Source organism: Schistocerca nitens, chromosome 5 (genome assembly GCF_023898315.1).
Source record: "Schistocerca nitens isolate TAMUIC-IGC-003100 chromosome 5, iqSchNite1.1, whole genome shotgun sequence".
NCBI classification, from domain to species: domain Eukaryota; kingdom Metazoa; phylum Arthropoda; class Insecta; order Orthoptera; family Acrididae; genus Schistocerca; species Schistocerca nitens.
The window spans coordinates 449,832,877-449,977,055 of NC_064618.1; the positions used below are offsets into that span (position 1 = coordinate 449,832,877).

At 41.7% G+C, this 144,179-nt stretch overlaps 1 protein-coding gene across 4 annotated transcripts; it reads right to left on the reverse strand.

Annotated features, from left to right (window-relative positions):
* Window positions 1-31,527: 31,527 nt before the first annotated feature.
* LOC126259350 (leucine-rich repeat-containing protein 59-like) lies at window positions 31,528-117,380 on the reverse strand. 4 transcript variants are annotated; one of them, XM_049956071.1, is made up of 7 exons: window positions 117,230-117,380; window positions 98,077-98,254; window positions 91,393-91,452; window positions 61,689-61,811; window positions 59,944-60,166; window positions 51,781-52,017; window positions 31,528-31,983 (listed from the first exon to the last, which is right to left on the reverse strand). In XM_049956071.1, the coding sequence occupies exons 2-7, from the start codon at window positions 98,170-98,172 to the stop codon at window positions 31,610-31,612; spliced, it is 1,113 nt and encodes a 370-aa protein (XP_049812028.1). In that variant the 5' UTR covers window positions 98,173-98,254; window positions 117,230-117,380; the 3' UTR covers window positions 31,528-31,609. The 4 variants fall into 4 exon arrangements, with proteins under 4 accessions (XP_049812028.1, XP_049812029.1, XP_049812025.1 ...); XM_049956072.1 differs by having other exon boundaries at window positions 98,077-98,221; window positions 117,230-117,372; XM_049956068.1 differs by lacking the exon at window positions 117,230-117,380 and adding an exon at window positions 116,856-117,100.
* Window positions 117,381-144,179: the final 26,799 nt, after the last annotated feature.

Below are 144,179 nucleotides of genomic sequence, written 5' to 3' on the forward strand. Positions count from 1 at the left end.
TTCCTCAGCCTCTGTTTCCTTAAATTCTGTTTCCAAAAAATGTTTGATAATCGTTCCACAAAGTCTACTAAATACATTAGTTACAGTTATTTCTCTGTAGTTGTCCACTCTTCTTTTCTTGTGGATCGTTAATATAAATCTTACTTTCCAGTCTTCTGTTATGGCCTTGCCATTTAAGCATTTTTCAAAAAGGCTTCTCAAAAGTTCATGTAACTTATCTGTACCATATTTCACCAGTTGAATTGGTACTCCCCCAATTCCAGTAGCACTTCCTTTTTTTTAAAGTTTTAATTAATTTTTTACTACTTCTATGTCCAGTGAAATGCTTCCATTATTTTCTGTTTCTTCTATATCATTATTAATTGTATCCAGAAATTCTCCTCTGTTTGCAATCAATAATTCTTTGAACTATTTTTCCCAAGTATGGGTACTAATGCAGTGTTTTCAATATCTTCCATGCCTCCGAGTTTCTTTTATCTTCAATTAGATTGTCCACTTTATTACAGGTATTTTCCTGATTCTTATGTTTTGCTTCCATCACCATTTTCCAAATTTCGGCTTGTTGTGCTTTTAAGTCTATCTTGTCCTGGATACTGTGTGTATTTACCCATTTCAAATATTTTTCTTTCTTTATTTGTACCTCTTCCATTGTTTCTGTATCAAAATAGTATAAAGATTTTTTTTCTTGTAGTTCATTTCTTTATCCAGGGCTCCTTTGGCTGCCTCATATAGATAATTAATCATATATTTATATTGTATATCTGTATTGTCAAATTCTGTTTCAGTTAACTTTTCACTAAACCTTTTTTTGAATAGATACACCGTACTTTCATTTTGTAGGCTATGTAATTATACTTTGGGATTTTATCTCAGTTTTAAAATCTTCCTCCTCTTAAACAATTTCCTCTTTACTATTTATATCTACATATGGAAACACAATTTTAAATTTAACCAGATGATGGTCTAATGTCTTGTGTATTTAAAACTGTTTTTTTGCTGAATTTTTATGTAATCAATTATTGATTTTAATTAGTGTGTTTCTTGATGCCATGTAAATTTATTGATTTCTTTATGTGGACAGAAAACATCCAAAATCTTAGCCCATTATCATTTACTATATTTTCTCCACATGGTCTTGCCATTTTATTTCTTACTTGTCGCCCTTTTCTACTATTGAAATCCCCAGCATTTATTGTTTCTCTTGTATTTCCTATCCCTTCTACCAAGTCATTTAATTTATTGAAGAATGTTTCTTTGGTATGATCTGGTTCATCCTCACTTACTGCATACACTCCTATTATAGTAGTTTTGTGTCTACATAAAGTTATGTTTACTTTAATCAGATTTTTATCAATAGGTTCCGAACTTGTAATATGTTTCTGTAATTTTTTCTTTATCAATATTGACACTCTTTGCTTTGCACTTTGATGTTTTTGTCCATTGTATCAGTGTACATAGGATCCCTTATTTTCTTCACCATTTCTCTTCTTTTTTGTTCCTGATGACACAATAATGTCCTGTTTTCTCACTCTCTTATTATTTCCCCTTCTTTATTCCTTAATCCCCTAATGTTCCATGTTCCAATTTTCATAGTTCATTTCCATAGCTTTATCTGTTTGCCATTTAATCCATCCAGCTGTATCACCTTGGGTCTTTTAACATTGTATTTTTTTCCCCAATGAATGAGGAGTTGGCCTATTGCATCAACCTCCAACCTGGTGGACCAGGTAATTTTTTTTTCCAAAGTTGTCTTCTTTTGGTCTCTGACAGCCAGTTTCTAACTATGAGGCAGCTACTTTTGTTCCACCCTGGGGTATTTTATTTGGTTCCCACTATATCTAGTGACCATTCCCCATTCACCACCTGGAGACGCGAGATGGAAGACTAGCAACTCCACACAGGAGAAATACACATCCCAGGATATAACTACTGTGGACCTGGAACAAAGCTTGAGAAAATGGTTCAAATGGTGCAAATGGCTCTGAGGACTATGGGACTTAACTACTGTGGTCATCAGTCCCCTAGAACTACTTAAACCTAACTAAACTAAGGACATCACACACATCCATGCCACGAAGCAGGATTCGAACCTGTGACCGTAGTGGTCGCGCGGTTCCAGACTGTAGTGTCTAGAACTGCTCGGCCACTCCAGCCGGCAAAGCTTGAGAAACACTTGGCATGAGGTGATAAGGATATTACTCTGCTTGATGAAGTGTGTATGGAACACAACACTGCATATGCTGCAAATAAAGATCTCCCAAGTGATCACTTCGCAGACAGGCTTTTTGCTGATGAGGCTAAGGTGATATGCACAAGAAAGCATACTCATATTGGTCAATGCATTCCAGCATGTTAACCATGCACAGAAATATTAATTTCGGCTTAGGAGCGACAACTTTCAAATGAATTATGAATGCTGCACATTGTACACTAAAGAAGAAGAAGAAGAAGAAGAAGAAGAAGAAGAAGAAGAAGAAGAAGAGTGGAAACCAAAGTTGTTTGAAAAAACTGTATCCTCACAGCTAAAAATGCTCTGAAGGAGAATGAGTTGGGAAGAAGAAGATGATCAGTTAAAGCACCTTGAGTTCTACCCGTACCCAAGATGTCTGGTGTATTCTTCCATTCCTCATCCCAGCCCTCTCTGCTCTCTCAGTGGTGGGGTCCCTTGCTAGTGGCGCTGCAACAATTCCTTGAACTGTGAAGAATGTGCAAAACTCCCAAGTGCAGTTAGAAGAAGACATAACCACATGATGTAAGCCGCAGCCATCGGGAAAGAACTGTACTTGTAACCATGCAAGAAAGGGCTTGGTCCGTTCATAAATTTAAAAAAAGCCCATTAGCAGTCCTACCAGACTGAGCACTCACAGACACTGATCTACGTAAGTTTGTTGGAAAAAAATTCAACATACCAAGATTCTGTGGTTTGTTTATGTGAGGTACATTACCAAAGACAATGTGGAAATTTAGATGTTGCTTAAGGCTCTAGCATCCACTGGGTGTCATACGTTATGAAACATGCGAATACCATCTGCTGTTTCAACTCATTTGGTGACCTGCAACAACTAGAAGAATTACAATGATACTTCACTCGAAGAAGACATCTGTTCTACAATTTTTGGCTCTATCAGGACTTTAATACATATCTCTCAGGACATCTATGCATCATGTTTCTCTTGACATTTACAAAGAAGAAGAAGAAGAAGAAGAAGAATATATAAGGGAGAGCTATAAACATTTCTTCATCAGTTGAGGTTCAGAAGCAGTGTCACACACTGTGACTTTAAAAGAATATTCATCTGTATTACATGCAAATTATTTCCCGCCAATTGATTTGAGCATTGATGAATGGAGTAGTGTGTTTATTGGACTGGAGACATACAACAGCATCCCAAATATCATCGAAGCTAACAATCTGCATTGGATATTAATGGTGAAAAAGACATTGTGGAAATTGAACCTGGTACATATGATATCGATGATTTAAACAAAGTCCTAAAACAGCCTGGAAAAAGTATTGAGCCATGTAAAACCATCAATACACTTAAATCTGAGATAAGGACTGTGAGTGCAATGGTTGACTTTAACTAGAAAGGTTCAATAGGGCGCGTACTGGGTTTTACAAAAAGACAGGTTTTGAAGCAGGATCCCAGTAAATTTTACGAGTCAGACTGCTGTCATACTGCCTGCCAGCATAATCTGAGTCGAGTGTAATATTGCAACAAACTCCTATTTCAGTGACACTCTGATTCATACTATATATGGATTATCCTCCTCAGTTGCAACAGGATCTAAGACTGTTGAGACTCCCACCAATGCAACATCCCATCCAGTGACAGTTCAGATACAAGACTATTTGAAGTTGTGTGCTGTTGACCAGAATAATCAACTTGTTGACTTTCATGGAGCGGAAATCATTGTACAATTATATCTAATGCAGGATGAGCTCATGGTATAAAACCAGTGCATGCAACCCACAGCACGTCACTTCAGTGCCGAACTGCAAAGTGATAAAACATGTGAACTATGAGTTTCTTACATCAGTTGGCTTGAAACTTCACAATGGCATCCTCACTCAATATAACCAGTCCAGTAGAGTATGATGAGCAAATTATACATCAGGAATACTTCTTGCATAAACCTTATGCTTCAGTCACATTTAACAAGAATGATGAAATTAGGATGGTCATCCAGCACCAAGACACTTCCATGCAAGAGTTTCAATGTATTTGGAGTGATCATTCAAGAAAACCGATGGCAGAGCTACAATGGGATCCAAGCTTACACATAAAGCCTTGGCATTCCTGCCTCAAGGATACCCTATGAACTCAATGTATCTGAGATTGACTGTACAAACAGTGTCGGCATAACGTCAACCCTTAAAACATACATCTCTGCATCATCAATGGACTTAAGTGGTTTAGAAAATGCAGGATGATTCATAGATGACCCAGTGGATAGAACAGTTGCAGAGTACAAATGATGTACTCCAAGCATACCTGTAAAAATACATCTGTACTACTTTCAGGACATGAAGAAGATTATTATGAAAGCTAAATAGGAACTCATTCTGGTACAGAGTGTGAGGGGTAATAACTCTTACATTGAAGGAGCTCAATATGAGAATATGATCACAATCAACAAGAGGAGTGTTTAAAGCTTTTAAAAGTTCTGAATTCTGGTACATATCTATCACTAACATTCTGCTCTTGGTGGTTTTTGAGTATACAGTGCTACCGACTGCAAGCAGACAAACATGTGCTATCAAAACCTCTTCACATCTAGAGCTGCCTAGATTCATCGTACTTGCATTTCAGACTGACAGAAGAGGAAATGTAGCACATAATTCCACTGTATTCGACAACTGCAAGTTAACTAATGCCAGAGTCTTACCCATATAACAATTTACACCTGCAGTGGGATGAAAATGTTTACAATCTAGCATATGACATGTATGCGAGGTTCTGTGCTTCTTACTATGAAAGTGCTGAAGAAGGAGGAGGAGGGTGGGTACTCAGTCCATGGAAATTCAAGGAGCTATCACCAATCATCATAATAGACTGCTCAAAACAGAATGAGATAATTAAATCTGGACATATAGATGTACTAATTGAATCTGAATTCTCAGCCCAGAGCACACTGCAGTGTATGCTCCAGTTCTACATGATAATGTGATTAACTACTGCCTGCTCACTGGTGTTTTGCAATGAGCTGTATAAATGAACAGGTGCTGTGCCATACCCAGAACATTCCAAAATAGTATCTCAAAGTGTGAGTATTATTGCAGAGGCTCAGGGTTTCTATGGTGAAGAGCATAGACAGTTCATATTTAAAGATGTTGCATTTGTAGCGTACACAGAAGACGCCAGAATAATACAGATATTCTCAGCACAAATTGCGTCACCAAAGTCTTTCAAGGATGTGAAGTGTGCTAGAACATGGAAGAGTGTAGAGTGGTTAACACATTTCTACTATGGAATTCACTGTGATGATCCTGGCATACCCTTTAAAGATACGGTTACATAGCTTCGATTATTTGACCACACAGCTACCATCATCTTCATGAAGGGAAAGGAGATGACCTCAGGGATGCATCGAATCTTCAAGTATGCTGTGATTCAAGACTTGGAATTATACAACATTTCAACGCAGATACCCTTCTAAGTTACACGCTACAACAGTACCACTAGTTGAGAATATTTTTTTTCAATTTATTTTTTTGCTGTAACACCGCATGATAATGTTTACAATTTTTCCAGGTATATAAGTCTACGGTAAAAACCTTTCTTGTTTATGCTTTTGTTTACATTTTTTAACACTTTTACATTTTTTTCACATACGCATGGTGTGAATATACGAAGGTTGAACTTAAATAGTGGCAACTATTTATTCGTAACTGATACAAAAGAGTTACATGTTTGCACCTGGTATTGTCCTTAAAAGTAGTCACCAGCATTATGTAGAACCCATTGCCAGCGTAATATACAGTTAGCAGAGCCTGTTCTGTTGATGGTGCGAATGGAGCAGTCTACTGCCTGTCGAATCTCTGGAACAGTTCTGAAGCGAATGCCACGAAGTGGTTCCTTGAGCTTTGAAATCAAATCAAAGGCAGAAGGACTTAAGTCTGGGTTGTATGGTGGATGGTACAGTACTTGCCAGTCCCATCTACCAAATAGAGCAGTCACAGCTTGCGCTGTATGAGCCCGCACATTGTCGGCAAAATGACAGATGGGTTGCACAGAAAGTATCGCCACTTCTTTCGCAAAGCTGGTCGCAGGCGTTGCTCCAAAAATGAATGGTAAATCTGTGCACTGACAGTCTGCTGTGGAGGAACATAATGTGTTAGGATAACACCATCACAGTCATACATGAATATCACCATAACTTTCACCATACTGGGGCTCTGATGCACTTTCAACTTTCGTGGCGACCCATAATGATGCCATTCGTTGGATTGGCATTTCACTTTTGGCTTGTATGATGCGGCCCATGTCTCATTCAGTGTTATGATGTGGCATAAGAAAGCCTCTCCTTCATGCTTATAGTGCTCCAAGTGCATCTGAGCAGTGTCATAACGCATCCATTTCTGCATTTCCATCAAGTCTTGCGGAACTCATTGTGATGCAATTTTTTGCATGCCCAGGCATACCTTCAGGTTGCAAAGCACTGTCATATGCACTAATCTGGTTTCATGAGCGAGCTCACGAATCATATGGTGTTGATTACTGTCCACTAATGCAGCAACAGCACACACTACTACTTCAGAGATGCTAGGATGACCTGCCTGGTGCATGTCTGCCACACTTTGCTCTTATCCCATCTGGTTCCAATCAAAATTTCATGCCATTCCATCAAATTCTACATTATTTTGCCAAAAACTGAATTATTCATTATTTTATAAAAACCTTTCTCAAAGTCATACATCATGGAAGTTCTCTGACTCATATTCAAATCAATATACTGCTTGAAGGAGATAGCTCAGATGATTATAATCAGCTCCATCCCCAAGCTGAGACACTACTGGTGATTACAATAATGAATAATGTATCTCCGCTTACTCCCTAGCATTGTCTTCAGTTTTGCTGTGGAGCCTTCTCATGGAACTAGTTGCTCTGGACACAGTGGCAAATCGGTGTGCACATCATGCAAACTAATAGGGTACATGAATTCTGCCTCTGCCACATACCCTACAGTAGAATCAGCTGCCATACTCCTCTTGATTTTTCTAACTAGTCACTTTACATTCATCTTCTGGCACCCATCAATACACACCAATAGGCAGTGATCATTGCATGGCATGCCCATATAAGTTATTTACATCTAAGTACATTATGTAACATGAATCAAAGGGTCCATTGAATCTGTCACCCATCCGTGGGTTATTTGCCTTGATATGCCTATGGACTCTTTGACAAAGTCCCCCAGGATCCCTTGCTCAAAGGAAAGAAGCATGTCAGCATTGGTCAATAATTCAATGGTGCACTTCATTTTCTTGAGAACTGCTCAAGACAACCCAGGTGCCACGTAATAAAAGGCGGAGTCCAGAGAATACATAGTCATGCACAAACTCTGGAATTTCTCAATAACATCTGCACACAAGTGCATGCGTGTGTCCATGTCAAATATTGAGCCATCCGTAAGTGTGAAAGTGTTGCTGGTGCAGCATTTTGTGCATGAACTGACTTCTCAAGTACGTCCCATAAATGTTCAATGGGATTCATGTTGGACAGTCTGGGTATCCACATAATTCAATCACACTGTCCAGAATGTTCTTCAAATGAATTGTGAACAGCTGTGGCCAGTGAGATGGCACATCATTGTTTGGGAACATGAAGTCTATTAATGGCTGCAACTTGTCTCCAACTAGCCGAACATAACTATTTCCTGTCACTGATTGGTACAATTGGACCAGAAGACCCAGGCCAATCCATGTAAACACAGTCCACACCATTACTGAGCCAACTCCAGCTTTCACAATCCTTTGTTGACAAATTGGGTCATGGCTTCTGGGGTCTGTGCCACATTCAGACGCTACCATCACCTCTTAACAATGGAAATTGGGACTCATCTGACCAGGCCAATCATCTGGGGTTATACTGGTATGATCATTAGTTCAGGAGAGGCATTGCAGGTGATGTGCTGCTGTTAGCAAAGGCACTCATGTCAGTCATCTGCTGTCATAGCCCATTAATGCCAAATTTCGCCACACTGTCCTAATGGATACATTTGTCATAAGTTCCACATTGATTTATATGGTTATTTCACACAGTATTGCTTGTCTGTTAGCACTGACAACTCTACGCAAACTCCGGTGATCTCAGACTTTAAGTGAAGGTTGCCAGCTACTGCGTTGTGAGTCGTGAGAGGTAAAGCCTGACATTTGGTATTCTCGGCACATTTTGACACAGTGGATCTCGGAATCTTCATGGCATATTTCCAACATGGAATGCCCCATGCGTCTAGCTCCAACTACCATTCCGCATTCAGAGTCTGTTGATTCCCCTTATGTGGCCATAATCACATTGGAAACCTTTTCATATGGATCATCTGGGCACAAATGACAGCTCCACCAACACACTGCCATTTTATACCTTGTGTATATGATGCTACTGCCATCAGTAAATGTGCATGTCGCTATCCCATGGGCTGTGTCAGTGTAGAGTAAAGCTCCAGTGCACACCAATCAGACACTGACCTGCTTTCTCATTTTCCTGTAGGCCAGGATCTGGAGTGCGACAATGACCCAGAAGTCTGTTTTCATACTGACTATGATGCTTTACATGCCATTGCCAGTTTGCCATTGGGTGCACAGCTTATCAACCAGCACTCTACTGAACCCCAGTGTTCTGGAGGCTGTCTGTCTCATCCAGCATAGGTGGCCACCAGATCTGACACATCTCACAGGCCCCTGGTATCACTGCCATGAGCTGTCAACCCTTTGGGATACCCTGCTTTTACAAAGAGAAAATGGACAAGCCCGTATGGTGATACCAGTGGCGCCGACTGCTGAGGACACAGCACCATTACCATCACCACCAGCATCAGTCACATCATCGTCAGCGGCACCATCGTCAGCGGCGCCATCAGCTGCGGCGCCATCAGCTGCGGCGCCATCAGCTGCGGCGCCATCAGCTGCAGCCACACCATCACCTGGAGCACCGCCCAACAATGCCAGCCACAACACAAGCTACATGGTATACACCCATATCAGCAGGTAAACATTCCCTTCCCTCATTCATCCCACAAATTTCCTTCCACAGCTAACGAAAAACTATCAATAAAACTACGATAAGGCTGAGTACCAGTAACCATCAGAGCGAAACTACAGGGACCCAGCTAACTCTCCAAGATACTGAACACATGCAGGTTGAAATCATCCCAGAATGACAACACCTAATACATTAATTTGCTTTTTGCTCAGCAGATATGATGCCAAATTTCCCATCCAAAGACACTCCTAACTCACATTCAGTGCTACATACCAACAACGCAAGTCCAGCACTCATCCCTACCATCATCATCATCAAAACTAATGATCCTCATTCCTGTTAATCCCTCCTCTGAATTCTCCCCTCTTTTGGAGGAAATGCTGCAACACACCATCTCAGATGCCATTTTCCATCACATCCCACACTGTAAACTCTACTACAATCATCGTACTCTTCCTTGACATGCTCTTGCCCTGCTCCAAGAAGCCTGTTGTGCATACAGAGAATTCCTTTGTACTCACGACTGGGACATGCTCACACATCACCAACAGCTCCAATGACATGGTCACAGTTTCTTACAAGCCAAATGTTGTCAAGATTGGTGCATGACATGCACTAAACCAAACGAAACACCTATAAACTTTACAAAGTATTGGAAAGCATTCCAGAGACTCTCCAGAAACAACTCTACTCCCACCTATCCCATCCTACACAACAACAGATTACTTCCAGACAACCTCACCAAAGCCAACCACTTTGTATCCTACATGACGACCCATTCACCACCCCCATGATCCCAACTTTGATTACACAATGTACCGTCATGTGTATGAACATAACAACACAACTGTCTCATCACTCACTCCAGATTTCCAGTACTTCCACAGCACTTCATGAACAGTACGAAATACGACAATAACAGCTGATGACAGCACACAAACAGTTGTTAAAAAACAAAACACTCCACCTGGTCATGATACAATTACCTACTGTCACCTCAAGGAATGTCCCAGAGTCTACTACAAAACCCCTGTCATCCTTTGCAATGCCGTCCTGTACACAGGTATTATCCAGAGCAGTGGAAAACATAAAAAGTCCTCTTCTTCCTGAAACCTGATAAAATGACCCTTGCAAACATCATCATATTGACTTATCAGCCTCGTGTCAGTTTTCAGTAAAATCTTTGAAACCATTCTTACCCAATGGATCCATTATTACCTTGCAATCCACCTACCCATTCCCAGTGTCCAATGTGGCTTTCAACCCAACTATTCCATCGACAACTGACTTCCTTACCTGACCCACCTAATCTCTCATCAACTGAATAAACGGAAGTCGGCCATATTTGCCTCCCCTGATACCCAGAAAACTTTTGACAGTGTATGGCATTCTGGACTGTTCTTCAAGCTGCAACCAAGTGGACTCCCACTTAACTATGTCCACTTTGCAGCATCCTTCCTTCAATAACATTCTACATATGTCACAATCTACCATACCTGCTCTCACATCTTTCACCCCGCTGCAGGTGTGTCTCAAGGCTCTGTTCTCTCACCCTTCCTTTATATCCTGTATACTGCAGAAATTCCCAAACTGCCACCCCCATGGACCACCTGCATTATGCTGAGGACACTGCCTATGTAACCACTCATCTCTCCCATGCTTCCCTCCAATGTCACCTGAATCTCCTTGTGTGGCGTAATAAATGGAAACTTCAAGTAAATCCACAGAAAAGCCAAGCCACCATCTTTGGTCGCACCACTTGGTGTTTCCGTCATCCAGATTTCCTTCTCTCCATCTACCACCATCCCATTTCTCTAACTAACACAGTAAAGTATTTACATCTAACTCTTGACAGAAAACTAACATGGAATGCACATCTGTCTGACATCCAACTTGAAGCCCGAAACCAACTAAAACCACTAATGGGACACACCTGTTTTCTATATCCTTCTGCCTATAAATCTCTCATCTGCCTCATTCTAAACTATGCCAACGTGGCCTGGATCTCTTCCTCACCTAAATTGAAATCCTGGTAGGACATGCACTCTGCCTCACCTTCCACAGCCGCCTGCCTTCCCTAACGTGCATCCTGTACCAGCTGCTCCACTTCCCACACCTTCTCTTCATAGAGCACCTTCAGATCTGATACGTTAACTCAAAAATACAGTCTCAGCACCTAATTTCCCATCCACTAATAACCAATCCAGGTGGCCACTGTACCACTACATCCATACTCCGCCCTCCCACACCTTCATGCCTCATCCATCCTCTCCTCCTGGAATTTTAAGCAACTCCCACTCCGCAATGATGAAATCTGTCCTGAAATGTGTTCCTTTTTCCAGCCCTAATCACAACACTCCACCTCACATCCTCCCATTTTTTCTTTCACCTTCATCCACCTGCCGATTTCTAGTCACTACCTGCTGTTCTATAAAGCCCTGTAGTCTTATCGTCACACCTTCATCGTGACAATTTTTTTGTATGTCACCTAGCATCACCATTACACCATGGCATCATTCACATTCATCAGTGCTGTATTTTAACTAATATAAAATCATCAAATGTTTAGTAACAACCATCAATATTTCCCATCTATGTATTGTATGAATTTGGAGAGCGCTCTCCAACTTCCATGTACTTATTTTTATTTGTCTGACAAACCCTATTCTCAGGGCTATATTTTATTTGGACTAATGGAGCTATGCAGATGTTTGTAAAAACGACAATGACATATCACTCCATGTTAATGTAATACTGCCGCCTTCTGAAGAAGATATATTTAAATCTATCGAAACCTAGGTAAAGATTACTTTATCCTTTGCAACTGGTCGGCTGTGTTTTTTAATTGTATTACGTGGAACCGTTGCTGTTGCGCAGCTATGTTTAAAATAATGAAATGTAGTCTAATTAAGTTGGGTGATGCTGAGGGAATTAGATTAGGAAATGAGACACTTAAAGTAGTAAAGGAGTTTTGCTATTTGGGGAGTAAAATAGCTGATGATGGTCGAAGTAGAGAGGATATAAAATGTAGACTGGCAACGGCAAGGAAAGTGTTTCTGAAGAAGAAAAATTTGTTAACATCGAGTATAGATTTAAGTGTCAGGAAGTCGTTTCTGAAAGTATTTGTATGGAGTGTAGCCATGTATGGAAGTGAAACATGGACGATAAATAGTTTGGACAGGAAGAGAATAGAAGCTTTCGAAATGTGGTGCTACAGAAGAATGCTGAAGATTAGATGGGTAGATCACATAACTAATGAGGAGGTATTGAATAGAATTGGGGAGAAGAGGAGCTTGTGGCACAACTTGACTAGAAGGTAGGACATGTTTTGAGACATCGAGGGATCACCAATTTAGTATTGGAGGGCAGCGTGGAGGGTAAAAATCGTAGAGGGAGACCAAGAGACGAATACACTAAGCAGATTCAGAAGGATGTAGGCTGCAGTAGGTACTGGGAGATGAAGAAGCTTGCACAGGATAGAGTAGCATGGAGAGCTGCATCAAACCAGTCTCAGGACTGAAGACAACAACAACAACAACAACAGCAGCAGCAACAACCACCATTGGAGGCAAGAATTTTGAGGCGTGCTTCACTCTGCTACTGATGGTAATTCCAAAATTCTGTGAAGTCCAAAACATGCCAGTTGTGCTCAGAAGTAAGCTTTGACAAGAACTGCAGTAGTAACAATGAAGGAATTCTGATACTGGTGACACAGCCAATGGCCCACACCTATAGTGATTGTGAAAAAACGATCAGGGGCTCTGCACAGCTGTGGTAATTTTAAAGATTTAATTAGATGAGACATTCTCAAGTCTCAAATCTCGGCTTCAGTACAAATTTTCATTTTCATTCATCACTTCAGTCTGCATGTTTACATCACAGATTTTAAAGCTACTGTTAACAGTCTATCAGTGGTGGATGCTAATCCAATACCAAAGACAGAAGATATTGTGATGTGCCTGGTGGAGGGCAACGTGTTTGCCAACTTAGATCTGCATGACATGTACTTACTACTTCTAGTGGATGCAGACTCAGATCATTCATGTGATCAATCCCCCACTTGGATTATTCCGATATAACTTCCTTCTGTCTGGCATGGAAAGCGCTCGAGCGATTTTTCAAAGATACCTTGAGCACCTCATCCATGACATCCCAGGGGCAGCAAACTATTTGGATGATATCATGGGAGGCAAAGACATTCAGACCTAGGAAGGAATTAAGATACATTATTCACCACCTTCACCAAGGACAACCTCTGATGTAACTCAGGAAAATGTGCATTTTTTTTCATGGCAAGTAGGGTACTTGGCACACACTTCGGCACATCTGAGGTCGGACCCAACCAGCACTAGATCGCAGCCGTGCAAAACTTGCCATGGTCAACACTTCCCATTGCTGAAACATGGGCCACCATCCTCACCATAGGCCTACAGTGCTGGACTGCCATGAGCTGTCAACCCTTCGGGATGTTCTGCTTCTACAAGGAGACCAAAGCCTGCATGGTGATATCCAGCTCCATCCACTACTCCATCCTGGATTCCTCCCTGAGGGCCGTTGGTGTGTCATTCTCACAAAATATTAGGCAAGACAACATGTTTACTGGCATATGGTGGGTGCCGCCATCTTGAAGATGGTCACCTCCTGCTCCACATGTCAATGCAAACAGGTGTTCCAAGCCTGACTTCACCTCAATTTTGCTGACCCCTTTCCTGGTTCTTCCTAGCTGACTACATTTGATGCTGGCAGCAGTTTTCTTTTCATCTTTCATTTGCCATGTATGACGTCTTAACAGACCATCCAAGTCTTAGCTGACTGCCCTCGAGGGCCTTCTAGACACAACAGTGACAGAAAACAGGCACAAATTTAGTTGTTCAGAATGTACTTCCTTTTGCACTTCCAAAAGCATGCACTATTCCACAAGGATCCCATTCATCTGCTCTTCAATGGCCTTGCCGAGTCCTTCATTTGTTCTTTGAAACCCAAATGATCAGGCTGAGACAATACCACTCAGTGGATGATGCCCTCACTTTATTACTGTCATCCTAGCAGGCTTCTCCTGAAAGTGGTTTGACTCCAGCTGAAAGACTGCTCAGCTGTCCCCATCTGTCTCTTATCCATCCATCAGTGGCCTGCTCCATCTCCAGAGCTCCCGACTACACACCTCTTCTCCCCATGGGATCCGGTCAGAGCCCTCACATTAGCCAGAGGTCATCCACGGTGGAGCATGCCACTGTCCTAACCCTGACTGGCCGTGCAATGCTAGAAGTGCAGTTGCTGAGTGGTGGTAGTTGCTATAAATACATCGACCAGCTCTGACCACACCAGGGACTCACAACACCACAGGAGCCACTAACACCATTCTCTGTTCCAGACTCATAATGATCTGTGGTTCCTCCAGCAGCCCCTGATTCATTCCAGGGTCATCCTCCCTGGATTTCCAATGCCCCCCCCCCCCATCCCCCACCCACCCAAATCCTGATGGATGTCGATGACTTCCAATCCCCCCATAAGATTTCCGAGGAAACAGACTTCTTTTTTCGTGGGGGAAGGACTACTGTGTTGCTAAGGAACACTAGCACCATCAGCTACCAGCACAATCACCGCACAACACGGGCTACGGCTCATCTTCTGCCAGAAGAACTTACACAGCAAAGTCCCATGGAAGATTACTTCCTGTGCCAAGCTTCCAGGTGGCAGTTGCTTCACCAGTGGCAGGTCAGTAGGTGGCGCTAGCAATGGCTAGAGAGGTTGCTAGCCACACAGTACTACTTCCTTCCACCAGATCACATGCTGAAAATATTTCACCGTGTCCTGTCACCCTGAGACTGTTTAGGTTAACACACTAGCCACGGTGAGTCAGTTCTGTTGAAGCAAGTGGACTGAGCCAGGTGCTGAGTACATGAGCACTTCTTCAATCATGGGCTTGCTCTTGACATGCCATCAGCTGTAGGATAGGATCATCACGTCACTCTCTCCAGGACTTTGACTTTGTTAGGTGATATTATGTTACTGACTGTTTTCTCAATAGACTGATTGGTGATTGTGATTCAATGACTTCAGTCATATGCACCTTGGCAGTGTTTTAATTTTTGATTTTTCCCCCCTTAACAAGTGTGGTTCTCCAGGCATGAGACCTAACAAGTAAAGACTTATAATAGTGTTTCTGTTATTAAGGTTGGGAGTTCTATTTAGTTGGTATTTCATATAAAAGCACAAGAAGCTTGAACTTTTGTCAACAAAGTTATTTGATCCAGAACTTTGTGAACTGCAAATAAATTTTCAAGTTTTGTTGAACGCTACCTGGGCTTCTTTTTTTTTGGGAGTATCCTGAGTCAACGGATACTTCAGAAACTACTTACAAAAACATGGTATGTCAGTTGAACTTCCTGGCAGTAAGCTGTTCATGTTCTGAAAATTTGTTTGGATTAGATGTAACCGCAGCTTTCAAAGTTATGATTTCACATTCAGTAGACCTGGTATCAGAACAAGAGCCATTCCAGAAACTAGCAGAATGATGCAAACAATTTTCACCAGATGTAGGCAAAGCTAAAGAATTCACTGCTCACATTACCTTCAAACTGACAGCACAGCCATGTTTCTTTTGGACACGACATGTGCCATTACCACTATGTGAACAAATCAAGCAGGAACTAGACAGATTAGACAGATTAATATAACCGGGAGTGGTAGAACAATTATATCTCGCCAATGGGCAATACAAATTGTGATGATAAAATATAAACTGTCCAGCAAAATACACCTCTGAGCAATTTCAAAGTAACAGTAAATGATCGAGCAGTAATTGGCACATACCTTATTCCTCATCTGGAAGAATTAGTACCGAAATTGGTAGAGGTCAGTATTCTTCTAAATTAGACCTTTCAGACACATATTTGCAACTTCCAATTGATGAAATATCTCAACAGCTGCTTATGGTCAGTGTGCCCTATGAACTGTACACATACAAAGAATTAGTTTTCAGCTCGTCAAGTATCCGTGCTCTTTTCCAGTTCTCTTATAAGCAGTTCACACAAAACATTCCATGTTGCATCAACTACCTCGATGATATTGTTATCATGTGGTCAACCACAAACAATCACCTCCAAAATCTCAGAAATCTTTCAGACCTTCCAGGAAGCAGGTCTAAAGTGCAATGTAGAAAAAACAAATTTTTTTAACGCACTACTGAGCAGCTAGTGCATCATTTCAAAGCGAGGAACTAGAAAATGCACAATCACATTGCAACTATCAATGCTGTATGATGGCCCATTAATATAAAGGAACTCAAGTCACTTATGGGCAAAACTACTTGCTTTAAAGATTCATTCCATCCGCATCTAAAATTGCGTAGCCATTAAATCAGTTACATAAAGAAGGTGGGCCATTTATTTAGTCAGCTGAGTGTGAACACGCATTCCAAACATGTAACAACAGTCTTTGCCCAGTGCCATACCTGGCCACCTTTCAGCTGGGAAAACAGTGGGCAGCAGCTGCCGATGCAGCACAATATGAATAATTCAGAACAGTACACGCCCACCAAAATTCAGACGGTTTGGAGCAGCTGATAGTAGTTGTCCCTAAATTATTGCACATAGCACAGAAAAATTATTCACAAATAGAAAGAGGCCCAAATGCAATAACAAATTTCATGGCTTGTTATATGGTGTGAAATTTCACCCCATCACTGACCACAAATTGCTACTCTCATTATTTAGCCCTTCTGCACACTTACCAGACAAAATGACCACAGGTTACAACAGTGGACCCAGTGCTGTTCTTCAAAAGTGAATTTTGTAGCCACTACAACTACAAAATTCACTTTTTAAGAACAGCACAATAGCCAACAAAAACATCCTGTCATGTCTTCAAATGGGCCCAGATCCAAGCTTTGACCAATCAGAAATTCTCTGTATTTATCTCGATGATGGGGCTCAACTGGAAGTAGGTCCCTTCCCAATTACAGGTTCATATATCATCAAGACCATCAGTGCAGACCATAATGAGATTTTCACTCTGCAGCGGAGTGTGCGCTGATATGAAACTTCCTGGCAGATTAAAACTGTGTGCCCGACCGAGACTCGAACTCGGGACCCTTGCCTTTCGCGGGCAAGTGCTCTACCAACTGCGCTACCCAAGCACGACTCATGCCCCGTTCTCACAGCTTTACTTCTGTCAGTACCTCGTCTCCTGCCTTCCAAACTTTACAGAAGATCTCCTGCGAACCTTGCAGTATTAGCACTCCTGAAAGAAAGGAAATTGCGGGGACATGGCTTAGCCACAGCCTGGGGGATGTTTCCAGAATGAGATTTTCACTCTGCAGTGGAGTGTGCGCTGATATGAAACTTCTCAGCTCTCCTGCGAGCTTCTGTAAAGTTTGGAAGGTAGGAGACGAGGTACTGGCAGAAGTAAAGCTGTGAGGACGGGGCATGTGTCGTGCTTGGGTAGCTCAGTTGGTAGAGCACTTGCTCGCGAAAGGCGAAGGTCCCGAGTTCGAGTCTCGGTCCGGCACACAGTTTTAATCTGCCAGGAAGTTTCAGTGCAGACCATGTTTTACAATAAATTTGACATCATATCTTGTGGAGGTGGGCCAAACAACCACCAAGAGAGAACTTAGACCCTACAAATCACTACTTTATTGTAGTACATGGTGTAGTACAGTCAACATAATATACCTCCCCCCTCCACTCTCCCCAAAGTAGTAATCCCAGCATCTCTAGGAAATGACATACTTCATCTACTGTGGGATGTCAAGAACTAAAATGCTTGCCCATTGCCATGTTCACTGACAGGGCATAGACAGGCAAATCAAGCAATTAAGTCAAGCATGTACCAAATGTGTGGGATAAAAAGTCACTCTGTGGCAATGTATTTCATTATGGCCAATGCTGATGCAGCCATGGGAAACTGTCCACCCAAATTTTGCAGGGGCCCTTTTTCAATACAAATTGGTTGGTTGTTACTGATGTATATTCACAATATTCATACGTAGTCAACGGCTGTTCCATGATTCCACAGAACACTATGAAGATCTTAGTAACAGATAATGGGTCCTATCTTAAACTATTAAGGACCTTTTGTTATGAATAGGGTTCACCAAACAAGAGAACTAACGATTTACCCTCAGTGCCAAGTAGAGAAGCAGAACACCTAGTATGAACATTCAAAACTCGAATGAAAATACATAAGAGGACACTCCAGTGGAGAATATACTAACACACTTTCTTAGAAGTTACAGAACCATGCCCAGAAGAGAAGAGCCCAGCAGAATTGTTACACGGCCACCAGCTACATCTTCTGATGCCAATCCCACATGCACTCAAGCAGTGCCACAGCCAAGATTCAAATCAGGGACCCATGTCTGGGCCTGCAGCTTCAGCCAAAAAGTTTTGGATCCCTGCAGTCATCCACATACAGCAGGGATGACATATCTTCATGTTACTGGTGGGTGACAGGCAGGTACCCCCCCCCCCCCCCCTTACACCAAAATTGCCTGTGATTATGTGGGGAATCAACTACCACCACCTCCATATGCACCTGCACTCCTCACCAGCAGTCAGATCCAAACATTCCAACTTCTCCAATAATTGCCCAATAAACCCCCTCTGCCCTGAGCCTTTGTACTGATCCAGACTTACCCACCCATACAGAGAAATCATTAGCTGAGTTTTAGAGCCCTTTATAGGGTCTATCTCAGCCAAAGCCAAGAGAGGGGCTACCGCAGGAAGCGCAAACAGTGTCCACAGGAGCCATATCAGGACATTCACAACCCCTCCCCCATTTTCTGGAGCTGGAGCAACCAAAGCCATCACCACCAAGCCACAGCCCTTCCAGCCTTACTCCCTGGTTCCCTACAGGAGCTCGTGGCAACACTAGTCTCACCAGAGCCTGACCCTCCAGACATCATCTTTCTGTGGAAAACTTTGCAGCGCGCAGCATGAGGACCTTGCAGACACTGTCTAATCACTACCTCTCAAAGGGAGAAGAAATGTGGTAATATGCCCATATTATTGCTTTTGCTCACCGGCATCATCTCCAACCACCATTAAATCAGTTGGTCTTTCCTCCCCTATGGAGCGAGGGCCAACCAAGTCATCATCAATGGTCTGGGAGCTGGCAGACCAGCACTGGACACCACCTCCACCTCTGCAGCACACTCATGTAGACCACTGCTACCAGCTCACCCTCACCTTCACTGGGGCTTGGTATGGGGCTAGAACCATAGACCCAGGGCTCACAAAGGCCAGCACGCACTCGTTCCTACCAGCATTGCCATGGATCACAAAGACACCAACCACTGAAATGTAACCCAGAGCAGAGACCATAATCTTGGGCCCTGTTTTCAGCTGTGCAATTGTACCTCTGCTGTATTCTGAGGATTTGTGTCACCCTTAAACTGCTTGGCTGTTGCACATACTCTTCTTGTGCACTTGGCTACCACGGCTGTCATGTTATGTAAATCAACTTTCATTTTGTGTATTTTTTTCTGATGAAGTGAGGTGAAAATGGATCTACACAACATAAAAATGAAACTATGTTGTGTGTCAGTGAAGTACAGTGTACCAAAGTTGAATATCTATGTGTAAAAGAGCATTAGGAATAAAGTAAGAGGCAAGAAAATGTGAGTAATAATGATAATTTAAACAAGAAGAACAGTTTACAATCCCACCGGACAGATTTGTAAGAAAAACCACATTATGACCAATGAAGACGTGCAGTCCTAAAGCATCACCAGCACAATGCCACAAAATGGCATTAAGATGGCACTGACCTGCGTGCCAATGGAAAGAGCAAGCAGGGTCATACCTCCATGAAGTGACAGCTCAGCATCCACTGTCACCACTCACTTAACCAGCTGCCCATTGTTGGTCAGTGCAGTTTGGTCACAGACTACGAGAGCATCAGTACCAAGTAATATCTAAGACGACACTTGGCCTGTGTTCTGTGAGCAGTAATAGTGCGTAAAGTAATTGCATGTAGGGGCCACCAGAAGCACATCAAGCCATGTCATAACAAGAAGTTAACTCATGTTTCTTTTCTTTTTAGAAATAGAGTGTTCTATTAATTTGAAATGTTTTGTACAGATCATTCTGTATTCCTGCCACCAGCCATCACAACTTCTCTCCTTTCTTGTTTGTGTCAGTGCTGACTGCCGCACTAACCAACACAACAGAAGATGCTTTAAAATAGAACAAAACATGAGGTCTAAAAACGAGATTTTCATTACAGGCAATAAAGACAGTATATATCCTGCATTACCTATCAGAGCACACTGTTTATCCAGAAAACTGCAAGGTCCTCTTTCTCAGTCAAAAAGCACTTCTCAGATGTGAAGAGTTCCCTGGAGACATAAGTAATCACTCTCTCAGTGCTTTCCTGGGTTTTCATGCCCCCATATGATAGCCATTAGCTGCATAGTTCCATTTTGATTTTCTTGTTGAAAATGGCCAGGACTAGTTAAAATGTCAGCACTTCTATAACAATACAGAAAGGTCTCTCTTGATCCTCACTCCAAAAGAATTTGGCATCTAACTGCAACAGTTCTTGTAAGGGGCCATGAGTCAAAACAAATATTTTGTAAGCATCTATAATAGGAAATAGGAACACATTACAAATGTACCAAGAGCAGGAAAATCTGTTATACGTTGTAGCTCCTACTTTTCCTGTATCACAACAGACACAGTATCTGTTAACAGCGTGCCTCAAGATTATCATTTCTTGGGCAATGAAGAGGTACTTTTCAGGATTCCATTTGAAGACGGTGGGCTGAATTTACTTCAGTACATTTACTCACGGTTTCGAAATTCTGCACCAATGTCTTAAAGAAAACAATTGTTGCAAGTAGATAACTTACATCACCCATTTAAGTTGTTGAAACAGGTTATCATATATTCAAAGGTTGCTGAAGCTTTACACACATCAAATGGCATATGGGTAACTTTGAATTCACAAAAGCCATAAGGTGTTGTGAAAGCATACTTTTAATGGTGTTCTCCAGTGAAACAAAAGAGGGGCTGTGGGTCATGGGTTAATGCTCTACTTATTTCTAGTCTGGTGAGCTTCCTTAACCTCTGTGTTTTAGAGGCCACAACCATACCCAAACCTTGGACTTGACTGGCTGCAGCTTCTTGTTCTTTATTTTTGCCACCCTTATTCCCACTGACTTTTTTTCTTTCTGTTCCTGTCAGGAGGATACAGAGTGTGTATAGGGATAGGGCAATATTGGTTCCTGTATCCAATACACTATTTCCACTACTTTCTCACATATTATTGGACTAAACCTTGAGTTACTCCTTTTCTTTTGCTCTGAATTTTCAGGTGAGTAGCTTGAATGTACTGAATCACTCTTCTGAAAATATAATGTAACTGGACAGATAAAAGGTCTACTCACGAAGCAAAAGCAGGAGAATACACATATAACGGTATTTAAATGTGCAAGCTTTCAGAGACAGTGGCTCCTACCGGCAGAAGAGTTGAAGAGGAGGGAAGAGGGATGGAGGAAAAGGACTGGTGACGTTTAAGACATGGCGAGAGTTTGGAAAAGTCACTCAGAACTCCAGGCCCGTGGAGACTTATCAAATGGCATGAGAAAGAAAGCCTGATGGTTGGGGACTGCACTGGATGAGATTTAAAGTCCTGAGAGCTTAAAAGTGGAAGATAGGGTGATATGCAAGACAGAGATTACTGCCAAAACATTGTGCATGAGTTAATAAGAGCAGAAAGCTAAGTACATTGCATGTGATAGAGGTGGGAAGCGAGCAGGGAAATATAGACAGGTCAGAAAATGAAATACATAGAAAACTAAAAGGAAGTGAAGAAAGGAATAGTTACTGTGAAGAAGTGCTGATACTAAAGAAATTAATGTAAATGTACGCCAGGTGAGTGGCAAGAACCATGGTTATGTTGTAACACAAGTTCTAATCTGTAGAGTTCTGAGAAACTGATGTCTGAGGGAATAATCCAGATGGTATATGTGGTGAAACAGATACCGGGGTCACGACTTATGTTGTAGAGCATGCTCTGCAACAGGATATTGTGGGTTGTCAGAATAACTGATAACTTGGTGATAGTCATGCCAATGTAAAAGGTCAAAGTTTACATAACAGCTGGTACACAACATGTGTGGTTTCATATGTGGCTCTCCCTTTGAGAGCATGTTTTGTGAGTTATAAGGCTGGTATAGGTAGTGGTAAGAGGCTGCATAGGGCAAGTCTGACAGTGGAGATGGTCACAGAGGTAGGAGCCATAGGGTATGGAAATTGGTGCAGAAGGAGCCTAGCATCTGGCAAGGATATTACAGATATTGGGAGGGTGACAAAAAGCTATTCTAGGTGCAGTGGGCAAAATGACAGACAGAATGGCCTGGGAAATCTGCTTTTGAACTATTCTCGTGGTGTAATTACGTTAATGAAGGGCGGGGCGGGGCGGGGCGGGGCGGGGCGGGGCGGGGCGGGGCGGGGCGGGGCGGGATGAGGATGGTGGTGCATTGCTGCTTCTGAACAAATATGCTTGCTCCAAATGCCAAGGCTGTATGGGAGGGAACATTTGACATGGAAAGGACGGCAGCTGTCACAATTAAGTACCACTGTTTGCTATTACGTTTAATGTGAACAGGAGCGCATAGCTGACGTTCAGTGATGACGAGGTCAGTGTCAAGGAAAGTGGCATGGGATTCAGAATTGGACCACATGAAGTTTAACTGGGAGAACGTATTTAGAGATTCCAAAAATTTCAACAGATTAACCTCACCATGAGCCCATATGACAAAGATGTCCTTAATCCATCTAAGCCAAACCGTGGGCTGAAGTCTTATATGGATCCTAGGAAACCCCACCCAAGCAAACCGTGAAAAGGTTGGCACAGAAAGGAGCCGTACTGGTTCTCATGGCTGTGCCCCTGATCTCTCTGTGTGACCAGCCCTCAAAGGAAAAGTAGTTGCTGGTAAGTATCAAGATGATTTATGTCAGCAGGAAGGATATCATAGGTTTGGAATCAGGTGGCTGTTGATTGAGGAAATTTACAGCAGTAGACAATGTACATGGATGATGTTTGCATAAAGGGAGATGGCACCAGTGGTTATAAGCAACGTGTGTGGTGGGATTGAGATGGACACAGATTTCAGATGATCTACAATTACTCTTTTTGGTATATCTCGGTACTGACTTTGAGACAATAAATTTCCTACTATGGTGACTCTTCATCCACTCAAGTGCCTTTTCAACAACACTGTGATCTACACCATATACATCGTACATGTTAAGCACTGAACTTGAAGATCTAGTGAACAAGAATGGCAGAGCAGCCACACAGGATTAATGTACTTGAACCCTTTAGTACACAAAACAGTAAAACCATCATTTTCCCTTCCAAATACACTTAAATACTTCATGAAAAATACAGTTTCTTGTGTTTTGTCATTTCTAAATTGTGACTGAGCCTTTTAATAAGGCAGGGCAGTGTCTGCTCCAATTCTGATCATAAGCTTAAACGTCCCACAATGATCAAATCTCGGTACACAGTGTTACATGCCAACCTCTTTTACCTGGCCTTCAAAAAATGTATTATTGATTGTTGCATATCAACAATTGTGGCAGTTATAGAACCTTTACAGAACGCCTGAACTTGAGAAGACACCATCTTACTGAGTCATCGTCCAATAACCTCTGTGCACACTGGTCACTAGTACAATACCCTCTGAACGTCTGCTTGCTGATCCAAATATATATATCATACTCAAGTAATCCAGTTTGCAAATTGATTGTCAGCTAAGAGAGAGATATGGCATCAAAACTTGACATAAAAGTTGTAAAAATTTAAAAGAGTAATGTTCATGTAGAATTCAGGTAAGTTAAAAAGATGACATGAACAACTAAAATCTATGCAAATGGTTTTTCACTAACAAAAAGTTATAAATGCTCTTTCATAACTATTGTTCCAATCTCTCAAATGTCAGCTGGAGCTAGTGTGCTTCAAGCCAAGATTAGAGGAGGAACTGAAAATTGAGAAATTGTTCGTGAATAAGAAGCACATGGCAAGAATGGACTTACTGGGTCAATTTCCTTGCAATATACCATTGTCTTGAAGGAAGAGATTGGATAGTTGCCTCTGACTCTATAAAGAAAACAGGATTTGCACAGAAAAACAGCATAAGAAGAGGAATGTGTTCAGTAGCTCCCCATTCATGAAGTTGTTCAACAATATATGCAAGCAAGTGCCAGTGTAGGCTTTCTCGATATTGAAGACGACTAGCACAAGGTGGTGTTTGTGGACAAAAGCTTCTTGTGCTGCCACCTCCAGCAGGTTCAGATTATTCAGAGTGGGGCGGTATTTTCTAAATCCATATTGGGGCAGTTAAGCAACTTTCTGACTTCAGAAGCCTGACAAGACTATGTTAAAACATCTTTCACATAAAATGTGATAATGAAACAATTGCTCTGAAGGAGCTCCTCATTGTTCCCTTTTGGCCAACTATGCAGTCACAAAGCTTTTGACAATGTTAACTGGAATACTCTCTTTCAAATTCTGAAGGTGGCAGGGGTAAAATACAGGGAGTGAAAGGCTATTTACAATTTGTACAGGAACCAGATGGCAGTTAAAAGAGTCGAGGGGCATGAAAGGGAAGCAGTGGTTGGGAAAGGAGTGAGACAGGGTTGTAGCCTCTCCCCGATGTTATTCAGTCTGTATATTGAGCAAGCAGTAAAGGAAACAAAAGAAAAATTCGGAGTAGGTATTAAAATTCATGGAGAAGACGTAAAAACTTTGAGGTTCGCCGATGACATTGTAATTCTGTCAGAGACAGCAAAGACCTTGGAAGAGCTGTTGAACGGAATGGACAGTGTCTTGAAAGGAGGATATAAGATGAACATCAACAAAAGCAAAACGAGGATAATGGAATGTAGTCGAATTAAGTCGGGTGATGCTGAGGGAATTAGATTAGAAAATGAGACACTTAAAGTAGTAAATGAGTTTTGCTATTTGGGGAGTAAAATAACTGACAATGGTCGAAGTAGAGAGGATATAAAATGTAGACTGGCAATGGCAAGGAAATCGTTTCTGAAGAAGAAAAATTTGTTAACATCGAGTATAGATTTAAGTGTCAGGAAGTCGTTTCTGAAAGTATTTGTATGGAGTGTAGCCATGTATGGAAGTGAAACATGGACGATAAATAGTTCGGACAGGAGAAGAATAGAGGCTTTCGAAATGTGGTGCTACAGAAGAATGCTGAAGATTAGATGGGTAGATCACATAACTAATGAGGAGGTATTGAATAGAATTGAGGAGAAGAGGAGTTTGTGGCACAACTTTACGAGAAGAAGGGACCGGTTGGTAGGACATGTTCTGAGGCATCAAGGGATCACAAATTTAGCATTGGAGGGCAGCGTGGAGGGTAAAAATCGTAGAGGGAGACCAAGAGATGAATACACTAAGCAGATTCAGAAGGATGTAGGTTGCAGTAGGTACTGGGAGATGAACAAGCTTGCACAGGATAGAGTAGCATGGAGAGCTGCATCAAACCAGTCTCAGAACTGAAGACCACAACAACAACAACAACAAAAACAACAACATGCTGTCACACTGTGCTTCTGAATACTTGCAGAAAGCAAATGTAGGAACACAACATAGAATGACATGCATAAACACCTTAAAAACTAATAATCATGAACAAAATTTCCCAGCAGCTGAAGGGGGTGCTTAAATCCTCTCCTGCTTATAAAAGCTTACAATTTTGGAAACATGCATGTTCTGTGGAATGTGATCCTCTTCCCAACAGCGCCCACAGACTGCACACACGCTGAAATAGTGCAGGTTTTACAATGTTTATAATTTTAGCAGATATTCATGTTCTACTGGAGTCTTGCTACTAGCTAGGGAGTCTGTGCCTTTACTGTTTGTAGCCAGAAGAAACTGGGTCTAGATCTTTCAGAGCTGGCATGGCATCAAGGGTATTCGTGGTCACCTCATTATGAACAGCATGCAGTACTACATGAAAAAGTACTTGACCCAACAGTTTATTAGCTTATTTTGGTATGCAATAACCTTGCATTGCAAATGCAGTAAATGAAGCAGGCAAAAAGGAATACAAACGTCTCAAAAATGAGATCGACAGGAAGTGCAAAATGGCTAAGCAGGGTAGGCTAGAGGACAAATGTAAGGATGTAGAAGCATGTGTCACTAGGGGTAAGATAGATACTGCCTACAGGAAAATTAAAGGGACCTTTGGAGAAAAGAGAACCACTTGCATGAATATCAAGAGCTCAGATGGAAACCCAGTTCTAAGCAAAGAAGGGAAAGCAGAAAGATGGAAGGAGTATATGGAGGGTCTATACAAGGGCGATGTTCTTAAGGACATTATTATGGAAATGGAAGAGGTAGAAGAAGATGAAATGGGAGATATGATAGTGCGTGAAGAGTTTGACAGAGCACTGAAAGACCTAAGTTGAAACAAGACCTCAGGAGTAGACAACATTCCATTAGAACTACTGATAGCTTTGGGAGAGCCAGGCCTAACAAAACTCTACCATCTGGTAAGCAAGATGTATGAGACAGGCGAAATACCATCAGACTTTAAGAAGAATATAATAATTCCAATACCAAATAAAGCAGGTGTTGACAGACGTGAAAATTACCGAACTATCAGTTTAATAAGCCCCGGCTGCAAAATACTAACACAAATTCTTTACAGACGAATGGAAAAATTGGTAGAAACCGACCTCGGGGAAGATCAGTTTGGATTCCGTAGAAATGTTGGAACATGTGAGGCAATACTGACCCTACGACTTATCTTAGAGAATAGATTAAGGAAAGGCGAACCTACATTTCTAGCATTTGTAGACTTAGAGAAAGCTTTTGACAATGTTGATTGGAATACTCTCTTTCAAATTCTGAAGGTAGCAGGGGTAAAGTACAAGGAGCGAATGGCTATTTACAATTTGTACAGAAACCAGGTGGCACTTATAAGAGTCGGGGGGCATGAAAGGGAAGCAGTGGTTGGGAAAGGAGTGAGACAGGGTTGTAGCCTCTCCCCGATGTTATTCAATCTGTATATTGAGCAAGCAGTAAAGGAAACAAAAGAAAAATGCAGAGTAGGAATTAAAATACATGGAGAAGAAATAAAAACTTTGAGGTTCGCCGATGACATTGTAATTCTGTCAGAGACAGCAAAGGACTTGGAAGAGCAGTTGAACGGAATGGACAGTGTCTTGAAAGGGGGATGTAAGATGAACATCAACAAAAGCAAAACGAGGATAATGGAATGTAGTCGAATTAAATCGGGTGATGTTGCGGGAATTAGATTAGGAAATGAGATGCTTATAGTAGTAAAGGAGTTTTTCTATTTGGGAAGCAAAACAGTTGATGATGGTCTAAGTAGAGAGGACATAAAATGTAGACTGGCAATGGCAAGGAAATTGTTTCTGAAGAAGATAAATTTGTTAACATAAGTATAGATTTAAGTGTCAGGAAGTTGTTTCTGAAAGTATTTGTATGGAGTGTAGCCACGTATGGAAGTGAAACATGGATGATAAATAGTTTAGACAAGAAGAGAATAGAAGTGTTCGAAATGTGGTGCTACAGAAGAATGCTGAAGATTAGATGGGTAGATCACATAACTAATGAAGAGGAAATTAATAGAATTGGGGAGAAGAGAAATTTGTGGCACAACTTGACTAGAAGAAGGGTTTGGTTGGTAGGACATGTTCTGAGGCATCAAGGGATCACCAATTTAGTATTGGAGGGCAGTGTGGAGGGTAAAAATCGTAGAGGGAGACCAAGAGATGAATACACTAAACAGATTCAGAAGGATGTAGGTTGCAGTAGGTACTGGGAGATGAAGAAGCTTGCACAGGATAGAGTAGCATGGAGAGCTGCATCAAACCAGTCTCTGGACTGAAGACTACAACATAACCTTGCATGTGGGAGAGCACAATGGGTAGATTTAGAGGTTCTGTGAAGGGATGATGCCTACATGGAATGACCCCTACACCTGTATGCGCAAGCAATATTTTAATGCACACGCAGAAGTTCTCCCAACCTCACTGTAGATATTACTTTCTTGTTAACATATTGCTTTCTCCTTTATCTGTTAGAAAACATCTATGTTCCTTGTCACAGGGTAATTTTGCTTTTGTACCTACAGCAATTTCTGCCTTCTTCTACATCCAATAATAATTCCTAGAACCATTCATAATTCTAAAATAAATAAATAAATAAAAAATGAGTTGTAGAAGAAGTAAGACTTACTAGCTGAGAATAAAACTGAAAACTTTTTGATGGTAGCAGAAATATTTACGGCTGACCAATGGAACACTGAACCAGGAAACAGAACTGATTTTGGCAGGAAAGGGGACCGGCATCAAACAGATACTGTCTAAGCCAGGATTGATAAATCATCAGAAGACCTGACTTTGCATAGAATCTGATAAGACAGCCAACAACATGCTGTGCTGTTGTAAAAAGATCACAGGGACAAATTATAATCAGAGACACAATGTGATGGTGCAAATGATACACTGGAACTTGTGGCAGAAATATCATCAGCCAGTGACAAAGAACTGGCAGATTTATAAAGCAGAAAATTTGGTAAACAATGAACTGGCCAAACTACCGTTGGAATTTCAACTTCATTTGGACTTTATGCATGAACTCAATGTGCTGGATATAACATTTGTAGAAAAAAAGTAAGGGTTGTTGACTATCTTCCAGGTGACAGAAGGTCAAAACTGTTGGAAAGGTTTACAAGGAACAAAGACATGGAAACTGACATTCACTGGTTCTGCCATCAATAAATTATCTATCTGCCAACTACAAGAATTCTCTTTGTTGGGATCAGTGTGCTTTTCTGCCAATATATGATGCAATCTTCCAGATAAAGCACATTATTTTCTGCAGTAGAAAACTACTGATTGGCACTGACCAACCAAAGGAAGATGATGCTTTGGTAGCATATTGTCAACGTATGATCTCATGGTATGTATTTCTCCATCCTCAGCATACATATAAGCAATTGGAGACGAGCTGATACTTCTGTGAGCCCTGCTCTGATGACAGTTCACCACTGGCTTATCTCTTTTCGGGGCTGGCAGGCTTGTACCCCACAGACAGGATTGTTGGTGGCCTTATTGCTAAGTGGAGTTCCTGGTATGTCGGTCTCTTAGTTCAGCTTAAAGTGTATTGGAAGTAGTGAATTCAGTTAACTTGGACAGTGATTTCATAACACAAGGCATTACTTGTAACCTTTGCACTATTCATATAACCTCATAGTTTAGTTAAAACAAAATATACTGATTCAAAGACTTGGCTGCTTCTATTACTTTACATGTAGGGACCAAAACTGCATGTAACTTATAAGACAGGTAATGAAATAATGTGGAACTATATAATATTAAATGGGACAGCACTGGGGTGTGAGAGATGTGAAGAAAGGAAGGTTGTCAGATAGAGCTGCAGTCAAGGAATGTCTTTTACTACTGATGTAGATACCTAGGCTCGTTTTTGGACATAGGTTTAATAAAATAAATAAAAAAAATTCCAAACTAAACTGATGATGTTGAAGAAATTTCAAACAGAACTGTAATAATATTTATAATAAATACAATACGCTCAGCAAAAAAGTGCAAATTTGTGCCCCAACAATGTCATGCCCTGGTGAAGTTGAAGATCTTCAGGATTTACAACTACTACTTTTAGTAAGTGTCATGGATTTGAGCTCTGTTACTTTCAAGTCTTAACCATTAACACTTTAGATGACCTGAAGCGGTGTGAAGTTGGGTTGCAAAATTCACACCTCTCCGCCATCAGTTGACTTACATGGCAAGCACAGCCAATCTTCTTCTCTGGATTGCCGGCTCCGTCGATCTCCAAAACCTCCTTCTCTGAAGAATAATGCTGGTTACGGGAATTTGTAACACTCTCTCTAGTTTTGAAATAATTTAATACTCTAAGAATACTTTTAACTCAGTCATAGTAAATTTCAGCTTTCACAGAGAACAAATTCAATATCTCCCACATATAAATATTCAAACTCATACAAGTCAACTGACTCATCTCACGTCAGATCCGATTAAGTACATTAGCAATAGTGTAGTTTTTACAGCCACATAATTTATGAACATGTCTTGCTTCTAGCAAGTCCAACGCATAAAGTATCATTAATAATTTTTCAACTGTTCTTTTTTCTCATTACAATAATCAATGACATAAAACACCATAAGATACATAAACACTCCTTGTTCTTCCAATACAACTTCTGTGGTGCGAGCGGCAAATACTTGTCGATACCGTTCGGCCATCGCATCTGCCTTGTGCTCGTGACTCCTTTCCCGCCTGCACACACAAACCTGTGTCGCGCAGTAAGTACGTTCTCTCACACTTATTTTTAAAATATCGTGTGTTCGAGATGGTAGAAGGACGAGTGGCTCTAGAATTTATGCGGAAACTCTTGAAGCACTACAACCACTGAGCAACTTCATTTGGCTATAGGAATGAAGCACAATTTAATGTTTATTCTAAAGTCCTGAATTATGTATTAAATCCTAAAATATATTATTATTATTATTATTATTATTATTATTATTATTATTATTATTATGCAGGTAATAGCTGGCATTAATAAACATGAAAAACTTCTTAGTAAAAATCAGTGCATTTATTCTTTGGTACGAAGAACAGTGTTATTCCTCAAAACATCTATAAATTCATTACAGATTATCAAATTGCAGTATGTGCACTGTCCACTCACTTTGTGCATGGAAGCCAATTTCTGAACTGTAATTAAAGTGTCTCCTAAAATATTTCCTGCAAATATCACACTTTATTTTACAGCTATAATTCCCACAGACCAAGTCATAGAAATTCAATTCACAGGACAGTGAAGTAACATGCAGTTTCTCTTAAAAAAACGTTACGAAATGGGTCTACATGAAAATCTCAATGTTGCTGCCCTGGGGACAAACAGCACAAAAAATGTTTTAAACTTTACCCATCATTTCATATGAATGTATGCAAAACACAAATGCATGCCTGTTTTTATGCTTATATGTATCCATAACAGCGCAGAACAGGAGAGAGGTTGTGCAAAACGTGTGTCAAAGTTACTCAAAACCCCATTTAACTCAAATATGTTGTAACATACAGGTAGAATGGAATGTATCAAAATTTCCACTATACAGTGTTCTTTTTACAAAGTTCTAATATCAGTATTTTGTTTGAATAGATGAACTAGAATATGTATGAACTATGTAAATGCATTGCACAGTTACCAAAGAGAAAATGTACTTGAGATGTGTGTTGTGTTCTATAAATTACAAATGAGTGAACACAATAAAAATTAAAGGAAATAGATTCACACTGTATTCTCACAATGAATAAAGGTATCAAAAATTTTTGATGTACAATTTTTCAGAGGAAAACTATGATATTTTTTTCTTGACCATATCTATGTATAAAGGCAACTGATCACTGAGCGTCCTGTATACTACTTCCACCTTAAGACACAACAAACGCCAGACACTGATTAAGTATGCAGCCGCCTCCTGGATCTTTTCTTCCTCCTTCAGCCATACCCAAAATTCCATGACATAAGTACTGCACTGCAAAATTCCATGACTGATGTAGTCAGTTAACTGCCAAAGCAACTCTGCTGCTGGTGGATGTAAGATGTTCTTTACAGACTGTTGAAACAACAAATATCGTTCAGGGCTCAGCAGAGAAACCAGACTGAGTCCTAACAAGCAGCTCACAACCAACATGATAGGGGTCCAAATGAGACGAACATACCCATTACCTGAAACAGTTTAAAAACACACAAGAAATAAATAAAATATTTTAGCTTCCTGTTATCTGAAGATCTAGTCTCAGTAGAATACACATTAGTACATTACAGCTGAAGCAGGGGTAGTTTCTATGCTGGGTACAAAAATAATAGCTGTGAAAAATTTAATAAGAAACACTGCACATTTGAACAAGTGTACTTTCTGAAATTGAATGCTAGTGGCTTTATGCAGAATCATGTTTCCATGACAGACCAAATTTGAATCAAAACACTGCAAAAGAAACATCAAGCGATGTACGATTACAAGCCAATATGTGGAATAAGTGTACAAAAATAAGCAAATTTGCAAACAATTCTTTGTGTAACAATAATAGCATAAGTCCAATAAGATCTCCAGCAGCTCCTTAAGGCCTTAGGTCCAACCCGAAACCTGAAACTTGAACCCGTGTCCCTCCTCCAAGCTGACGATCCCCCACCCTTCTACCTTGTATATACTCCCCAAGCTCTACACAACCACCCCTCTTCCACAGGTCTCCCTACTGGTTGTCCTGTTGTGACTGATTACAATGCTTCTACAGAACAACTGCCCCTTTTGAACACCACCTCCAAACTACTGTCTGCAGCCTCCCATCCTACGTCCAAGGTACAGCTCACTTCCTTTCCAAAGTTCCTGTCCTGTTACCAACAGACTTCTTGTCAATCACTGTGTATGCAAAATTCTCATACACCAACATTCCAGCGTTGTCCTGATACCAAACCCACCACCTCTTTCCCAGTTCCCCTGGCCAACTATATCTTGACCCACAAATATTCCACTTTTGAAAGCCAAATCTATAAACAAATCATTGGTATTGACACGGGAACTAACATGACACCATCACACGGTAACTTATTTATGGGCCATCTGAAGAAATTTTTTTTATCCGGTCAGCATTTAAAACCCCTTGCCTGATTCAGAGTCACTGATAACATTTCATGGTCAGAATGCTTGGCAAGTATAACTTTTGATCTTTCCTCGTAAATCCACTTCACCTGGTCTTTCCTCAACTCACTGAGCCACCTTCAAAGGATTCGATATCCACCTCTCAGATGGCTCCATTGTACCTCCACTTTCACAACTGTCACCTATTATGTGTCAAACCTATTCTGTGTCAAGAACTCTTCCTTACAGCCTTGCCACCTGTGGATTCCATACAGGCAGTGAAAAGCAGTTGGCGAAACATGCAAGTAACCTTACCAGAGCATTTACTGACAGACAATATCCAACTCATCCATCCTCTGACACCAGTAAATAAGTTAACCAGCCACCCACCAGTAGCCTTCAAAAAGCTCAACCACATCCTTCACCAGGGCTTTGCCTACCTCTCTTCACATCTTGAATGAGGGATATCCTACCCAAAATACTACCCAAATCACCCAACGTTGTATTCTGGCACCGACCTAACCTACACAGTATACCTGTCCATCCGTATTTCAATCCTGCAATCCATGGATCATCCCCTTGTGGACAACCCAGAAGCAAGACATACATCCACCCTCTGTCTCCTACCACAGTCGAGTCACAGGCATTTTCTACCCACTGAAAGACAGAGCTATGCGTGAAAGCATTCTAGGTGGGCATGATAAGTAAACAACTACCTACTTGAATGAATGGTCATCACCACACTATGGCAAGCCACAAACTTCACCATCCAAATGCTGAACATGCTGTGCACCACAACACAAATGACCAACAGCTGCTTCACTACGCAAGCCATTTCGATACTCCCTTCCGTCACAAGTCTACCTGAACTACAAAGGTGGGAATTCCCTTCCAGCATATCTTGCATTCTTGCGATCCCCCTGGCCTAAGCTACTAAATCCTGTTTCCCACTGCCTCACCTTACCATTTCTGTTTCCTCTTCTATCACTGTACACACTCCTTCCCATTTGGATGTTTAATGCCTTTTCCCACCACTCACCCACCCCATGTGGTTCTCTCTCTCTCTCTCTCTCTCTCTCTCTCTCTCTCTCTCTCTCTCCCCTCCTCAACCATTTTCTATCCCTCTCCCCTTCCCCCTTCTCCTTTCTCTCCCCCGTCTCTGACCACCTTCCTCTCTTTCTCCCCTCCCTCTTTCTACATCCAAACACTCTGTCCCCTCAGAACTCCTTTCGTCTTGTCGTGCAGCTACTGAGTCCACCTGTCTTACCTCACCCTATCCCCCTATCCTCTCCTTCCCTTGCACATCTTTCCCTGCCCCCCCCCCCCCCCTGCATCCCCGCAGCCATCATCCCAAGCAACAGCTCTCTAATAATCAGTGTCATCACAGACATGATAGTGTGCATGAACATGTGAAATCTGTACCAGAAGAAGAGCGAGGGTTCAAAAGCTAATTAATACAGTCTTCTATTATGTGTGCGTATGGCCCCACATCAGTCTGCTAAACACAATGCTATGTGATGTCAAAAATTCATGTTATACACCTATTATAAGGCCTTTTCTGTAGCATTCACATTTAATACTTGCCCTACATCTACTAAGCTAATTTTAAGTCCCCCACTGCAGTTTCTGCCTATGTATTTGAACTAATCTTAGGAACTACTATATGGATTTTGAAACGGTTTCCATTAATATATTTGTGATGACAGGAGATAGATGTGGCACCAGGCCGGTATGAGAGGTATTATTGTCAGGAGGCTAGCACGAGCTAACGGTGATTTCCTAAACAATCATATATTATGCTGGCAGAACCTGCACTGCAGTCAAGCTGACTAGATGGCGTGGTAGCTCGAAGCTCCCATCACTGCCATGAGAAGTCACTCCAAATGCTAATTAAATATGGAACAGATAACATTCGTGCCTGCTGAGAACTTTCCTGGTGTGCATTGCTTAAATCATTCACATTATATGAAAGTGATGACATTTGGTTACCTAATGTGTCCTCTGAATTTTAATCATAATTCTACACAGTGCCCTAAACAAAATTACTGCTACACCACAGTATTTGTCTGGCCACAGATACTTAATGCTATCCACGAGAAGCCAAAGCAGATCACATGTATACTACAAATAAAAGCCACTGCAGAAATTACACTACCTGCATTATGAAAAATACTTCAAATAGTTTGTCATACATCGGCACAGCAGCTAAACTAATTCTAACAGAAGGAAAATCAGAGTGAAAGTACCTAGAGGAGATGATAACATTATATGACACAGCCTGAGTACCAAGAAGCCTTTGTGATAGTTCCTCATAAAGCATACCAGCAACAACTAGCAAACCATAAACAAGTAGCAACTGCTAATCTCAACTCCAGGCTGGGGCAAATAAACACACTGTTGTAAAAGTATCAATGAGTATCAGTCAGAAAGCTATTTAAACACATCAATGGCAGCATTGTCATTCAGGAAATGTGATCAGAAAATTGTCAAATCTACTATTGGCCACAACTTTAAGCACAATACTCTTGGCACAGAAATATCAAGAATGTAGCTTTACCTAAATCGCACAAAACAGTACCATAGGACAAAGGGGAAAATACAACTCAGTTCGAAGAAGTTTCAAGTAATGTCCACTAACTCCTATTTTTAGGACACTTGGGTTGACAACTTAAGATTATCACTGCCACAGGCTGCACCAAGCACTGCAAGATGGTGAAAGAAGACTATCACATGGATGGTACCTCTGACGTTACACAGCTAATTTAACTCACCATCCCAACCACTCACCCATCGAAATGTCGTGCTACTGAAGAATGCTGAAGATTAGATGGGTAGATCACAGGTATTGAATAGAATTGGGGAGAACAGGAGTTTGTGGCACAACTTGATGAGAAGAAGGGACCGGTTGGTAGGACATGTTTTGAGGCATCAAGGGATCACAAATTTAGCATTGGAGGGCAGCGTGGAGGGTAAAAATCATAGAGGGAGACCAAGAGATGAATACACTAAGCAGATTCAGAAGGATGTAGGTTGCAGTAGGCACTGGGAGATGAAGAAGCTTGCACAGGATAGGGTAGCATGGAGAGCTGCATCAAACCAGTCTCAGGACTGAAGACCACAACCACAACAACAACAACAACAACAACCACCCAACAGAAACATGCACTTTGAATAATGCTATGCTATGCTGACAACTATCATTAACATTATAGTCCATTCTACTGGGCCATGACTCTGTGTTGTTATTCTGTACTGTTCCAGTTGGCGACTCTTTGGACTCTGGCAAAACTATGGGGATTGCTGGTAAACTTTAGGCCTGGCTATCAAAATGGTTCAAATGGCTCTGAGCACTATGGGACTTGACATCTGAGGTGATCAGCCCCCTAGAACTTAGAACTACTTAAACCTAACAAACCTAAGGACATCACACACATCCATGCCTGAGGCAGGACTCAAACTTGCGACCGTAGCAGTCGCACGGTTACAGACTGAAGCGCCTAGAACTGCTCGGCCACACCTTAGGCTGGCTATCAATCACATTTACAATGTCAATGCACGTATAGATTACACTAATATCAGATGTCACACTGGTGATGAGGTCTTGAGTTTAGTGCATGTGTTAGCACAGCAGAGGACGTTTCATTTGATAAGGATCCAAAATTCATAAAAATGTCACTCTAACAGCTGCATCTACAAACACAACAACAGGCACAACAAGCACATTAGCTGCGACAGTAAGCACAAAAAGAAGCAAAAGAAGTGCAACAGCAGGCTGAGCAGTACACTTCACAATAAGCTCAAGAGGCCATCCTTGGACAAGGCAACCAAGCTGCACAACAGCAGCTCATATTGCAGTTACTGAAAATGCCAGTACAGTACATGCCACCACAGTTCACATCACTTTATCCAGAACATGAAGACTGCAACTATGACTACAAATGTCCAAGATTCACTTCCAGGCTAGTAGTGACACACACGTTTCTGTGTCATAATTTTTTGTTATCTAATAACTCACTGTTAATGTGACTTCTAACGGGATTGTGCTCTTACAGTAGCTGTGAGTATATAGAATTATCGGAAATCCGTAAAATGCTCTCTTAGCATTATAAGTTGTAAACTTATGTCTTAGCATCCAGGCTCACATTCCTTCATTGTTGTAAGAAATTAAATCATAGGCAGCTGAGCTCAAGGTTTCATTCACACGTATCAATTCACGTGTAAAAATGGAACTTGTAAACAATCATATGGTAAACTGTTAGTATGAAACATGATAATTATAAATGCACACAAAAAAGTTTGTGCAGAGACAATCTAGCAAATCCTACAATTGAGGAAGTGTTACAAACTGCAAAAACTTTCAAAATGTCAGCTGCACTACAGAAATATTTTGACGAACCTGACTGTAAAACAGCCTTTAAATTCAAGCAACACCAAGCATGATTGGAACATGTCAAGTACATCACCATCACTGGATTTGAGGTTCAAACTCTGCTGTCAAAATAATTTTAAAAATCCGCAGCACCCGTACATTGTTGCCAAGCATCGAAGTCCTCATGAAACCCTCTCCTGGTCATCCTCACTGTAACAGAAAGGATCAGTATCTTGGTTGTCCAGACTACTTTTAAAAGAACCCTCATGCTGAGTATCCATCTTAGGAAACACTCTGTCCATGGTGTTATATATAGGGACATCTGGCAGTAATCTCCTGCAGGTGCACTGAGTCAGCCCTGCAAGCTAAGTCATGACAACACCAAAGCAGCATGAATGCACTTCAAAGACAACTGAATCCTTTAATGGTATGACCGCAACAGCTTTATCTCCCATTAATTTTCTTGTCAATACCGAAGCACCAACCTCTACTACAAATGAGGCGGCCTATGACCAGATTGGTTCACAGCAGTTTCAACTCACACATGAAAGATTAAAATTATGTAGCAAACACCTGCATCTCATTGTGCAGTAAGTGTAACAGCATCGTACAAAAAAGGCAGACATTCACTTACATTTTTTGCTGTACCCTTACGAAACGCACAAAACATTTCTGGGGTGGACATTTCCACAGGTTTTGGGTTTAAAATAAAAGACAGTGTTAAAGGGGTATCTGAAGTGGCACCATTTGATAATCTTGAATCACTATGCACTGAATTTTCTAACTGCCTTTCTCTGGGATTACTGTGTGCCAACATTTGTGTAGCTCATATTTGATTAAGATCTTCAGCTACACCTTCTTACTTCTGAGCCTGACTCATCCTAACTGCAATTAGAGAGGATATCAACAGTGCGTTAAACTGCTTAGTGAGAAAAGATACCTTGTGGTAATTTCAAAGCAATCATAAATGTACAATTGGAAATTTATGTCTGTCCATCAATGGTCACAAGAAATAACATAAAAACTATCTGGTGGCCAAGATGGACATAGTCAGAACATATCTGCACTTCTCACTAGATGAACAGCCATGTCAATTCATGGCAATTAACTTGAGAATGTCTATGCCTTGCCCCTACTTCTTATGGGTTCGGACTCGATATTTCTCTTTCACAAAACAGTGTGCTTCAACACTGACAATTTCTTGCAAAATTGCTTGGAAGATTTTCCACTCACAACAGACAAAATTGTGTATGCTACGAATGAGGATCCACCCCATGCCAATTAAGTAGCCATTTCCTGCACAGATGGTCATAACACTTCAGAGAAGTATCTATGGAGAGGCCACACTAACATATTGTTTCTGTTGAGGGGCAGCAACCTTTTCAATAGCTACATTGCCGACTGTTTCATGGGGATTAGAGAACTGAGGTGGCAAGAAGAACTGGATTTCTGACCAAGTGTGTAGAGACCCATGTAGATTCCATGCCCGCGATCAGGATCTGCAGTTGTGTGATGTGCCACAGAAGTTGGAAAACGCTCTAGCATTGGCAGAAGCCACCACACTTGGATGTGCACACAGCCTCTTTCCGGTGCACTCCATTCACTGGCCGATGGCTTACAGAGTTGGGCCTGGCCAGCCTCGTTCTCAGTCACATGTTGATATTCAGCCTCTGTTTATTGGACTAGTAGTGCAGGCGCTCCATGACAAGTATCTTCTGTCTTCTTGTACAAGCATTATAGATGTAATAAAGCATTGTGTCTGTTTTATCTGTGTGTTCTTGTGATCAGAATACATTGGCAACAAGTAGGGTAAGTTTTTCATGTGTTTTGTTGTGCAGCTGCTTTTTGCACTTTGTTGTAACATGGAGTATCTGTTTCAAATGTTGGTGCAACAACAGACAGAACTTCTTATGGTCATGCAACAGGCTGTGTCAATATTGTTCTCTCAAAAATTTGTCTCTGGCGAAGATTCCTCCTCCATTCCCACCGTTTGATGAGACGGCAGAAGATTGGAAAACATAAGAACACCACCGACGGCAACATTTCCACGCATTCCATGTTACGGATGCAGAAGTACATTGTGCACTGTTTTTGTCATGGATTTCTCCCACCTTGTTATCAGGCATTGCAACAATTGATGGTGTTGCAGGAACCCTCCTCACTGTCATCTGACAATTTATGCTGCTTGTTGTCTTCCTATTATCACTGCCACATGCACATCACGGCCGCTAGGTTGAATTCTACTAATGTAAGAAGCAGCCCCATCAGTCTTATCGTGCATGGACTGCAACCCTCCACAGCCTTAGTTGCAAGCGCCATTTTGTCACGGCCAGGTCAAAAGAATTGTATGTGGACATCATGGTTCGCAATGTTATAATCCACTCTGCCCCGGATAAGGAAGTCCGGCAATGGGCCCTGCAATTATAACACCCCTCCCTCACAGATGTTTTGTCCACTGACCTGTTTTATGAGGTGTCTCAAGCTGCTGGCCAGCAGCTGGAAGCGTGGTGTAATGTCACAGCATTGTCTAGCTGCTTCCACTGCATGTGAATAGAATGAAATCGTGGCGGTTTAAACCAGTTGATGTGGCTGCTTCCACACAGAACTTAAAGAGCATACCAGCTGCCGCTCCCTGTTGCCATCAAGTGCGGCTTGCTACTCCCAACCAGACAGATCAGAGTGTCCCCAGCATTCACTATCTTGTGTGGCAGTTTCCTGGCTTCATGCCCAAACATATTCAGAGCTCGGCTCTCCAGAACTTTCAACGGTAAACAGGCACATATGGTGATATGGTAAACAGTAAATCCCCTTGTTTGGCCAATTCAAATCTGATGTTACCTATAGATCAGTGATTCAGCCTATGATCTTTATCATTGTCCATAACGTTGGTTCAGAAACCCTTTGGGTTTGATGCCTTCTGCCAAGGTTCTCTATCAATCATTGGAACCTCTGTACTCAGAATTTTACGATATATTTGCAGATGGCCTAAGGCAGGGGCGGGCAAACGTTGCACGCGGCTCATGAGCACACAGTGCTGCATGTGTGCTGCTCGCGTGCAATCGTCGAACGGAGCAGTGGCGACAGCCGGCAGGTTGCCGCAGTGAAGTTCCAGGCTAAGCTGCGGACGTTGAAGCGAAGCGATCACTACGTAGTGAATTTCAATAACCGGAAAATGCAGAGTGAATCAAGGAAACGGAGAATTGGAGATTTGCTATCTTTTAAAAAGGAATGGGAGAATCATTTTTTCTCTGTGCAAAAACGTGAAAATTGGAAATGTATAATATGTGACAGTATTCTCGCTGGTCAGCGGAAGTTTAATATTGAACGCCATTATAATAAATTTCAGTATGTTGCCGTTCTTAGTGCAATAAAAGAGGAATTTCTCAAGCGATTTGGGGATATATCTTACTTATCCCAAGGTTTTGAATAGTTCTCGAGACAATCTGCTGTTTCTGTAGATGATATTCATCCCAGTTTGAAAATGGAATTAATAGGTCTACAGCATAATTCTCGTCTGAGAGACAGGTTCCTTTTGGCAAGACGTGTGATAGATTTTTATCACGACTTTCCACAGCAAGTTTCCTCGTCTCCATCGTGAAGCCGCGAAGATAATGTCAATGTTTGGCTCGACATACGTTTGTGAGAGATTTTTTTTCTGTTATGAAAATGAATAAGTCTCAGTTAAGAGCAAACATCAGTAATGAAAATTTGTGTAACTGTTTGCATTTGTCTGTATGTAGAAATGTTGTTCCAGACATTAAACGTATTGTAAACTCCACCTGTGATAATTAAATAAAACGTATTGTAGGTAATAGGTACTCTTTCAAACGATGATTACTTTCAAGCACTCCTACTAACCTTATTCCTTCATTCAATAAAGCAGGCCAGGAAACAAAACACATTACAGAGGAAGAAGCGGAGAGAGGGTATGGTGGGGAGGGGAGAGAAGCGGGTGGCCAGCTTGCCCCTGTGTGCACGCAGAACACCTGTTAACTGCACACGTGCATGTGCACCGCACACGTGCAGAATTCCTGCCCGCCCCTGGCCTAAGGTGTGCCAGAGACTTCCAAGCTCACATAAACTTGAAGCAGTTGGCTCTACCCAGATTTTTCCGCGCTAGGCAGATTCCTACACCCCTAGGAATCAAGCAGGAACTGGACCAGCTTGCACCTCTCGGGGTTGTGGTTTCCATTTCCTCCAATGAATGGGTCACACCCTTTGTCACTGTGAAGAAACCCTATGGTAAATTGCAATTCTGCAGCAGTTTTAAGTCCATGGCTAACAAATATACAAGGTGCCACCTCCAGACCAGCTGTTCACGTGCTTAGAAGGGGGCTAATTTTTCTCCAAACTTGATCTTTCCAAAGCATATCACCAGTTACCCTAATGTGAGGAGTCCAAGCATATCATGGTTCTTAATTCACCTTTTGGCCTGTATCAATGCTGATGTTGATGTTTGGGTTGGCAAGTGCCCCCACAAATTTTTCAGTGCTATCTGGAACAGGTCATGTCCACTATTTCACTCTGTTTCAACTACCTGGATGACGTCATTACTGGATGTGCTACGAGCAACCACCTGCACAATCTCTGGGTCCTTTTTGGAAATCTCGGGGCTGTGGGTCTGTGTCACAATCTACAGAAGTACAAATTTTTCCAACTATCTCTTGAGTATCTGGGCCACACTATATTGTTTCAGGGCATCCAACACCTGGCAAGTCTTGCCAGAGCCATTACAGATCTGCCTGCATCCCTCATCACTGCAAGAGCTGCAGACTTTACTGGGCAAAATTTCCTATTACCACTGGTTCATCCCCAGGGGTTCCAACATTGTACGCCCTCTCTGCCTCCTCCTTCACAAGGGTGCTTCCTGTATCTGGTCTCCAGCGTGTGACCAGGCCTTAACCTTGCTGAATGACCAACTCAGGTCAACACAGTGACTAACTACTTTTGATTCCAATGAACCACTGGTTTAGGCTATTGCCACCTTGCAGTACAGTGTGTGGGCAGTCCTCGCCCTTAGGAATGCAGACGACTCTGAGCAGCCACTGGCATTTGCATCCAAAACTCTCACTCCAGCACAGGTCCACAACACTCAGATCGAGGAGGCAGCTTTGGCCACTGTGTATGCAGTCACCAAATTTCATGTTTTCTTGCATGGCAGCAAATTCCAACCCATTATGGATCAGAGGCCAATAGTTTTGTTACTCAGTTTGTCCACCCAGGTCCCAGATAAGATGGCCCACCGATTGCAGTACTGAGCCTTGTTCCTTTTCAAATACCACTATGACAGCTATTTTCCTCAAGTTTGAAAGAGAGGAGCTTGTGTGTTTTCATTTGGATATCATATCCCACCAAGTGGCAGGCAGGTTTCCCGATCAATAGTACCTGGGTCACCAAGGCTACAGTGTCTGACCCTGTCCTCATGCAAGTCACCTGCCTCATCCAGCATTGTCTAGTCCTCTGGCCCACACTTCCGATCTGCTTTGTCACTACTTTGTCTGGTACCATCACCTCTCAGTCTTAGATGAGGTCATCCTACTGGCCCAGCATTGATTGGGAGCTGCAGCATTTAGCTGCTGCATGTCCCAAATGTGCTTGTCAACATGCTGCTCCCAACACTTCATTCTCCCCATAGCCTCCAGCAACCCAGCTTTGGGGACGCATCCAAGTGGAATCTGCAGGTCCATTTCTGATTGTGTTTTGGCTGATTGTCATTGACACACAATTGCCTTTTCCATATATGTTCTGTTGCTCTTTGGCCACTACCAAAGCCATTATGCAGGCTCACTCAATTTTTTTTCTGTGGAAAATCTCAAAGTTACTCTCGTGTTTGACAACGGACATCAGTTCTTGGCTCAGGCATTTCATGATTTCTGTAAGTGGTCAGGCATTTGCCATGTTTGCTCCTCTTCCTTTCACTCCCAATGTAATGTGGAGGCCAACTGCATGATTTTCACCCTTAATATAACCAGATGAAAAAATATCTGCAGGACTTTCCCACCAAGGAGATGTTACAGGTTTTTCTGACAAGACTACTGAATGACTCGTATTGGTTCCCGTAGCCCTGTCAAGATTCTCCTGAGACGCGGCAAGGTAGGAGTAGGCAAAATGCAACAGGGAATAACAATATTAATGTGCTAATAGTAAACTGCAGGAGCATCTATAGAAAGGTCCCAGAACTGCTCTCATTAATAAATGGTCACAATGCCCATATAATACTAGGGACAGAAAGTTGGCTGAAACCAGACGTAAACAGTAATGAAATCCTAAACTCAGATTGGAATGTATACCGCAGAGACAGGCTGGACAGTGAAGGGAGAGGCGTGTTTATAGCGATAAGAAGTGCAATAGTATCGAAGAGATCCGAAATGTGAAATAATTTGGGTGAAGGTCACGGTTAAAGCAGGCTCAAACATGGTAATTGGATGTCTCTATAGGCCCCCTGGCTCAGCAGCTGTTGTGGCTGAGCACCTGAAGGATAATTTGGAAAATATTTCGAGTAGATTTCCCCACCATGTTATAGTTCTGGGTGGAGATTTTAATTTGCCAAATATAGACTGGGAGACTCAAACGTTCATAACGGGTGGCAGGGACAAAGAATCCAGTGAAATTTTTTTAAGTGCTTTATCTGAAAACTACCTTGAGCAGTTAAACAGAGAACCGACTCGTGGTGATAACATATTAGACCTTCTGGTGACAAACAGATCCGAACTATTTGAAACAGTTAACGCAGAACAGAAAATCAGCGATCATAAAGCGGTTACTGCATCAATGATTTCAGCCGTAAATAGAAATATTAAAAAAGGTAGTAAGATTTTTCTGTTTAGCAAAAGTGACAAAAAGCGGATTACAGAGTACCTGACGGCCCAACACAAAAGTTTTGTCTCAAGTACAGATAGTGTTGAGGATCAATGGACAAAGTTCAAAACCATCGTACAATATGCGTTAGATGAGTATGTGCCAAGCAAGATCGTAAGAGATGGAAAAGAGCCACGGTGGTACAACAACCGAGTTAGAAAACTGCTGCAGAAGCAAAGGGAACTTCACAGCAAACATAAACGTAGCCAAAGCCTTGCAGACAAACAAAAATTATGCTAAGCGAAATGTAATGTGAGGAGGGCTATGCGAGAGGCGTTCAATGAATTCGAAGGTAAAGTTCTATGTACTGACTTGGCAGAAAATCCTAAGAAATTTTGGTCTTATGTCAAAGCGGTAGGTGGATCAAAACAAAATGTCCAGACACTCTGACCAAAATGGTACTGAAACAGAGGATGACAGATTAAAGACCGAAATACTAAATGTCTTTTTCCAAAGCTGTTTCACAGAGGAAGACTGCACTGTAGTTCCTTCTCTAGATTGTCACACAGATGACAAAATGGTAGATATCGAAATAGACCAAAGAGGGATAGAGAAACAATTAAAATCACTCAAAAGAGGAAAGGCCGCTGGACCTGATGGGATATCAGTTCGATTTTCCACAGAGTATTCGAAAGAACTTGGCCCCCCTTCTTGCAGCGGTGTACCGTAGGTCTCTGGAAGAGCGTGGTGTTCCAAAGGATTGGAAAAGGGCACAGGTCATCCCCGTTTTCAAGAAGGGACGTCAAACAGATGTGCAGAACTATAGACCTATATCTCTGGCGTCAATCAGTTGTAGAATTTTGGAACACGTATTATATTCGAGTATAATAACTTTTCTGGAGACTAGAAATCTACTCTGTAGGAATCAGCATGGGTTTCGAAAAAGACGGTCATGTGAAACCCAGCTCGCACTATTCGTCCACGAGACTCAGACAGCCATAGACACGGGTTCACAGGTAGATGCCGTGTTTCTTGACTTCCGCAAGGCGTTTGATTCAGTTCCCCACAGTCGTTTAATGAACAAAGTAGGAGCATATGGACTATCAGACCAATTGTGTGATTGGATTGAAGAGTTCCTAGATAACAGAACGCAGCATGTCATTCTCAATGGAGAAAAGTCTTCCGAAGTAAGAGTGATTTCAGGTGTGCCGCAGGGGAGTGTCATAGGACCGTTGCTATTCACAATATACATAAATGACCTTGTGGATGACATCGGAAGTTCACTGAGGCTTTTTGCAAATGATGCTGCGGTGTATCGCGAGGTTGTAACAATGGAAAATTGTACTGAAATGCAGGAGGATCTGCAGCTAATTGACGCATGGTGCAGGGAATGGCAATTTAATCTCAATGTAGACAAGTGTAATGTGCTGCGAATACATAAAAAGATAGATCCCTTATCATTTAGCTACAAAATAGCAGGTCAGCAACTGGAAGCAGTTAATTCCATAAATTATCTGGGAGTACGCATTAGGAGTGATTTAAAATGGAATGATCACATAAAGTTGATCGTCGGTAAAGCAGATGCCAGACAGAGATTCATTGGAAGAATCTTAAGGAGATGCAATCCGAAAACAAAGGAAGTAGGTTACAGTACGCTTGTTCGACCACGGCTTGAGTACTGCTCAGCAGTGTGGGATCCGTACCAGATAGGGTTGATAGAAGAGATAGAGAAGATCCAACGGAGAGCAGCGCGCTTCGTTACAGGATCATTTAGTAATCGTGAAAGCGTTACGGAGATGATAGATAAACTCCAGTGGAAGACACTGCAGGAAAGACGCTCAGTAGCTCGGTACGGGCTTTTGTTAAAGTTTCGAGAACATACCTTCACCAAAGAGTCAAGCAGTATATTGCTCCCTCCTACATATATCTCGCGAAGAGACCATGAGGATAAAATCAGAGAGATTAGAGCCCACACAGAAGCATACCGACAATCCTTCTTTCCACGAACAATATGAGACTGGAATAGAAGGGAGAACCAATAGAGGTACTCAAGGTACCCTCCGCCACACACTGTCAGGTGGCCTGCGGTGTATGGATGTAGATGTAGAAGTAGATGTAGATGTAGAGTGCCAGCCGTGGACGCTGCTCCACCTACTCCATCTGGGATCTCACCTGCTGTCGTGTTCCGCTGTACTGTTTCCCACCAGGGATGGCAGTTTGGACAAGTGGTTTTGGTCAGTGGCCCCACCAGAGCAGCTACCATGTCTACACCCTCTGGACTGGAGACCAGGATGTCTGGCACCATCAAAATCAGCTCCAAGTCCAGGTGAGCACCCACTCCCCCATCCCAGCCAACCCCCATCTTTGCTGGTGCCCCCATCACTAGATGCCACCTATCCGCTGGTGTTCCAGCCTCCTCTTCTGCTTGCGTCAGTGCCTCCGTCTGATAAGTTTGAAACTTCACAGCCTCTGGCAGCAGCTCTGGTGAACCTCCAGTCAGTGGACATGCACCTAGCCGGTTCGATGACTCCTGCACAGCCTGTCTGCAGCAGAGTTGCCTCCACTTTCAACTGTCAGTGGTCACTGCCAAGGCTCCCTGCTTGGATTGCCCATTGCCCGTCTTATCAGCTCTTGCTCCACCAATGGGGCTTTGTGGTGCTTCACATGCCAGCCACTAATGCCCTATTCCCATGCCCAAGGATTCAGCGACACTCCGTCCCCAAGGGGGGAAGGTGTGGAGTGACCTGCATAGTTTCCATGGCCACAATCCAGGCACACAGTTGTACAGTGTGCCACAGAAGCCAGAAGATGCTAACATCAGCAGAGACCACCACACTTGGATGCACATGCAGCCTCTCCACAGTGCACTCTCCTGGCCAGCCGAAAGATTATAGAGGCAGGCCCAGGCAGCCTCATTCTCAATCATATGTTGACATTCGACCTACATTTATGGGACTGGAAGTGCAGCCATTCCATGGCAAGTGTCTTCTTGTATAAGCATTTTAGTCATAATAAAGTGTTGTGTCTTATTATCTGCGTGTTCTTGTAGTCAGACAAAATGGGTACAGGATTATGAGCACAAATTTGAACAGAAGTAAAACAGGATTAGGTCTAACAACAAATAGGAAAACAGGAATGAGAATAAGCTATTATGAACAGCATAACCATCAATTATCATAACCAAGAAAGATACAAAGCCAACACCAACCATAATAGTAAAAGTACACGTATTGTGTCTCCTAAGAGTAGTCAGGCACATTTTCTCTGGAGTTTCAGAAGATAATTGCAATTTTGGCTTTTCAGTGTGTAAAGGGTGCCACATGAAAGACATACCAATCTTAAAAATAGACATCAATTATCATGTGAAAGCCCACTTACAAAGTTTCAAGAACCAGTATTAAGTGACGAATCTAGAAATATTCTTCAGCCTCCCATGCCACTCCTGTACAGTCCGTGACAAGATTATACACTAATTACAGCATGCACAGAGGCATTTAACAAGTCCTTCTTCCCATGCTCCATAAACGACTGGAATCGGAAGAAAGCCTAAGATACGGTACTACGCTAAGCATCGTGTGCTATGCATTTCCCAGCGGTCTGCATTTGTGCATGTGGACGTCAAAGGCATATAAGTAACTTTGACTGATTAAATTTTGAAGGAAGTACAGGACCAAGCAGACAAAAACACAATGTCTAGTAGAAATCCTTGGTAACACCCTAAAAATTGAATTTAATCAAAAAAAAAAAAAAAAAGAAAATATAAAAATTGAGGAAACTAAGCAGGAAAATGGGAGTACAAATATCCAAAAAATGAAAGTGACAGAAAGTGCAATGCAGGACAGGCTAAAGGAGAAATGCAGAGTTGTTGAAGCATGTAAAAGTATGGGAAAGGCAGGTATCATGTACACATGAATTAAATAAATCTTAGGAGAAAAGAGAAGCAGGTGTATGTACACAAGAGCTCGGAAAGCAAGCAAGTGCTTTGCACAGAATGAAAGGTGGAATAAATACACTATCGGATCAAATGTATGTGGACACTTATGTAATGCTGAACTGACCACTAGATGTTAGAAAAAAATGACATTCCACTAGCAGAGAAGGTGATCGACTTAATGTTAAGATGATATTTTTTTTTAATTTTTGACTCAGTCACTTTTCTTTTCTTTTTTTTTTTTTTTTTTTTTTTTTTTTTTTTTTTTTTTTTTTTTGATGCAATCATAACTGGTTTCAGCCTTCAAAAGCCATCTTCAGATGCTATGGGCGACATCTGATGAACAAGTGTTCACGCACTGTCGACGTACAAACATTTATTCATCAAATGCCACACATAGCATCTGATGATGGCTTTTGAAGGCCAAAAGCAGTTATGATTGTATAAAAAAAAAGTGACCAAGTCAAAAATAAAAAATAACACCTTACCACTATATGTTACAAGAGTCAGACCTGCCAGTATAATATGAAGTGGGGAGTACTGTGTTGTCTGTACAGAAGCAGTAACAGCAGAATGCATCAATCAGGAGAGCTCAGGGACTTTGAATGTGGACTAGTCATTGGATATTACCTGAATAACAAATCCATTAAGGCCATCAACCCTTCTAAAGGTACCCAAGTCTCAACTGTTGGTGACAGGATTGTGAAGTAGAAATACGAAGGAAAAACCACAGCTAAACCAAGACCAGGCAGACATCGTGTACCGAAGGACAGGGAAAGTCAAGCATTGTGGAGTGAGGGAGGGGGTGAGGGGATGGGGTGGGGGAAAGAATTACATGAAATCGCAGAATAAGAAATCAGTCACGACTCCCAAACTGCTACCTGCAGTCTAGCTAGCACAACAACGGAGCCTATGGAGTTAAAAAGAGGCTGCTTTTTATGGTTAGCGTGTCATTTCCTACTGTGCTTAAAAAATGCTATATTCAGAAGTATATTAACTTCTTTTACAGCACTGTGTTCTGCATGCAGTAGAGACACAGTTCAGTGATGATGGCAGTTTGTATCGTCATGACAATGGACCCTGTCATAAAGCAGCATCTGTGTAGTAATGGTTTTAGGACAATAATATTCCTGAAATGGGCTGGCCTGCCCAGAGTCCTGACTTGAACCCGATGGAACATCTTTGGGGTGAGTTAGAAAGTCTACCTCGCTCCAGAGCCCAGTCTTCTCTGGTTTTGCTCTTGAGAAAGAATGTGCTACTATTCCTGCACACACATTCAGAAACATCACTCAAAGTGTACCCAGCCGAGTTCAAGTTGTCATAGAGGCGAAGTGCAGATACACCCCATATTAACGTCCCCTAACAGCTGTGAGAATATTTTTGATCAGATAGTGTATATAGAAGGGCTATAAAAAGGAAGTAAACTTTCAGACAATATTATGAAAAGAGAACAGGAAGCAGATGAATAGAAGATGGGATGACGATGATGATGAATGATTGTGGGGCACTCAACTGCGTGGTTATCAGTGCCCATACAAATTTCCAAATTTTCTCATCCCCATCTCGCCACATTCATGAATGATGGATGATGAAATGGTGAGGACAACACAAACACCCAGTCATCTCGAGGCAGGTGAAAATCCCTGACCCCGCCAGGAATCGAACCCGGGACCCCGTGCTCGGGAAGGGAGAATGTGACTGCGAGACCACGAGCTGCAGACCCAAGATGGGAGTCATGACACTGCATGGAGAATTAGAGTAGTGGAAGAAAAACAGTGGCAAAACTCAGAGGCAAAACTGTTTCATCAGATATGCAAGACGTTTGAAAGAAGTTAAATACCCTCAGCCTTCAAGGAATCTGTAATAATTCCAATTCCAAAGAAGCCATGAGCTGACATGTGAATATTAGCAGAACATAAATTTAACGAGTCAAGGTTACAACAGTGACACAAATTATTTACAGAATAATGTAAGAACTGGTAGAAGCTGATCTTGCAGAAGATAAACCTGTGTGTACAGCATTTGTAGATTTAGAGAAAGCTTTGGGCAATGTTGTCTGAATTACACTCTTTGAAAGGATGATGGTAGGAGGGAAAAATACAGTATCAATGTTATCCACAAATTGTACAGAGACCAGCCTGCAGCCAAAAATTAAAGGAGATGAAAAGAATGCAGGAATTGAGAAGGGACAGAGAGAGAAATGTAGCCCATTCCCAATGGGCAATCTGTACAATCTGCAAGCAGTAAAGGGAATTTAACAGAAATCTGGAAATGTAATTAAAGTTAAGGTTGAAAAAATTAAAACTCTGGGATTGCTTGTTATGTTTTAATTCTGTCGGAGACAGCACAGGACTTAGGTTAGCTGAACAGAACAGATAAGTGTCAAAAAATGAGATGAGTAGATTAACATCAACAAAAGCAAAACAAAGATAATGTAGTGTAATCAAATTAAATTAGGCGATGTGGAACCCATCTCATTTTTTACATAGAGAAATGAGACACTAAAGATAGTACAGGAGTTCTGCTGTTTGGGCAACAAAACAACTTATGATGGGTAAAATACAGACAACATTACACACAGACAGTAACAAGAAAGGCAACTGTGAAAATGAGAAATTTGTTAACACTGAATATAAATTTAGTGTTAGGTGGTCTTTTCTGAAAATATTTTTCAACATCAGGCTGTTCCATCTTGTGTACTAGCCAGCAGCAGCTGGGTGGCTGGTGGCAAATGTGGCCAAGGATGACCGAACAGCCGATGTGTGGGTAATCAGGCAGCCAGTTTGTAGTCTATGTGACCTTACTGCACGGGCCAGGCACACGTGGAAAGGGGTGACCAAGTGCTTCTCGGATGTGCAGAATGCATGCAATTGAGTTGCCTGATGGTTAGCCTATTCTGGCTGCATCTCTCTGAGGGTACACAGAGAAGCACCCAAGAATGTCTTGTCTCCCATGCAGCAGTGCTGGAACAGCCTCATCCCGAGTGTAGTACTGTACGGATGTGAAATGTGGACAGTAAACAGTTCAGAAGCTTTTGAAATATAATGCTACAGAAGAATGCTGAAGATTAAATGGCTAGATTGAATAGCTAATGAAAAGGTACTGAATCGAACTGAGAAAAAAATAAATTTGTGGCACAATTTGACTAATAGACTTTTCTATTAGTCAAATTGGCTGATATAAAACATCTAAAAATAGTCAATGTGGTAATGGAGGAAAGTGTGTGGAGTAAATATTGCAGAGTGAAACAAAGGCTTGTCAACAGTAAACAGGTTTAAATGGATCTAGCTGCAGTAGTTGTGCAGAAATAAAGATGTTTGCAGATGACAGACTAGTATGAAGAACAGCATCAAATCTTCAGATTGAAAATGGCAACTACAAAAAGAAGTAACTGCTAACAATGCGATAAACTTCCAGTGCAGTAATCATAGTAAGAGCATGTTTTAGCAATTACATAAGACAAGCAAACAAAGATCGTAACTTTGTAACTTGAGAAAATGTCCACTACATTACAAAGACTTAATAAGTAGAAATGTTGTGTATAACACAATGTTATGCACAACTTATTAATGTAAATTTCACAAATGATTAGGTAACTTTATAAATGCACAATTATTAGACGTCAGTTACAGAGTTAACAATGCTACTGTAATGCAGCTGTAACAGTTTTATGCATTAATTGATTCAAAACAAACACACACACACACACACACACACACACACACACACACACACACACACACGAGAGAGAGAGAGAGAGAGAGAGAGAGAGAGAGAGAGAGAGCTTACCAGCTTTTTTTGTGCTGGAATGTTTGCTTTGTATTTTACCCCTTGGCACAGTGGAGGGATCCTGTGATATTTCTTCATCTACAATGGATTGGCTAGGACGTGAGTTATGTTTTACTCCATTTTCTGTTTTTGCCTGTATTTTTTCAGCTGATTTAGAAGCTTTCTTTTTCTTCTTCTGTTGTTGCTGCTGCTGTTGAAGCTCTTTCTTTTTCTCCTGTGCAGCTAGTTCATCTAATTCTGCAAATTAGACAATTGTTATATGCACAGGATATGGACGTGCAAAATCATATAATGTTAAAAATATTTTTTGTATATAACTGATATTCACTTACAGGGTATGGATGTAATTACAGCCCTGCTTTATATTTTCTCATTTTGAATAGAAAATGTTTTGAAACTACTTTAGGAATTGCACTTTCGTCAGTACAACAGAAATTCGTGTTAAATGCATATGAACTAGAAAGATTGTCACTTGCGATTTTTTTTTAATAAAAGAAAAAAAAATCTGTATCTAGTAACATCACTAGTCTGCAATTTATAATGTATTTTCCAAACCTTAGTTCCGTAATTTAATTCAGTTTGTGATTAAAAAAAAAAAAAAAAACTCTAGAGATATTTGTGTTACAAATTTTCTAATACATTTTTCTGTTATTTGTAAATATCTCCTTTGACTTTTTACTGTTTATTAAATTCAAGACAGTAAATAAAACTTATTCTGATATCATATTTTCCAATCTGGTTTTACATGTGAGACTCTGAATTAAATAACAGAAAGAAGTGAACTGTTTTGGGAATTCATTACTTTAGCAATAGGAATTTTCTTGTGCAATAGTAAGTCCCTGGCTTTGTTTAGGTTGCATCTGATATTAAATTACATTCAGATTTTTTAACAATGTTATTACTTTTACTTTTTGCAAGAGGAATCAATAACAAGTACCAATGTTTAGAATATTAGCTTTAAAAGATATTTTAGTAACAAGAGAGGCCACTATGACTAGATTTGCAGTTGCAAATTGTCCACATCATTTGCAAGTAAACCCCCCCCCCCCACACACACACACACACAATTGTGAAAGGTAAGACACAGTGAAATAGATATATTGATAACTGGTGTATCATGCATGTTTAAGTGGAGTAAGACATCAAATGGTCCGACTGAGCAGGAGAGGCACCACTGGACATTTTAATTACCACTGTCTATATACTTTCACAAATAAATTCGTAAAAATTTATCAGCATGACCAGGAAGGATTCAGGATTCACACTCATAGCAGTGGAAGTTCAAAAACATAACAAAATAAATTTTTTTACATGTGAAATGGCATCATTTATTCACTTACTATTGGCTGCATTTGTTGCTATAGGTACACTTTTCTTCATTGTTGTTGTCGTGGTCTTCAGTCCTGAGACTGGTTTGATGCAGCTCTCCACGCTACTCTATCCTGTGCAAGCTGCTTCATCTCACAGTACTTACTGCAGCCTACATCCTTCTGAATCTGCTTAGTGTATTCATCTCTTGGTCTCCCTCTACGATTTTTACCCTCCACGCTGCCCTCCAATACGAAATTGGTGATCCCTTGATGCCTCAAAACATGTCCTAGCAACCGATCCCTCCTTCTAGTCAAGTTGTGCCACAAACTCTTCTTCTCCCCAATCCTATTCAGTACCTCCTCATTAGTTATGTGATCTACCCATCTAATCTTCAGCATTCTTCTGTAGCACCACATTTCGAAAGCTTCTATTCTCTTCTTGTCCAAACTAGTTATCATCCATGTTTCACTTCCATTTTCTTCCAAGTCCTTTGCTGTCTCTGACAGAATTACAATGTCATCAGCAAACCTTAAAGTTTTTATTTCTTCTCCATGGATTTTAATACCTACTCCGAATTTTTCTTTTGTTTCCTTTACTGCTTGTTCAATATACAGATTGAACAACATCGAGGAGAGGCTACAACCCTGTCTCACTCCCTTCCCAACCACTGCTTCCCTTTCATGTCCCTCGACTCTTATAACTGCCATCTGGTTTCTTCATAAGTAAGAGAAATTCTTCAATGAATTTTACAAGTATACAAACCATACTTACAGGTGTATGACACTCTACAATTTATTTAATTTATGAAAAAATGAATGACCTGTCACATCTTAAACTTCATGTTTGGAAAAAACTCAAATGTTATAGTTATTTATCTCAAGTTTTATTAGAGTTTTTAAAAGATTTGGAAAATTCTAGAGTTGCATACACCTGTAAGTATGGTTTGTATGCTGTGCAAAATTCATCGAAGAATCTCTCTTACTTATGAAGAAAAGTATACCTATAGCAATAAATGCAGCCAACAGTAAGTGAAAAATGATGAAATTTCGTATGTAAAAAAAATTATTTTGTTATGTTTTTGAACTTCCACTGCTATTAGTGTGAATCCTGAAACCTTCCTGGTCATGGTGACGAAGTTTTATGAATTTATTTGTGAAAGTAAAATGTCCTGTGGTGCCTCTCCTGTCCGGATCGGCCCGTTTGACGTCCTACCCCTCTTAAGGTCTCATACCTCAACAAAACCAAAACAACTTGTTGGTTTTATCACTTCAGTCTCAGAATATCGATAAGAAAAAATCCTGTTGTATTCAAACAATAAACTCTTCAATTCTATTTGGAATTTTCGGTGGAAACAAAGAAAAGGAAAGAAAAACAAATTATAGTAAGTACAGTACCATCTGCAGTTAATTTTTTTTCCTTTAATATTCAGTTCTGAAAAAGCAATGGTATTGCACCAAACAACTTGTGTTTTGTCATACTTGGTCTGTAATCTCAACAAGACTGGGAGAGGAAAGCTGGTGGAGTTAATTAGTGAGAGTATATCAGGTGGGTGTGGGACCACAGATGGTCAAATACCTGCTACCATGGATAGGAGGACTGTCCATTTTTCACCTCTGTTGTATCTACCAGTTTAGAGGTTTCTTCATCATGTACCCAGAAGATAGAGCATTCCACATTGGAGTGCACAAACACAAAAGAAATTTTCTTGGAATGATCTAGTTTTCATCAAAATGTACAGTCCATTAAAAATAACAAACACCAAATTGAAGTTGAATTACAGTCTTTGAACAATGTGGTAGTATGCATTACAGACCACTGATGCAGAGATAATTAATTGCAACATACAGTGTTATCATCACATGAATGTGCTACTTGCTACTGTAGCACTACATTAACAGGAGGTGGATCACTTATTGAATCACAGGTGGCATATATTTTAAATTTAGATAGGATCTGAGCGCAATTAGAGCAGATTGCCGCTTTGAATCGCAGCTGTTAAACTAATGAAGCTAGACACCTATAAGAAGTTAATTATTATTTGTGTTTTCTGCTCATCTTGTCGTTATGTGGCCATTTTCTATAACAAATTAAACGAAGTCCTGGGAAGAGTCTCAGCTCCCAAAACTATCATCATAATATTTAGAGATGTGAATATTGACAAAGATGTCAAGGAAGCACTTTCAGCGTGGCACAAATGATAAACATTGCTACTAGGATATCAACAAGTTCAGCATCAGTCTTAGAAAATGTACTTAAAGATTCTGAGGGGGAACATTTTAAATTTTTTTATAGGAGACATTGGCCTTTCTGATCAATACTGTTAGATAATCATGCTTAACATGGGCTTGGTAAAGCTTACATAACTGCAGACCTACAAAAGGATTTTCTCAGAACATACATAGAATACATACTTTTTCTAGGACATTGGAATGATGTGCATATGGAAAACAATGTAGAAGCTAAATTCTCTAGAGTCTCCACATTGCTTAAACTAATTTTTGAGGAGACATTTTCAAAAGTAGCCACTTATACAGCAGCAGCTAAAGAAAATAAATGGATAATTGCAGGTATCAGAAAGTCTGAGACTTAGCAAGCTGGGCATCTGTACTCATCTACTATGTTTTCTTCCTCCCAAAAATAACAATTTTTTTCCAAATTTCTGATATATATCCGATAAGAATGGGCATAATACATGGTAAGGACATGAAAACTGCATATCTGTAACTAAGACCAATTCAACTCACATCAATTATTCAGTGCATTCTTCTGGTTATTCTGAATCCACTGGTATAATAAATTTGCCTGAAGACCATGTTAATTGCCAAATACCAGTAATTTTAAGTTTTGTTATCATTTTTCATGCGCAAACATATACACAATTATTGACTTCCTAATAAAGCAGAAGAAAAATCTGCAGAAATAAAGTATTCAAGCAACCAATGACAAAAATATGTTCGCAACATCTACACTCATTTAATTTTGAAGTAATTAACATCTTTGGGCAAAACATTGTTACTGAAATAGAATCACAAGTTTACACAAGATAACCATGTAATTCTATCGAGATTATTACTGTATTTGAAAGTCCATCTTAAAATACTGCAACCAATATCACCAACTGTGACAACAGAGTGAGGTCATGAAAAGTACTGTTTTCGAAACTGATATTTACTGTGCATATTTTATTCATTCTGATATGATTATCTGCTTGGAAGGATAGTGTAATGAGTGATTAATACAGTGACTGTATTAATGATTTACTTGCCACACATCAACAGTTGTCATTTATTACATTAGGGTTAAATTACTTAGTGCATTACAACAATACTGTAGGACATCAACCAAGTGTGTATGTGGTTACTCATTTATCTGTGCATAACTGAAGTGGAAGGAACCTGAACTGGCCATAAACAGCAGTTTATGCACCACCTAACTGCAACAAATGTTTGTGAACTGCAGTTTTAGTGTAGACTACATTATTGGCAGTAGATTATTCCCACCACAAACTTTTCAATCATTTTTAACAAAAGGCTAACTGAGCAGAAGAAACAGTTAAGCTACATGTCCTCCATGCACTTAAATTCCTCAGTTTTTTGAAAAAGCACTGCACTACTCCACAGCTCCCAGATTATCATCATAGCAAGGGCACCAATACCAGGGGCAACAGGGGACTGGCCACCCACTAGCTCTCAGGGAAAGGTAAAAATATAGTGTGGACAAATGTTTTATTTCCAGATAGACAAGAAAATAGAAAAGGCAAGCACAAGTTGTTAAAATACAAATCAAAGATGGAGGTAGAATAACAGAACATCCTCAGGAACAGGCAAATTTTGCGGATGATGTATTGCAGAGGAGTTGCAGTTAAGTCTTACTGAAGCGCTTGTAGCACCCACAACATCCCACACAACAAGATAAGTTATTATGTTTTCCATAACAGAGCTTAAAGTCAAAAAAACTCTATCAGTACAGAGACAGCATTGATGCCCAATTAACAAATTATAAATGAGTCCTTCAGTTCAGATATTTTTCCACAGTTTGTAAAGCATCCATGAGTTGCGCCCTTACTAATGAATGGTAATGCAGAAAGTATTGAAAACTACTAGCCAGTTTCATTACTGCCATATTTCTCAAATGCATTATGAGCGATAGACTAATGAGTTACATGAATAAATATAACCTCTTTAAGAGGGGAAACACAGTTTTGCTTCAAAATAGCAAAAAGTTTAATATTGGCCATTACCGAGTTCACAAAAGTGTACTTCAAGCTCTCAACAGGGATGAGTGTATTTCAGGCACATTCTTAGACTTGTCCAAGGCTTTTGACACTGTTGACCATAAAATACTGCCAAACAAGCTATAAGCACGAGGTGCAAGAGGAACAGCGAACAAGTGGTTCCAGTCTTCTCTGGAAAACAGGGTACAAAATCTGCTGATAAGTTTTTAAGTGGAACAACTGTCAGACAAGAAATATATAAACATATGTGTTCTTCAGCGTAGTGTATTGGGTCCATTTATGTTCTTTATATCATTTGCAGATAGTATAAGACATGGAGAAAAAGTTCTCTACGCTGATGATAGCAACAACATAGTCACTGATAAAACACCAGAGCTCCTATTAGAGAAAGCAAATGAAACCCTCAGGAATGTTTTCAGTTGGGCAGTAGATAATAAATTTACACTGAAGTAATAAAAATGAACAGTATGCACTTTGGCACAAAGAGACAAAACAACTTTTCACATTAGGTGTAGATGATAAATCTATAGATTGTGTAACAAGCACAAAGTTTTTATGGCTTAATATTGATTATCAGTTAATGTGGATTGAGCACACAGAGATACCTGTAAAAAGAACACCGTCAGTGTGTTATGCTCTTTGGGTTTTTTGTTACAATTTGTAACAGCAAATGTCTTTGTGGTGACATACTATTCCTACATACATCCCGTTCTTAGATACGCGATTCTTTTTTGTCAACTGAAGGCACGAAACATGGACACAGTTTTTCCAAGTGTAGAAAAGGCCATAAGAATAATAACTATAAGTCATAGTTGGGCTCACTGTAAAGGGCTACTCAAAAGTGGGGTATCCTTACTGCAGCAAGTGAGTACGTCTACCAATCTGTAGTGCATATCAGGGATAACATTGTTAATTATTCCACTAATAGCGTGAAGGTCATGTGGAGTCAGCAGGTTGGAATAAGAAATTGTAAGGACAGCTGAGTAGCAGAAATCACTGTCTGAAACAAGGGGGTGTTCTTGTATTAATAGGAACTGTAAACTGTTACAGAAAGATTAGTACAAGTTAAGGGGTGACACTGCAGCTAAACGATCAGAGAACTGAGTAGTTGGTCAGTAGCAGTGGACAGTCAATGGTCAGGTGGGAGTGTGTAGCCACAAAGAACCCAGGTGCAGATGAAACTACTGTCCTGTAATAATATATATGTGCATTGCTATAGATGTATTCCAGGCTGAATAATCTAGATCAGTTTTTGTGAGTGCACTGAATCACTATAACGGCTCATCGGTGACATGAAATGGCACTTGTCACTATATGTTATTGCAAAATACAGAGATGTGCATTTTAAATGCTGTTGCAAGCGATTTAGCATTTTGCTTTTTACTGGTTTATACTATGGAATGATAGTGAGGACCTATCACTGAATTTTAATATTTTATTGATTAGAGTTATTACTGGCTGGAGAACAAGTGGTGTACTTTCATAAATAACATTTTGTTTATCAGAGTCACAGGAAGCAGTTATTTTACACCAAATTTGGTACATTCAAGTTCGCCCTCAGCATCTCTGTGTAATCACATACAGTAAAGTAGGGATGGAATACTATCATGAGATAGTGGATAAATATGGGGGTAGTTACACAAGCTGCGGATTCATGTGGAGTATCCATAGGTCAATGACATAACCTAGGTGCGCACAGGTTCCTTACACGCCGATTGGTTGGTAAAACAACATATCTCGAGTAAAGTTAGTGCACAGAGAAGAAGGGACAGCATCACAATATTTCTATACATATTCATGGAACAAGTGCCAGTATGGTCCTACACTTACCAAGGGAAAAAAAGCACAGATCTCAAGGCAGTATTTTCTATCACGAATAAAATTTTATAATAAACTGACCAATGAAATGAAAGACATCTGTTCAGAAAGACAGCTAAAACATTCATTATAACTAATGCATACCACACAATTGAGATTACTTCGAGGATTTCAATTCATGATCACAGTTCACTGTTTTTGCAAAAAAGTAATGCATCAGGATCTAAAGTGCAAGACAGTAATGTCTTGCTGACACAGTTTTTTTTCAGGTGGACAGAGAGGAGGACAGGAAGGAAACATGGATCATACCTGAACACTGGTGGTCAAAGAATTGGTTGTCCAAACAGGCTGTAGTTACTGCAAGGAGCATAGCAGCATCGTCATGGTCCAGAAGTCATCAGCAGGTGTTCCTAGTGTGTGCAGTGATGAACAGCACAACCGCGTGTTTATATTATTAGTTATCAGAAGATATTGGCGAGTAAATCAAACAATGTAGTGTAATAAGGAACAACTGAATGAGGAGGTGCAGCTGTTAAGGCGCTGGCCTCATGTTTTGGAGGGTGGCGTTCACTCTGTCCAGCCATCCTGATTTGGGTTTTCTGTGGTTTTCCTCGGTAACTTCAGGCAAATACTGGGACAGTTCCTTCATCAAGGCTATCCTATCCTTACGGAGCATACTTCAGTATTCTGTGTATATACTTTGAGCAATTGATTTTTATTGTATTACCATGACAACTTCTATATCACTGTGAGATGATCCTTTGATTAAATAAATATATTTATAAATAAATAAAACTTACCACGCTGTCTCCTTCTCTGCTGTTGCCTACGCTCACGTTCTTCAGCAATCTGCACCTGCATATTCTGTAAAAAGGGCACCACTGTGCGAGCAGCTTTCTGGCACTGAGCTGCATCCAAGCATGGACCAACCACTTCAGCAAGAGCTGGCACAAGTGGGTTGTTTTTCAGATCAAGCCAACGCAGGTTCCTCAACTGTCCAATGCTTAATGGGAGGTGTTGCAGCTATGTTGAAAGAAAGAACTTTTATAACCAAACAATACCTGAAAGAGTGTTATGTTCTTTACAGAGCTTAGATATATTTACTTTTATAATTACCATAGAGTAAAATTTTTAACATTATTATAGCCAACATCACAACTTTCATTTTGCACATATCAAATATAGGTACACTAACAGGTAACATGGAACAGTAATGTGTCACACATTATAAACCACCACCACAACAAATATGCACATGGCCATTCATGTAGTGGAATAAAAACACATTTCCAGGCATAAAAATAATAGCATATAAAATATATTTCACTGGTTCTATTTCACTGATGAACCCCAGACAGGCCCATATGATGAAGTGGACATAAGCTGTTAAAAACCATACATCCAAATACGAGTTTCATGGCAATCAGAGATATAATGTCAGATTGTTCGCTGCTTTACGAGGCAGCAAACTGCTCTTGTGTTTATTGTAACACAATAATCAAATCTAGCTCTCACTCTGAATAGAAACCATGTAAAGTAGTAATATAGAGGTAATGAATGATTCTTCCTCTCCTGAGGCAACCTACTCATCTCAGAGTAGCACATGCAACCTACATCCTCAATTATTTGGTGGATGTATTCCAATCTTTTATTATTTATAGTTTTGACTCTCTACAGCTCTCTCTAGTAATATGGAAGTTATTTTGTGATGTCTTAACAGATATCCTTCCATCCTGTTCATTCTTCCAGTCAGAGTTTTCCTTATAAGCTTTTCCATGCCAATTCTGCAAAGAACCTCCTCATTTCTTACCTTACCAGTCCATCTAATTTTCAACATTCTTCAGTAGCACCACATCTCAAATGCTTCAAGTCTCTTCTTCTCCAATTTTCCCACAATCCGTGTTTCACTGCTATACAATGCTGTGCTCCAAATGCACATTCTCAGCAATTTCTTCCTCAAATTAAAATCTGTTTGACAGCAGTAGACTTCTTGTGGTCAGGAATGCCCTTTTTGCCAGTGCTAGTCTGATTTTTATGTCCTCCTTGTTCTGTGCGTCACAATTTATTTTTCTACCTATGTAGCAGAATTCCTTAACTTCATCTACTTCATTATCACAAATCCATGTTTCTCGTTATTCTCATTTCTACTACGTCTCATTACTTCCATCTTTCTTTGGTTTACTCTCAATCCATATTCTGTACTCATTAGACTGACCATTCCATTCAACAGATCCTGTTATTCTTCTTCACTTTCGCCGCAGACAGCAATATCATCAAAAATCTCTCTTGGTTATCAAACCTGATCAAAGTTGTGCTTTTTTTTTTTTTTTTTTTTTTTTTTTAAGAGTACTTTTGTAGCATATTAGTCATACTGCGCATCACAGTCAACATCTAACATACACATCATAAATGAAAATGCACAGAACAATGACCTCAATATTAATTAGTATTTCAAGACTTGTAATAGAAGTAAAAATCAAAATGTTTATCCATCCGCAAAGTACTTTATACGCCAAATATTTTTTAGGAAAAATCATATACTTACTTTATTATTATAAAGATCCAGATGCTTTAATTGTACCAGTTCACCAAAGTTTTCAGGTAGCTCTGTCAGAAAGTTGTTGCTCAAATCAATTTTAACAAGATGAACCAATGAAGCAAAATTCTTCTGCAAATAAAAATATTTTCTATTAACAACTATTACAATACAATTAGTAAGCAAACAGTGAAATGAAAAGTCACTCAAGAACAGGGCAAGATAAACCACTGATAAACAAAGGGATGGGCTTACAGAGAGAAATCAGTTATTAATCAAGCTAACAATTACCACAAGAAGCACCATAGGGAAACACATTTAAGAGTATTTTTTTTTATAGGAAATTAACTAAAACATCAAAGAATGCCCTGAAATATCAAAAGAAAATGAAAAATTGCAGAATTATGAGAGATAAATTATTGCACAACAGTATGGTCTGAAGTCTCCTTTAGTTACAGTTTTTCCATGGGATAACAGCAGTGAACTTCTTTTAACTTGGTTCTTGTTTTTGAATCTTCCTTGATATTTTTTCAGCTCAGGTTTATCAGCTTCAGAGCTTTTCAAATTTATTTTGATAGGGAGTAATTGGCCACTCTCTGAATACAGTGGGAAGATACAATGACTACTGTCAACAGTTTCCCTGAGTCTCTGCACCAGGAAACATCTGGAATGAGCACTCTAATACTAAGTAACCCTGATGTCCCTGGGATTTTTGATACTACTACACCATTAATGTAGCTCACAAAACCAGCTCATCACCTCCTGAGGGTGATTTGACAACTGTTCCCAGATCAAGTTATTCTAGGGAAAAGCTCTTGTGTGATAGAGGGACAGCAGTCACATCATGATATAACTACAGAAGAGATGCTGTCTCTTGTGGGGCATATGTTTCAGCCATCATAAGACATCTCATTTCTTGAGGCTAAGTTCAATGTTCTTGGAATGCCTAAATCGGCACAGGGATCAAGGATTTACACTATTGGGAGCTCTGGCATAAATAAGATAATAAGAGCTCCCTGGGGAAATAGTAGTTTGATTGGAAGAAAAAACTGACATCCACTGGGTCCACACTGAATAGGTTACAGCCATCAGTAACCAGCGAGTAAGTTGTACTTGTCAGGTAACTGGTTTTTCAGAGTGAAGCTTTTGCACCATTTCATGGAGTGCCTCAACTTCATCTGGTTGGATTTGTTTCTGTCAGAAGATTTTGATACACTACAATATAAAAATCTTCAGGAATTATTGTGTTTATGTTTGCACTTCACAGGTATTAGAAATTCAGAAATGAGAAGAAGAAAACTGTCTGAAATCTACTACCTCTTGAATGCATCTGAATGTTCAAACTCAAAATAGTAAATTGGGTGTAAAATTGGCATAGTGTTTAGTAGCATAAAAGCAGATTTTATTTTCTATGAGTTTGAAACAGTTTGAAGGAGTGGAAAACTTTGACTATAACAATTAAATTTTACAGTACAGAGATATATATTAGAAGAAAATATTTTACCGATATGAAATTTTCAGTGACTCATGAAGTATCAACACTTTTTGATTCTTCTTTTTAAAACAACTGCAAAATAAATGACCTTTCTTTTGACATTTAAAAATGTAGTTGTCCCTCTCCTGAAAGTCTGGACACCACAATTCTTTACTACTAGGTATGGTCCTCTAAATGGACTGAGGAGGAGATGGAGGAGGAGATGGAGGAGGAGATTAGTGTTTAACGTCCCGTCGACAACAAGGTCATTAGAGACGGAGCGCAAGCTCAGGTGAGGGAAGGATGGGGAAGGAAATCGGCCGTGCCCTTTCAAAGGAACCATCCCGGCATTTGCCTGAAGCAATTTAGGGAAATCACGGAAAACCTAAATCAGGATGGCCGGAGACGGGATTGAACCGTCGTCCTCCCGAATGCGAGTCCAGTGTGCCTAAATGGACTGACTCAGCCACTTATAGGAGGATCTACAGTTTACCATAATTTCCATATTGCAGTTTAACCCTTTCAGATCCAAATTGTTTTCTGGAAAAAGGAAAATTTTTCTTTACGTGGTAATGCACTTATGTGATTTTTTAATGATTTTGGATGCAAGATTTATACAAAAATATGTATCTGTTTTTAAAATTACTTTGTACACGTGGCTTCATTTGATTGACTAAAATAACTTATTACAAAATATTCACTATTGTAATAAATATATTCAATTATACAGTGGAATACCGCAAACCAACCACACCTGTGTATTCTGGTGGTCACAAGCTTCTGTGAATTGCTATATTGACTTGCTGATATTTTCATAGTGATACCAAACGTTCAGAGGTACATCCATATGATGAAAATGTTGAATATTCACAAATGTGTACCTCAGGCCTCCATCGGGAAAAATACTTCTGTTGCAGCTAAGACAAAGTAAATTTAATGTACACAACGTTAGCCACAGGAAATGAAAGGGTTAACTTGGCAGTTTGTTCATTGAAAAGTATTTACCGTTAATTAAAGGAGTGAAAAGTGACATCTCAGATCTTTACATTTGTAGTCGCTCACTTTTCTAGCCTCATGATCTCAACCCATCTCTACTGATATCAAATTTGAATGTGACTGTGAAGCTATCTGAACATGTGTAACAGGTCTATGTGAAATCAAGCTAATCACTGGCCACCTGATTCCACAGTGACTGTTTTAGAATCATTCAAAGAAAGTCCACGCTCAGTCGCACAGAAATACCTAGATCGTGCAATATTAGCTGGAGTCAACTTTAACCTACTGAGCATTAGACTGGGGTGTCTATGAATTCATTGCAGGGGGTTCTGACAGGCAGTCTTGTGAAGTAGTTTGGGACATATTTTCGAAAAACTGTCTTGAACAGATAGGCAACTCACAGACAATGGGAACATTTTAGATAACTTGTAGCTACAAAAATGCCAGACCTTATCGACTTTGTCAGTATAGAGACTGGGATTAGTGACCACAATGTCATTCAAGTGACTTCGGCTACTGAAGTTAATAAATTAATCAAGGAGGCTAAGTGAGTATTTCTGCTAGAAAGAGCAGATAAGCAGTTGTTTGGGTCCCATTTACACAATGAATGAACATAATTTAGTTCTGGTATGATGGACATAAAGGAATTATGAGCAAAGTTTAAACAGCCTGTAAATCGCGTTCTAGAGTAATCATGTATGTGCCGAGTAAGTGGATTAAGGACAAAAAAGACCCTTCGTGGTTTAGTAACAAAATTCAGAAAATGCTGAGGAAGCAAACACTGTTGCACTCTCAGAATGTGCAAATAATGACAGGCAAAAGTTGTTAGAGATCTGTGCATCTTTAAACAGAGTGATGCACAAAGCATACAGCAACTACCACCATCATACCTTAACAAAAAAAACCTTGCTGAGATCCTGAGGAAATTCTGGTCTTACATAAAATCACTAAGTGGGTCACAGGCTTCTATCCAGTTGCTCACTGACCAGTCTTGTGTGACAACAGACAACAGAAAAATGAAAGTTGAAGTTACAAATTTCAATTTTAAGAAATCATTCACTTAGGAGGATTGCACAAACATACAAGGGGTGTTTGAAAAGACCGTGCAAAGTCCGAGAGATGGCACCACTGGTGCATATCGAGGTCATGTTTAGTTAGTAGCATCTTCGGAATGAACGCATACCAAGTTTCAGCCATATTGGTCTATTTCTTTGTGTTTGGCATTCGTATCAATCAAGGAAGTCGAGTGATTGTCAAAAATGGATGAAAAAGAATTTCGTGTTGTGATTAAACATTACTTTATGAAAGGCAAAACGCCTCAGGAGACTAAAGAGAAGCTTGATAAACATTACAGTGACTCTGCTCCTTCAATTAGAACAGTTTATAAGTGGTTTCAAAATTTTTGGAGTGGCCATATGGGCACTAGTGATGCTGAACGTTCTGGACGCCCTGTGGAGGTTACGACTCCAGAAATCATTGATAAAATCCATGATATGGTGATGGATGACAGAAGAGTTAAGGTGCGTGCGATTGCTAATGCTGTGGGCATCTCGAATGAATGGGTACATAATATTTTGCATAAACATTTGGACATGAGAAAGCTATCCACAAGATGGGTTCTGTGTTTGCTCACGCTCGATCAAAAACGGAATCGTGTGAAGTGTTGCAAGGATGGTTTGCAGCTCTTCAGGAAGAATCCGCAGGACTTTAAGCGTCGTTTCCTTACTGTGGATGAAACATGGATACATTACTATACTCCTGAGACCAAACAACAATCTAAACAATGGGTTACCGAGGCAGAATCTGCACCAAAAAAGGCGAAGACCATTCCTTTGGCTGGAAAGGTTATGGCGACTGTCTTTTGGGATTCATGAGGGATAATCCTCATCGACTATCTGGAAAAGGGTAAAACTATTACAGGTGCATATTATTCATCGTTATTGGACCATCTGAAAATCGAGCTGCAAGAAAAATGCCGGCAATTGGACCGCAAAAAAGTCCTTTTCCACTACGAAAATGCACCAGCACACACCTCAGCAGATGTGGTCGCAAAATTATTGGAAATAGGATTCCAACTTGTTCCACATCCCCCCTATTCTCCAGACTTGGCTCCCTCAGACTACTATTTGTTCCCCAATTTGAAGAAATGGTTGGTGGGACAAATATTTTATTCAAACGAGGAGGTGACTGCAGCAACTAATAGCTATTTTGCAGAAATGGACGATTCGTATTATTCGGAAGGGATCAACAAATTAAAAGAGCACTGGACGAAGTATATAAGTCCAAAAGGAGACTATGTCGAAAAATAAAAATCGTTTACCCCAAACACATGAGGAGTTTTTATTTTTGCACGGACTTTTCACACGGCCCTCGTACTGTTGTTTGGACAATTACACAGACTCCTGTATGAAGGGCACAGTAATAAGCTTGGCATACACAAACAACAGAAAGAGCTGAAAGCAAATAAGTCACCAGGTCCTGATGGAATCCCAATTCTGTTATACAAACAGTGCTCTATGGCATCAGTCCCTTACTTAGCTTGCACGTATCATGAATCTCTCACCCAGCAGAAACTCGCAAGTGACTGGGAAAAAGGGCAGGTGACTCCTGTATATATGAAGGCTAAGAGAACAGATCCACAAAATTACAGACCAATATCCTTAATGTCAGTTTGCTGCAGAATTCTTGAGCATATTCTCAATTCTAATAAAACAAATTTCTTTGGACAGAAGAGCTTCTTTCCACAAATTAACCCAGATTTAGAAAGCATCACTCTTATGAAACTCAGCTTGCTCTTTTCTTACATGACATCCAGTTAACCATGGATGAAGGACAACAAGAAAACTCCATATTTCTAGATTTCCAAAAAGCATCTGACACAGTGCCCCACTGCAGACTGTTAACAAAAGTATGAGCATGCAGAGTAGGTTCCCAGATATGCAAGTGCCTTGAAGACTTCTTGAGTAATAGAACATAGTATGTTGGCATTGATGGCGAGTGTTCATCAGCGACAAGGGTATCATCAGGAATGCCCCCAGGAAAGTGTCGTAGGACTGCTATCGTTCTGTGTATACATAACTGACCTGATAGACAGTGTGGGTAGCCATTTGCAGTGAGTGGTTGTATGAGGATACAAGAAAACTTAGACAAAATTTCTAGTTGGTTTTATGAATGGCAGTTAGCTCTAAATGCAGAAAAAAGTAATTTAGGACAAATTAGTGGGAAAAACAATCCCATAATATTTTAATATAATATTAGTACTGTGCAGCTCGATACAGTCACATTGATTAAAGATCTAGGCATAATGCTGCAAAGTGATATGAAATGGAACAAACGTGTAAGAACTGCAGTAGTTGTTGTTGTTGTCTTCAGTCCTGAGACTGGTTTGATGCAGCTCTACATGCTACTCTATCCTGTGCAATCTTCATCATCTCCCAGTACTTACTGCAGCCTACATCCTTCTGAATCTGCTTAGTGTATTCATCTCTTGGTCTCCCTCTACGATTTTTACCCTCCACGCTGCCCTCCAATGCTAAATTGGTGATCCCTTGATGCCTCAAAACATGTCCTACCAACTGATCCCTTCTTCTAGTCAAGTTGTGCCACAAACTTCTCTTCTCCCCAATCCTATTCAATACTTCCTCATTAGTTACGTGATCTACCCACCTTATCTTCAGTATTCTTCTGCAGCACCACATTTCGAAAGCTTCTATTCTCTTCTTGTCCAAACCAGTTATTGTCCATGTTTCATTTCCATACATGGCTACACTCCATACAAACACTTTCAGAAACGACTTCCTGACACTTAAATCTATACTCGATGTTAACAAATTTCTCTTCTTCAGAAACGATTTCCTTGCCATTGCCAGTCTACATTTTATATCCTCTCTACTTCGACCATCATCAGTTATTTTACTCCCTAAATAGCAAAACTCCTTTCCTAATCTAATTCCCTCAGCATCACCCGATTTAATTTGACTACATTCCATTATCCTCGTTTTGCTTTTGTTGATGTTCATCTTATATTCTCCTTTCAAGACACTGTCCATTCCGTTCAACTGCTCTTCCACGTCCTTTGCTGTCTCTGACAGAATTACAATGTCATCGGCAAACCTCAAAGTTTTTACTTCTTCTCCATGAATTTTAATACCTACTCCGAATTTTTCTTTTGTTTCCTTTACTGCTTGCTCAATATACAGATTGAATAACATCGGAGAGACGCTACAACCCTGTCTCACTCCATTCCCAACCACTTCCCTTTCATGCCCCTCAACTCTTATAATTGGCATCTGGTTTCTGTACAAAATGTAAATAGCCTTTCGATTCCTGTATTTTACCCCTGCCACCTTCAGAATTTGAAAGAGAGTATTCCAGTTAACATTGTCAAAAGCTTTCTCTAAGTCTACAAATGCTAGAAACGTAGGTTTGTCTTTTCTTAATCTTTCTTCTAAGATAAGTCGTAAGGTTAGTATTGCCTCACGTGTTCCAACATTTCTACGGAATCCAAACTGATCTTCCCCGAGGTCCGCTTCTACCAGTTTTTCCATTCGTCTGTAAAGAATTCGCGTTAGTATTTTGCATCTGTGACTTATTAAACTGATAGTTCGGTAATTTTCACATCTGTCAACACCTGCTTTCTTTGGGATTGGAATTATTATATTCTTCTTGAAGTCTGAGGGTATTTCGCCTGTCTCATGCATCTTGCTCACCAGATGGTAGAGTTTTGTCATGACTGGCTCTCCCAAGGTCATCAGTAGTTCTAATGGAATGTTGTCCACTCCCGGGGCCTTGTTTCGACTCAGGTCTTTCAGTGCTCTGTCAAACTCTTCACGCAGTATCCCCCCATGACTACCATTTCGTCTTCATCTACATCCCCTTCCATTTCAATAATATTGTCCTCAAGTACATCGCCCTTGTATAAACAATCTATATACTCCTTCCACCTTTCTGCCTTCCCTTCTTTGCTTAGAACTGGGTTGCCATCTGAGCTCTTAATATTCATACAAGTGGTTCTCTTCTCTCCAAAGGTCTCTTTAATTTTCCTGTAGACAGTATCTATCTTACCCCTAGTGAGAGAAGCCTCTATATCCTTACATTTGTACTCTAGCCATCCCTGCTTAGCCATTTTGCACTTCCTGTCGATCTCATTTTTGAGATGTTTGTATTCCTTTTTGCCTGCTTCATTCACTGTATATTTATATTTTCTCCTTTCATCAATTAAATTCAATATTTCTTCTGTTACCCAAGGATTTCTACTAGCCCTCATCTTTTTACCTACTTGATCGTCTGCTGCCTTCACTACTTCATCCCTCAGAGCTACCCATTCTTCTGCTACTGTATTTCTTTCCCCCATTCCTGTCAATTGTTCCCTTATGCTCTCCCTGAAACTCTCTGCAACCTCCGGTTCTTTCAGTTTATCCAGGTCCCATCTCCTTAAATTCCCACCTTTTTGCAGTTTCTTCAGTTTCAATCTGCAGTTCATAACCAATAGATTGTGGTCAGAATCCACATCTGCCCCTGGAAATGTCTTACAATTTAAAACCTGGTTCCTAAATCTCTGTCTTACCATTATATAAACTATCTGATACCTTTTAGTATCTCCAGCATTCTTCCAGGTATACAACCTTCTTTTATGATTCTTGAACCAAGTGTTAGCTATGATTAAGTTATGCTCTGTGCAAAATTCTACAAGGCGGCTTCCTCTTTCATTTCTTCCCCCCAATTCATATTCACCTACTATGTTTCCTTCTCTCCCTTTTCCTACTGACGAATTCCAGTCACCCATGACTATTAAATTTTCGTCTCCCTTCACTACCTGAATAATTTCTTTTATCTCGTCATACATTTCTTCATCATCTGCAGAGCTAGTTTGCATATAAACTTGTACTACTATAGTAGGCATGGGCTTTGTGTCTATCTTGGCCACAATAATGCGTTCACTATGCTGTTTGTAGTAGCTAACCCGCACTCCTATTTTTTTATTCATTATTAAACCTACTCCTGCATTACCCCTATTTGATTTTGTATTTATAACCCTGGTAATCACCTGACCAAAAGTCTTGTTCCTCCTGCCACCGAACTTCACTAATTCCCACTATATCTAACTTTAACCTATCCATTTCCCTTTTTAAATTTTCTAACCTACCTGCCCGATTAAGGGATCTGACATTCCACGCTCTGATCCGTAGAACGCCAGTTTTCTTTCTCCTGATAATGACGTCCCCTAGAGTAGTCCCCGCCCGGAGATCCGAATGGGGGACTATTTTACCTCCTGAATATTTTACCCAAGAGGACACCATCATCATTTAATCATACAGTAAAGCTGCATGCCCTCGGGAAAAATTACGGCTGTAGTTTCCCCTTGCTTTCAGCTGTTCGCAGTACCAGCACAGCAAGGCCGTTTTGGTTAATGTTACAAGGTCAGATCAGTCAATCATCCAGACTGTTGCCCCTGCAACTACTGAAAAGGCTGCTGCCCCTCTTCAGGAACCACATGTTTGTCCGGCCTCTCCACAGATACCCCTCCATTGTGGTTGCACCTACGGTACGGCCATCTGTATCGCTGAGGCACGCAAGCCTCCCCACCGACGGCCAGTCCATGGTTCATGGGGGGGAGAAGAACTGCAGTAAGGAAGGCAATTGGTTGACTTTGCTTTATTGGCAGAATTTTAGGAAAGTGTGGGTCATTGGTAAGGAAGACTGCATATGGAACACTAATGTGACTCATTTTTGAGTACTATTCAAGCTTTGGCGACCCCAATCATGTCACATTAAAGGACCCATTGAAGCAATTCAGAGGTGAGGTGCTAGATTTGTTACCGGTAGGTTCGATCAATGTGCAAGTACTACAGAGATACTACAAATGGCAATCCTTGGCGGGACGGCAACATTCTTTTCAAGAAACACTATTGAAAAAATTTAGAGAACTGTCATTTGAAGTTAACTACAGAAAAATTCTACTGCCACCAACATAACTGTGTATAAGTGTCACAAAGATAAAAGAAATTAGGACTCGTACAGGAGCCTATTGACAGTTGTTTTTCTATTTGCAAGTGGAACAGGAAATGAAATGATTAGTAGTGGTGCTAGGTACCTTCCACCATGCACCATATGGTAGCCTGCAAAGTATGTATGCCAATGAAATATATATAACCAATTTCCTGGTTAAATATGTAACTGTGTTTTCAGAGCTAATGGTGCTTTACGTAGCACATAAAATATGGCAGAACTATAAAGTGAAAGTCCTTTCACACTTTTTTGTCAAGAAAGTGCCTCTTCCATTTCCTCATTAGTGCTTATAATAGTACCAGAAATACTTGTTCATGATGAACGACTTGATAACTTTGCATCCGTTTCCCAACTCAACTCTGGTCAAATGACAGCTTCTACAGGGTCCGGCATAAAAAACTCCCCGATTACAAAGTAACGTGCAGCGGACAGTAGAAGGAGCAGAGTGGTGGAGGGCGCGTCGTTAAGTAGCTGCCTACGTGCCGTTTTCAGTGTACGCCATGGCGTGGTCTGGTGAACATCGTGCCTTCGTAGTGGAAGATTTTATTCAAAATGGCGAATCGCCTATTAATACTCAACGTGCTTTTCGCGTTCGCTTTACGCTCGGACGACGGGACCCTGTTCCCGATAAGAAAACAATTTATTCTTGGGTTGCTAACTTTCGTGAGACAGGTTCCGCATTAAAAAGGAAACCACCTGGACGACCACGGACTGCAACAGGCCCCGGAAATATTGATGCAGTTAGAGCTTCAGTTCAACAATCTCCTCGACGATCCGCTAAAAAGCATGCGGCAGCATTACGGATATCTGATCGAAGTGTGAGAAGAATCTTGCATCGAGATCTTAAAATGCATCCTTACAAAATTGTAACTACGCAGGAACTGAGTGAACGAGACTGTGGTGTCCGTGTAAGTTTGTGCCAAGACCTTCTTCGGAACATTCGTCCCAACGATATTGTGATTTTTTCTGATGAAGCACACTTTCACCTTGCCGGAACAGTGAACAGCCAAAATTGCAGGTACTGGTGTGAACACAATCCCCAAGAACTTCATCAACGACCACTTCATAGCCCTAAATTAACAGTATGGTGTGCTGTTTACAATTCCGGAGTGATCGGTCCTTACTTTTTCGAAGAAAATGACAGGAATTTAACCGTCAACAGTGAACGCTATTGTGCCATGCTCCGCGACTTTCTCCAACCGCAACTAAGGGAGCTTTTTGGTGAAATAGAGAACGTGTGGTTCCAGCAAGATGGTGCTACAGCCCACACAGCGCGGCAGTCACTGGCATTGGTGAAGGAAATGTTTCCTGGACATGTGATCTCGTTGCGTGGAGACATTGGCTGGCCCCCACGATCGCCGGACTTAACGCCCTGTGATTTCTTTCTTTGGGGCTATTTAAAAGCAAAAGTTTATGAACAACGTCCACAATCTTTACGAGCCCTGAAAGAAGCAATTACACAAGAGGTTGAAGCTATTCCACCTGAAATGACTCAAAGAGTAATGAATAACTTCAGGGAAAGACTCAATCAGTGTGTCGACAGTGCAGGAACCCATTTAAGGGATGTTTTATTTAAAAAGTAAGACCATAAGAGTATTTTCTAAAATGGCATAATATGTACTTTTATTTAGTATAAATAAATTTGTTCTACCTTATTTGGTTTTGTTTTTATTAGCTTTCCTTAAAGGGGAGGTTTTTCTGCCGGACCTTGTACATTTTCCTCTGGCTGCCCTCCAACTTGTGCATGGCCACTAGCAGTAGTACTGGAGATAACCAGAGGGAGCACATGATTTTCAAACATCAACTTACTTACTGGTTATCAAGGTTCACCGACTAGCGCGCACGCCCGCGCATGCGAGTGTGTGTGTGTGTGTGTGTGTGTGTGTGTGTATAAAAAGTTCTGTATTGGTGTATGTACTGAATTGTGTTAAATAACTGACCAAGTGGACTGTTACAGCCAGAACTGATCTGGCAACATGGAATGACCAGAGAGAAATTTTACATCAGAAGGCACTTACTGATGCAATTTGGTACCCACTGGCTTTGCATCATCTGATAAGACATTTTACTCTGCGTGGAACTGCAATTCCCCCTGACGGCAGCAATCAGTGATACCAATGCCTTATAACTCAGAATGAGATATCCTCAGGTCCCTGGCAATGGTCAACTGGTGCCGCTGTTAAGGTCCGAGAGGCAGTGTCAGTGAATGACAGAGTGGCACAAGCAGCACACAGCATCCAATACCAGTGATGCAGCACTGGCGATGTTACATGAAAACAATAAATCAACATCTAAGCATAAGGGAACACAAATAAGCAATGGCAGGTTAGTGAGGTTGAAGACTCAATAGCCATGAAGAGATTCTTCGATTATTTTTAACTTAGCCGCAGAAACTTCCAGTGCAAAAAGCCACAGAATTGGAAAGAAATCTCTCTCTCTCTCTCTCTCTCTCTCTCTGAATTTAAGTATCAACTGAAAATATAGAGACCAAAAAAGAGTTACAAAAAGACCAAAATGTTAAGGGAAAACTTTCTAACTGAGAACAAAGGAATAGAAAAAGATGTCAAGAAACTTAAGTGCCCTTGACAAATAGGATAACTGGCTGAAATCTGGAATATGATATTCAGTACATTAGAATGTGATGATAAAGAAAACGCTACACAGAAAATCTTTGTTATTTCGTTATTTACTAGATCCCAAGGTAGACAGACTGAAGTCAAAACAGCATTACAGATTGGGACAATGCTATAAAGAAATTGTTCACTTTGTGATAGAAGTCAGTTCTTTGAGAAGGGAATATTTGCTAAGTGTCACAAGAATATGTACTAGTTTTCAAATAATGTCAGAAAAGACGAAGTCAAGGTTTTCAAATCTTTCAGCTCTCAGAATTTTAGACATTATGGAATGACCAGCATCGAAAAAGTGCTATGAACACACTGTGAGGTGCACAATCATCCGAAAAAACAGTCCAAAATTCATCCGAAAAAACTGTCCAAAATCTAATTTTCAGCAAGTATGTATCCCATATGCATTTAGATGGAAGACCTGACAAAATTCAGAAACAGAATGTCTGCCCTACTAAACACTTCTCAGGGCAGAAATAAAACAAAAATTTTATGACCACTGAATACCAGACTGAAGTGAGTGTTTCAGACAGCAGCAGCTTTTGGCAGTTTTGAAATTGGCATTTTTCAAATATTTTTGAGTGTTCTTTGTGCTTTAAGTGCTAACTTCAGTGCCCTTTGTTATTAATCAAAACTAAACAGATTTGTGCTATATCTCTGTCATTCAACAGCAATGACAATGCCCTGCAATGTCCACTATCACTGTTTCCTCTGGCAACCGGTAAGAGATGTCACTGGGGATGTCACAGGCTGGCCATTGATGCCAAGCCAGAGATAAAACCTGGCTCCTGCAAGACATTTCATATCATGCTGTGCTTATTTCTCTACCTTACTTACACTGTACTTTCATGACAATGAGGACTCAACTTCTGTGTGTGTGTGTGTGTGTGTGTGTGTGTGTGTGTGTGTTTACGCATGTGCACATGTGGGCATATGCATGTGTGTGTGAACACAATAAACTAAGTTCAGTGATCATGCATATGGAATTCATCAATTCATGACATTGTGGCAGCAACAGCTGCAACTTCAGATGCAACAGCAGGTACAACAACAGCACATTCTGGAGCAGCAACAGCTTATGCAAGAGCAATTCATCAATCCAGAACAGCATTCACTACCATTATTCACACAATTTCATCCACACAGAATAATGAGACATACTAAGACATCTGCAGCTCCAATTTCAGGTAAATAACATGACCACAGTCTGAAATCCATACTTTGTTCTCTAAGCATTATGAGAAATGAACACGTTTTAACAGCTAGACTAACATTTGTTAAGGCATCAATTATATGCTGCACAGGAAACTAATTTCAGAGAGCAGAATATTGAGAGTTGATTATTGTGTGAAAATCAAAATTGTAAACAATGCAATAATTACGTATGCATCCCACAGATTGAAACTGTGACCTCCATTTAAAAAGCCCAAACAACGAATCAGCAGTTGCATGTATCTGACTCTTTGTCTTCTCATTAGTCCCCCTGCTGCCCAAACCTGCTACAACAATAATAGGAAGTGGTATCCAGGATGTCCACATCAGATTGTTCGCTAAGCATATGCCCACTCAGTGCCCGCATAAGGAAATGCAGAATGCGAAGAGCTGTAAACAAGGACATGCAGTAGAAGTTTGCAAAAGCAGCACAATGTCATGCCACCAATGGTACAGTAGTGTACAGATGTTACAGCCACATTTGAAGACCTACACACAGCAACCACAAAACCTCCTCCCCCCCCCCCCCCCACACACACACTAATAATAAACAACAATTCAATAAAACTTCTTGCTGGTACCAATTCAGTGGTAAATGAAAAAAACCTATGCTCTTATTGATTCTTTGTCTCTATTCTCTATAGTTGATAAAACAAAGGTTACAATCCTACTGAAAGCACCACGTACTTTTGCACAATAACAGCATTGTATAAAAAAAAGTCGGCCCTCTGAGTACTTTCTTTGTTGTACCATCAAGTTAAGCATAAAGCTTTTTGGGATGGACATTTTTTTCATCTTTCTGTTTTAAAATACCAAACGACATCAACAGTAGTGGTACCATCTAATCATCTTAATTCACTACGCTTAAAATTTTGAGATCTTTTTCACTGGGTTTAGTGTGTGAAAATCATTATGTAGCTCACATTCAGGTGAAGTTTTGTGACGTTCCTCTTATTTTTGGACAACTTTTTATTTTTCATTTTAACACTGCATTGGCAAACTGCAGTTAAGAAGCATAACTCGCTTCTTGAGCAGCAGTACAGAATGCTTCAGAGACGAGTGACAGGTTTTTTCCACATTCAGAACACAGGCAGTGAGACTGTCAATGCAATATGGCACTGAAGTACACCAGTGGTTTTGGGAACTATGAGTAAGTTGTGAGAGTGAACCCTACTTGGCAATTCTAATGACAGGGATCTACCAACTATAGTAACAAAGGGTGATACTACACTCACGGATGTGCTTCACTGGCCAGGTATGGCTCCTGCTGTACTTTTGGGAGTCTCCTGCAGCTGCCACAGCATCTGGGGGCACAAGCCGCACCAATATGTGGCACACAGGTCATGGTAAACAGCACTGCATTTGCAGGCACCTATTTGCATCCGCAAGGTCACACAACATTGTGCACGTGGTACTTAAGATTGCCGCTCAGCCTCTCAACAATGAGTTATGCTCCAAACTGCAGACCGACCACCAGCTGCTATAGTTATGCTCCAGACTAACTGCCAGTTGTCCTCGAGTCAACGCTTCGGACAACAATGCGTGTCACTGCTGCTATTTATGAGACATTGTATATCACCACACCTTTGCCAGGATCACATCAGTCACTAGATGTCCGTCAGCCTTTCCCATGACTGGACTTGCATCTTGACAGCTCATGAGCTCACAGCCTCATGATACAGTGCTGCTGATTATCCACGATAACTTCGAGTTCATCACCAGTTCCAGTGATCGTGTACTTTGTTGTAGTGGGTACCTGCTACACACTGTCAAGATGGACTTTTCAGTTATGCAAGTGTGGACATTCATTCTCTACAGCTATACTGATTCAGTTCAAAGGTTGATAAACAACTGTCGTTATTGCAAAGTACGATTTCAATTGCTAACTGTTGCACCACTTGGTTAAGGAAATAACACCTACATCCTTCATGAAACTAAGAAATTACCTTTATCAAATATTAATCATTAAATGCCACCTTGAGCATAAAAAAATGATAGAGGAAGCCTCAGTGTCATTAAAAAGCCTTGCTATTACCACATCATTGTGCAGTAAACTATTTACATCAGGAAACGAATCAAAATTATTAGTCTGTTCCAAAGTTATACAAAGTTTACTAAATATTTCTTTTGGGGGCCAATCTCTTCAGTCGGCATAAAGATGCAATCCTAATCTAACCTCTTGGCATTCTCAGTTTTCCATAATTTTGACATTACTTGTGTCTAAAGGTGTGCCTCTACACTGCTTCATGTTGTTTGTCAATACATTCGCCTTAATGCATCTCAAGATATATTTAAAGTAAATCAGCTGCCCCATTTGCACTTACATCCACACAGGTAGACTGAATCTCCGAATAAATCCAACAGTATTATAAGAACTACTTCATGGGACTACGTCAGAGACAGAATGGCACAGAACATTTATGGAGGAATTCTGTGTGTCAATTTGTAAGTTGATCGAGGAAACAGTTAACTTTACTTTTTCAGTCTCAAGTGGGAAGGGATGACAAGTGCGTCACCTATAACAATTTCTGTGAACTTGTGGCTAGACTGATAAACTTTTATGGAGCTTTAGTACCATGAGCAGATTTTCCAGTCTTCTGCAGTACCTTGCTACTTTAGAGCTAGACCAATGCCAGTAGCACTGCAAGATGACCTCAAGCCCAAATTAGACTGTCTAGTGCAACAAGATATCCTCACACCTGTTGCATCCAGTCAACAACACTGATAGTGTTACAAAAATCAAATGGCTCTCCATGTTTGTAGTGACTGTAAATCAACTATAAAAGGACGATCAGAGATTGACATCTATCCTGTTCCAAGGCTAGAGGAGATCACGTCAAGACTATTAGGTGGATTCACAGTCACCAACACTCTATTTGGATTGTACAGCTACAACAGGCTGCTTTTAGAATTGCTACAGCACCAGAAATTTTCCAAACCTTTCTGGAATAGCCAACTCAAAACATACTGGGTACAGTCAATTATCTGGACGATATATTGGTAAGTGGTGCAACAAGAGAACAACATCTTGTCTACTTATGTTTACTGCTTTAGATGCTACAACAAAATTGACTAAAGTGCAAATTATTTCCAGAGGAAGTGGAGTGCTTAGGCCAAAACTGAGTAGTAAATGACCTGGCCAAACTTAGCACCATCACACATGCATCTAAAACACTCACTTCAGCCCAGATAAATTACTCACACATCAAAAAAGAAGCACTGGCTATCATATTTGGCATCTAAAAATTCCATGCACTCCTTTACAGCAGAAAATTCCATCTTATAAAAGACCATACACTATAAATCTCCTTTTTCGGTACTAAGAACCACCTTCCCGAAAACAATAGCACAACATCTACAACACTAGGCCCTGTCACTGCATCTGTAATTGGGAAGGATAGATCTGAGGATCAAAAATACATTCGTCAAGGTTGACCAGAACACAACACACCCATTCCCTTCCAGAGTTTTGCACTTGTCTTCCTCTAGAAACAGGGTCCAGATGTCACTGGGTGTACTGATGCTAACAGTGGACAATGACGATAGCCGTGTCATTATCTTGCCCCACTGTATCAGCGAGTAGTAAATCTGCTGCACGTCGAAAACTGGGGAATGGCACATATGAAAGCATGCACATGGCGGCAAGCCTATTGGTCTGGCATCACAGAGAACATCAAGTTGACAGCCTGCTCCTGTGAGACTGGCGTATCAACCCAGTCAGCATGGATGCTTTGCCAATGCCGCAACACCCATGGGAATGCAACCAGGACTTTGAAACTTCCTGACAGATTAAAACTGTGTGCCGGACTGAGACTCGAACTTGGGACCTTTGCCTTTCACGGGCAAGTGCTCTACTGTTGCAATGGCAAGGTACAGATGTGGAACAGGCGCCACTTCCTGGACACTACAAAGCAACACTGATACAGGGGCATACTTCTGGCATCACTGTTGCATGGCTGCAACACTGGGCCCTCTGGGAACTCCTGAGACCTTCAACAAACCCATGCCATCCCACCCACTGCCCCTGTTACATGCTGGGCACAGAGGTTTGGACTCTCACTTTTGGGAACGTACCAGGTTTTATCAGAACCATCTGGAGATGACAAATGGCCTCTTGGAGCCAGCTTGATACAACTTCATATTTCTGGTGGATTCACATCCCCAGGTTCAGCACTGTAGAACTGTTCCCCATGGAATGGAACCCTTTTCTACTCCAGTACCACTGACTTCCAGAACAGACCGACAAACATACCCCAGCTCCACCTAACTTTGGCGTCAGCATCCTGTCATCACCAAAATTAAAGGATACAAAAACATTGTGTGCCAAGACAGACAATCAAACTCACACAGCAACCACAATATCGACAAGGACACTTCCAATCCTACAGAGTGATTAAAGGGTGGAGAGATGCTATACCTTCGTCATCTGGCAGATGTCAATATCCCATCAAAAACTCCTCTGGCCTCCTGTAAGAGAAGCCAGTGACAGGGTGTACATATGGACAAGGAAAAAAAAAATTCCCAGATTTTTCCCAGATTTCCCGGTTGAAAATACACTTTCTCCCGGGTGAAAATACACTTTTTCCGTTTTAAGTGACAGTATACTTTTCCTCGGCACTGTAAAACTTCTCAATCGTTAGAATGTTTATGGTTTTCTACACAGGCGTAGAATTTGCCGGCACTTTAGAAAACAAAACCCAGGAGGAATAAAAACACGTTTTGGAAAGATCTTTGATGTGCAGCAACATGTACGCTACATTGTTTCGTGTTACGGAGGTATAAATTCGAATTCCACCAAACAGTGCATGTTACTTTCCGAAGCAATGAAATCGAGATTGCGATGCGCTTTTGTAAGCCAGTCATGGCTCATGTCACGTGATCTCACCAGCTGATCACAGGACACGTGATGTAGTCAACCAATAGCAAGATCACTCTTAAGTAGCGCGAACACACAAAAAAGAAAAGTTAATGGTTTAAATTAATACACATAGTATTGCTACAACAAAAACAAAGCTTTCATAAATAATATTTGTCTTTAAGATTAATAAGCTGCAAGAGAAGCTAAGCTTCCATTATAATGCTGATCTTTTTGCGTGTGTTACACTTTAAGATACATCACACAAATGTGCCAGTAAAATTTTTAATAACGACGTAAATGTCTGATCTTCTGGGCTCGAAATTCTTCTAGATGGTTGTCCTCAGAGTTGAATTTTAAATGAGAGTCAAACGCTCTGTGATTTAAGAAATTCATCGTACATTCTCGCACATAGTTCATCTTGCGTAAAAGGAAATTTACTTTGAAAGTAACACTTTTCAAGCCACCATTCGCAATATTTTCCTGTGACCTGTTAGAAATTGGTTTGTTTCAGCAGTTGCCCGAGAACGCCAGATAACAGGCGTCACTGTGCCTGCGCAGCTACAATGACGCAGGAAGCCCGCATCTTCGTTAAAAGATCCTGCATTATGTCATAAAAGAAACAAGACATCAAAGGATACTTCAAGAGCATCGGAATTTCGTGAACCATACTAAAATGCATAATTCGGCTTAAAGTGCACAATCGTTATGTCCAGATTTGGATGTAAATTTTCTTGAGTACCAGTACTGTATTATCTCATGTTTGGTTCTTTATTATGGCATAATGCCATACGAGCTAGAAGATGGAAAAAGTGCACTTGAAATGCAAGTTGAAACTAGCCAACAGTGTGAAATTAAACACTTCGTTTCAAATAAATTGACTGCCTCTACGCAAAAGATTAATAAAAGCCGAATCGTTTTAGCAAACCGACAAAAATAAGTTCATTGTTCTGCAAGGCGATTAATGCTTGACTGTCAGAAAGGTAGAAATAAAACCTCAAACTAACAACATATTTTAGCCTTCCGTAATTATGCAAACGTATTTTAATTCATTTGGTAGCTCCCAGCCACAGAAATCCGTTTTGTTTTCATGTAATGTGAGAGCAACAAACGAAGAGGAAACAGCAAATATACTAAACGTAAGCACACGTCACGTGGAGACTATCCACCACCCCACTACAACTCAGAGTGATCTGTGCATCAGCCTCAGATCTACGATATATTTCCGAACCGGAGAAATTTAGATAGTGGTGCCCAGCCACACGTCTGTAGCCAGAAGCGGGAGAAGGTACTACTCATACGCGACTCAACTGTGCATGCGCAAGAGCCCGCCTGCAACTGCTCAAATGAATCTAATGTAAACAGCTGTCACGTCACGCTCATCGGAGGCAATTTGTTGTTAAGAAGCACTGCATATTCTTCCTAAAGCCTTTGACACACTTTGGTTTGCAGACGCCTGTATGAGCACTGTGTTTTGTTGTTGTATATGGCGCATTTCCTTTTTCTCGTTCATATTTTGTTGCAGCAGCATTATTCTGCAGAGGCGGGATACAGTAATATCCTTCGTTAGAGTATTGGTTCTTACCAGTCAAAATCACAAAAATTTAACTGGTAACTAAAACAATGAAAAATTTCTGGAATTCTAAAAAATTCCCCGGGTTTTTCCCGGTTTTCTCCCGGATGAAAAAATTCCCGGGTTTTTCCCGGATCTCCCGGGTCGTATACACCCTGCAGTGAGCTATCGCATGGGCCTGGCCATTGATGCCAATCCACTGCAAGGAACTTCAAATCGTGCTGTCCTTAGGTCTCTTCCTTCCTCACACTGCAATTTTGTGATCTAGCTGGTTACTGGATTTCCACATTTTGGATTGCTGTTCTTCAAATTATTGATGGGTTTGCTTAACCATGGACTATACAAATTATTCTCTTGGTGTGTTCTACAATTTACCATGGCTTGGTGTGGACTGGAATTGTGAACTATAAAATGATTACAGTTTATCCATACTTTCTATGTAATGAAGTGTATGAGTGTAATAATTAGTGCATCATAGTGTGCTGGAAAAGTTTCTTATACCATAGATTGATGTGGCTGATCAAGAATGCTGTATAAATTTCCATGCTGTACTGCCACACTACCGTAATGAAATATAAGATTGTCACAGTAATGGATTTTCAAATAATAGAACTGTAGGTGGACTTGATATATTCCATTAACACACATTAGTACTCTTGTTTTCCCACTTTAAAGATCTGGAAACTTCCACTAGCACTGCTGAGAAATGAATCTCTTTGCCTGCTTCCACTTTCAGCTCTGAATTTATCATTACTCTGATCAAGTGTAATGGAAGCTGTGAGGTTTAATATTTCCATAATTTTCCTAAATTGCTACAGGCAAATATCAGGATTGTTACTTTGAAAGGGCACAGCTGATATCATTCCCTGCCAATGTCGAATCCCAAGTTTGGGTTCCACCTCTAAGGACCTCATTCTCAATGAGAGGTTAAAACACTAATCTTTCTTCCTTCCAACATACAACAAATAAATACCTATTTCTCAAGGGCGATTAGTTGAAACAGTCAAAAGTTTTCAAAATACACAAGTTTCAAATAAAGAGGTATTTTGTACTCATTCTAAAATTTTGTTCACAATTTGCAAGTTGCCCACTATGCTATTTTGATTTCAAAAGACAGTTGCTCCTTTAACAATAAAGGTATAATGTTGTAGATTACTAGCTGTATAAACCAACACTTAATACCTACAGGTAAATTATTACTACCACAAAGGTAAGCCTAACATTTACAGCATTCTTTTAACCCTTTTCTACACTGTAATCTAGTAGAGTGTCGAACTTTGCGTTTACGTTCTCCGATTTTACTTTTTTCGTGAGTGTATGCCATAAATTTGTCATCCCTGTGAAAAACCTGTAAGATTCATGGTAAAAATTTCCTATTTTTATGTTTCTCCCTAATAAAATTTACTCAATTTTATATTCTTACTCAACATCTCACTTGACTTTGTCAAATTTTCTTCCTATTGACATTTGATGTAGCTGAACGATTTATAAGTGGCACAAAAGACAGACGATTCACACTGTGGGTGGCGGCGGAGTTAGGTAATATTTTAAGCTGTTGCGAAGAAGGGAGATGTGAAAGAGAGTAGATGCTGATGTGATCCACGGTTAGCGTTAACAACACAACTTGCAGCGTTTAGCTTCACAGTTTATGGGTGTGTTAGTAACAGGAGAATCTCAGTTGTAGCAAGAACTCTTTATGGAAATATGTTTGAGGTTGTGCAACATGTGAAATATTTGTGACAAGGAAGAATATGAATATTACTGCTCATCATCTCACTTGCATCAATTTAAGCTATCCTCTTAGGCTCCTGCCTAACCACACACTTGGAAATCATCGCACATTTGCAAATAAACAGGCAAATATTTATTTCAGCCTTTGTTCTCTACCCAGAGAGAAATGTTGAATGTCATCGAAGACTGCAGAACATATTGTATTACAATCATAATTAACGTGATAACATTGCTAAGTTGGAAAAAAGAAATAATAATAATGCTGGCATGCAGTGAGTTGTGAACTTAATAACCTCTAATTCGGCTAACTGTGACTTTATCCATTATGCTACAGTTTGCTCATCTGTATTTTGTATTGTGAATTAGTTATCATAAAAGTTTTTGAAGCCTTAAATTGTTGATGCTTTATTAACTGGAATGTAATGATAAGTGCGAAAAAATTTGTAATATGGCACTTTCAATGCAGCATTGCTTTGAGACGGCATACTGCACACATATGTCACACTACGATGGAAATGAACAGTCGACATGCCAGAGTTTGTTCACAGGCGCTTACAATAGTCGATAGTTGAAAGCCCACCAGTGGAAAAAGTTGTGTGAAGCTGCGTCCACACTTCCACTGGAAACATGTTTCTGTTAAGAACATTATTTCCTACACTTTTTCACATATGTTTCCATCATTGTTTCTTGTTTCTGTGTCCAAACATTTTTCAGTGTATTCGCATCATCTGCAATGCTATTTCTTGTGTTGTTTTCGTGTTGTCTGCCATGTCATGTCTAGAGACAAGGAACTGTAATATGTGCCGCTGCATTATTAGTACTCGAAGGTTCATGGAAACAAAATGAAAGACATCACCGTCATTCATCCTTTTTTTATTTATTTATTGTGACTTGTGACCTGAAGACCATAAGCATCTCTCAGTGTAACATAGTTTTACAGAATAAGGTTACATTTATTAAAGAATTTTTAATTCGTTTTTATCTATGGTATTATTTTAATGGAGAGTTTGTATTGTAGTTGGTAGATAAAATTAGTTTGTATAGCAGTTGGTAGATAAAATTAGCTGTTGTCTGAAATCCATTTGTTGTTTTGCATACAGTCATCATCTTTGGTTAGCAAAAACATATTACAGAACACCTGGTGGGAAAAACTTGCTACATATGGAAACTGAATATGGAAGACAGCTCTAGTTTTCATAATTTCACTTGGATATCACCTAACAATTCTGAATTTCTGGCAAATATGGTATCATCATTACCTTTAAAAAAAAAAAAAAAAAAAAAAATCAGGAAAGCAATTACAACCAGACATGATGTTAATTTTTTGTTGATAGGAGATTCACTCCAGAGCCTTGAGTATTATTTCACATTTTGAACAACCTTATTTTCTTTTTCTACGGAGTCTTTCTCAATATTCTACCAAATGTAGCTGCAGTTTTCTGCTGAGTCGTTTATGAAAGGGCATAAAGCAGCGGTGTGCAATAAAACCCCAGTGCAGATGACCCATTAACAGGTTGTGCACTGCCCTCTGCTGGATTGCAAGCAGCAATAGTTACCACTCACTGTTGAGGACATTGCACCTTGCTTCAAAAGATGTTTCCAAATGGTGTTCACATCAAGTAGCTGGACACATGTTTTGAAAACATGTTTCAAGCTTAGCGTGTATGCGGCTTGAAGTCTGCAAGACGCAATTAAACCACCACTGGCTGCAGTAAGAAAACACACACATGTGCATGTTAGATTCTGAAGCCTCTCACTGTACTTCATAGTTTTCGGTTTAACTCACCCTGTTCATCAATTTTTACTTTTTTCTGGGTTAACACAAAGGACCACACACACATGTTTTTATGTATAATTTGCTGTCATAGCATGTCTGTACCCAGATACCTGTTTCAATTTTTTGATGAGTTTTCACTTGCTGTTACACATCTGCATTTTTTTAAGAACTGATGAAATTCATTACCACAAATTATTGTATAAACGTTGTATTGCGCATTTACTTTCCTTCACTTATACAGGTTTTATACAATGTATTGGTGAGGATTACGATTTTTAATCATATATGCCAATTACATATGTTTTTGCTCGTGTTTTGGGGGTTTTAACATTTTCCTCAGTTTTGCAATTTTTAAGTTTGGATCCCGTGAAAACGTAAAATAGAGGTTTCACTGTAATTAGTATGTATGAAATTTTTTTTTTTGTGGTTTCAGGGCGTGCAACTACAATGGTCATTAGCGCCCAGACTAAGTTAGGAATGCACCGCGAGGCACAAGGTTAAAACAGCAACTAAAAGGGACAATACTATAAAAGACATAGACAGGAAGAGGATTTTTTTTAAAAAAAAAAAAAACACACAGCATTATCAAATGTCCTTAGACAGGTTTGTCAAGTTGATAAAACGAAGAACGTGAGCAGCTGCTCCTGGGTCATCCACTAAAATGGCATCCAGAGTACATGGCAGACCAAGGTCAAGACGCAGTGTATTAAAATCCAGACAGGACATTAAAATGTGGCGGACCGTCAGCAATTTCCCACATGGGCAGAACGGCGCCGGCGCAGCCATCAGCAGATGGCGATGGCTGAACCGGCAGTGTCCAATTTGTAACCGGGCCAAAACGACCTCCTTCTGCCGAGAAGAGCGTGAGGACGACGTCCAAGCTGTGGGAAGAGGTTTCAAGGCTCAAAGCTTGTTGTCTGTAAGTGCAGCCCAATCGGCATGCCACAGCGATAAAATGCGCCGACAAATGACCCTGCTACAATCTGATGAAGGGACACAACAAGAAGCTGTCTGAGGCTGGAGGACCGCAGCCTTGGCCGCGGCATCTGTAGCTTCGTTCCCAGGGATACCGACATGGCCAGGAACCCACATAAAGCTAACCGGAGAACCGTCGTCCACCAGCTGCTGAAGAGAGCATTGGATCCGGTGCACGATAGGGTGAACCGGATACGGATCACTGAGGCTCTGGATGGCGCTCAGGGAATCGGAGCAGATGCCATAAGCAGAATGTCGGTGGCGGCAGATGTAAAGAACAGCCTGGCAGAGGGCAAAGAGCTCAGCTGTAAAGACCGAACAATGGCCATGGAGGCGGTATTTGAAACTTTGTGCCCCGACAATAAAAAAACACCCGACACCGTCATTGGTCTTAGAGCCATCTGTATAAATGAAGGTCATATTAATGAACTTCGAACGAAGTTTGACAAAACGGGAGTGGTATACCGAACCGGGGGTAACCTCCTTTGGGAGCGAGCTGAGGTCAAGGTGAACGCGAACCTGAGCCTGGAGCCAAGGTGGCGTGTGGCTCTCGCCCACTCTAAAGATTGCAGGGAGTGAAAAATCAAGGTGTTGAAGGAGGCGACGAAAGTGAACTCCAAAGGGTAGCAGGGTAGAGACATACAACCCGTATTGACGGTCGAGAGAGTCATCAAAAAAGGAACGATAAGACGGGTGGTCGGGCATTGACAGTAGCCGACAGGCATACCGACAAAGCAGTATATCGCACCGGTAGGTGAGTGGCAATTCACAGGCTTCAGCATGAAGACTCTCGACGGGACTAGTATAAAACGCTCCGATCGCAAGACGTAAACCCCGATGTTGTATGGAGTTGAGGCGGCGTAAGATGGACGGCCGTGCAGAGGAGTATACGAAGCTCCCATAATCCAGCTTGGAGCGGACGATCGACCGATATAGGCGAAGTAGGACGGTTCGATCCGCTCCCCACGACATACCACTGAGAACACGGAGGACATTTAGAGAATGGGTACAACGGGCAGCCAAATATGACACATGTGGAGACCAGCAAAGTTTCCTGTCAAATGTAAGACCTAAAAATTTTGTTGTCTCCATGAATGGGACAGCAACGGGACCGAGTCGTAAGGTCGGTGGGAGAAACTCTTTGTAGCGCCAGAAGTTAATACAGACCGTCTTCTCGGCAGAAAAACGGAAGCCATTGGCGACACTCCAGGAGTAAAGACGGTCAAGAGAACACTGAAGACAACGCTCCAGGAAACATGTATGCTGTGCGCTGCAATAGATGGTAAAATCGTCCACGAAAAGGGACCCTGATACATCAGTTGGGAGGCAATCCATTATTGGATTGATTGCTATGGTGAAGAGAGCAAAGCTCAAAACTGAGCCCTGTGGCACCCCATTCTCCTGGCGAAAGGTGTCTGACAGGACAGAACCCACACAAACCCTGAACTGTCTATCCATTAAAAAGGAACGAATAAAAAGAGGAAGGCAACCGCGAAGGCCCCATGTATGCATGGTGCGGAGAATGCCCGCCCTCCAATAGGTGTTGTAAGCCTTCTCCAAATCAAAGAACACAGCCGCGGTCGGGCGTTTCCGCAAGAAGTTATTCATAATGAAGGTCGACAAGGTAACCAGATGATCAACAGCAGAGCGGCGCCTACGAAATCCACATTGTACATTGGTAAGTAGGCATCGAGATTCGAGCAGCCAAACCAAACGAGAGTTAACCATTCGCTCCATCACCTTACAGACACAGCTGGTAAGCGAGATGAGTCAATAACTGGAAGGCAAGTGCTTGTCCTTCCCCGGCTTAGGAATCGGTACAACAATAGACTCGCGCCAGCATGCGGGAACATGTCCCTCAATCCAGATACGATTATAAGTATGAAGAAGGAAACACCCACAGGAGAAAGGTTCTTCAGCATCTGAATATTAATAGAATCAGGCCCTGGAGCGGAGGACCGTGACCGGGCAAGTGCATTTTCGAGTTCCCGCATGGTGAATGGGGCATTATAACTTTCACGATTCAAGGAGCGGAAGTTAGGTGGCCTAGCCTCCTTTGCCTGTTTTTGGGGGAGGAAGGCAGGGTGGTAATGAGCGGAGCTCAAAACCTCTGGGAAAAAGCGGCCAAAGGCATTGGAGACATCCTCAGGGGCCACAAGGACGTCATTCGCGACCGTCAAGCCAGAAATTGGTGAGTGGACCTTAGTGCCAGATAGCCGGCGCAGGCTACCCCAGACAACAGAAGAAGGAGTAAAACTGTTGAAGGTGCTTGTGAAAGCAGCCCAGCTGGCTTTCTTTAATAATACGACGACACTGCGCACATAATCGTTTATAACTGATACAATTCGCCACTGTAGGGTGGCGTTTAAAGGTGTTAAAGCACGTCAACGAGCACGTAAAGCGTCTCTACATGCTGCGGTCCACCAGGGGACCGGTACGCGATGTGGAGAAGAAGTAGTGTGAGGGATGGAATATTCGGCAGCAGTGAGAATGACTTCCGTGAGGTGTGCGACCTGACTATCGCAGCTTGTGAAGGTTTGATCCTGAAAGGTCGCCCTGGAAGAGAAGAGCCCCCAGTCTGCTTTGGAGATGTTCCAACTAGTTGAGCACGGAGAGGGGGTATGATGCAGGAGATGGATAACACACGGGAAGTGGTCGCTCGAATATGTATCAGAAAGTGCATACCACTCAAACCGGCGTGCAAGTTGGGCAGTACATATAGAGAGGTCTAAATGGGAATAGGTGTGAGATGTGTGCAAAAGAAAAGTAGGGGCGCCAGTATTGAGGCAGACAAGATTGAGCTGGTTGAAAAGGTCTGCTAACAGGGAACCCCTCGGGCAGGATGCTGGAGAGCCTCAAAGGGGATGATGGGCATTGAAGTCTCCAGTTAACAAAAATGGTGCAGGTAGCTGAGCAATAAGTAGCATCATGTCTGCCCTGGTAACGGCAGACGACGATGGAGTGTAAATGGTACAAATGTAAAATGTAAAAGTGGGGAGAGTAATTCGGATGGCAACTGCCTGCAGGCCGGTGTGCAATGTGATGGGATCATAGTAAATATCATCCCGGACCAGCAACATAACCCCTTCATGAGCCAGAATACCTGCCACAGGGGGTAGGTCAAAATGCGCAGAGGTGTAGTGTGCCAAGGCAATTTGATTGCATGGGCGTAGCTTCGTTTCCTGGATGGCTACGATGAGCGGACGGTGCAAGCGGAGCAGCAACTTTAAGTCCTCTCGGTTGGAGCGAATGCTGCGAATATTCCAGTGAATAAGTGCCATCATGAGAAGAAAAAGAAGAAGAAAATGCAAGAAGGGGTCACCTCGAAGGCCGCTGAGGGCCTGGCTTCGAGCGAGCACTGCCGCCGCTATCAGTAGCGGAGAGTCATCGTCCATTGGTTCAGTAGGTTCATCGGCCATCTTGTTAAGATGGCCGGGAGGGGGAGCTTCCTCCGCCGGTGAACGGCCAGATGTTCGGCTAGGCGAAACGGATGACGGCCTGGGGCGGCAACTGCTGGGTGGCGCAGGAGAAGAAATGCGCCCTGGCGGAGAAGGAGAACTGTGCTTCCTATGAGCCTTCTTGGAAGGTCATTTAGTGGAAGTACTGGTCGATGGTTGGGAGTTCGAAGTACGTAGGAAGTCTGCACGGGACAGTTCCTTCTTGAAGGCCCGTGCATCTGACTTCTGGGTCTTCATCTTGGCAGAAGCTGATGAAGGTGCTTGTGTCTGAGGGATGATGGGAGGAAGAGGAGACGTCGACCGGGCGATCTTAGCACTGGCTGAATGGACGACCGTAGTGCTGCAGGTCAGATCGCATGTCTGCGTTGCCACCTCCCTGGTAGTCCGAGGAGAGGCGAGGACAGTACTGTATGTCCCCGCTGGGAGCAGCGTGGGCTTCATACTAGCAAATAGCTTGCGAGCAGCCGAGGTGGACACTTTCTCTTTGACCCGAATTTCCTGTATACAGCGTTCTTCCTTGTAGATGGGACAGTCGCGGGAGGACGCTGCATGGTCACCCTGACAGTTCACACAACGAGGAGACGGAGGTGGACAGTCACCCTCATGGGCATCCCTGCCACAAGTGACACATTTAGCCGCATTAGAACAAGAATGGTGAGTGTGATTAAAACGCTGACACTGGTAGCAGCGCGTAGGTGTCGGGACATAGGGGCGAACAGAAATAACCTCGTAGCCTGCTTTGATGCGCGACGGCAGCTGAACACTATCAAAGGTCAAGAAAAGTGTCCGGGTCGGTACAAGGTCATTGTTGACCTTTTTCATGACCCTACGGACAGCCGTCACGCCCTGCTCAGCGAGGAAAGACTGAATCTCCTCGTCAGTCAATCCGTCGAGTGATCTAGTATATACCACACCACGAGACGAATTCAAAGTGCGGTGAGCCTCCATCCGGACAGGGAACGTGTACAGGAGTGTGGCCTGAAGCAGTTTTTGTGCCTGAAAAGCGCTCTCAGTTTCTAGTAACAAGGTACCGTTACGCATCCTGGTACAAGACTTGACAGATCCGGCTATGGCATCTACGCCCTTCTGGATAACGAAAGGGTTGACAGAGGAAAAATCCTTTCCGTCCTCAGATCGAGAAACTACGAGGAACTGTGGGGCAGGCGGTAGTACTTTTGTCACTGGTGGCTGGTCAAGTTTCTGTTTTTGGGCAGAAGTCGAGAGAGAAGAAGAAGAGAAATCCATTGTGGAGGAATCCCCCATGATTGCCGATGGCGCGCTCCTTCCTTGTGGGGACTCTCTCAGAGGGCACTCCCGCCTTAGGTGAATGTTTACACCTCAGGTCACACCTCCTGAGAAACGGACGGAGGGACCAATCGGCATGGTCGGAAGGTGTCAGCTCAGGCAATCACCCCTCCCTGGGCCTGGCCTTTACCAGGGGGTATGTGCGTGCCTTACTTGTCTACCCAGGGCGCGGAATTACGCGTTACCCCGTCACTGGCTACGCGTGCGAACGCATGAGTCGGCCTTCAGGCACGCACAGGGAGGAAGGAAGAAGAGGAAAAAGAAGGGAGAGAGGGAGAGAAAGGACAGACTGTCTCAAACACCGACGCGGAGACCAGAGAAGGCAAGGAGAAGAAGGCAAGGGAAAAAGTAAGCAAGACAGTGAGATGGAGAAGAACAAAGAAAGGAACCAACCAAAGGAAGGAAGAAACCAGAAGTGAAAAACCAAAATGACCGCAAATATAGGTCGTGGAACCATCCGTCTCTGGACGTAGGCGCTAACTACCCCCTTGAGGGGGGGAGGGACTCCTTTTAGTCGCCTCTTACGACAGGCAGGAATACCTCGGGCCTATTCTAACCCCCGGACCCGCAGGGGGGATGTATGAAATTACGATTACTGTATCAGAAACATGTCATCTTATATAATAGCAAAGCTTCTTTAATATACATAATTTACAAGAATACAGTAAATCACATTCAAGTACTGATTATGAATCTAATATTACACTTATGTATGAGGCACTTACTCCCAGTGTTGTAATCCTATTATTAGAAAGGTCCAATGATGTTGCCTTCTTGATTTGTGCCTGGAAGAGAGGACATTTTAAAACAATTTGTATGTAGAAAAACAATTACTATACTACCATCTGTTCAGGCCTCAATGCCAGATACATTAAATATCACCACTACAGGAAGTGCACAAACTTCTTTTCATAAATAATGGAACCATACAAACAATAATAACTTGGAAATGCATAAAACAATTGAATCTTGACAACATTTGTTTCACAAGGTGACAATTCATGTGTATGACATTTACAATTAGTAAATTAAATGGAAACAGTTTGTTTGCAGCCACAGTCCTTACACTTAATGTAACGGTACTGCTTGTCCGTGATAAGTTGATGATTCAAGCAGTGGTTGTTGGAAAAGACAGGAGGGGTATCATGCCCCTGCATCAGGACTGCCAAGGGGAGAGGAGCACTGTGTGTGTGTGTGTGTGTGTGGGGGGGGGGGGGGCTATTTTTTTTATTTATTATAGTTTTAAGGCGCAAAACAGCTATGGTCGTAAGTGTCCATTCTGTGGCTTAGTTAAGGGTAAAAACAAGAATTTAAATCAGCAGCAATGGGATCAAAACTCCAGGAAGAGGGAAACTATAAAACGGAAGGAAATCTTAGAAAAGTGCTATTGAAGGGGGGTTGTTTTCTCCGAAAAGAGCTTCAAATGACCGATGTCATCTCACTAACACTTATAAATTCAAAGACGCAATCGGCTGAGAGCACATCATCTGCCAAAAGGAAAGATGTATCAGGCGACAGCTGTAAATGGGAGCGTAGCGGATTAAAATAGGGCCACTGAAGTAAAAGGTGTCTCACTATCCATGACAGAGAGCAGACGGGACAAAGAAGGGGAGGATCATCAATTAAAAGATGTCTATGGCTAAAAAGACAGTGCCCAATTCGCAGTCTAGTTACAATTACCTCCTCCCGACGATGAAGCTGGGAGGAAGAGGTTTTATGTTCCATAATTTATCATCCTGAAGTGCAGACTAATGTGTGTGGCATGATAGGGCAACACAACGACATGAAACACTCTGTAGATCACAATGGGAACCATGCGAACAGTGGGCCGAGAAATAGAGACAGCAGCCTTTGCCACTATATTGGCTGTCTCGTTTCTGCGTATACCAATATGCCCTGGGATCCAGAGGAATGCCAGAGATGCCCCCCCAAGTGGACCAGATGGGGGGCAGGATAAAGAGCTTGGAGGTTGAGAAGAGAGCTGAGCAAGTCTGAGCATATAACATACTTCATCCGCTGATGGTGACAGATGCATTGGACAGCCTCGAGAACAGCGTACAGCTCTGCAGTAAAAACCTAACATTGGTCAGGAAGCCAAAATCTAACAGGGGTGTTGTCAGTAATACAGACACTCCTGACAGCAAAGATGGTCTTGGAGCTGTCAGTGTAAATAAATGTGGCATCCTCCATTTGTGCACATAGAGCAGAGATCAGCAAAAGCCCAATGATAAACTATAGTGGCGGGGGTGTAGGGTACTATCCTTGGGAAGCTGACAAAGGCCATGGAGAAGGCATGTCCCGTGGTGAAACCAAGATGGCGTTGTAGCCCCATTTGTCAAGAATATATTAGGAAATTGGAAGGAAAGTGAATGTAGCAATTGACGGAAGCGGACTCCCAGTGTTAGTAGAGAGGAAGGGCTCCCTGCATACCCTACATCTAAGGAGGCATAAAAAAAGGGCATGGGTCAGATGAGCAGGCATGGAAGACAGACAGATGACTAGGTAAGGACTCAAAGGACAGTTCGCCAATTGGAGAGCAGAGGTTCAGCAGTCTCAGTGTAAAGGCTCTTCATAGAGCTAGTGTAAAAAGCTCCAGATGCTAAATGCAATCCACGGTGGTGGACAGGATCTAGACGCTGAAGAATAAATGGCTGTTCAGATGAGTAAACTAAGCTTCCATAGTCCAATTTCGAGCGCACTAAGGCGTGACATAGGCAGAGGAGGACCACTCGGTCCACTCTCCAGGAGGTACCACTCAAAACACAGAGGGTGTTGAGGGATCGCAGACAACGAGCCAAAAGATATGAAATGTGGGACGACCAGCACAGTTTTCTGTCAAGCATTAGTCCCAAAAATTTGGCGACGTCCACGAATTGAAGGTCAACAGGGCTTAGATGTAGGGTAGGTGGATAAAACTCTGTACGACACCAAAAATTTACACAGACGGTCTTACTGAGAAAATCGGAAGCCGGTTTTGATGCTCTATGAGTGGAGGCGATCAAGAAGTTCTTGATGACGACGTTCAGGAAGGCTGGTCTGTTGAGAGCCATAGAAGATTGCAGAATCATTGAGAAAGAGGGAGCTTGAGACATCGGGAAGGAGATAATCCATAATTGGATTTATGGCGACGGCAAACAGTACAACACTTAGCACGGAGCCCTGGGGCATCCCATTTCCTTGGGAGAAAGTATGGGATACAGTAGTGTTTGCCCACACCTTAAATGTGCGCTCCATCATAAATTCATGGACAAAAAGGGATAGCCAACCTCAAAAGCCCCAAGAGAGCAGAGGATGCCTGTCCTCCAACAGGTATTGTATGCCCTCTCCGGGGCAAAAAATATAGTTACCATTTGGCAGTCCCTGAGAAAATTGTCCATGATATAAGTGGCGAGAGCAACTAAATGGTCAACTGCAGGACAATACTTTTGGAAACTGCACTGGGCAGTTGTTAAAAGGTTTCGGGACTCCAGCCACCAGCCTAAACAGCAATTTACTATACGCTCCAAAACATTACAAACACTACTTTTGAGAGAGTTTTGATGACAGCTGCAGGGGAGATGTTTGTTCTTTCCAGGTTTTGGAACAGAAATGACATTAGCTTCCCAACATCTTCTGGGGAAGGTACTGGCGGCCCAAAGTCAATTATAAAGGCAAAGAAAGTAGCACAGGCTAGGGTATGAGAGATGCAGCAACATTTGGACATGTATACCATCCGATCCCGGAGCAGAAGAGTGAGAGGAGGAGAGTGCACGTCTGAGTTCCTGCTTAGAAAAAACGGCATTATAGCTTCCAGGATTTTGAGATGAAAAAGCCAGAGGTCAATCTTCCACTTCCTGTTTCTTCAGGAGAAAGGCGGGTGGGTAATTAGAAGAGCTTGGAATCTCAGCAAGGTGCTGATCCAATGAGTTAGAGATGGCAACTGGGTCCACTAAGGTATCCTGTGTGACAGTTAGCCCAGATGTAGGGGAAAAACTGAATGTGCTGGACATCCGTCGGAGTCAACTCCAAACAACTAATGAGGGAGTGAAGGTACTAAAGGAACTCGTAAAGAATTCCCAGCTTGCCTTCTTGCTATCACATATGATGCGATGGCATTGCACACGTAAGATACAGTTGTCCAATGTAGGATGGCGGCGGATAATGTGAAGAGCACGTCTCCGCTCGAGTATTGCGTCACAGCGAAAAGGGGAGGTACAAGGTATTGAACGTTCCGCGGCTGTAAGAATATCTTCCGTAGCGTGAGTGATCGGGCTGTCAATGCTAGGAAATTGATGGTCATCAAATGTTGCTAGAGAGGAGAAAAGTGTCCAATTGGCTTGGGAAAATTTCCAGTGTCTTGGGCGCAGAGATGGCAGTTGTGGCTGTAATCGAAGGACACATGGAAAATGGTCACTCGAGTGTGTGTCAGTAAGAAAAAACCATTCAAAGCGCCAAGCCAGCCGAACAGTACTGACTGAAAGGTACAAATGAGAGTAAGTTGACGTGGAGGCACACAAAAATGTAGGTTTCCCAGTGTTAAGGCAAACAAGATCCGCTTGGTGGAAGAGGTTAATCAATAGAGAGCATCTTGGGCAAGGACGTGGAGGTCCCCAAAGCAGGTGATGGGCATTTTAAATCCCCAACCAGCAAATAGAGGGGTGAGAGCTGACCAAGGAGATGAAGGAGATTGGCTGTTGCCATTGGTGTGGATGATGGAACATATAAGGTACAAAGAGAGAAGGTGAATCCAGAAAGGGAAAGATGTACAGCCACAGCTTGGAAGGAACTGTGTAAGTGGATTGGGTGATAATGGATAGTATCGTGGAGAAGAATCATAAGTCCCCCATGTGCCAGAATGCCAGCAACAGAGGGGAGATCAAACCAGACAGGTTGGAAATGAGGGAAGACAAAGTGATCACAGGGATGTAGCTTTGTTTCCTGAAGACAGAAGTAGAATCATAAGAGGATCGACAATTCATCCTGATTGGAGTAAATTCTGCAGATATTCTAATGAATAATGACTTAGGGTGGACGAAAAAAGGAAAAATCTCACCAGTTGCCGTCAACTCAGCAACCGCTGAAAGCCGGTGGCCAAAGGCATAGAATGGCATTCAGCCAAAGATAGAAAATCCTGATCCACAGGTTGTTCGGGGGTAGCCCCTGCCGCCAGTGGTGTGTTCGGGGGCAGCTCCTGCCACCAGTGGTGTGTCTCGATGACACGGAAGACAGCCGAGGGTGGCTACCACTGGATGGCACTGTAGCAGAGGCATGCTGTGGCAGAGAAGGAGAGGAACTGTGTTTTTTTTATGAGCCTTCTTGGAAGCAGGATGCTGAGATGCAGGAGCTGAGGGTTGTGAGGTCTGGGTACGTACAAAATCTTCACGGGTAGGCTCTTTTGTGGAAGTCCGGGCGTCCAATTTTGGGGCCCCTGATTTAGCAGGAGCCGATGAAGGTTGAGCCTTAGAGAGAGCAGGTGATAGTGGGGTGGCTGAACAGGTGATCTTTGGGCTAGCCGTTCTAATGACCATGGTGCTAAAGGTGAGATAGTAAGTCTGTGTGAACACCTCCTTAGTAAGTCAAGGAGAGGCGAGGCAAGGACAATGCTATATTTACCTGCTGGGAAAACAGTGGGCTTTCCACTGGCGAATAACTTACAAACAGCAATGGAATTCCTGAATATTTCCTTCATCTTTAAAAATAGGGCAATCTCTAGAGGAAGCAGCATGGTCACCCCTACAGTTGATGCAACAGGGGGATGGGGGAGAACAATCACCCACATGGGTGTACCACAGGTAATGCATTTGGCTGTACAGGAACACGACTGGCTGGTATGATTAAACCTCTGACACTGATAGCAACATGTAGGGTTGGGGATGTAGGGCGAACTGAAATTATCTCATATCTGACTTTAGTGTTCGATGGAAGTTGAACTTTGTCAAATGTCAAGAAGAGAGCGCATGTCAGTAGCAATTCCTTTTCAACCCTTTTTGTTATGCGATGTACGGCCATTACTCCCTGACCAGACAGGTAATTTGAATGTCCTCATTTGATACTCCGTCGAGTGATCTCGTATACAAAAACTCCGCGCGATGAGTTTAAAGTATGGTGCGCTACAGGAAGGTGTGTAGCAGTGTAGTTTGAAGCAATTTCTGTGCTTGGAGGGCAATATCTTTCTAATAATAAGGTACCATTCCGTAACCGGGAACAAGACTTTACAGGACCTGCAATTGCATCAATGCCTTTCTGAATAATGAAAGGATTTACTGTTGAGAAGTCTTTACCTTCGTCAGACCGAGAAACAACTAAGAACTTTGTCACTGATGGAAGAATTTTCTGTGGCTGAGACTCTTCTAGCTTTCTCTGGTGGGCAGAAGTTGTAGAAGTAGAAGAAACCATTGCGCAAGTATCCCTCATGATTACCGGCGTCTCCGATGGCGCAATCCTTCCAAGTGGGTCCTTCTCTGAGGGCACTCCTACCTTAGGTGATTGTCCACACCTCAGATCACACCTCCCGAGAAACAGACGAAGGGACCAATTGGCATGTTCGGAAGGTACCAGTTCGGGTAATCACCTCTCCCTGGGCGTGGCCTTTACCAAGGGGTACGTACATGTCTTACATGACTACCCAGAATGGGGAATAATGTGTTACCCCCTCACGAGCTACACGTGGGAACACATGGGTCGGCCTTCAGACATGCACACAGAGGAAAGAAAGAAAAAGGGAGGAACAAAGGAAGGGAAAGAAAAGAAGAATTCTCAAACGCCGCAGCGGAGAAGAAGGTCAAGAGAAGAATCACGGAAAGAGAAGGACAAAGTAAGGACAGATATTTTACATTGTAGAGATAAAAGAATAGAAACCACTTCATTCATTCACAAGTGCCCATCTCTGGACGTAGGTACAAAAACCTACTCCCAACGGGAGGCAGAAGGGGAAGGGAAGGGGGAGGGAAGGATCGGGGACGGGGAGGGATGTGGAAAGGGAAGGTATGCAGCCCAGAAGGAAAAACAGTAGCATGCGCTCGGGGTCCTTTCCATGCCACGCACGTATCCACAAAACAGTTGTGGAGGGGTAGCATCAGCTGCTTCTAGCGATATTGGCACCATCACCACTAACAATGTGTACAGTAACACTGCGTCTAGGGGCAGCCTGACTTTGACCATGCTTGGAGACAAATGAATAACTTTCAACTAGTGCCGATTTTCTCCACTTTTGGCAACACCATTGAAATCGTCTAGTTATCATGGACACACAGTAGGCACGAGAGGCTACAAAGCATGTAGGTTTTATTGTTTCATTTAAAAATGAATGACTTGCTTTCGCAGCAGTAATATACTATGTAGGGCAAATACAAATAGCTATGAATGGATTTACAAATTAAAAATAAGCTATTAACAAGTCGTCAATGGTTATACAGATTGCCCTCACTTACTATTTCACGGACTGGTACTTCGTCTAAATCAGACATACTAAGGTCCAACTGGTCATCTTCCAACCGATCACGCAGATTTAGCTTTTTTCCAGGCATTTTATCAGTCTGCACAGTAATTAAATCCTCAGAAAGTTTCTTGAATTTCCTGTCAGCAGAAACAGACAGCAAAAGATGATATCTGCAAAGAAATGTTATTAATTGTATTATGTATATAACTCAAATATATTTAAAACATATTTTTTAAAAATTATTTAGCTATGTTGTTATCTGAGATAATACAACAACTAACACCAGCAGGTGAGGAAAAAAAAGTGAAACACACAGAGCTACAGCAGTTGTTAAGAATCCACTAGATAAAATCAGTAAGTGCACAGTTTTAAATCAGGGTGCCAATATTTGATAAAAAAACAAGCAACACGACTCATTAATCATTATATCCTTATCTCATAGCTCAGTCAAGAATTAGGATAATGTTTCAGTTATTTTACATTCACATTCATCTGCAAGAACTATAGCATGTAACAAAGCACCTTACACTGAACACTTTGAAGGACAAACAATTTCATTAACCACGAGACACATACTAACATAAATTATATGTGAGTTAAAATACAGTGTCCCAAATTAAGAAGGTAACAACTAAAAGGCGGCTTTGAGTACCATAGATCTTGTCCTGCAGAAAAAAAAAAAAAAAAAAAAAAAAAAAAAAAAAAAAAAAAAAAGTCAGCAATGTTTAGCACGAGCTGTGAGCTAATTGTAAGGTGAAGAAAGCAGATCATTGTAAATGTCCCTGCTACTACTTACATTAAAAAATCTAGATGTTAAATGGCACACACCACAAATGTAACAGAAGACTAAGGCCAGTCATTTAGAGACGCTGCTGTTGACGGGTGACAAGACTCATTGGTGTTATATGATATATCACTGCTGCTTACAGTATTACTCTCACAGCCAATAGCATAGCTCCCCTGTGCACTGATGAAGAATTGATCTGTCATCATGTCAACAGTTATTCTTCTTTGAATTTAGGAATGTGACTGCAACAAGAAGCCTGACTGCAACAAGAAGCCTATTCTACAATACAAAACTGTTCCTTTGCACTTCACAGCACAAACCATCATAATGTTCACACGTTGAATTGCAGACAGGCACAATGCAAAGACTCTTAAACAATGAGCTTTGAGCCAAAGCCTTTTACAGAAAAGAAACAAACACACACACACACACACACACACACACACACACACACACACACACACAAGAAAGAAAGCACGTCATGCATACATGATCATTATTTCTGACCACTACAGCCAGAATGCAACTGTTGCATTGAACAAAAGCAAAAATCTGGAGTGGGGTGAGAAAGGGGGACGGATTACAGGGTGCAGGCAAGGGGAGAGAGGAGCACTGCCAGGAGTAGTGTGCAGAAACTAGATGGCGGCAGGATGAGACTGCCACGTGCAGTGTCAAGAGGGGACCGGGGGGTGGAGGGGTGGGGGTGGGGGGGGGGAGCGGGAAATGAGTGGAAAAGGTGAGGAGAGAAGGAGGGGGAAAGACCAATAGACATGTTGGCAGAGAGTGGCACACAATGAGGATGAATGGATGTAAATTGGGAAGAGATGACAGGACAGAGGGGGTGGCAACTCTTCGGTGGAGTCTGTGGGGACAGTAGGTTGAGACTGGGATAATTTCGAGAGTAAACAATGTGTTGTAAGGGTAACTCCAAACTGTGCAGTTCAGACAAGCTGCCGGTGAAGGGGAGGATCCAGGTGCCCCGGGCAGTGGAACAGCCATTGAAATCAAGCATGTTACGTTCAGCTGCATGTTGTACCATCTCATGATGGCTGCTTTCACAGGTGGTATGGCTTCTTATGGAGTTGGGAAAGCCTGTGATGGGACTAGAATAGGAAGTGCTGGGTGGGTGGATTGGGCAGGTCTTGCACCTAGGTCTCCACAAGGTATGATCCCTGTGGCAAGGAGTTGAGATTGTGAGTGGCATAGGGATGGATTAGGATGTTGTGAAGGTTGCGTGGGCAATGAATACCACTTTAGGTAGGGTGGTAAAGATCTTGAGTAGGATGTCTCCATTTCAATGATGATGATAGATAAACACAGCCCTAATGAGAAGTGGCTCAGATTTTCCAGTCCTGGGTGGTATTGGATGACTAAACGGATGCCTCTTTGTAGGTTGTTTCTGGGGACTGAGGGAGGATTGGTGGTCTTTGGGGATATGGTACGGGAGATCTGTTCACTGACTAGACCTGGGTAGTGCCTGTATGTGAAGGCCTTCAGCATACTGGGCAAGGGAGTTATTGTCACTGTAGAGACACCATCCCGGTTGCCAGGCTGTATGGAAGAACTTTTTGGTGTGGAAGGTATGGTAGCTGTCAAAATGGAGGTACTCTCCATAATCCCCACCCTTTTACTTCCTGGATTCCTACTTGTCACTGTTGAAGCAACTTCCCTATATAGCAACATCCCTCACACCTAACATCTTGCCATTCTATAACATTATCTTCCCAAATGTCCTTCAGGCTCAAAACCCACAACCTCATTCCTCATAAACCTTACCAATTTTATCCTAACTCATAACTACTTCTCTTCTGAAAGGAAAGTATACAAACAAATTTACATCACAGCCGTGGGCACTGGCATGACACCCTCTTGTGCCAACCTGTTTATGGGCTATCTAAGGAAACATTCCTATCCTCCCGAAACCTCAAACCCTGGTCTAGGTCAAGTTCACTGATGATATCTTGCATGATCTGGATTCAGTGCCAAGACATCCTATCCTATCCTATCCTATCCCCATTCCTTCACAACCTCAATACCTTCTCTCCCATCTCCATCACCTGGTCCTCATGAACCCAGCATGCCATCGTCCTGGACATTGACCACCTCCTCTCTAATGGCTCCATCCACACCTCTGTCCATATTAAAAGCAACAATAGTACATGCATTTCGGTAGCTGCCATCATTTCTACACCAAAAAATCCCTCCCATACAGCCTTCCCACCTGGGGATGGTATACCTGCAGTGTCAAGAACTACCTTGTCCATTATGCTGAAGGCCCCACAAAGGTCTTTACATTCAGGTACTATCCCCCAGACCTAGTCCACAAACAGACTTCCTGGGGCATATCCCCACACAGCCCTAATACTCCCACAGTTACAATGGAGTGCCCCTATGTCACCCAATAAAAGCCTGGACTGGAACTACTGAACCACATCCTTCCTCAGGACTTTGTTTATCTGTCATCATGCCCTGAAACAAGAGACACCCTACCCAATATCCTACCCGTGCCTCCTAAAGGGGTGTTCCGTCACCCGCACAACCTCTACAACATCCTAGTTCATCCCTACACCTCTGATAACAAACCTAGCCACAGGAATTATATCCCTGTAGAAAACCCATGTGCAAAACCTGCCTAGTCCACTCAACCAGTACTTCCTATTCCAGTCCTGTCACAGGCTTATCCTACACCATCAGAATCCAGGCCACCTGTGAAAGCAGCCATATAATATACCAGCTCTGCTGCAGTCATTGCACAGTTTTTTTTTTTTTTTATATTTGCATGTCTACCAACCAGCTGTCCATCAGGAAGAAAAGCCACCACAAAACTGCAGCCAAGAGCAAAGTGGACCATCCTGTGGTACAACACGCAACTGAACATAACATGCCTGATTTGAATGGCTGCTTCACAACCTGAGCTACAAGGATCCTCCCCTCCACCACCAGATTTTTCTGAACTAAGCAGATGGGAGTTGTCCGTACAACACATTCCCTGCTCACGAAATTACCCCGGCCTCAACCTTACCATCACCTCTGACAATTCATCTCTTCCCTATATACATCACTTCACCCTCATTATGTGTAGTTCTGTGCCAATGCACCCACCAGTCTTTCCTCCTATTCTGTTCCCCTTCTTTACCATTTCCCACCCCCGCCCTCTCTCACAGCCTCCTAATGCTGCACCTGGAAGCCTTGTCCTCCCACCATATAGTCCCTGCACACTATGCAGACAGCACTCTTCTCTCCTCTCACCCTTATACTGCTATCCCTGACCCTTCCTCAATCCACTACAGATTACTATTTTCATTTAATGCGACAGCTGCATTATGGCCACAGCAGCCAGTGATAGTTATCATGTGCAAATGAGGTGTGCTTGCTTGTGTTATGTGTGTTTGATTTTTCTGTTTCAGTAATTTCTGATTTATTGCTATTTTTCCCTGTCAACATCTTAAATCTTGGTTATGTACCTTGAAATCCAGTTGCTCATCCAAAAAATAATTATTCTCAATGTTGAGTTTTCACCATTCATATTGTGGAAATAACATGCCGTTCACTGAATGACATGAACTGAGTGAGTGAAATCTATAATTTCCATCTCAGTCAATTTTTATTACATACCTAATCATACAAAAGAACGTGTGATAGTTGAAAGAGAGAAAAAAATAAAAAGCCAGAAACAAAAAAAGAAAATAGCACAGCCTTTTAGAGGTTTCCGATCCACTCAAGATTTATTGCTGCAACAATGCATATGGAGTATATTAGATGTTTGCGTTTGCAAATCAATAGCACAACTGGTTCCGAGGTACTAGGTATTGACCCATGCTAAAATACCACACTAGTATGTGGTGTAGCCTCCAAGGACAGCAATGCAGGTGCTGACTGACATCCAGTTGATTGTAAAGATGGTGAATCCTGTCCTAGGATATGTTATGCCATGTCTGCTCGACCTGTTCACATAGTTCTGTGAGAGTTGTTGGTTGGCAAGTCACGAGTCATTTCTCATCCCATCGTAATCCACACATGCTTGTTTGGAGACAAATCCAGAGATCGTGCTGGCCAGGGAAATCACTGCATGTCTTGAAAAGCATGATGAGTTTCACAGACAATTTATAGGTCAGCATAATCATGTTGGAACAACACATCATCTTCCTGTTTCAATAATGGCAAAAGACAGGTCTAACAATGTTCTGCATGTACCAAGAGTGAGTTACCATACCCTGAAGAAACACCAAAGGTGAATGAAAGTGGTAGCTTATCGCACCGCAGCCCATAAGGCCTGGGGTGGGGTCAGTGTGACTTGCGACAATGCACTCAATGAGACAGCACTCGCCAGGTCTGTGTCTTATGTGCAAACAATCATCACTTGCATACAGGCAGAATCTGCTTTCATCGCTGAAGAACACAGCTCACCATTTCAGCTTCCACGTGATCCTCCGACAGCACCAGCCGAGCCACGCACTTCGATGCTGTGGTGGGACTGGAAGATGAACTAAGGGTGTGTGTGCCCGTAGTCCCACTGCTAATAACCAGTTCACAAGAGTTCATGTTGACATATCTGGGCTCTCACACCCTCTTATGTGTGCTGTGGTAGTTGTTACGATTTGTACTATTGCCCTTACAATGATCCTGGCATCTGTGCTGCATGGAGTACAGAACCTCATCTATAGGAGTGAGAATGTTCATGTGGCCACTGATACCAGCAATATTGCGCAACTGACACAGCACATCCAACTTGCAAGGCAATTCTCCAAAAGGACCCCCCACCATCACTTAGAAGAGCACAATTTGACCTCTTTCAAACTGGGTCAGTTCGCTGTAGGAAGCACGAGTGCGTCTCTGTGGCATGGTTGCCTGATTGCTTCACCCATTTGCACCATGCTTACTTCCGAAAGTGAGCATTCCCTATTAAAGGGTAGAAACAGTTGGCACCCTGGAAGCTATGTCACCATGCTCCCTGTTGGCAGACAACACTGAAGCCATTATCAGTACACCTACTATCCCCCAGGTGGTATACAGGGTGGTACATTGATAGTGACCGGGTCAAATATCTCACAAAATAAGCGCCAAACGAAAAAACTACAAAGAATGAAACTCGTCTAGCTTGAAGGGGGAAACCAGATGGCGCTATGGTTGGCCCGCTAGATGGCACTGCCATAGATCAAACGGATATCAACTGCATTTTTTAAAAATAGGAACCCTCATTTTTTATTACATATTCGTGTAGTACATAAAGAAATATGAATGTTTTAATTGGACCACTTTTTTCGCTTTGTAATAGATGGCGCTGTAATAGTCACAAACGTATAAGTACATGGTATCACGTAACATTCCACCATTGCAGACGGTATTTGCTTTGTGATACATTACCCATGTTAAAATGGACCATTTACCAACTGTGGAAAAGGTCGATATCGTGCTGATGTGTGGCTATTGTGATCAAAATGCCCAACGGGCGTGTGCTATGTATGCTGCTTGGTATCCTGGATGACATCATCATTCAAGTGGCTGGACTATTCACCGGATAGTTATGTTATTTAAGGAAACAGGAACTGTTCAGCCACATCTGAAACGTCAACCACGACCTGCAACAAATGATGATGCCCAAGTAGGTGTTTTAGCTGCTGTCGCGGCTAACACGCACATCAGTAGCAGACAAATTGCGCGAGAATCAGGAATCTCAAAAACGTCGGTGTTGAGGACGCTACATCAACATCTGTTGCTCCCGTACCTTATTTCTATGCACCAGGAATTGCATGGCGACGACTTTGAACGTCGTGTACAGTTCTGCCACTGAGCACAAGAGAAATTACAAGACAATGACAGATTTTTTGCACGCATTCTATTTAGCGTCTAAGCGCCATTCACCAACAGTGGTAACGTAAACCGGCATAATATGCACTATTGGGCAACGGAAAATCCACGATGGCTGTGACAAGTGGAACATCAGCGACCTTGGCAGGTTAATGTATGGTGCAGCTTTATGGGAGGAAGGATAATTGGCCCCCATTTTATCGATGGCAATCTAAATGGTGCAATGTATGCCGATTTCCTATGTAATGTTCTACCGATGTTACTACAAGATGTTTCACTGCATGACAGAATGGCAATGTGCTTCCAACATGATGGATGTCCAGCACATAGCTCGCGTGCGGTTGAAGTGGTATTGAATAGCATATTTCAAGACAGGTGGATTGGTCGTTGAAGCACCATACCATGGCCCGCACGTTCACCGGATCTGACGTCCCCGGATTTCTTTCCGAGGGAAAAGTTGAAGGATATTTGCTATCGTGATCCACTGACAACGCCTGACAACATGCGTCAGCGCATTGTCAACACATGTGCGAAAATTACGGAAGGCGAACTACTCGCTGTTGAGAGGAATGTCGTTACACATACTGCCAAATGCATTGAGGTTGACGGACATCATTTTGAGCATTTATTGCGTTAATGTGGTATTTACAGGTAATCACACTATAACAGTATATGTTCTCAGTAATGATAAGTTCACGAAGGTACATGTATCACACTGGAACAACCGAAATAAAATGTTCAAACATACCTATGTTCTGTATTTTAATTTAAAAAACCTACCTATTACCAATCGTTCGTTTAAAATTGTGAACCATATGTTTGTGACTATTACAGCGCCATCTATCACAAAGCGAAAAAAGTGGTCCAACTGAAACATTCATATTTATTTACATACTACACAAATATGTAATAAGAAATGGGGGTTTCTATTTTAAGAAACGCAGTTGATATCTGTTTGACCTATGGCAGTGCCATCTAGGGAGCCAACCATAGCGCCATCTGGTTTCCCCCTTCAAGCTAGACAAGTTTCATTCTTTGTAGTTTTTTCGTTTGACGCTTATTTCGTGAGATATTTGGCCCAGTCATGATCAATGGAACTCCCTGTATCTCATCGGACCAAAATCGACTTTGTCTTTCCATGTGTACTTGTTATTATCCATCATTATTATTTCAACAGTGTATTTACAGAAGAATCTGAAATGAACATAGCACAGAAACTGGTATGAACCACCACCGTAACGGAGGGTAAATCTTTGAGAATGCTGCAAAATTCCAGAACAAATCGTTAACCACATGTCTGACGAAGATTCCAAAGATACCAAGATTAAAGCCAACAGGCAATATTACGCAATATGTCAATAAGTAGCTGTGGAAACCTCAATAATTTTGTCTTCCAAATGGTCATTTGAAGTGATGTAATGCTGGTAATGACAGAGAATGGAAGTCATCTACATACAAAACAAACAATATGTTCACTCTCACAATAGCAGCAGTTCCGCTTACGGCAACTGCAAACAGGCTAGCACTCAAGACAAAATCTTCACTACTGATCGTACCAACTCTAACTCAGAAATGCTGATGGGAGGTAGCTAAGATGTGCTGTTGCTACATTGCATCATATACCTTCTGTATGTAAATGGCGACTGTGACCATGTGCCGAATTTCGACAGCCTTCCTGTCAACATATTCAGGTGGCTGGTTGTGGATCTGGCTTTTGAAATCAGTCGTGAAAGCAAATTTATTGTTTCCAGGCACAAGCAGAGACTGCAACTTACCAACTGTTCCAGGAGTTTGCATAGCATAGCCATTAAAGTTCTTGGTTTGTAGCTGCCTATAGTGTGGGGGTTTTATCAGGTTTCAATATTGGTAAAATGATACTTTCTGTCCACTGGATGGGAAAAACTTGTTCTCACAAAATTTTCGTCTAACATCAGTATACTTCGTTTGCTATAATTACTAGAGTGCCATCTGAATCTTGGGAGGTGTTTTTACACTATTCTAGTGGACTGTTGAATTTCCAGTTTGTAAAAGAAAGATTATATGTGTCTGTTGTCAGATGTTGAAAGGTATGCGAGTAAACATTTGATATTATGTACAGGGTGGGCGGGTGGGTGGGTTGGTCGGTTGCAGTAAAAGAGGGGGAAAGGGACCAAAATACGAGGTCATCAGTCCCTTGTTCTGAATAAAACAATGCCACAAGTGTGAGAATAAAACAAATGAGACTGATAACTCAAAACGGAATGAAAGGAAAAATCACAAGAATGATGAAGGGCAACAAACGTGGAGGTTGAGGACACAGAGGGACAAAGGACACATGCTAAAACTTAGATTAAATGATAAAACCCACCCTCACAAATAAAACTTAAATCTAAATCAGCCGATGAGGCATTGTCAGACAAAATTAGGGGCAACGAGTTTGGTAACCCAGGATTTCATTGCTGGGCAGTCAAAGTGGGACAGTCTCCTTAATTACACAGTGTACTGTTTATGCCATTCCGTCTCCCAAAGCCGAAAAACACTATGGCGTAAGTCAGAATGCAGGTCAGGTTCAGAGATGCCTGTCTCCAGAAGAGGTTTCCGTGTAGCGTGTCGGCAAGTTCATTGCCTGGGATGCCAATGTGTCCTGGGGTCCACACAAACACCACAGAACGACGGGACCAGTCCAGGACACAGATGGACTCCTGGATGGACATTTCCAAAGGATGGTGAGGGTAGCATTGGTTGATAGCTTGTAGGCTGCTCAATGAGTCAGAACACAGAAGAAATGATTCCCCGGGGCATGAATGGACATACTGAAGTGCATGAGAGATGGCCACCAGCTCTGCAGTGAATACACCGCAACCATTGGGCAAGGAATGTTGTTCAAAATGGTCTTTGTGGATGTAGGCAAAGCCAACATGACCATCAGCCATCGAGCCGTCGGTGTAAACCACTTCAGAGCCACAGAAAACATCAAGAATTGAGAGAAAGTGACAGTGAAGAGTGGCAGGAGTAACTGAACTGCTGCTTAGGGTCATGTGAAAGGTCCAGACGAATCTGCGGCCTAGGTGTACACCATGGAGGTGTATGCAGATGGACCTGGATGGGAGGTGGTAAAGAGAAGGACACCAGTTCAAACAGAGGGGATTGCACGTGAACCACAATCGTTAGCCCTGACCTGGGCCACTGATGCGGGAGATGAACTGCCGCAGTTGGAAAAAGGCGACAGTAATTCAAGTGCTGAGGAGAACTATGAATGTGTGCAATGTAACTGGCGAAGAATTGTGCACGTCGGATCTACAAGGGAGGGGCTCCGGCTTCCACAAGGACACTGGCCACTGGACTCATCCTAAAAGCTCCTGTCGCTAGGCGAACGCCACAGTGGCCACTTCTGGGGTGCCGCTGAACCGTAAATGAGACTCCCATAGTCAAGGCAGGATTGAACAAGGACTTTGTAGAGTTGCAGCAGAGTAGAGCGATCTGCACCCCAGTTGGTGTTGCTCAGGCAGCGGAGGGCTTTGAGGTGCTGCCAGCACTTCTGCCTAATCTGACGAAGGTGAGGAAGCCAAGTCAATCAGGCATCAAAAACCAGTCCTAAGAATTGATCTATCTCCACTACAGTGAGTGGATCATCATGAATGTAAAGTTCTGGTTCCAGATGGATGGTACGACGCCGAAAGAAGTACATAACACGTGACTTAGCGGCCGCATACTGGAGGCTGTTGGCGAGAGCCCACGACTGTGCCTTGTGCATGGCTCCCTGTAGGTGCCACTCAGCAGTACCAGTGCTGGTGGAGCAGTACGAAATGCAGAAGTTGTCTGCATACAGAGAGAGTGAGACGGACAGCCCTACAGCTGCCGCTAGACCATCAATGGCCACTAAAAATAGTGATACACTCAATACAGATCCCTGCGGAACCCCATTCTCCTGGATATTGGGGGGAGGGGCGAACTAGCGAACTATGAGAGGCACCAACTTGGACACACAAAGTATGGAGCAACAGGAAATTCTGTATAAAAATCTGGAGCAGGCCTCCGAGACCCCACCCGTATAACGTGGCAAGGACATGATATGACCAGGTCATGTCATACGCTTGGCGTGGATCAAAAAAGACAGCAACAAGGTGTTGGCATCTGGAAAAGACTGTTCCGATCCAGGACACAACCCTACCGCTGACACACCATGTGTTCCAGCAGCTTACAAACAACGTTGGTGAGGCTGATGGGCTGATAGCTATCCACATCAAGCGGGTTTTTGCCAGGTTTGAGCACCAAAACGATGGTGCTCCCCCACCATTGAGATGGAAAGATGTCATCACACCAGATCTAGTTGAAGATGACGAGGAGATGGCACTTGTTGTCATACGAGAGATGTTTAATCATCTGACTGTGGATCTTATCCGGCCAAGAAGCTCCCACTCCATAAATGGGGCGTTATAGACTTCTCTGTGGCGGGTAGTGAGCGAGAGGAATTTCCTTTCCTTACGCCGTAGACGCGAAAGGCTTGGGGGTATTTCTCCGACACAGAGGCTAGAGCATAGTGCTCAGCACAGTGCTCGGCAATTGTGTTTGCGTCGGTACATAGCACACCATTGATGGTAATGCCAGGGACACGTGTTGGGGTCTGATACCCAAAAAGACGTCTGATCTTCATCCAGACTTGGGAAGGTGATGTATGGCATCCAATGGTCGACACGTACCTCTCCCAACACTCCTGTTTCCGTCATTTTATAAGCTGGCTTACACGGGCATGGAGCCGCTTAAAGGCTACCAGATGCTCTAGGGAAGGGTGTCGCTTATGCCGCTGTAGAGCTCGCCATCGCTCTGTAACTTCCGCAACCACCAAGGGACTGTCTTTCGCCGGGGGCACCCTAAAGAGCAAGGGATCGTGTTTTCTGCTGCAGAAATGATTGTGGTAGTCACCTGCTCAAGCATCACATCGATGTTACCTTGAGGGGCAGAGTAAACGGTGACATCAGAGGTGAAAGTTTTCCAGTCCGCCTTGTTTAAAGCCCATCTGGGCAGGCCTCCGTGGGCCTGACGCCGCGGCAGTGACAGGAAGATGGGAAAGAGGTCACTACCACACAGGTCATGCGCTCTCCAGTGAATAGATGGGAGAAACCCCACAAGGGGTTATGGGCGTTAAAATCTCTGAAAAGTAGCTGATCAGTCAGTGCAGCTAATACATTCAGGGGTACTGCACCACCTGGAGAAAGATATACATAGCAGATAGTTATTTTCTGCGTCGTCCGTATTCTAACAGCCACAGCTTCAAGAGGGGTTTGAAGGGGCACAGGTTCACTACAGACTTGAGTTTAGCACATAAACACAAAATCCACCTGACACTCTATTACAGTCGCTACGGTTCCTGTAATATCCCTTATAACTGCAGAGGGCAGGGGTCCGCACTGCTGAAACCAGGTTTACTGGAGGGCAATGCAGAAAGCAGGTGTAAAGCTTAACAGATGCCGTAGCTCAACCAGATGGTGGAATAAACTACCGCAATTCCACTGGAAGATGACATTGGGAGATTGGGAAGGTACAGAACATACAATGAGGCAGTTTTACGCCTCAGAGTCATCTGCTGCCACCAACGTTTTGCCTGAGCAGTCTATATCCATTATGTCTGAGGGTCCGGCGAGATCTAGGTCCTCAGGGGACGCCATAATCTCCACCCCATCCTCAGATGCAGAACTTGTAGGTAGCAGTGGTGTGGGTGTCAACACAAGTTTCTTGTTCTTAGGGGTCTTCTTTTTTCAATTTCTCGCGCTGTTCCTTGGGTTTCCCTGGCTGGGACGACTTCACTGAATCACTAATCAGTCTCCAGGACTGAGGATGAGCATGAATCACTATGACCAGCTGCTTCTGGGCTCTTCAGCCGCTGGCAGGTGTCATCTTTCCCACTAGCAAAAACCTGGGAAGGGAGTGACCCAAGGAACCCCTTCCTAGCGAGAGGAACTGAAGAAGTCTTATGCTTCTCTGGCTCAGAAGTGAGGATTGAAATCCCCAATGGTTGGGAGACGGGGGGGAAGGGGGAGGGGGTGGGTTGCTCCCAAAGTAGGTGGTGCAGGAGCAAGAGAGAAGGAAGTGGCCCCCACCATCAAGGGGGCAGGTGTAGTCTCCCGGTTTTGAGAGGCAAGAGGAATTCAAGGAACTGATGGTGGCGAGAACTGTTCTTGTAGTGGTGGCGTATGAGGATGTAGGCACTCAAATTTCGTCTCAGCCTCAGTGTAGGTAAGTCAGTCCAGGGGCTTAAAGCCCTCCTCCTTCCCAAACTCGTCCACCAAATTCTCCACAAAAAACTGAGGCTTCATGGATGTGAAAGAATCCCATCAACTCTCGTACATACGCGGTACCGGGGCGAATAAGCTTCACTGCCATCCCTAGCTTGGCGTTCCTCGCAGGGTGTGGCCAGGGAGGGGAATGACTTGGGGTCATATTTCTTAGCATTAAAGTTAGACTATGCTCACTTAGAGAATGCTGGCGGTGGACCACCAGCAAGAGATGACATAGTACGCTTCATGGCATGTCATCCACTCTGATGCCACCCACTCCTATCAGGGGCCCTTCCCACGGGCACCACCCAACCGCAGCAAAGGCCACCTGGCAGGATGGCCATTGCCAGGAGTCCCAATGCCCCAGGGTGACGGGCATCTACTCCTTGGCACACGTGGGGAGTTAATGGTGCAGGCATAGGAGAGTGATCCCTGTATTGTCAGGAGCTACAACCAACAGGGTACATGGCAGCCCCACCACAACGGACTGGCTACTGTGCTGGATACAAGGTACAAAGAAGTCCATGGTCATCGTCAGCACAGAAAGTGACACTGCATAGTGCATGGTGGAAAATGCACCTAGGAAAGTGTCCTCGCCCAAGAGATGGAGAATGGGTGGAACTGCAATACGACGACAAGAAAGTGGGTTAAAGATCTCAATGCACAATTAACACAATGCACCATGTAAAGCACCCTTCCCCAATTGGCTTGCTCTTCATGAAAATTTTGAAAAATGGATGTCCAACCCTACAGGGGACAATCACATAAAGGTAACAACGTGTGAGACTCCTTTTAGTCAATGGGGGACAGGCTTGGTCAAAAGTGTTTGTGGCTGATATTTCAGCTTAATGTGTAATCAGTAATGTGGCTAAGTAAAAAGAATTGGTATGAAGTAATTGTCAAAGACTTCAGTTATTCCAGCTAGGAATGCATATCTGTTGACATACCAAACTTTTGCCCACACCTGGGCATCTGTTGCAAGTGTATTTGTGGAAGCAATTTTGTTCCCAACAATACCCCTCCATTATTTGTTTAAACAACATGACTTTGCTCATAGTCATTTATATAAAAGTAGATTATTAGCGGAGGATCATCACTGTGAGGCCCTTCACTGCTTCCTGAAGGCCTGCACTATTTCTTGATATCGTCATGGTACAGACTTGCATCAAGATTGTCTGGAAGAGCAGGAAATCGCATTACATGTTGTGTAGGCATTTGTTGTTTCTTGCAGTAACCTGTCCGTGACCTTTCCTTGGGAAGTGTGTGTGTGTGTGTGTGTGTGTGTGTGTGTGTGTGTGTGTGTGTGTGTGTGTGTCATATGCTTCCCAGCTGGCTTTTCATATGGAGCATCTTGGTAGATTGTCATGGATCTCGAATGTGCTACCAATAAAATAACTGGATAACAATCTATGTTTCATAAACAAGTGTGGAATTGTCACTACATCCTAGATGTAGAACTAGGACTTCAGATCATTAAGCTGATTGCAGAAAAGGTACTTTGGGTGGTATAAAGTGTACTGGGGTCCCTGTACTCATTAGACAAAGATTAAAATCCACGAGGAACTCTTTGACTAGTTGACCTCTACTATTTGTTCATTCTCTAGCTCACAGATAATTGATATAATTGAAATTGCCCAATGGGATGAAGGGGAGGGGTGACTTATATAATAGTTCTTTCATTTCCTGATAGGATATCTCTTGACCTAGAAGCAGGAAAAGATTGAAAAATCATTAACACGGTGGACAACTGAATGCTAACGGGTACAGCTTTGAGTGTTGTATATGGTATCACTTGTTTGCTAAAAGGGGACAATTGTACCAGTGTGCAAATGCCTCGCTTGGGTTTGACTGTTCCTAAAAATGTAGGAGTTTCTGACTGGGCAGGTGACCTCCCAACAACCATGAGTCCTGCAGTGCAACACATACGTGGTGGAGAGGGACATCAACTGCTTGAACTGAGACAGGTGCCAGCGATAATGATAAAATTCTATTGTTCACACATTAAAATTGGAGGTGCTGGGCAGTAGAACTTAAAGGCTGCTTGTTTAAGTCACTGGTCCTTTCCAGCTTTACCTATGGTGTAATATCCATTTCAGTATGTAGTTGTGCTGCAGCGGAAGAATCAGGATCAAGCAGTACCATCAAAGAGCTTTTTATTTAAATATTTTCTTGTTCCTTTTTAGAAGATTTTAATGTTGTTGGGGTTTCTCCATGTTCTACATCAGGGTAAGAGGATGCTCTGACCATTCTACAGTCTGATGCTCTTACTGTTTTGTCCCACTGATCATTATTTGCCTGTGGGTCAGTTAAAATACAGGAGGATGTCCTTGGGGAAGGGGGAGGGGGCGGCAAACCTCCCCTTCAAGGACGCAAGAAAAGGATGGAGTGCCTCTGGCTGTATCAGCAGGAAGGTATCCACTGACAGTATACGGGTGGCATTCAAGGGAAGGTGTAACTTCACACTTGAACTGTTTACTAATTTAGGAAGTTGATGATAACCTTGAACAGAGGAGGTCCTAGCAAAATTTGTGGCCACATCCACTGCACGGAGTCATTCATATTTTTTTCAGGTTTTGAAGTATCGTACTTGATTGAATGTCATATCACTGACATATTTCCATTTCTTTAACTGGCGGCTCTTGCCACCACAGAGGGCAACTGTCCTGGCAGCTTAAGCTCAGTGTAGATTGTTCGAAAGAGTGATCTTATTGTGGAGTTCCATCACAGTTTCACAGATAGCTACTGAAATATGATAGGATGATATGCAACCAAAGTGGGAGTATAGGATATAGTTTATGGGTGCAAGGAAAGTAAGGTTTAATGTCACACTCATGTACCATGACTTTTTTCAGTAACACATGTGCTTCAAGTGTCATTATGAAGCCACCTGTGTAACCTTTGTTTTCCTTTGACCCTTCCTGCATGCCTCATACAAAATTAATATCTTTTTCAGATTGGAGTTTTACATCTCTGTGAAAGATAATGCCCTGTCTCATATTAAAGCTTTTGCTTGAGGTATTAATGATGGGGATATTGTCTAGCTAGTTACAGGCTCAGAGTGCTTGAGATCATGTTTCAGCTGCTGCTTTAATTAATAAGGGCTCATTTCATATTTTTTCAAGGTGCTAAGGTTATCTTGAAAGTGCAGAACAAAAAATATAGGTTTCATAGTTGTGAAGGAACTACTATCTGTCCTAGTGCAAACTAAGTACTGGGTCAATTGTTTGATTCCTTCTTTCCCAGCCTTTCCCTTATGCCAAGGAGTGGCCGAGGCATTATTAGTCTTGGCATTAACTTTTTTTCCTTCTTCCAAGCATTGATACAGCCAGTTCTAAATTGCAATTGCTTGGTTTAATCATTTTTCCTTGTGTGTATTTGCTATGGTTCCACCTATTTTGTGCATTGTCAGAGGGCTAAGGTGAAGAGAATACATGATGATTCACAATGGACTGGATACCGCTTTGGCTGTTTGGCAGGAGTAATTGTCAATTTACTTTACTAGTTTGTTATCATACATCAAGGATATAGTGCCTTCTAAGGAGCTTTCTTCCAACAACTCACATTATTACTATCACAGTTTACAGGAAAAAAGAAAAAAAAAAAAAAAAACAGCAGGTCAGCTTAAGGACATAACGCTGGCTAAATAAGAGTCCGAAAGACTGGAAATGAAGTCAAAGAAACTAACCTTGGTACCCCACGTTTATAACACATGTGAGAGTTGTGGCGACCCCTGCTGATTGTCTTTAAACATCTCAATATAATTTATTTCTGCACAACATGAAATATACAATAAATGCAATACCAATTTTTTCACAAGGCTGAAGGAAGTACAATCTACTGGATTACAAAGCACCAAAAGTAAAAATGAAATGGAAATAATGTATTTACACAGTCTGCTGAAAACCAAGCTGACGCATATTCGTTATGAAGCAGTTATTACATTATGTAGACAAACAGCTTCTGTAAAAAGTATATTAGAAACCTTATAGAAACAAAAGTAGTTTATACAAAAAAAGCAATTAATTCATTTATGAAAATGGCCATTTCAAATGTTTCAAAAGCCTAAGCTTCTTGACCATTATGTCTACCTGCACATCTAAAATGATATCATTTAGTCTACATAGAAAAAGCACCCTCAGTGGAGATGCATATCCTGTTGACTGACAATACTTGAAAATGAACTTGAATTAAGAAGCCCACCCACTTGGTGTTTGTACATGGCATTTTCCAAAACAGCTGAATAGGCCCTACTAATGAACTATGTGAATGATATTTATAATCTTGACAACTGATAAAGCACATTGCATGATAAGATGGTAATAGGGGATTTTAATGCTATAAAAAATAAATAAAAAATTCTCTGTGAAATTTGCCTATAAGACCAGGAATGACAGATGTTATTTAGCAGAAGTTGCTGAGAATAACAAGTACGTCAACAAAAAGTTTGAACAACATATACACTCTGCAAGCCACCACACAGTGCAAATGGAAAGAACACACTGCTTCAGAAGAAAATAAACAAATAAAAATAAAGTTAAAACAGAAAATGTAGTCATACAAGGGCCAAACTGAAACAGATAATGTTATCAAACAATAATGAAAATATTCAGCTTATGACAAACCTAAATCTCTCTTGAACTGCCAAGAATCATAGACCTTAAGATTAGCAGTAAAATATAAAGAAAGCTAGACGGAAACAGATTTATTAGACACACAGAAATAAAGATTATGAAATTTTATTTTAGATTTGGAGGTATGATATACGAGCAAATTAAGCAACAATTCCAGCATCTTAGAAAAAGGAAGGTTATACAGAGAGAGAGAGAGAGAGAGAGAGAGAGAGAGAGAGAGAGAGAGAGAGAAATAGGAAATCAACTTAGTAGTGGATTTTAAATAACTTATTTGAACAGATTCATTATTTTTGTCACAAACACAGATCTTCAGTTGAAGTCAGTTAACACCTGTTTTTCATACTAGTTTATTGTCAGTTATTTGGTGTTTCACTATTGCTATCAAACAAGTACTTCTGTCTCTAGCTCACTTGCTACATGCATACGCAATACTTGGCAACAGATTGATAACTTCAGAAATTTCTGTTCACTACTCAACAGGAAACCTATTCTGCTTTTGTAGAACAGGAAGAATACACTGTCTATGAATAACATATGGGCAATCTTTGCGAAATTCACAGACACTTGAAATAAATGTCACTTGTGGATGACAGTACCTTAGTACTATTCTGGTAGTTCATGACCGTGTTATAATATGGTTTATGCCTGTTATCTTAGGATGTCATATTTGGGCTTTTCCAGTTATATTTCATATAGCATGTTTCGTACCAATATTCTTTGGATCAATAACATGTGAAAAATGTAAGCAATAAAACAGGCTTTCCTCATGGGTGAGTATCATTCTCTGAAAATACTATCAAAACCACTCCACAATGTGTAGTGAGTAGAATTTGTAAATCCCATGGCACTAGACCTAAAGTAAATTAGAAAGCCCTTACACAAAAAAATAAAGACGCTCAAAATCTCCAACAGTTCTGTGGGCAAAAATAAAAGCATATAATTGTCAGGGAATTCACTGTATATTGAAATACTTTAGCATTCATAATTACGCCAATATCTGACAGTTTAAGTGTAATTATTTTGGTGGCTCAACCTACAAACGTATTTCAAAGACTCTTCACAGGATTTCGTAAGTGATGTGTATGTTGCCCCATTTTCATATTGAACACTACATCCACAAGTTTCACTTATACTGGTCACACCGAGATGTTATTGGATGCGGATTATTCTGCTAATCATGCTAAATACAGTTGCCAGCTGGCTGGTTGGAATATCGTTCCCCCAAACTATTTTCTTTCATATTTGCTAATTCGCTCATAAACCAGTATGTTTTTTTAATAACGGACATCACCTGTATCGCATATTCACACTATTCTTGCGGCATTTTCGAAAGAGATAAATATAAACAATCTGAGCACTTTCTTCGACATTATATCGGTGAGATTGGGACGGAGACAAAGCTTCAGTTCATTTCTTTTGGACTTCGTGTATTAGTTCTGCACACGGTACTATAAACATATCTGCAGGTAAAAATTGCATGACAAAATAATTACACGCACATAATACAGCTAATAAAAGATTAACAATTTTTTTAGCTCTCTTTACATCAATACATGGATACACTCTTTAAACGACGTTTCATAAGTTAATTTTGTGCACATGTCGCAAAAGTACACGGTTGAACACACTGTCTCTAATTAATTTATAAGAAATCAACAAACTTACGCACTGATACACCGTCCAACTTGACACTTCCAAAGCTACGTGTCTGTTGTTAAGTGGTACACGCCGTCAACACACACAGAGATATTGACCCAACCCTTTTCAAGCTTCCAGACAGTTAATTTTAAGATTGTGTATTATATCAAGCAATATTCCTGTACTTGTTTTTAACAAGAGACTTCTTATTATTGTGTAGATGTAAGTGAAAAATATAGTACAAAAATTTGAGGTAATGACTACACCAAACATAAAAAAGTAAATACTTGAATGGAGTGCAAAATAAAAAATAGAACATTTTACAAGCTATAAATGGGCTAACTAGTCTGTTTATTACGGTATTGTGTAAAAGCGTTTCGTAGCACAGTAAAACTAAATGTGAAATTCATTTTACTCGCAATCTTTGAGTAACCGGAATTGACTGAAGAATTACGGAATTACACTAGGCTGTCGCTAATCCGGCCCTCAGTAGTCCGCTTCCTCAGTAACGTGGCGCACATAAAAAAAACGCGCACAATGAATTATCGTGCACAACATTGCTTAGTTAAACAATGCTTCATATACTGTATTTGAAATTGTAGCTTTCTTAACAGTTCGGAATCATGTCTTCTACAAGGAAACACGTTACGCTAGATCCCAAGCAGATTGGATTGGATTGGATTGGATTGTTTGGGGGAAGAGACCAGACAGCGAGGTCATCGGTCTCATCGGATTGGGGAAGGACGAGGAAGGAAGTCGGCCGTGCCCTTTGAAAGGAACCATCCCGGCATTTGCCTGGAGCGATTTAGGGAAATCACGGAAAACCTTAATCAGGATGGCCGAACCGTCGTCCTCCAGAATGCGAGTCCAGTGTGCTAGGCTGCTAGCCACTGCGCCACCTGGCTTGGTTCTCAAGCAGAGACTCGAAATTTTAGATAAGTTATATCGATGTTCTTCGTAGAAAGCCATTGCTGCTGAGTTCAATGTTGGACGAGCAACTATATATAACATCAAAAAGTAAGAACATGTTATTCGACAGTACTCAACACAAATGAATGGTGAGTTGGGAAAACGGAAGGTTATGTGAATGCATGAGAATGGAGAACTGGACGTAGCTGTTTATAGATGGTTCATACAACGCAGTAAAGGAATTCCAGTCAGTGGCCTGATTATAAAGGAAAAAGCAGCTGCATTTAGCAAACAACTTGGCGGTAGTGACTTGTTGGCAGCAAGCGAAGGTTGGCTATCAAGCTGTAAAAAAGACATGTCATTTGGCAGCTGACAGTCAGCGGGGAAAGTCGCTGAACTAACGAATTCCTTCCAAAACATTAGCTGCCAAGAACGAGAAGGAAGCTCGTGGTTACAAGAAACAAAAACAGCGTGGCGTGTTCTAATGCAAATGGGAATCATAAATTACCTACTACTTATGTTGATTTGAAAATCCCAACATCCACGTTGCTTTAAACACACTTACATAAATAGTCTACCAGTGCAGTATTGCGCTCAGAAGAAAGGGTGGATGGACAGACAAATATTCTTTCGGTGGTTCCATGAAACGTTTGTACCAGCAGTGAGAAAAGAGCTAAAGAAGCGAATGGGACAGATAAAAATTAGGGACATGTTTCATAGTGAGTGATACAACTGTATAATTATGTACAGTACATACTCTAGGACAAGTTTTCTTTGAAAATTAATGTATTTTTGGATTTAATAAAGTATATCCTCTATGTTTTAAAATTGTATCCTTCGGTTTGATAAAGTACAGTACATTATATCCCCTATGTCTTCAAAATAAATAAACAAAATAAATTTCAGACATTTGATAATCAGGCAGCCATATGTGCCAGGAATGGCCAGAGTAGCGAGAGTCTAGTGTAGTATGTTCCTCGCCAAAAGACGTATAAAGGTTCGTGTCCAGAATAAATAAATTGGGCCACGTGTTCTTACAACAGGTCATCCACAAGGAGCAATTGCCAAGTCCATACTACCACTCTGTTTGACTGTAAGACTTCCCCACTCATGAAATATGAATAAAATCCAAGGCTAGATTTTTGGAATTCTTTTTCATTCCAGAATAAATTGGAGATCTCGTATACAATTTTGTTTATATCACGGATGCATGTTCTTATCACAATGCTGCTAAAAAAGTTCTAGTACTGCTGGGCAGACTACACAAAAAATTCGTAGGCATCTGCCCCAAAGCTATGCTTTCCTTCCTCACCAACAACTTTCTCTTGGAAGCAACTAAGATGCCTTATACATACAATGCTATGTTATCATTATATTTTACAAAGAATGGTAGATACTATCCATTAACTGATTAGGAAATCTGATGCACTGTCTCAAATCGCAAGTAATAGAAATCTGACTAGATCACAGCTCCTTCTCTACGAGTGGTACTAACAGTTTTGCTGTATAACTACTGTAAAATAGGGTGAATAGCAACAAATTTGAACTTTGGTTGAAAAATTTACTTATTGTTTCTCAAGTTTAAACAAAAAAAAATACTACCCAAAATACATATCTGTATTGCTCTTATCAGCTTATGATATTATTATCAAATTATTTTCTTTCAATAAGTTAAAAGAAATTTAATCATGGTGTTTCTAATCACCCGCAGATAAGGGTGAATAGAAACAGTGTTATAAAACTATCTTCGTTTCTTTTAAAAGCAAAGAGAGGTTGATAAAAGCTATGAATTAGGCTATTTTTTTTTCTATTATAAAATAAACAGATAAACATTTATTTCAAAAGATAATGGTTTATTAATTTAAGTAAGTAAAATATACAAATATGTGTGTGTCACATGGCTAATCTATTCTAACTTAAGGTGAACAAACAGAATACAGCTGTTTACCATGAGACTGGTACTTTATTATTAGAAAATTGTTAAATCAGACACATCATTCTTAAGATATAGCATGTCTTTGAAACGAGCACTTGAACTGAGAATCGGCAACGCCTATTTTAGGATGACATTGTTTCTTGAGACAAAAAATTCTTCATCAGTAAATTGTGAACTTTTTGGTTTGAGGAACTCTCTTTAAAAATGTTCCAACAAAACCATTGTCAATAAGGTAATTATCTTTGCAAACATAACATCAAAAAGATGATGTTTTACCATATACTTTGACCACCATATGCTCACCTTGGCTTATGTAGAGACGATTATTTTCATCTCGATCTGAAAAATCTGAAGAGGACAAAATCAAATCTTCATCACTGTGCTGCACTGAGTATGCATCTTCATCCTCTGATGATGAATCAAGACATTTTCATTTTTTCTTGGTATTTTTGTTGTTGTCTTGGCTTGTTTGGATGTACAAGGGCTCGGATCACTGTAAAGGGAAGAATTTGGGGTTACATCTTCCCCATCCATGTCCTCAAAGTCATCAACACTAACACTTCTGCCAGGTTGGACATTAACTTTTGTCCTTTTTCTCCTTTGTTTAGGAGTCTGGTCTTGTCTAAGACTCTGGAAGAGTTCTTTAAAACTGTTGTCAACAGCATTAGTGGATTCTTCAAGATTGTTCTTATCCTGGTTTTCATTCACTGGTATACCAGTACGAGTACGTGGGAGCATTATCAATACTTTATTACAGTCTAGAGGCACAATCCCACATTTCCTAAAACCTGCAGTAACATTTTTTTTCCTTCAAGGAGTCACACAAGTTTTTCAAAAGTGGAGGAAATTTATCCTTAGGAACCATTGCCTAATTTCTTCCTGGGTCTTTCTTCCATTCTTCTAATATTTGGCGCCAAGTGGTTTTAAGAGGCCGAAAAAATGCTACATCCAGTGGTTGTGTCAGATGTGTTGAATTTGCTGGTAGGAATATAAATCTTATGCCATTGTCCTGACACAACTTAACTGATCCTATGGACAGATGCAAAGATAAATTGTCTCCAATGAGAAATTTCTTACCTTCCAGCTTTTTCAGGTATGGGACAGCAACTGTAAGGACACAATTGTTGAAGCAGAACGAATCGTACCAGCCATATTTTGGCTGATTGTATCTTGCATAGTTTGGCCCACCTTCAGTCCAGCTTCGATACAAATGCAAAGCCTTATCCATGACATAAGGGGACAGTATAGTGCCATCTGCAGCAGCTGCAAACAATATGGAGATTGATGCCTTTGAGGAGTTCATGACCCTTTTGGGATATTTAGTTCTCCTCCGTGTGACTACCTGGATCATCTGTAAGGTCTGTCTCATCATAGTTTATTATATTAGACAGCAGCACATTCTCCAATTCCTTTGACAGCTCATCGAAGTAACTGTTGATAGTTTCTGGTGTAACGCCAGCTCTGGAGCATTTAATGTTTTGGCACACTCGCACTGCTAATTGATCTTTGTGTCACCTCATAAATGACTCCACAAAATCACGACCAGAGAGATTACTCATAAACCTTCTCACTTCCTTCCCTCGCTGTCCAGAGAATCCTTTACTAGAACTCTTAAGGTTGTAAAGACAATAGGATATTCCCATTGGCTGCATATTTTCAATCTGTCTACAAACAGCTTCTCTTGTTCAAAAGATAAGGCAGTTTGTCCACTCTGAGGTTTAATGTTGGCGCCTCTTTTTAGGTGTCTGTATAGTATGTTAAAATGAATCCCATGTATTTCAACTGCTTTCCATAAGCTAACCCACAATTTGATGTCAGAGAGGGCATTGTTTATACGATTAGGTCTGTGTTTTTTTTAACCACCTCCTATGATGGGTTTGTATTTCCATGGCATATTTGAAAAGCAACTCTGAAACAAGGAAGATATGTTAGTTGTGCATGTAACATAATTAGAGAATTATATAGTATTAATATGGCATACAAATAGATTTTTTTAGTTTTTGTTATTTTTGGGTGAATAGAAACACCAGAATTCATATGTTCCTATTCACAACACAAAGTTTATAAACATAGCCTAAAAAACTGAAAAATTCACAGGCCTGGTTTCATTGAAAGTGAAACAAAAACCAGCCCTTACTGTTTTATATAGATGTTATACCTAGTACTTACAATACCATTAACTGTCGTACGTAGAATACATGTTTACTTACCAGAGAAGTTCAAAGTAGTTAGGAAAACAACTTAAAAACTGTTGACATAGACACGAGGATAAATATCATCCTACAATGCTGCCAACCCAACAAAACATAATTTCCTTGTTAGTATGAAGTGTTGCTAACCCAAAAACAATAATAGTAAAAATTAATTTCCAGTACAACCTTATAGTATTCAAAGTAATTGCGTATATGACGTTTTGCTCCTATTCACCCTGCTGTTTCTATTCACCCTATTTTAGAGTACTGTTGCTTTTCTCAATACACTCCTGTAACATGTTAATTGTCCCAGCAACAGAAAAGGATATGGGCAGTGATCAGTTACATCATACCCAGTAGAGAAGTGGGCAGGATATAATCAAACGCAAATGGATGGCTCAAAAATAGATACAAACCCTCATACAGGATGCACCTTCTTTGGTTTACAAACTGTGGAAGAAAGGAAGTTTCAACTACCAGGTGATGCTTCCATATGTCTTGCTGAAACATTCATAGTTCTGCAGGCAATACAATGTGCGAGCTCCCTAAAAACTGCCAAAGCAATAATAATCAGCAGTAATAATAAGCATACTGAAATCTATTAACTACAGGAATTGGAACCTGTCAACATAAAACTCCCACACTTAGACTAGCTATTGAAAATAAAATGACAAGCAATTCATTCATGGCAGGAAGAATGGATCAAAAGTCAAAAAAGAAAGTGTAAAAGTTATGCAACATCACAATTTGTGGTAACTGACAGAAAGTCACCAAGTAAAATAGAGGTGATTTCTGGCATTCCACAAGGTAGTGCTATAGGCCCTCTGCTCTTCCTTATCTATCTAAACAATTCAGGAGATGATCTGAACAGCCATCCTAGGTTTTTTTTTTTTTTTTTGTAGATGATGATGTCTTTTATCATGTAGTAAAGTCATCAGAAGATCAAAACAAATTGCAAAAGATTTAGAAAAGATATCTGTATGGTGTGAAAATTGGCAGTTGACCATAAACAATGAAAAGGGTGAGGTTATCCACATGAGTGCTAAAAGGAATCCATTAAATTTTGGTTACACAATAAATCAGTCACATCTAAAGGTGGTAAATTTAACTAAGCACCTAGGAATTATAATTGCAAACAACTTAATTTGGGAAGAACACACAGAAACTGTTGTGGGAAAGGCAAACCAAAGACTGCGTCTTATTGGCAGAACACTTAGGAGATACAAAATATCTACTAAAGAGACTGCCTGTACTATGATTATTCATCTTCTTTTGGAGTACTACTGCATGGTGTACGATCCTTACCAGATAGGATTAATGAAGTATATCGAGAAAGCTCAAAGGAGAGCAGCACATTTTGTATTATCGAGAAGGGGGAGGGGGGAGAGCGTCATGGACATGATAAGTGATTTGGGGTAGACCTCATTAAAACAAAGGCATTTCTTATTGCAGTGGGATCTTCTCATGAAATTTCAATTACCAATTTTCTCCTCCAAATGCAAAAATATTTTGTTGATGCCAACCTACTTAGGGAGAAACTATCGTCATACTAAAATAAGGGAAATCAGAGCTCACACAGAAAGATATAGATGCTTGTTTTTTCCATGCTGTTCAAAAATGGAATAATAGATAATTATTGTGAAGGTGATTCAATGAATCCTCTGCCAGGAACTTTCATGTGATTTTGCAGAGTATCCATATAGATGTAGATGTAGAAGTCTGAAGCCTGTCATACCAAGACAGCCATGGCTTGTACAGTCCAAACATTGAAGGAAGATAATATCATCCATTGTGAGATTACATCTCAATTAGTGACATAAATTAAATCATATTTCAGTCTGATTGCTATAAGAAAGCCAGAGTCCAATTCTTGAAGGAGCTTTCAAGACTTGGTTGCTGCCAGCCACATGTTCTTGGAAATGCTACGAGAATTGCATATGATCCCACATCCAGATTTATTGCTCAGGAAGGCATAAAAATGTAACAGGACTAGTGGCCATCAATATTTCTTAATGAAGTGAACTTCCTGTTTTTATGCATACAAATGGTTAGCTGTAAGTTGTATCTAGTACTCTAAATGAATACAAGTCACATTTCCAATTTGAAGACAAATTTATGAATTGTATCTCTGACAAATGTTAAAGGTTATCTTGATATATTTGTCACTTTTTTAAATTTTCGTGGCTAAATAGTATGTATGCTAGAAGGAAAAAAGAAATATCAGTTTACACAGTAGGATTTATAGTAATTTATGTGCACTACACATCAATAATTTCATCAGTTCATCAATAAGTACAATTTTATTTATGAATACTCTTCAGTCATAAGTTCTCTGATAATATAATATTTCAGTAAAATAGTGCTATTGTGATATGCATGATTCTTTAGATTTGATCCCAGTTTTGATGTAAATTTTCATTGCCATTGAAGTGTTTCATGGTGTTATCTCATGTTGTTGCGCACTTCAAGCACTATCTGCCAGCCAGAAAATGTGAATGTCAGTTTACCCATAAGTAATTTTTGGTCACCATTCTTGGCATTTATTAACTGCGTGGTTCCACTATGCAGGGCAACATGACTTTTCTCATGAACTTCTTCATGATGTTGCAATGTACGGGTGCTGGACAAGAGCTGTAATCTGTACAAGCTACTAAGTGATGTAAACACGTTATTGGTAACTATTCTGTGTTTTGTACCCACTGGTTTTGAAATATTATCAAGCACTGACTGAATATTTCTGTAGCTTCATTCAGACTGCATTATCTGGGGAAAGTCTTAGGTTACTTTTAATATTGTCCACAAAATCGTTAATATATAACATGAACAGCATGGGATCCAACACACTTTCCTGGGGTACTGTAATGATTCGAGAATTTCTGTGTAAATTCTAGAACCACTCAGCCTTCTACCATCTCAAACACACAATATCTTGGATATGAGTGTGGGATGGTAGAATCCTACCTACTGCACATCACATGCTTGTGATTGGTTGTTTAAAATCAGCTGCGGGAAGAAAGTAGACGCGGCGGTCGGACGGCACCGACTAGTACCTGTTGGGCAATCCACAGATGTTTTAGTGAGTGTGTAAGGAAGAACCATGGAGTTTATATGCAGTTCTGTGCTTGTTGTGTCACTGACTATTGTTATTAAAACACGAATAGTTGAAAAAAGTACTCTTGTAGACTCTTGACGCAACCTTGTTAGAGGCAAGCCTCATTTTCATGATTCATGTTAAGAAAGGTCATGGTATCCAAGCCAACTTTCTTTGAACTGTAACTCAATTTGTTTCTAATGTCTGACTGTATGAGAGACTCGCAGGAAGTCACATATTCATGTGGAAAGTGAAATTTTTATTGTGTGCGGAGGTCAAATACATCATTAGTTGATGAAAAGTAAAATTTGTATGTCTGCTTATTTCATAAGTAGAAAGAGACTAAAAATTCCTGTACCTAGTGTTATTCAATGGAGAAGAAGTCAAGAGGGTTTCCAGCAGCTGGCTATTCAGTAAAGAAGAGTGGTTGCAAATTCCAAGTAAGTCACCTTGTAAAGAAGTGGAAAGTGGTTTGGGGGAATAAGCTGATATAACCTAGATCCACACTCACGCTTTAAGTTGTGAGAATGTTAGAGTACTGGTAGACCAGAAGTTACTTCTACATCTGTCAATGACTCTCCATTCAAGATAACATGCTGCATCTTACCTGTCAAGAAATCCACAATCTAGTCACAAATTTTGTCTGAGACCACATACGATTGTACTTTTCATAATACCGGTAAGCAAAAATGTGGTAGTGGGGCAACTAATTTTCAGAAATTGATAAATTCTGCATCTACATGTCTGCCATTCATGGCTTTTAGGATGTCATGTGACAAGAGTGTGACTTGGTTTTCACATGATATATGTTTTCAAAATCTGTGCTGGTTTGCATGAAGGACGTCATTCTGTTTGTGATACCTCATTATGTTTCAGCTCAGAATATGTTCTAAGATTCTACAGCAAATGGATCTCAGGCATACTGGATTATAGTTTTGTGGATCTCTTCAGCTACTGTTTATGCAGACAGGTGTGACCTGTGCTTTCTTCCAGCTACTGGGCACTGTTTTTCATCTGAGGTATATTTGATAGACTGTAGTTAACAGAGAGGCTAACTCTGCTGCAAACTTAGTGTAGAATCTGATAGGGATTCTATCAGGCCCTAGGGCTTTGTTCAGTTATAATGATTTCAGCTGTTTCTCAACACTACTGACAATAATACCTATTTTGCTCATGTTTTCAATAGTACACGAATTAAATTGGTTGAATGCTCCTTGTTTTTCCTTTGTAAAGGAGCATTTGAAAACAGAGTTAAGCATTTATTCTTTTGCTTCACTACTCTCAGTTTTAGTTCCTGTCTTGCCCATGAGTAACTGAATGCAGCCTTTACAAACAACTTTAATTTCTGTGGGATTTGTTAAAGAGTTTTTAACAATACTCTGCTACTGTAGCCATTCAAGACTTAACGCATTGCTGTCTTGACTTCCAAATGCATTTCCCTCAGATCTCTCTATCTATGACTCTATGCTTTGTTTCTATGGAAGTTTATTTACATTTACTTTATACCATGAAGGATCTCTCCTACCATGAATTGTTATACTTGGTACATATCTATCCAGTGCATGGTCAACTACTTTTTTTTTAAATTTGAGCTGTAGTTCATCTATTTGCTCATGTCCTAAGCTAAAAGTTTCAAGTTCCTCATTAAGATATGACACTGCTGCTTGTCTGTCTAGTTTTCTGAGCATATAAATCCTTCTGCTTGTTTTAGTTACCATTGGTACTCTGGTATTCATTGTTGCTATAACTGCCGCATTGTCACTGACACCAGTTTCAATGTGGAGTTCCTCAAAGAGGTCAGATATGTTTGTTGCCATTATAATGGCCTGGTGCTTCCTGTCAGAAGTTTCAAATGGCATCCTGGAGACATTTTTGCTGGTGGCTCAGAAGTCCGATGCAAGAGCCGACTTGGTGCCCACAAGCAAGACAAATATGAGTCACTCCAGCAGGAGGGTTAGTCAGAGGCCCATGTCTGCATGATCATTTTGCAGCTAAGTTGTTAAGCCATACTTGTTCATGCATCTTGCTTCCCAGAATTTATCGACTACCTTCAACAAGGAACCATCCAGTTTGATGACAGGTGGATCTATGTATCCTTGTGTCATGACAACCATATTCTTTATGTTTATAGAGATGAAGAAGAGCTTGCACATTCCATATCTTCGTGAAAAGCCATGGTCATCTTTAGGAGCTTTGGAGGTCACCCTATCTTCAAAAGTACTGCATACAGTTCTTCTCTGCTGACTGTGTCAAAAGCCTTGTTTAGGTCAATAAAGGCAATGAACAGAGGGGTTTTCTGCTCATGGCACTTTTCCTGAATTTCCTGGACTGTGAAGATCATATCAACTGTTGATCGTTGGGGATTGTTACGACAGATGGCCACTTGTTATGACTTCTGCAGTACTTGTTATGGCCGTTTGCTACTTGTTAGCAGCAGAGACAGTGGCTGCGCCAAAGACTGAGATGGCGTAGAGTTTTACAATTATTTATTTAACTTTCTTTACAATTTCTCCCTCATCGTCGCTGCCCAGCCCTGCGGATCCCTCCACCTGGCTGCTACTGTGCAGATTCTCCAACAATGCATGCAATGTGTGCTGCCGATCGCACTTGGAGCCTCAGGCCACCAGTGTTCCACTGAAGTCAGGATGCCCTGTGGTTGAGATGAACTCGTCACCGCTCGGCAGAAGTGTCACGGTGAGGTCAGCTGACAGTGCCTGCTGCACTGGTGGCTGGGAAGCCATCAGTCACGATGTCCATGAGGTCCCGTCATGGACGGACCACGCAGCGTGGCCGGGTTGCTGTGAAGTCCAGGCATCAGTCCCCAGCGGCACCTGTGACCACGACCGCACCGTGGCCAGTCCTGCTGGAAGTTCTTGCTGTAGTTAGTCAACCACGGTGTCGACCGAACTCAGGCCGACCCCCAGAGTTGAAGTTGATATCTGGCGGTGAATGGATGACTCCTGCAAGCTGGAACAGACTTCTGGAATCGTCACCTATGAAGATTGAACATTCAGACATGGACCATGTCCGTCCTCATATCCAAACTGCTTCCTAATGGCTTCTGTCTGTTGCTGCCTGTGCTCCACTATTTATATCCAGCAGGAGGACGTTTTTTACCCTCGGTGGAAGCTTCTTGTTATTACTCCCGCAGTATATTGCAGCGTAACTTAGCGTGCTGGCCTCACTTCTCCTTACTCAGCACTCTCCAGGCTTCACTCGGCACACAGTCTGTGTGCGTCCTTGTGTCAGCCGGTTGGTTGACTGCAACTGTCAGCAGGGCTATCTCTGCCGCACTTACTTCACAATGCCTCAATCGCCGGCTGCCTCTGTTTTGCCATTCTCCACTGTGTGAAGCAAAACTTACTACATGTGGCTGCAAAACTGCCTCCTCCCAAAAATTAAATTCGGCCCCGAATTTACCCTATATGCTAACTCTAGTTCTATCCTATATTCTACTTCTTCCCTATATACACTGAGGTTGCCCTGACTCGTGATCTACTGTAATCGATTTTACAGGAATCTCATGGAGCGGTCTTGCATTAACATGCTGAATCCTCCATTTTAATAAGACGTACACCACACCGATAAATACAATCAGCATGGTAATAGTACTGGTTGAAATACCAATGGTCACTATGCTATGTTTCCGCCTGGTATCGTACTCCTCCACATGCCTTAATAATTGCTGCATTGAAATTTGACCTTTCTCAGGATCTACTAGTTTATCTATCGTTTGCAATAGTGTAGCATCCAAGGTGTTGTTAATATACGTCATATTTTCTCCTGGAGCGATGCTGAATGACGCATCTGGCCAGTACAACATCAAATGAGTATCTGTAACCTTGGTGACTCCCGTGACTGTCGCTGGTAAGCTGAAACAATCCCCTACTATTTCACAATTTGTCCTGTTGATTAGCAAACCACTGTCCCGTCATTCCATCTCCGTGGTTGCTGTCCAATTCCCATTGTCATAACACTTGGCTGATATCCTCTCCATAGCGAATACAGGATACAACCAATGCCTCCCAACTTGCTGAAAATGTGGCGTAGGCTTCACTATTATTCTCCAACACTCCAAAGCTCCTGCTTCTGCCCTAAATAACTGGATTTCACATGACCCCTTGCCCGTGAAAACAACCATCGATGGACAAACGGAAACTGAGTCCGTTATACATCTAATCAACTCTAAACTCGACATAGTAGCATGAGTATCCCCCTCCTTAGAAATTAATAAAACCTCCTGTGTCCTGAACTGTACACCCTTCCCCATGCGCTCCCATCTGACTGGATAAGGATGCACTGTGAACAGTGATACTGTCTCCCCACACTAGTTACTAGAAATCTAATCTCTATATACATCTTAACTAGATACATTGTTACCATAATCCTAGACATATGATAAAAAAGTGACACACTTGCTTCAATTATCGGCACTACGTGCTCTACCCCCTCTGGAAACCCTCCCTCTGCCTGCCTCAGATTCCGTCTGAATTTTTCTGGTGACATCCACGTCACAATCACCTGCTTGTGCACAAAAATAATACACACATAATTACTGCTAACTATACATCCCTCGAATGCAACTTTTACTTAATATCCGGTTTACTGTCTGCTTCTGGTGCTTCTTTTTGCTTTCTGCCAGAAGGAGAAGTACATATACACGGATCTACTACCCCCTGGAACAGTTTAACTCCACAAACATGAACCACCATTGTCTTGGTAGGAAATTGTAATTTTACATTGACAGGTGATGTCATTTCCACTACCTGGTACGGTCCCTTGTTTGTGAACTTCTTGGTTCTCCCTTTTGGAACATACGGATTAGCTAGTAGCACCCATTGGCCTACTCTGTACTGTGGCAACTTCCTTGTTGTACCTCCCATCTGTTCTTGTTGTTCCAATGCTTTTGTGTTAGCTCATCTAACTCTCTGCCATACTTCCTTAATGGTTTTCGCAAATTGCCTTACATGCTCGCCCTCTGCTCCCAGCCTTGGATGAAGCATATCAAACGGTGATGGCATCTTCCGCCCATACACCACTTCATACGGTGACAATCCTGTCGACGTATTATATGCACTGGTTATGAATTGCAAGTACACATCCCAGTTGATGTGTTGACTATTTACATAGTGACTTAACATCTTAGCGATCATGCGATACACTCTCTCCGTTCGTCCGTTTGTTTGCGGATGGAATGGACTAGTCCATAGTTTCTTTACCTTCAGTAACTTACACAGTTGCTTCATCAGATCAGATGTGAAATTAGTACCTTGATCCGAGATTAAGGACTGAGGTATCCCATACCTGAGTAACCAATTATTAACTAAAGCTTGTGCCACCGTACTTGCTTTCTGATCTCGTAATACGACCATGACTAAATACCTAGAAAAGTGGTCAATCAATGTTAACACATACTTATTCCCTGCTGCACTCCTATTAAGTGGACCTAATACATCAACTCCAATTTGTTGGAAAGGTCTGCCTACCTCTGGTAATCTTTGAAGCTGAATCTTTTGATGGCTCAAGTCTGACGTCTTGATGTCGTGTCCTCCACCAAAACTTCTCTGCTATCCGCCTATCCTTAGCTCTTCTCCCGCCATGTCCTGAAAGAAAATGGTCTTGCGCCTGTTGCAAAACTTCAGATCTTAACGCTGCTGGTACGACAACGTGCAGGCCTCATTTGGTCGACCTGCAAAGTAACCCGTCCTGTACTAGGAACTGCGGTTGCTTTCTGCAATCACTATCCATGGCTTGTGCCCTTTTCCACTCATCTTCAGTCACCCCTATTACTTGTAATACTTCCACTTTCCTGCTCAATGCGTCAGCATTGGCATTTTTTACACCTGGCTTGTGTATTACCTCATAATTGAACTCACTGAGTTTCAGCGCCCATCTCACTAGCCTACTCACTGGGTCTTTCAGACCTAATAACCATTTCAGAGCTGAATGATCTGTCACAACCTTAAATCTTCTACCGTACAGATAACATCGAAAGTACGAAATCTTGTATATTACCGCTAACAATTCCTTCTCCGCCTTGTTACGTTGACGAGACGCGAATGCAATCGGATGTTCTTTGCCATCAATTTCTTGCCCAAGTAAAACCCCAAGAGCATGATTAGACATGTCACATTGTAGTATAAACTCCTTCGAAAAGTCTGGAAACTTCAAACCTGGATCTGATGTCAGTATCCGTTTCAATTCTTGAAATGCTTTTTCGCACTCTGACATCCACTGGAAGGTAACACCTTTTCTTAGCAACTTAGTAAGTGGCCTCACTATTTCTGCAAACCCCTGTACAAATTTTCGATAGTAGCTCACAAGATCAATATACAATTGCAGTTGTTTAACCATTTGCGGAACCAGAAAATCTCGTACTGCAGAAGTGATACGAGGATCTGTCTGTACCCTGTCCTGACTGATAACATGCCCGAGATAATTTACTTGTGCTTGCGCATAATGGCATTTGTCCAAACTTAATGTTAGCCATGCTGCCTCTAACCATTCCACATGCTGCTCTACATCCCTTGAAAAAACTATAATGTCATCCAGATACACCACACATTTTTTCAGTTTCAACCCGTGAAGGATTCCATCCAACAACCTCTGAAATGTTGCTGGAGCATTTTTTAGTCCAAACGGCATTCTTTTATACTCGAAGTGACCACAATGCTTCGTAAATGCTGTTTTTGGCCTGTCCTCCAGACATACTTCAATCTGGTGATAACCGCTTCGCAAATCCATAGTGGAGAAAAATTTACACTGCCCTAGGTTGTCTAACGTTTCTGTGATATTCGGAATCAGATATACATCCGCCACTGTCCATTCATTCAAATGTCTAATCGCAACAAAAGTGAAATTTTTTCGACCTGTCCAGTGTCTTCTTCAGAACTAGGACCACGCTACTAGACCAAGGACTATTACTGTGCTGGGTTATCCCATCTTCCAGTTGTTGCTCTATTAATTGCTCTACTACTGGTTGTAATTGTTTCGGTAGTCTGTATGGCTTATGATACACCAGAGCGAGATTCCCTGTCGGAATATGATGCTGTGTTATGGGTGTACCAGGTAACATACCCTGTGCTTCAAACAATGCTTTATACTTTAGTAATAATGCTTCCATACCCAAACAATCATTTTCTCTCAAATGATTTACCTTGTCACGAAGTGCAGATGTGCTGACGGTTTGCTGTACAGCATAGTCTAGCTCGAACTATCAATGTCCTCTTCATCCATTAACTCTACTGTGGCTATTACTAATCCCTTCGGCAGATCGACATCATCCTGCCCGAAGTTATCTAAACTCACCGGAACAATAAACTGCCCGTTTATGTCCGTTACCTGTGATACACTCCTATGAATAAAGCAATGCTTTTCATCTAAAACCTCATTACTCGGTAGTGGCTCTACAAAGAATAACACCTGCTGTGGCACATCGACATCCACCAGTACCCAGATCAACTTCCCTGCACCTATTCATAATTTGTCACACGAAATCACCTTTAATGTACTTGTACGCAGTTTAGTTGGTATCACCTTAGCTATCGGTGCACCTTGCGACTCTGAAACATTTGCAACGGCTGTACCCATTGAGAACAAGTTCTCATCGAGTTCCAGCATATGTTGCAAAAGGTCAATTTTGGCGTGATGTTTAATCAAAGTCCAACCCAAGTATCGCTGAAAATCCCTGTCCCACAGTTGACAACACCTCTATTTGCTCCCGGAACCACACGTTCCCTATCTTAAACTTGAGCTGTGCTGTCCCTACTGCGTCTAATTTTTTATCACCTACTGTGCGCAATCTGTATCTCGGAGCTTCCAATCCTTTCTTGCACATGAGGTCCACACTGACAACTGATACATGTGCTCCAGTATCCACTAAAACTCTTCGCCACTTACCTTTTATCCAAACCATCAAACTACAATCTGCCTCTTCGTGCACTCTCTGAGTACCTCTTTTTACTGGGAATGCTTCCCGACAGCAGGAACACTCCTTTTTTCGTTTAACGGTTTTTTACCTGCTGTATCATTAACCCGTTTCTTGGCTTTACACTGCCGTGCCTTATGCCCTATTTTCTGACAATTGAAACACTGCAGATCCTGATATTGTCCCTTAAAATGACCTTGCTTCCCACAACGGTAACACTCTTTGGAAGACGAAAAGATTTTCTTGTCATTGCGACTTCTAGTGGCGCTATCCACTTCCTGCAAATGTGTAGCTACGTGCAAAGCTGCTGCTAAGTCACTTGGGTTTTCCATCTGTATGTGGCGTGAAAAATCCAGCGAGACCCCTCACAAAAATGTGTCTAAAGCTCTATTCTCTGCTTCTTTCAATAGAACTACATTTGCACTCGCATCTTGTGTTAACTCATACGTGTGCACATTTGTTCTCCTAATTCTGTGTGAAAATTCTTCTACTGTTTCACCCGATTTTTGCATCATCATCCCCAATTTTTCTCTAAAAAATCTGGCACTGTTTTGTTTCCTGAACCTTTGCAATAATCCCTCAGCCAACTTTGTGAACAAAGTAGCATCCTTTAACCCTTTGTGGTATGTCACATAAGTCTTTGCGTCACTTACTAACTGTAACCTCACCATTTCCAAACACATTTCATCTGACCAGCCACACAGTCTAGCCGTACTATGTATATCACCAATGAAAACATTCACATCCTCTGATGTTTTACCCGAGAAGGAAGGTATCAAATTAGCAGCTGAACAATTTGCCACACCGGAAAAGACAGTACCCTTGCATTCTACACTATCGTTTCCCAAGCCTGATTGAGTATTTTGCAACAATTGTTGCTCCATCCTCTGCATGTGCTGATTTTGCAATTTATTTTCTTCAATCAGTTTCTTAACTTGCTCTGTCAATGCGACTATGGCGTCACTTGTCCCGGTTGCATGTGTCTCTGGCATTTTCCGTGTGGTATACCTCACCACACAAAAATAAAATTGTATTACCCAGAAGCAAGTTAATTCCTAGCATGTCTAATGGCAAGCCATCTCGACTTACCACATTGCCCCATTACATGACCATAGAAGCCACACACATCACAAGTGCTTAGCACAAATTTATCACAAGGAGCGACGTGACTTGTTAATCCACACTCTACACATTTAGATGGTACTAAGTTAATGTGACTTATCATTCCCACAAAACTGCAATAAGTCTACAGGGCTGCTAGGCCTTTCAAATGACACTCTCACATCCCTTAACATTACCCTCAACATGTCTAGCTACACAGAAAACATAGAGAGAAGGCAGTTACTGGACTCACCCTATTCGGTGTTTCTCAGTTTCTCTGCACGGTGCTAGTCAAAGTCGTGGTGTGGGTGCACCTGACATCACTTGTTATGACAGATGGCCACTTGTTACGACTTCTGCAGTACTTGTTATGGCTGTTTGCTACTTGTTAGCAGCAGAAACAGTGGCTGCACCAAAGACTGAGACGGCGTGGAGTTTAACAATTATTTATTGAACTTTCTTTACAATTTCTCCCTCGTCGTCACTGACCAGCCCTGCGGATCCCTCCACCTGGCTGCTGCTGTGTAGATTCTCTGACAATGCGTGCAATGTGTGCTGCCAATCACACTCGGAGCCTCAGGCCACCAGTGCTCTGCTGAAGTCAGGATGCCCTGTGGTTGAGATGAACTCATCGCCGCTTGGCAGCTGCGTCGCCATGAGGTCATCTGCCGACACCTGCTGCACTGGCAGCTGGGAAGCCATCAGTCACGAAGTCCATGAGGTCCCGTCATGGACCATGCGGCGTGGCCAGGTTCCCATGAAGTCCGGGCATCAGTCCCCGGCAGCGCCTGTGACCACAACCGCGCTGCGGCTGGTCCTGCTGGAAGTTCTTGCTGTAGTTAGTCAACCACGGTGCCGACCGAACTCAGGCGGACCCCCAGAGCTGAAGTTGACATCTGGCGGTGAACGGATGACTCCTGCGAGCTGGAACAGACTTCCAGAATCGTCACCTATGAAGATTGAACATTCGGACATGGACCACGTCCATCCTCAGATCCAAACTGCTTCCTAATGGCTTCTGTCCATTGCTGCCTGCGCTCCACTATTTATATCCGGCAGGAGGACGTTTTTGACCCTCGGTGGCAGCTTCTTGTTATTACTCCCGCAGTATATTGCAGCATAACTTAACGTGCTGGCCTCACTTCTCCTTACTCAGCACTCTCCAGGCTTCGCTCAGCGCTCAGTCTGCGTGTGTCCTTGCATCAGCAGGTTGGTAGACTGCAACTGTCAGCAAGGCTATCTCTGACGTGCTTACTTCACAATGCCTCCATCGCTGGCTGCCTCTGTTTTGCCATTATCCACTGTGTGAAGCAACGCTTACTACATGTGGCTGCAACAGGATGAAAACCACATTGTCCCTCTGGGTATATGCATTCGGCAAGCTTCTGAAGTCTGCCCAACACCACATGGGCAAATGTTTTTTCCAGATATACTCAGAAGTGAGATTCCACGAAGACAGTTGCAATCAGCGCAATCACCTTTACTTTTTATAAAGTAACAATATTGACAAAAAAAAATGGTTCAAATGGCTCTGAGCACTATGGGACTTAACATCTTAGGTCATCAGTCCCCTAGAACTTAGAACTAGTTAAACCTAACTAACCTAAGCACATCACACACATCGATGCCCGAGGCAGGATTCGAACCTGCGACCGTAGCAGTCGCGCGGCTCCGGACTGCGCGCCTAGGACCGCGAGACCACCACGGCCGGCACAATATTGACATCACACATGTCTTGCGGCATGGTACCCTCAGCCCAACATTTCAGTAAGATGTTGCAAAGCTGAGGAAAAACTGGCTTAGGTTTTATAGTTTCTGTGGAGGTGTCTTTGCCAGGGCACTTCCCACATTTAAGCTGTACAATTGATCTTTGAAGTTACTCCATAGTTGGCATGACATCCAAGTCATGGTAAGGTGCCACATGAGGAATTTCATCCATTGTTGCCATTAGATATAATATATTTCCATCATCAGTGGGGTTCTGAACTTTCTGTTCTAGATAGTTTTTGTAGAAGGCATTTACTGAAATGGTACAGGATGTCTTGTCATGTGCATCACTAACAAAGCTATAATTACACAAGGTGATTGTTGAATGATTAAAGTCTCCTCCAATGATTGCAATGAAGTTTTTGATTACATCAGGAGATGAGTCTGGTGACTGATGGAAGGAACCTATTATAATGTTATGCCCATCCTTGATCCAGAATCTTGCCTGAACAATCTCACATGCAGCTTCAAGTTCTATTTCAGTGAATTGAGTTTCTTGTATACTGTGACAAATCCCATTAACCTATCCTTGCTTAATTTTTCCCCAGAAGTCTCACTGCTGTCAACTTTGTGTTTTCACCAGATTTTTGTGCTTAGTATTATGTGAGCTTCAGCATTTTTAGGAGCACTTTGAACTTTGGCACTATGTTGCGAATGCTTGGCAGTTAACCACTAGGATTTTAATACTCTCACCTGTGGGAGGCATTACAATGGATCTTACACTAATACTTGTGGGTTTATTATTCCTATCTTTATCTTGATTGGATGGGGAGTCACCTAATCTAAAAAAAAAACCTTGTGTGCACTCCACACACAATCAGCTACTTGGGTAATTGCCTCTTAGGTGTTGTGCACTCCCGACTCATTTAGTGTGACACTACAGCATTCAACCTAATGAGGCAAGTCCAGGATTTCACAGCCTAGCTTGTCACAGAACTTTCGGAGCCTCTGGTTCAAGCCTTCCTCTTAACTCTGAAGGCCACATTCTGTCCTGGGGTCCATGTTGCAGGTTATGAGCTGCATTGAAATTCTGTGAGCATAGATGGTAGTCTCAATGCTCTCTGCTAGTTGCTGGAATGATCCAAGTATGACCTTGTAGCCTAGAGGACAGGCCCTGTTTGTCCCTACATGTGCTGCAACCTGCATCTAGTTGCATCCTGCCCCCTTGATGGTTCTGGAATAGCATCTTCAACATGCCAAATAAGGTCTCCAGGCCTATGCACTGTGAACCCCTGGTTTTTCTATCCATTCCTTGCTGCCATTTCCATAAGAGGTATCATTATTCACATTACATTTAAACTGCTGATCATTAATAGACCTCTACCCGTTTGCTTTCATTGCTCCTTGACACAGGACACAGCAGGTCTGCCAACAGATGAAGCGAGTCTCACTAGCTCAGTTTTGGTTTCAGTGGAAGACAGCACATCAAATGTGTTGATCAGATGAATGGGTGCAACATACATAGTTCTCCCTGATCTCCGTCATCCCTGTTATGTACACCTAGATCCACCATTGACTAGCCACTCACAATCTGGTGGACGGGTAATGATGGGGCTTGTATTTCCAACAGGAGAGCAAGTATCCAGAGTAAAGGATAGTAGCTGAGATACCTTTGGCATCTCTGGTCGCAACACTTAGCAGCCCTCCCAGGACACCCCTTCACAGCAGCTTCTAATATCTTGACAGTACTCAGAGCGATTTCCAGTTGCTTATGAACAGCACCCAAGTCATCCCCTCCCACAGAGCGGCAAACACAGTGGGGTCACACTATGCCTGGTGCAATATTTTACAAACCAGTAAACAAATAACTTATTCCTTGTGCAGTAATTTAGGCACAGAATAGTAAACAAATAACATTAGGATTTTAATACTCTCACCTGTGGGAGGCATTACAATGGATCTTACACTAATACTTGTGGGTTTATTATTCCTATCTTTATCTTGATTGGATGGGGAGTCACCTAATCTAAAAAAAAACCTTGTGTGCACTCCACACACAGTCAGCTACTTGGGTAATTGCTGCTTCTCTTTTAATTTATGAGTTTGATATGCTGCAAATGTTATCAGTAGCCTCTTGGAACTTGAATGATTTACAGCCAAAAGTGAGATGTCAATTATGGCAATAGAAAACTTGGTACAATTTTTACTGTTTGTTTGAAGTGTTTTTCAGGTTATGGTCACTAAGAAAATTTGACAGTAGTGTTAATTTATGGTAAATACAGACAATATAGATCCTGTTAAAAGAGGGATCTAATGCATCATTTTATGTTACTTATTAATAGTAACTGTAAATCACAAACCCCAATTTAATGTGAAATATGTTGTGCCAACTGAAGCACTTCAACATGTAGCCAAAAATGTGGACTGTGGGTTGTCATAGAGATGGGTCAAGTTGGGTTACCAAACTGGGTTAACTTGGATTGGGGGGATTTCAGGTCAACATAAGTTAGACTCTTCACTAACTCAAGTAGTGTTCACATGGTGCACTGTGTTCATGTGGTGTGCGGCGCCGTCCTATTAATGATGGTATCATGCGAGGCTGAGTTTACTGCCATCATCCTGGCCGAACCTGAGTTGAATCAAGTTGAGTCTGGGTTTACCGATTGGGACATCACTGACTGTGATCTTTTAAGGTGCTGTAGCTTATTATTATCATTATTATTATTAATTTTGTTTGATCAAAATACATGAACCATTTGATAAGTGCTTTTTAAAAGCACTTATATATAGAAACATTAGCATCATATATATATAAACAAAGATGATGTGACTTACCAAATGAAAGTGCTGGCAGGTCGACAGACACACAAACGAACACAAACATACACACAAAATTCAAGCTTTCGCAACAAACTGTTGCCTCATCAGGAAAGAGGGAAGGAGAGGGAAAGACGAAAGGATGTGGGTTTTAAGGGAGAGGGTAAGGAGTCATTCCAATCCCGGGAGCGGAAAGACTTACCTTAGGGGGAAAAAAGGACGGGTATACACTCGCACACACACACATATCCATCCACACATATACAGACACAAGCAGACATATTTAAAGACAAAGAGTTTGGGCAGAGATGTCAGTCGAGGCAGAAGTGCAGAGGCAAAGATGTTGTTGAATGACAGGTGAGGTATGAGTGGCGGCAACTTGAAATTAGCGGAGATTGAGGCCTGGTGGATAATGGGAAGAGAGGATATATTGAAGAGCAAGTTCCCATCTCCGGAGTTCGGATAGGTTGGTGTTAGTGGGAAGTATCCAGATAACCCGGACGGTGTAACACTGTGCCAAGATGTGCTGGCCGTGCACCAAGGCATGTTTAGCCACAGGGTGATCCTCATTACCAACAAACACTGTCTGCCTGTGTCCATTCATGCGAATGGACAGTTTGTTGCTGGTCATTCCCACATAGAATGCATCACAGTGTAGGCAGGTGAGTTGGTAGATCACGTGGGTGCTTTCACACGTGGCTCTGCCTTTGATCGTGTACACCCTCCGGGTTACAGGACTGGAGTAGGTGGTGGTGGGAGGGTGCATGGGACAGGTTTTACACCGGGGGCAGTTACAAGGGTAGGAGCCAGAGGGTAGGGAAGGTGGCTTGGGGATTTCATAGGGATGAACTAAGAGGTTACGAAGGTTAGGTGGATGGCGGAAAGACACTCTTGGTGGAGTGGGGAGGATTTCATGAAGGATGGATCTCATTTCAGGGCAGGATTTGAGGAAGTCGTATCCCTGCTGGAGAGCCACATTCAGAATCTGATCCAGTCCCGGAAAGTATCCTGTCACAAGTGGGGCACTTTTGTGGTTCTTCTGTGGGAGGTTCTGGGTTTGAGAGGATGAGGAAGTGGCTCTGGTTATTTGCTTCTGTACCAGGTCGGGAGGGTAGTTGCGGGATGCGAAAGCTGTTGTCAGGTTGTTGGTGTAATGCTTCAGGGATTCTGGACTGGAGCAGATTCGTTTGCCACGAAGACCTAGGCTGTAGCGAAGGGACCGTTTGATGTGGAATGGGTGGCAGCTGTCGTAATGGAGGTAGCTGGTTACCAAGCCCCCACAGATCGTATCTCTGCCTACGTAGATCAACACCTTCAACCCATTACATGCAGTCTCCCATCCTTAATCAAAGACACCAACCACTTTCTCGAACACCTGGAATCCTTACCCAATCCGTTACCCCCAGAAACCATCCTTGTAACCATTGATGCCACTTCCTTATACACAAATATCCTGCACGTCCAGGGCCTCGCTGCGATGGAGCACTTCCTTTCACGCCGATCACCTGCCACCCTACCTAAAACCTCTTTCCTCATTACCTTAGCCAGCTTCATCCTGACCCACAACTTCTTCACTTTTGAAGACCAGACATACCAACAATTAAAGGGAACAGCCATGGGTACCAGGATGGCCCCTTCGTACGCCAACCTATTCATGGGTCGCTTAGAGGAAGCCTTCTTGGTTACCCAGGCCTGCCAACCCAAAGTTTGGTACAGGTTTATTGATGACATCTTCATGATCTGGACTCACAGTGAAGAAGAACTCCAGAATTTCCTCTCCAACCTCAACGCCTTTGGTTCCATCAGATTCACCTGGTCCTACTCCAAACCCCATGCCACTTTCCTTGATGTTGACCTCCACCTGTCCAATGGCCAGCTTCACACGTCCGTCCACATCAAACCCACCAACAAGCAACTGTACCTCCATTACGACAGCTGCCACCCATTCCACATCAAACAGTCCCTTCCCTACAGCCTAGGTCTTCGTGGCAAACGAATCTGCTCCAGTCCGGAATCCCTGAAGCATTACACCAACAACCTGACAACAGCTTTCGCATCCCGCAACTACCCTCCCGACCTGGTACAGAAGCAAATAACCAGAGCCACTTCCTCATCCTCTCAAACCCAGAACCTCCCACAGAAGAACCACAAAAGTGCCCCACTTGTGACAGGATACTTTCCGGGACTGGATCAGATTCTGAATGTGGCTCTCCAGCAGGGATACGACTTCCTCAAATCCTGCCCTGAAATGAGATCCATCCTTCATGAAATCCTCCCCACTCCACCAAGAGTGTCTTTCCGCCATCCACCTAACCTTCGTAACCTCTTAGTTCATCCCTATGAGATCCCCAAACCACCTTCCCTACCCTCTGGCTCCTACCCTTGTAACCGCCCCCGGTGTAAAACCTGTCCCATGCACCCTCCCACCACCACCTACTCCAGTCCTGTAACCCGGAGGGTGTACACGATCAAAGGCAGAGCCACGTGTGAAAGCACCCACATGATCTACCAACTCACCTGCCTACACTGTGATGCATTCTATGTGGGAATAACCAGCAACAAACTGTCCATTCGCATGAATGGACACAGGCAGACAGTGTTTGTTGGTAATGAGGATCACCCTGTGGCTAAACATGCCTTGGTGCACGGCCAGCACATCTTGGCACAGTGTTACACCGTCCGGGTTATCTGGATACTTCCCACTAACACCAACCTATCCGAACTCCGGGGATGGAAACTTGCTCTTCAATATATCCTCTCTTCCCGTTATCCACCAGGCCTCAATCTCCGCTAATTTCAAGTTGCCGCCACTCATACCTCACCTGTCATTCAACAACATCTTTGCCTCTGCACTTCTGCCTCGACTGACATCTCTGCCCAAACTCTTTGTCTTTAAATATGTCTGCTTGTGTCTGTATATGTGTGGATGGATATGTGTGTGTGTGCGAGTGTATACCCGTCCTTTTTTCCCCCTAAGGTAAGTCTTTCCGCTCCCGGGATTGGTATGACTCCTTACCCTCTCCCTTAAAACCCACATCCTTTCGTCTTTCCCTCTCCTTCCATCTTTCCTGATGAGGCAACAGTTTGTTGCGAAAGCTTGAATTTTGTGTGTATGTTTGTGTTCGTTTGTGTGTCTGTCGACCTGCCAGCACTTTCATTTGGTAAGTCACATATTGAAGCTTTCGCAACAAACGGTTGCTTCATCATGAAAGAGGGAAGGAGAGGGAAAGACGAAAGGATGTGGGTTTTAAGGGAGAGGGTAAGGAGTCATTCCAATCCCGGGAGCGGAAAGACTTACATTAGGGGGAAAAAAGGACAGGTATACACTCGCGCGCACACACACACATATCACTCCCGCACATATGCAGACACAAGCAGACATTTGTAAAGGCAAATGTCTGCTTGTGTCTGTGTATGTGCAGGAGTGACGTGGTCCATGTTCGAATGTTCAATCTTCATAGGTGACGATTCTGGAAGTCTGTTCCAGCTCGCAGGAGTCATCTGTTCACCACCAGATGTCAACTGCAGCTCTGGGGGTCGGCCTGAGTTCGGTCAGCGCCGTGGTTGACTAACTACAGCAAGAACTTCCAGCAGGACCAGCCGCCAGCGCGGTCGTGGTCACAGGCGCACAGGCGCTGCCGGGGAGAGAGAGAGAGAGAGAGAGAGAGAGAGAGAGTGTGTGTGTGTGTGTGTGTGTGTGTGTGTGTGGTGTGTGTGTGTGTGTGTGTGTGTGTGTGTGTGTGTGTGTGTGAAACATTGATGAAGTGGTAACTTTACACCATTAATTTTTGAGCCATGGCATTTGGCTACCTTAAGATCATTCATTTGTCATCAAAATCCTTACAGTAAATTCCAGGTGTCTCATGAATATGTTTTCAAAATGAGGCCTATAGCACGGCAACCACAATGAGGCATTTGGCTGCATGTTCAATCGCTGTTCCAATCTTACAGCAAATCCAGGGTCTCTCATGAGTGTATTTTCAAATTTCAGCATGTAGTCTGGCACTCATTAATGTGCATGATGAGGCATTTGGCTAGCTTAAGATCATCATACCACCAGCAAACCATTACAGCAAATTCCAGTTGTATCACTATCTTCAAAATTTCATTTCAAAAGCCTTGAAACTGTGACCTGCAGCACGGTAGCCATTCAGGCTTGGGTCAAGACATTTGGCTGCTATATGACCGATTATGAACTGCCCACAGAAAAAAATGACTGATCTGTTGGAAGGTTTATATAATATTGAGTATGTAGCTTGTCAGACAGTAAAAATAGAGTTTTCAGTTTGATCGCCGAATTGATATAAGAAACAAAATTCAATGAAACTGGTTCGCAAACTGTGCAGGCTCTAACAATAGAAATGAATGCTATCTGAATATTGCTAGCAACTTGGTTTAGTTACCATATCTTAAGATAAGTTACAACCAGAGTAGATGTGTACATGGCAAACAAAAGTGAACATTAATTTAGTTTTTCCTGCCAACTCGGCTTGAACAAGCTTAGGGTCAACTTTGTTTATGGATAGGCTAATTTGGATTGGATTATTGCTAACCTGAGCTGGCCGTGTTGCATGGTGGGTGGCATTGAGTTATGCTTTGTTTTGTGCTAGTTAGGCACTCATTGCCATGATGAGGATACAGTAAATTCTGATGTCCTCTTCAAAATTATATATAAAAAAAATAGATTGCAGCCAATGGTATGATATCCATTTATGCTTGTGACACTCCATTTCACTAATGACTTAAAATCTATACAGAAAGTTTCAGGTGGTTCACAAGTTTATTTTCAAAATTTCAGAACAATAGCGTGGTACACAGTTAAACTCGTGAACAGCCATGTGACTACCTTATAATCGACCAGTGGATGTCAAATTTTATACTGCATTTGGATGTTTCACAAGTCTGTTTCCAAAGTTTCATACCAAAAGACCCAATATTGTGGCCTGTAATGCAGTAACCACTAACGATCATGAATAGCCATATGGCTACCGTAAGATTGCCTGATAGCCTTCAAAATCTATACAGCATGTTTCAGGTTTTTCCCAAGTCCATTAACAAAATTTCCAGATGAAAGGCCAAAAATTTCACCTATGTAGCATTCATCATACTCATGGCTGCATAATTATGTAATCACTGATTGGGGAACCACGAAGCTCAGGTTCGTTAACTGAACTGAATAGTAATCTGCACCAACACGGAAGAGAGAATGGAATTGAAAGTTATCTCAGGTTTTTTGTCCCAATTCGGTTTGAACTCAGTTGATGCATATTTTAACTGGGTTAACTTGGTTTAGTGTA

What these genes read in the sequence shown, in the direction of transcription:
- LOC126259350 (XM_049956068.1), bottom strand. An exon ending in TGGATCTTTATAATAATAAA is followed by an intron (nt 60,167 to 61,688) that starts GTAAGTATATGA and finishes CTTTCAACATAG; the next exon opens with CTGCAACACCTCCCATTAAG. An exon ending in TTCCAGCACAAAAAAAGCTG is followed by an intron (nt 31,984 to 51,780) that starts GTAAGCTCTCTC and finishes AAACTGTTTCAG; the next exon opens with GTAATGGGTATGTTCGTCTC.